Source organism: Juglans microcarpa x Juglans regia, chromosome 8S (assembly GCF_004785595.1).
Source record: "Juglans microcarpa x Juglans regia isolate MS1-56 chromosome 8S, Jm3101_v1.0, whole genome shotgun sequence".
NCBI classification, from domain to species: Eukaryota; Viridiplantae; Streptophyta; class Magnoliopsida; order Fagales; family Juglandaceae; genus Juglans; species Juglans microcarpa x Juglans regia.
In genome coordinates, this window is record NC_054609.1 from 12,296,032 (window position 1) to 12,414,502 (window position 118,471).

The 118,471-nt window shown below is 37.2% G+C and overlaps 5 protein-coding genes across 7 annotated transcripts; 4 read left to right on the forward strand and 1 right to left on the reverse strand.

Moving 5' to 3' along the window:
* Window positions 1-11,949: 11,949 nt before the first annotated feature.
* On the forward strand, window positions 11,950-21,847 carry LOC121244412 (alpha-galactosidase-like). Its single transcript, XM_041142476.1, has 15 exons — window positions 11,950-12,316; window positions 14,579-14,637; window positions 14,742-14,798; window positions 14,895-14,929; window positions 15,634-15,737; window positions 15,845-15,920; window positions 16,044-16,102; window positions 16,201-16,266; window positions 19,245-19,328; window positions 20,072-20,136; window positions 20,258-20,340; window positions 20,772-20,862; window positions 20,947-20,996; window positions 21,379-21,519; window positions 21,623-21,847. The coding sequence occupies exons 1-15, from the start codon at window positions 12,003-12,005 to the stop codon at window positions 21,707-21,709; spliced, it is 1,371 nt and encodes a 456-aa protein (XP_040998410.1). The 5' UTR covers window positions 11,950-12,002; the 3' UTR covers window positions 21,710-21,847.
* An 18,255-nt stretch (window positions 21,848-40,102) lies between these two features.
* Window positions 40,103-57,445, forward strand: LOC121244230 (alpha-galactosidase-like). Its single transcript, XM_041142252.1, has 21 exons — window positions 40,103-40,390; window positions 41,348-41,416; window positions 41,799-41,875; window positions 42,871-43,022; window positions 43,281-43,375; window positions 43,470-43,511; window positions 45,080-45,237; window positions 47,205-47,263; window positions 47,370-47,426; window positions 47,520-47,554; window positions 47,674-47,777; window positions 48,409-48,484; window positions 48,584-48,642; window positions 49,005-49,070; window positions 49,667-49,750; window positions 54,538-54,602; window positions 54,700-54,782; window positions 55,835-55,925; window positions 56,005-56,054; window positions 56,628-56,768; window positions 57,325-57,445. The coding sequence occupies exons 1-21, from the start codon at window positions 40,103-40,105 to the stop codon at window positions 57,409-57,411; spliced, it is 1,938 nt and encodes a 645-aa protein (XP_040998186.1). The 3' UTR covers window positions 57,412-57,445.
* Window positions 57,446-64,489: 7,044 nt separating this feature from the next.
* LOC121244415 (putative disease resistance RPP13-like protein 1) lies at window positions 64,490-74,915 on the forward strand. Of its 2 annotated transcripts, none has more exons than XM_041142479.1 (2): window positions 64,490-64,941; window positions 74,695-74,915. In XM_041142479.1, the coding sequence occupies exons 1-2, from the start codon at window positions 64,627-64,629 to the stop codon at window positions 74,722-74,724; spliced, it is 345 nt and encodes a 114-aa protein (XP_040998413.1). In that variant the 5' UTR covers window positions 64,490-64,626; the 3' UTR covers window positions 74,725-74,915. The 2 variants fall into 2 exon arrangements, with proteins under 2 accessions (XP_040998413.1, XP_040998412.1); XM_041142478.1 differs by lacking the exon at window positions 74,695-74,915 and adding an exon at window positions 69,653-69,843 and having other exon boundaries at window positions 64,491-64,941.
* Window positions 66,649-69,020, forward strand: LOC121244414 (putative disease resistance protein At3g14460). The gene is made up of 2 exons (XM_041142477.1): window positions 66,649-67,409; window positions 67,461-69,020. The coding sequence occupies exon 2, from the start codon at window positions 67,475-67,477 to the stop codon at window positions 68,489-68,491; it is 1,017 nt and encodes a 338-aa protein (XP_040998411.1). The 5' UTR covers window positions 66,649-67,409; window positions 67,461-67,474; the 3' UTR covers window positions 68,492-69,020.
* Window positions 74,916-79,556: 4,641 nt separating the features above from the next.
* Window positions 79,557-86,587, reverse strand: LOC121244416. Of its 2 annotated transcripts, none has more exons than XM_041142482.1 (7): window positions 86,106-86,587; window positions 84,954-85,186; window positions 82,986-83,652; window positions 82,098-82,437; window positions 81,490-81,584; window positions 81,180-81,374; window positions 79,557-80,541 (listed from the first exon to the last, which is right to left on the reverse strand). In XM_041142482.1, the coding sequence occupies exons 1-7, from the start codon at window positions 86,313-86,315 to the stop codon at window positions 79,948-79,950; spliced, it is 2,334 nt and encodes a 777-aa protein (XP_040998416.1). In that variant the 5' UTR covers window positions 86,316-86,587; the 3' UTR covers window positions 79,557-79,947. The 2 variants fall into 2 exon arrangements, with proteins under 2 accessions (XP_040998416.1, XP_040998415.1); XM_041142481.1 differs by having other exon boundaries at window positions 82,071-82,437.
* Window positions 86,588-118,471: the final 31,884 nt, after the last annotated feature.

Here is a 118,471-nt window from a genome sequence, read left to right on the forward strand (position 1 = left end):
CTTGTGGACTCTCTTTGCCACTTCCTAGTTTCTCTATCCCCTACTCTCAGAATTGGAAATCTCATTGAACTCAATATATACAGCAATGTCAATATTGACCATATTAAATCTTGATGGCTCTCAACTATGAGAAAAGCTAATCCCATCGAGGATGGATTCTGATAATTTTTTTTAGTCATTAAGGAAGTGTTTATTTAATAATGTTGTAAATATTTTTTTCTAAAATGTTTAAAGACATGAAAAAAAAATGAATGAAAACAAATAAAAAAGACCAAATGGTCTTGTTGGGAGCCATTTTGGTGCCACACCTTCAGCACGACTCCTCAACTATTTATCTCAATCCCTCTCACGATCAAGTATGATTCATTCAATCTTTGTACCCTAGTTTAAACCCCAATCAAAGCAGATTTGGATTTTGTTAGCTTTTATGCTATCTCTCCAATCTAATTGGTGTTAAGAGAAATTTGAGAAACTACTCAACTAGGGTAAGTTGGATTATAAATTATAATTGAAAAGAATTGATATCCTCCTCGAAAGGGTTGGCGATAGTCTCTAACGCATATAATTTTAATTTCGTCATTAAATGATAAATCTCTTTAATATGTTTTTTAAAAAATATTTTAATGAATATATAACTTTTATCTTTATAATAATTTCTTTTAAACATTTTTTAAAATATTTTAATCAAGGTATAACTTTCGTAAATTAATTGAACCAACGCACATCACTAGAGGTGAAAAAAAATTAGTGAACCGGTAAATCGGGCCGGATCGAACCGAACCGGTGGGTTTGGTCAGGTCCAATACCGGTTCCATTTTTCTCAAAACCAGTCAAAATCAATCCAGTTTCGATTTCCTTCTTTCTAACATCGGACCGAACCGAACCGATGGGTTTGGTCTAGTCCAGTACCGGTTTCATTTTTCTCAAAATCGGTTAAAATTGGTCCAGTTTCAGTTTTCTTCTTTCTAACATCAGACCGAACCGGACTGTACCGGTTCATATATATATTTTTAATTTTTTATATTGTATAAAATATTATTTATATTATATATAATTTATATATATACAATATATAATTATATATAAAATAATTTTGTATTATATTATAAATCACTAATTAATATAATATTAAATTTTAAAATCCTATACAAATAACTATATATTATCACTATAATCTATTGTATTAGTAGTTATACTAATTGTTAATGTCGTGTTTCGTATGTCTTTGAACCAGGTTCCAGCAACTCAGATTTTCAAAATTGGGCCTGCTAAAACGAAGAAGAAGTTGGGAGAGGGCAGCCTTAGGACCGGAGAGTCTCTGATGCCAAAATCAGTAGAGTATTTTGGTTTGTAAATAATGAGAGAGTCTAAAGAGGTTTTTTGTACCTGTAAGTTGCTAGTTTTACCGAAAGTCTGGGGGACAAATCATGCCTGCCCCCGTGGAAATCATGTCCTTTTTATTGTTCATTTTGTCAGAATCATTTAAATGCGGTGTAGCTCTGTGATGACACCATTAATGTGGCGTGTTGCTCGGGTAGTGGTGTCATTAATGCGGCATGGTTTCCCAATTTGCTTTACTCTGCTGGTGTCTTTGGTGGTTCGTCGATGTTCCCTTGTCAAAAGATCAAGGTTTTCCGTCTTTCTGGTTCTGCCATGTGTGAGTCCCCATGAGCGAGATGCGGTCAAATGGCATCAAGCTTGTCTGTCCCATCAGTTATCATTGCTTAGTTTCCTTTGTAGGCAAGTTACTTCGTGAACAAGTTTGGACCCTAGGATCGGATATCGGGACGAAATCTATTACTCTCGGCCGCGCGCCTAGTGGGCTTATGAGTGAGGGGGAAATCCCCTTACAGTAATACTATATCACTATGAGAATAACTTCTCACAGGCACCACCGCTCTCCCCAAAAAAATGGCATCCAATGGGAATGTGACACGTGGACACTCCATTTATGAACCGTGTGGCCGCACTATAAAGGATTGAGGATTCCATTTTTCATCTCCCTTCCTTTCTCTCTCTCTCTCTCTCTCTCTCCTCTCTCTCTCAGGAACCACTGCCTCGAGCTCAAGCCCACCCCCTCCTTCCCTCCCATCGAGCCCGAGCCCCACCCACTCCCTCCCTCCCATCGAGCCCGAGCCCCACCCTCTCCTTCCCTCTCGTCGAGCCCTAACTCCACCCCTGCCTCCCTCCCTCTCTTTGTCCTCTTTCTCTTCGAGGAAAACCCATTTCAGAACTAATTTTTGTGGGACGAGTGGATTGCTAAAGAATCGATTTTCGTGAGTTGTTTATGTTTCCATGAAAATGTTTGCTCCAAATATATTGTTTAGGTTTTGATGTAATTGTTTTCATTTGTTGAAGCCAAGTGGATGCATTGATCCTTTATTTTATAAAAGATATGTCTCCCTGCCCCTTTGAACCATGTGCGACGGGCTGAAGGGCTGTGACAAGCTGAAGGTTTGTGACGGGTTAAAGAAATTCGCCAGGCTGCAATAGGCTAGAGAGATCCGTTGGGTTGCGACGGGCTGGGGAGGTGCAGCAGTGTGGGTGGTGGCGACTCGAGAGTGGTTTAAGCCTCTGAAAGAAATTTTGCAGTGGATTTGATTTTGCTATCATGTAATATGGCTCATGGGATTTAGATGAAGATTGCTTACGTGTAGGCTTTTGATTTGTTGTCGTTGAGGGTCTAAGAATGGCTTAACCGTCCAAAAGAGGGACTATTTCACTATATATTATAATATACTATAATATATCACTATTGTCTATATACAATTATAATATATATTATAATATACTACAATACATTATCACATACTATAATTTATATACTATATTATATATATTACATAATATACCGAAAAAATAGGTAAAACTAGAAGTACTGGTTTAGTGGTGTAACCGGTATGGTATCGGTTCTTCAAATCTCAAAACTGGTATATACATGCTCGGTTCTAAAATATGTCCAAAATCGGACCAAATCGGACCGGTTACACCCCTACACACCACTTAGGGAAGAGTTGCAATAACTGTTGGACAACTACATCGCAAAGTAATATATCATTTGATGAATTAAAAACCTTTTAAATGTGTTCTTTGCAAATTGAAAAGTTGTGCTTTTTCACAAATGTCACTTCATTATCTATAAATAGGGGATCACACCCACCAATTTATTTAAACACTCCATATTCTCTAGAATTGAGTGAAACGCTTCCTCTCTCAATTTTTTTATTCTGTTTTTGAGTTTTGATTATGTTATATCTTGTTCGAGAATGTTTTGTGTGTGCACTGAAAATGAGATTAGTGGGAATCTACATTGTTGTATCTTGGAAGTAGGCTATTAAAAAGCCTAGTGTATGTTTTAATGTGGAGGCAACAAAATTATACTCTAAGAAAAGAGTTCGTCACAACATGCCTTAACATTATGTTCTCTCCTTCTAAATTTTCCTCAATACTCTAGTTTATAAAGCATATACACATATTATTTATATTTGTATATCTTCTAACAGTCAATAGGGTATAAGTTTACTTTCCTAAACTAGAGTTGTATTGTTAGTTAATAGATTGTCACCATGACTTCTAATGAACATATTGCACTCAAGAAATTTGGAGGAATTAGTTTCAAGGGTTGGCAAGAACTAATAAAATATTTCTTATAATACCTGACCTTTTTTTTTTCCCCTATAACTGAAACAACTTCATTCAACAACAAGCTTTACAAGAGTATAATTACATAGTCATGTCAAGAATAAAAGATTGTTGGACAAATTTTGGAATAACAAATTGTTTGATAAAATCTTTCTTACAATGGTGATTTGAGCATTGTTTGAACCAGATGCCATGTAGCTCTCTCCCAAAGGGTTACAATCACTCGAAAGACTCAAAATTTTTTATTGCATTATAAAATCGTAAATATTCATACGAGTCTAATGCTGCAATTTGTTTTGTAAAATTAAACTCATAAGTACCTTAATTAAATAAAAAGGGAATTTTATCACCATAGTGGATTGAGATCCGAATATGCTAATGGACTAAAACCTAATTGATCACTCAATTTGTGAAATCCTTTCTAGATTTTACGAAGTTTCTAAGGTCTAACGAAATTCGTTTATCGAATTTCCATAGGGACATTACACTCTTCCCTTCCTTCGGGGTGGTCCTCACTACAATGGTTTGTGAGTCACTTTCAATTACAAGGCTTTGTATACCTATATGAAAAATAAATTGCAATCTCTTGAGAATGGCAAGAGCTTCCATTGTATCTAATGCACAAACTCCATTCACCACACTGCATACAACCAGTAAAACAAAACCACAATCATCCTTTAAAACAACACCCAAATCAAACTTATTTAAATCAAGAAAAAATGCCCCATCCACATTCAACTTAATTCTAGTAGGAGGAGGGTTTTGCCACAATAGACATATCTCTCTAAGCAAACTAAAAGCATTCTGAACAACAACATCAGATGTAATGTGTTTGCTTTGGAAAATAGCCATATTTCTTCTAAACTAATTCTTTTGTTTTATTAGTTGCCAATCTAGTTTAAAAGCATGACCCATGCAGTTAAGATATTGAGTTAGATATTCAAAAATGGAAAATGATATTCCCACCTATAAATCCTATTGAGGATTTGTACCGGTTCATTTTTTTTAAAGGTTAAGAAAGTATTTTTTTAATGAGTTTGTATTTTTCTTTTTATTTTTTTAAACTGTTTAAGAGGGTTTAAAAGTTGTTTAAAAAAAAATTTTTTTGCACTGTTGGTAGAAACCCTCGATGGGATTTCTCGGTAGACGTAGCAAGGTCCTTCAAAAATAGTTTCACTACTCATTCATTGCATATATATTATTGCCAATTGAGGAAGAGAAATACTTTAGTTATAAAAATATTCTACAAAAGTAAGCACACAAATTGATGTGGAGATTGTAAAGTTATTTTAATTGTAAAGTAGATGTTAGGCCATGGGCAGGGAGGAGGTTAGACGTGGGAACCAGTTGCATGCATACGGCATGGATTGGGTCATGGACAGTTAGAGGATGTTTTCCGCATGTCCACTTTGTTAAGTTCGTTTACTCTGTTTTTTGTTTCATGTGCTTTGTTTTCATGTTGTTACGTGCATGTGTTTCGGTTACTAGCTATTCAGTTGCATGTTGTCATTTATTTCGACAGTTTATTTGTCATTTATTTGTACGTGGCTTTGCTTATTTAAGCAGCCAAAAGTTATCAATGAAGAGGAAGAAATCATTTTATCTAAACCGTTCGGTACTTTCTCACCTGAAGAGAAAACAATTCACTTATCATTTGAATATCTGCATTTGGGACCTATCATTGGCCTCAGAGCCAGGTTAATATGGGAACCAACAAAGAACGGATTGAGCATCTGGAGGCTGGGCTTGGTGGAGTGCAAGATGGGTTACACAGGATGGAACTCGGCATGGTGGACAGACTTCATCACGTGGAAGAAACTCTCAACTGCCTCTCTAATGTCTTGATCGCAAATAAGGAGAACCCCAACCACGACAACCATCACCGAGAGGGCAAGGATGGGGGTTGGCAGATCATCTCCTCCAAAATGGCGAAGCTGGAATTCCCTCGATTTTCAGGGGATGACCTAACCGAATGGTTCAACCGTGTGCACCAGTTCTTCGAATACCAGGGCACGGTGGAAGCCCAGAAGGTTTCCATGGCTACATACCATTTGGAAAGAGAGGCTAACCAATGGTGGTGGTGGATTTGCAAAACATTTTAGGACGAAAGACACGTGATTTCATGGGAGAATTTCGAAGAAGAACTCTGGGCTCGCTTCGGACTGTCGAAGTGTGAGGACTTCGACAAAGCTCTTTCACGAGTCAGACAGTTAGGGACTTTGGAGGACTACCAGTGCGAGTTTGAAAAGCTCAGCAACAGGGTCCAAGGATGGACTCAGAAAGCATTGGTGGAGACATTCATGGGCGGCTTGAAAGCTGAAATAGCGGATGACATTCGGATGTTTAAGCCATAGTCGCTCAAAGAGGCCATTAACTTGGCACGGATGAGGGACGATCAACTCACACGGCAGAGAAGGTTCATGCGGTTACCACTTGCAAGAGCTCCGTTATCTCTTCCACAAGCCACTCGTGTAGCTCCTGCTACACCTGCGGGACCCATTAAACGTTTGTCTTGGGAGGAAATGAAGAGGAAGAGACCTTGTGGTCTCTGTTTCAACTGCAATGAATGATTTACAGTAGGCCATAGACGTAAAAAACCACAGCTATTACTCTTGGAGGGACATGCGGGTATCGTGATATGTGAGGACATTACTGACCAACAAACGCTGGGAGATGACCACGGGGGAGATGCAGCAGAGGTGCAAGAACCAGAACTTGAACTAGAGATCACCTTGCATGCATTAACGGGATGGGCAGCACTGAAAACTATGTGTGTAATAGCAAAAATGGGTCCCCATGAAGTAATGGTGTTGATTGACAGCAGATCGACACACAACTTCATCAGCAACCGTTTGGCCAGCATGCTTAGGTTGCTAGTCATACCTACGGAGACATTCACTGTTTGGGTGGCCAACAGAGAAAGACTAACGTGTCAGGGGCGTTACGATAAGGTACAGGTAGAATTACAAGGCACTGAAATTTACCTCACCCTTTTCTATCTGCCTTTATCAGGTCTTGATCTCATCCTTGGCGTTCAATGGCTTGAAATGCTGGGATCCGTGGTTTGTAACTGGAAATAGTTGACCATGGATTTTATTTGGGAGAGTCAAGACCGAAGGCTGCAAGGGGTGAACGTGCAAGTGATTCAGGTGGCTTCACCAAAAGAAATATCATAGGAGTTTTGCCGAGGACATGCGTTATTTGCAATATGTTTCCAACCAACTATGGAAACTGCACCACTTGATACACCAACTGAAGATAAGCAGCAAAGTATGCAGAGGCTGTTGAAAGAATATGAGGGCGTGGTCCAGAAGCCCTCAAGTTTACCACCTGCCTGCATGCGAAGTGGATAATTGTATTACGTTAAAGGAGGGTATCGAGCCAATTCAAGTGCTCCCATATAGGTATGCCCACTTCCAGAAAGCTGAAATCGAGAAACAGGTCTAAGAAATGTTAGATTCGGGGCTCATTCGTCTTAGCACCAGTCCCTTCTCATCGCCAGTATTACTAGTGAAGAAAAAAGATGGCAGTTGACGATTTTGCATAGACTACCGCACCCTTAACGTCGCCATTGTCAGGGATCGTTTTCCCATTCTGACATTGGACGATATGTTGGAAGAATTATATGGTGCCACTTACTTCACCAAATTTGATATGAGGGCCACTATCATCAAGTAAGAGTAAATCCTCCCGATGCTAATAAAACTGCTTTCCGTACTCATAACGACCATTACGAACATCTCGTAATGCCTTTTGGCCTTTGTAACACTCCCTCGACATTCCAGGCCATCATGATCTCAATATTTCGACCCTACCTTCGAAAGTTCATTTTGTTTTTGTTTTTTTTTTTTGTTTTTTGTTTTTTTTTGTTTTTTTTTTCATGATATTCTGGTTTATAGTCCCACTTGAAATGAGCATGTGGTGCATGTTAGACAAACATTGGAGACCTTGCGGCAACACAAATTCTTTGCCTAAGCAAGCAAATGCGTGTTTGGTCAACAGGAACTGGAATACTTGGGACACATTGTCACACATCAAGGAGTGAAGGTTGATAATAATAAACTTGTAGCCATGGTCGCATGGCCAACCCCCACTAATATTTCTAAGTTACGTGCTTTTTTAGGCTTAATAAGATATTATAGGAAGTTTGTTCAAAACTACTACATCATAGCTTGACCCCTGACGAACCTACTCAAGAAGGGAAAATTTGGCTGGCATGATGAAGCTGACGCAGCCTTCTTGGCTCTCAAATAAGCAATGACAACCACTCCAACGTTAGCTATGCCTAATTTCAATGACTCCTTTACCATAGAAACAAATGCATTGGGGGAGGGGATTGGCGCAGTTTTATCGCAACAAAGCAGGCCTATTGCGTTCATGAGTTGAGCATTGGGGGTTACAAAAAAATCTTGGTCAACCTATACCAAGGAAATGCTTGCAATTGTGGAGACCATATGCTTATGGCGTCCTTATCTACTAGGAATTTTTTTTTTCATTTTAACCGACCAGCGTAGCTTGAAATATTTCATGGAGCAACGTGTGGCTATGCTAGAACAGCAGAAATGGGTAGTCAAACTAATGGGCTATGACTACGAGATCATTTACCGCCTAAGTCATGAGAATTTAGTAGCAGACACACTTTCACGCAAATCTGGTAGCCCAGTTCTTCACCATCTGCATGTGCCAGAGGTGATCGTATGGGATGAGGTTAAAAAAGCTTACGAAGGAGACTCGTACGTCCAATCTCTAACTCACCTGGCAAATGCTCAACTAGAAGGGCCGTATGCATGGCATAATGGGTTGCTCTTATTTAAAGGGAGAGTAGCCATTCCTTCTCATGCAACATTACGGGAGAAACTACTACATGAAATGCACGACACAAGAAAAGGAGGACACTCTGGGGTCTTGCGTACGTTCAAGAAGTTAGCCAACAATTCTACTAGTCGAAAATGTACCAGGTGGTGCAGGAGTATGTCAAAAAATGTGAAACTTGCTAGAAGGTGAAGTCTAAAACAATGTCTCTATCTGGGCTCCTGCAGCAGTTACCCATTCCATATCAAGTGTGGGACGACATCACCTTAGACTTCATTGAAGGACTACCAACATCCCACGTCAAGAACATGATCCTAGTAGTTGTCGACCGTTTGAGTAAGTCTGCACATTTCCTATCCTTAACTCATCCTTTTACTGCTAAAATCATGGCTAAAAGGTTCGTAGAAGGTGTTATTAAATTGCATAGCCTACCCAAGTCCATCATCAGTGATCGAGACCCCATCTTTATCAACAAATTCTGGCAGGACCTTTTTCAAATGTTGGGAACCAAGTTACAACTCAGTTCCGCCTATCATCCACAGAAGGACGGACAAACCGAAGTTGTCAATCATTGTGTTGAACAATACCTCCGAAGTATGGTTCATCAGTGACCGCGCAAGTGGAGCAACTACCTTCCATGGGCTGAGCTTTGGTACAACAAAATGTATCATGCGTCCACAAGAATGACCCCTTTTCAGGCACTATACAGTCGTTTACCCCCTTCAATCCCCATTTACCATAATGGGCTTTCTTTGGTGCATGAAGTAGACCAAAGTCTGCAAGCTAGAGACGAGCTGTTGTGTCAACTCAAAAGCAATCTGGAGACTTGCATTAATCGCATGAAGCAAATTGCAGATCAAAAACGTCGGGATGTTTTATTAGAAGTTGGTGATCTGGTGTTTCTTAAGTTGCACCCCTACAGACAACAGACAGTCTTCAAACAAGCCCACCAGAAGCTAGCTAGTTGCTTCTACGGACCGTATCCAGTTATACAAAAGATTGGGGCCATCACCTACAAATTTCAACTGCCAGAAGGAGCTCACATTCATCCTGTCTTCCATGTATTGTTCTTGAAACCTTTCGTCGGAGAGCTTGCGAAACCCTCAATGGAGCTACCACCAGTAAATGATGAAGGGGTTGTTATACTCGAACCTCGGTACATACTAGACACTCACTGGGTCAAGCGGGGGAATAAATTTGAAGAAGAAAATTTGGTCCAGTGGAAACATCTACCCGTCGAGGACGCCACATGGGAGACCAACTAGTCCTTGCTTGAAAGATTTCCTTCTGTGGACCTTGGGGACAAGAGTCCACTTGATGGGGGAGGTATTGTTAGGCCACGGCGTTCGAAGAGAAGCCTCAAACCAAATCCCAAGTATCAGAGGGAGGAGGTTAGACGTGGGAACCAGTTGCATGCATACGACGTGGATTGGGGCATGGGCAGTTAGAGAATGTTTTCTGCATATCTACTTTGTTAAGTTCGTTTACTCTGTTTTTTGCATGTTTATTTCGTGTGCTCTGTTTTCATGTATTACGTGCATGTGTTTTGGTTACTAGCTATTCAGTTGTATATTGTCATTTATTTCGGCAGTTTGTTTGTCATTTATTTGTACATGGTTTTGCTTATTTAAGTAGCCAAAAGTTATCAATGAAGAGGAAGAAATCAATTTATCCAAACCGTGCGGTACTTTCTCACTCGAAGAGAAAACAATTCACTTATCATTTGAATATCTACGTTTGCGACCTATCAGTAGATATAACGTATCACATGAAATTACATCAGTTTGTAAGTTCACATAAAATTTTTTTATGACTGTAACACTTATGATCATCTAGGAAAATTGACCAATGAGTGCTGATCTGGTTGCTAATCTTTACATGGTTTGGACGCGTTAAGTTTGAATTTGGAATTTTGCGAAAGGTAATGTGGCCATTCGAAAGATGTAACACATTTTTATTGAGATTTTTCGAATTAAGTAGTATATGTCATTAAAAAAATGTTTACGAGATTAATATTTATTTTTGGGATTTCGTGAAATGCATGATAAATGAGAAACAATTAAGTAAACATGACGTTCCCTCTGTCACCATTAAAGATGGAAACTAGAAATAATTCATAGCTCTCAAAATCGATGTGTAGATCTAGTGGCGTAATAAACAAAAACCAATCTCGCTTTTAGATGCCTACTCTTAAATAAATTCTTAAGATCGATGTTTTTTGTATATTGACAATAGGAAAGATCCGTCCTAAACTCTTGTAATCCTGTCTTTATTTTATAATATGCTTGATTAGAAAAAAGAAAGAAGAAAAAGTAAACAATGATGTTCACAAACGGTCCAGATAAAGAAGTACAAACAATTGCTAAGATGATCATGATGATGACCCCGAAGCATGAACTTACAACCGTCCAAGAAAAGTATAAGGTCTTGCCGGTCGATCGAGTGCCCGCAATACCAAGAATAATTAGCTTGCTTGAATGAACAGCTGCCATAGATGATAAGGCTACGTCTCCCTTGTTCTTACATATAATATACGTACCAACAAAGACTTCCAAGAATAAGCAATCTATTGATTTAAGACAAATGTTTGGTTTAAATACTCTGTATTCTTACGTAAGGAAACTTACAAATTAATATAATTCAAAACTATGGTTGTAAAGTTTTTTAATTGTAAAGTTGATCAGTCGTATCGCATTGTGGCTCGTTAGTTTATAAACTAATTCATTTTGTAAGATTTCTGTATAGACTTATCCATCACTTCTCATATATTAGTGGGTTAATTGCAAAATCAATATCTAGATTTTTCATCTTTTTGTAATTCAGTCCCTCAGTTTTCAATTTTTACAAAATTGATACTTGATTTTTTTCACATTTTTATAATTAGAAATTTTCGTCCATCTCTACTTACGCGTCGGTATCTAACTGGTTAGCACATAGCATCAATAATAATGTCAGCTAATCAAAAGTTGACACGTGACATAATGATTCCATGTGACCACCCTCCCTTTACTTTTCAAATGAGAGGTTGACATGAGTGGCCTCGAATTACAAAAACGAAAAAATTAGATATTAATTTTACGAAAATGGAGAACTCATGAAGTCTCGCATTACAAATAAGCAAAAACCAGGTGTTGATTTTGCAATTAATCCAGCATGTCATGATCTTTTAGTTTCATTTGATCAATGATGCGTGTGATCCTCTAGTCATGCACATCATCCTCAATAGATCAGTAGTGCAAGGCTGCCGCCCAGCATTAACAGCTGGGCATGCCGCCTAATATAAATAAATCTTCTCATTTTTTTTTAATTTTTTATCATTTTAAAATATTTTTAAAAAAAATCAATATATTGATAATTACTTTCTTATTCATTAAGTATCAAAATGAAATGTTGGATTTTTCTTCTCAATATACAGGCAGGCACGCGCATTAATTAAGTAAAGAAAATAGGCCTCTATTCTATATTACGCGTCGTTAGCAAAAGAAATCCGATATTGACTTTGGAATTCGGGTAGACTTGTAGTCCGCTCCAGCTACTTTTATACATGTATGTATATATATATATATATATTCATCAGTGCTTCATCATCAACGATCAAACACCTCCCGTTTTGTACCTCTTCATGTATTTCAGCTTATAATTATTATAGGGCGTTGCATATAGAAGAAGCTAATAAAGAAGATATGGCCTATCTATCTCTGCATAGAGGTTGGTCAGCTATGGTGGCTTATGTATCCATCTTTTTGCTCTTGAATGATGGTTGTGGCGGCAGCGGCGGCGCGGCTGCTGCTCGGCTCCGAACCACCAGTACTCTGTCGCGTAATCTTCTTGCAAATGGACTTGGGAAAACTCCTCCTATGGGGTAAGCTCCTTTGATCTGTTCCTTTTATATATTAATCTTAAGAAATAATTAAGAATCCTGCTCTTGGTCTCTGTATGTATATACATAGACCTGACTGAAAGAAATGTTCCATCCAAGATTCCTTGTTTTCTGCTAGTTTTGATCAGTTGCTCAGTGATGAAATCTTCAGATTGACAGTAGAGTTAATGTTCTTTCAGATGGCCAGTTTATAACTGGTTTGAATGAGATGTAGCTTAAGCTTACGATGATGCACTGTGAATCTGGCACATCCAGGATCGGTAATATGAGTTTAGGGATGGGAGTATTAATTTTTGTAATGCATCTTAGTAATACACTACAAGAAAAATAGATTTTTATGACCAGTTAATTCCAACGAAATGATTATTTACAATTAAAATTAGTTGTGAATAATTTTTTGATTATAATAAATTGGTCACAAAAGTTCATTTTTCTTATAATGATATTAAAATAGCACACAAAAACTATCATATATATATATAAATCGTATTTATAATTTTAAGATGTGCAGGAAAAGTATTTGTAGTACTCCACAAAAGGTCCACATAGACCTGAAAGTATTTGAAAAAATTGAGTAAAGTTGGGATAAAAAAATTATTCTTTTTAATTTTTTAATAGTTGTCGGACCTCACTATTTTTTTAAATAAGTTGTATATCTTAAAATTGTATCGAGTACTACTTATATATATATATATATATTTAATACTGATCAGTATATCCTTTAAAAAAAAATAAATAAAAAAAATCATAATATTATTAAAAGAAAATCCTTAATCACTAAATAAAAATAAATAAATAAATAAAAAATAAGAGTGGGAGCTACCAACGGTAGCCTCCAGTGGAAAGTGTATCATTCCTTTTTAAAATTGTTTATCGATAAGTACAAAATATTGTTCAATATTCTATATATAATATTTTTCCAAGCTGTGCTACATGCACTGAGGATGCAACAAGAGACTGGTCTCGAGAAGAACAATTTTTTATTTTTTATTTATTTTTGTTCATTTTTTTATATTCTTAAATAATTATTTTTAAAAAATTCACATTATTAAAAAATACTTTTTTAATTATTAAATAAAAAAAATTATCGGGACTCAAATGTGGTGACTCTAACATATATATATATATATATATAAACCTATAAACTTAATTTCATTTCTAATTTCTTTAATGATGACCCCAACATTTCTGTCATTTATTAAATTAATTGTATTTTTTTTTCTCACCCTCAAATTAGGATAAGCCCCAGCCGACAAGGATCCCAACCCCAATCCTTCCCCAGTAAAGAAATCATGCGAAGATACCTTTAAATATTCCCTCGTAAAATAATCATTAAGAGTACTGTCTTTTGGTTCAAAGTCATATATAAAGACTGATTTTGACCAAATAGATTAGGTTACACTAATCCTCATGATTTATTTTTCCTTAATTTAATTATTGAAGTTGATTTTATGCTTGGCAGTTGGCAAAATAGCCAATTAAGTGAAACAAGCGAAGACACTATAATATTAGAGTAAGATCAATTAGGTCATGATCAATAAAAAAAAAAAAAAACCACTAAATTAAAGAAGTTGATTTATTTAATGTACGTACGATCGAATAACAGCTATCGAGCCACCATGTTCTTAACATACTAGTTGGCAAGATATTCTTAAATTTTTCTCCTAACTTGAGGGCTTAGGTGAGAGAGATCGACCAAGAAGTGGGTCTTATAATATTTATTGAATATTTAGTGCTGATTTGGATTCAGAAACTATCTCATCTCATTATTACAATTTTTTCAAATTTTCATATAAAATTTAATAAATAATTCAACTTTTTCAAATCTCAAACCAATAATAATATTAAAAAATAATATTCTAACAATATTTTATTTAACTTTATATAAAACCATCGCATTTAATCTTACTATTCAAACGAGATCTTAACGTTGTTCGAAAAAATTTTGCATAAACAACATTAACCCGCGTAATGCTGTAAGGCCTGTTTGACTACTTGTCTTTCTTTTACTCGAACTCGAAATTCTCCTAAAATTTGAACAAAAACTTGAAAGTATGTTTTGATCCTAACTTGTAAGCTACTAAATTATCATTCCTTCGTACAAAACCTATTTCATTACTATCGAAAGTACTTGAACCACTTGATTAATGACTCATTTTAACTTTAATTTCTTTGTCAATTGTCATCAACTTCATATTTACAAGTAAATTAGCCGATTCATTATGAAGTTTAAATGTTGATCAGATGGAATAGTTGGAACCACTTTAACTGTCAAATTGAGGAGAAATTGATTAGAGAAACAGGTAATTTAGTCATCACCTACATCAATATTTGTTTGGTAAAACTAGATCACTTTGATGAAGTTCCTCACGTAGCTAGCTTTGTGCTGCAAAATCTCTGGCTACAGCGGATGCAATGGTGTCGTCGGGACTCGCCGCAAAAGGATACGAGTACATAAATCTAGGTAAGTCGTCGACGAATTTCTGATGTATTTTTTGCAACTGATCTGCAGTACAAATTACGATTAAGCTAACCCTCTACCATTTTCAATATCTTTTAGATGATTGCTGGGCTGAACTTAATAGAGACTCTCAGGTATATATATCTCTTCTATATATACACGAGAATTACTCGTACGTTCTATATATACATGAATCTTGTAAAAGTCATTTTACCAACCTGTTTGGATTTGAAAAGCTAATCCTAAAACAATAATAGTATTAAAAAATAATATTTTTTCAACTTTCATCCTTCATATAAAACTATCTCATCTCATCTCATCTCTGAATCCAAATCAGCTCTCAGCTTTATTTTGAATTGAATTTTGAACTAAGGTTTAGCTAAGACAAAACTCATTCTCAAGTACATGTGCTGCAACAGGTAAAAGCTTGAGTAAACATAACAAGCAGTTCCCTCTATGCATATGCTATATATATAGCCAAGAATTTTATTTTCTACATATGTTATGATCTTAATGTAGAGTCCTCTCCTCAATAAGTGGATGTATTTGTGAACAAATAAATAAAAAGTAATTATAATGTGTATATATTTTGCATTTATTTTTTAATAGTTTGTTTAGGAATTTATCAGGCATCAACCACTATTCATTTTCACACCCCAAAATTATATATTTTTTAATGGGTGTGTGGATATTTTTCATAGGATATGGAAGTGTTTTTTATAGAGTGCGGGATGTGGGGTGGTGAATAATGGCTGATGAGAAGAACTTTTCATTTATTTATAGATTACATGATCTAAGTACTGGAAATCTATATTATCATAAAATTGAATTATGGCAGGGAAATTTGGTGCCAAAGGCTTCAACATTTCCATCTGGAATCAAGGCATTAGCAGATTATGTCCATAGCAAAGGGTTGAAGCTTGGGATTTACTCTGATGCTGGGTATCAAATTAATGTTTGCTCATTTGCATGCTAGAATGATCTTGATTCTAGTGATCTATACAAGCTTGATCAGTACTCAATTTATAATTTCTTGATATTCTTTGTAGAACTCAAACTTGTAGTAAGACTATGCCTGGATCCCTAGGCCATGAGGAACAAGATGCAAAAACTTTTGCTTCCTGGGTAACATTTATTTATTTTAATTTTATTTATTTTGTTTTTGAGGGTTTATTAGCTATAAAAAATATTAAGTACTTGTGCCATTTTGAGATACCAATAACTGGTAATTTATCCTACACATGATAGGGTATTGACTACTTGAAGTATGATAATTGTAACAATGATGGCACAAGTCCAAAGGAAAGGTACTATTAGCTAGCTTGTCATTCTATATAATGTGCACATGATTTTAGTTAGTTTATAAATTATAACAAGGCATGATTCTCAACCTGTGTTGCAACAGGTACCCAAAAATGAGCCAAGCTTTATTGAATTCTGGGAGATCCATCTTCTTTTCTCTTTGTGAATGGTGAGTAGATAATTGAAAGTTATTTTGTTTGTATCAAGCTCTATGTTTTTGGGAAGCAACTGGTACCAAAGATAATGGTAGTACAAAAATTCAAGATCATTGATTTTAGAGTAATGATTTGTACAAGTCTCGTGCAGTCCCTTTGTAGAAAAGTAGATCTCACTATGAAAAAAATGTAAAAAAATATATTTTTTTAAAGTGGGATCTACTACTTTTACGAAGGGTCTGCGCAAGACCTGAACACTTTAGACTTATACCTAACATTGCTCTTGATTTGAAGTGCCCAACAAGCAACAATTGCCATTTAGAAAAATAGTATTACAAGAGAATCTAAGACCCAGCCAATAAGTTATTGTTGTGCAAAACATCCACACACCATTGATGACAAACAAATAAAAGCAAGCATGATCAAGCACACTCACGACACACATGAATTTACGTGGTTTGACAACTTGCCTACGTTCACAAAGCTACATAAATCTTATTAAGTAGAGGAGATTACAATTACTCAATCAAAACTCACTCTCTCTAGGGCTTTTGCTCTCGCACACAATATATACTCACTTGACTATTGTTCACTCTAAAAATATGCTCAAAATTGTACACAATAAAGTCAAAATATGATAAATAAATAGAAACAATGCTGGAAACCTTAATCTGACAAAAATTGGGTCCTTCACTCGAGCGGTGCGTTGAGTGTGCCTCGAGTGAACAACTAATCAACATTGGCTCGGGCGGTGTGGCAAGCGCAGCTCAATCTATAAGCCAGAAGATGCACTGAAGTCTAGCCCAACTTCAGTCTCCCACGTACATCGCCCTTAGTCAGCACATCCACTGGGTGACTCATAACTCCCATTGCACTAGGAGTATCCGGTCTCTAACTGATCCTGACACCCTTTGCCAACTTTCCCAGACTTAGATGAGGAACGAAAAAGCTGACTCCCTTTGACTTCCTCATATGTTTCGCTTGATCAAGCCTGTCCTTTTGCACTCTTTTATTTTCCTACACATCACTGGACCCTGATGTTAAATACAAAGAGTTAGATCTCTTACCATACGCTAAAACCAGCGCAGCCGTAATGATCTTCCAAGCTCCTTCAGAGAACGATACTGAATAACCACTGTCATCAAGCTATCCCACAAAGATCAGGTTTTTCTTCAGATTTAGAACATGTCTGACTTGTTGTAAAGTCCACACGCCCTTGTTTGGAAGTGTGATGCGCACATCACCCACTCCCATTACATCCAGTGCCTCTCCATCAGTTGTATACATCTTTCCAAAATTACTTGTAACATAATTCTGCATGATCTCTCGATGTGAGGTGCTATGGAACAAAGCCCCTAAATTCAACACCCAATCATCAATCGAACCGTGCAATACAAGAGTTAGGGCATCATGTAATTCTTCAGCCACTACATTCACCGCATCATCCTCAGCACTTTCTTGATTCCTACAGTTTCTCTTGATGTGGCTCGGCTTGCCACAATTCTAGCATGTAATCTGCTGCCTAGATCTTGCCTTGCTCTTCCCCTTAGTCTTGCCTTGATTGTCAACATTTGGGGTAGATCCTGAACCCGAGAACTCACCAAAGTCTCTTCTACGTATCTCTTCAATAAGGATCATGTCACGTACATCACCGCAGCTTAGTTTCATCTTGATGGCTGAACTACTCACAACCATCCTCATGGCCTCCCAACTATTTGGCAACAATGCCAATAGATTAACGCTCTGATCTCATCATCAAACTCAATCTCTACATAAGACAATTGATTTGTGATCGTATTGAATTCATTCAAGTGTTAGGCCACAGACATACCTTCAAACATCCTCAAATTGAACAACTTCTTCATCTGGTGCACTATGTTATTCGCCGACAGCTTTTCATACACACCTGAAAAAGCCGCCATGAGATCTGCCGTGGTTTTCTCCTTACTGACATTGTGTGCCACTGCTTTGGACAAGGTCAGCCGAACAATCCCCAGAACCCGTCGATCTAAAAGGGTGCACTCAACATCATCCATGCTCTTCGACTTCTTTCCCAATAGTGGAAGATGAAGCCTCTTCCCATAGAGATAGTCTTCGATCTGCTTCTTCCAGTAACCAAAATCAATGTCACCGAACTTCCTGACCTCGAGTGCTTTCACTTTGTCTCCAACCATCGTTCTCCTTCAGATCCGACCTTGGCTTTTGATACTAGTTGTTGTGCAAAACACCCACACACCTACGATGGTAAACAAATAAAAGCAAGCACGATTAAGCACACTCATGACACACAATTTACGTGGTTTGTCAACTTGCCTACATCCACAGAGCTGCAAAAATCTTATTAACTAGAGGATATTACAATTACTTAATCACAACTCACTCTCTATAGGAATTTTGCTCTCACACAATATGCATTCACTTGACTATTGTTCATTATGAAAATATGCTAAAAATTGTACACAATAAAGTCAAAATATGAAAAATAAATAGAAACAGTGCTGGAAACCCTAATTTGGCAAAAACTGGGTCCTTCGCTCGAGCTGCGTGTTGAGCGTGCCTCGAGTGAACATCCAATCAACATTGGCTTGAGCGGTGTGCCGAGCACAGGTTGAGCGAACACTAGTGTTTGTGTCTCGCTCGAGCCTAATGTCACGCGAGACTCGAGCGAACTCACAGGTTGAGCTTTGCTCTAGAGCTAGGTCGAGCTACAGTCGAGCGAAATCTCTATTTCTTTATTTTCTACTTACTAACTAGTCTCCACATGCAACCCAATAGTTATGAGTAATGCTAAACGTAGTCGTAAAGTGCGTCAGAGCTGTGCAATCAGTTTGCAAAAGAGTTGAATTCACTATTAAAAAATTAGTTTTTTCAAAGAGATTGTACATCTCATGTACACTTCACGACTGCAAATATAATTTGTTATTAGTTATGGAACCCCTGTTTAACATTGAAGTGAATATATGGAAGTAAATGGTTGGTTTCAATATTTTAGGGGAGAAGAAGACCCAGCCACATGGGCTGCAAAAATAGGAAATAGCTGGAGAACCACAGGTGACATCGAAGATAAGTGGGAAAGGTAAGATGTTGATTATAATGTTCTTTTTCTCACCCTTTTTGCCAAACACAACCTTGAGAATACTATAGTCTTGGTATTTTTGTTCTTTTTTTGGTTTCAATTAGAGGTTTTGTAAAGTGTAAATTTCTCCTTACTAATTATTTTGTCAGTATTCGTATTAACAACGTGACTTGAAATAGATAATGCATTAATCATTTCAAAAGTTCTTTCATTGTGTGCTTAGTTGTTCTATCTGTGCAGGCTCTTTAAAAAAAAAGTTATATCAAACATCTTAAAATAATTTGTATTGACAAACCTGGTTAATAAATCTCTCATCAGTATCATCATCATCATCATCATCAATTAATCATTTTTCATAAATTCCATATGAAAATCTAAGCTCGTGATTCGACTTTGATTGTTATGGCCGCTAGGCGGGAAAGAAATGTAAAGAATAAGAATTATTGAAATTAGATCAATTGGCCAAAATAACCATGAGGGCGTGCATGGTTTGATCTTAACAAATGATGCATATTTTTTTGGTAATTTATAATGTAATTAATTGCAACTTATTGCAAAACGGTTAATAATTCTTAGTATTAGTTATAATTGTCATAAATGATAGATTGATTCATAGGCAATTTTCATATTTGTGTAGAATCCCTTCAACAATGGAATGAGTCTATGCTGTTTGTTCTTATTATATATTCCAATGACTCTTTAAGGAAAAATTAATATTATTTTTACTTATTTCTAATCATTAGCATGACATCACGTGCGGATGAAAATGACAAATGGGCATCTTATGCTGGACCTGGAGGGTGGAATGGTAATTAACAAACCCTATTTTCATCTTCTTTATTGTATGTGTGAATTAAAATAGATTAATTGCTAATCTTCCTGATCATATTGTAATTAAGAACCATATTGATCTAATTAATTGGTGTTAGATCCGGACATGCTTGAAGTTGGAAATGGAGGCATGACAACAGAGGAGTATCGTGCTCATTTTAGCATTTGGGCACTAGCCAAGGTACATGACATGAATTGTTAGAACTGACTCATTACATTTTTCAACTTCCACAAGTTCATAAATGGCATCATTGTCAAAATTAAATACGTAACGTGACACAATCTTGACGGTCAAATGTTGATAGAAAGTACACATTGTAACTTTTTTTTCCAGTTTGATAGCAAAGGTTCTAGGATTTGGATTCCATAGAATTTTTTATCGAACTCCAGGACCTATAGTATGAGAGAGATAGATATATCAAGTAGAACTCTCGATATTTTAGGTGTTCGAATGATTTGTTCGGACAACATTAAATACATAATAAATATTGCGAGATTCACTTTATGTAACTACTATTTTTTATCTCAAGTTTTTAGCTAAAACTTTTTGATGGTGTAAAATGTATGACTTTGAAAAATACTATGAATTAATTAGTATTTTCATGTGCATAGGCTCCTTTGTTGATTGGGTGCGACATTCGAGCAATGGACAATGTGACATTACAATTACTCAGCAATGAAGAAGTTATCGCAGTCAATCAAGGTAATTAATATTGATATAATATTGCATGCCATTTGAAAGTAGGAAAATTTCAAATTGCTTACCATTAGTACTACTTTTGGACAGACAAATTGGGAGTTCAAGGGAAAAAAGTCAAGAAGGATGGGGATCTGGAGGTAACTTTTTATCCTCTTCTCTCTTTTTATCTCATAAAAAGTCCATGTTTTCCCATCAATTCCAAAATTACTTAAGAATAATAATATTAAAAACCCAATTTCTTAGTGATTATATATGTTTTGAATTTTAGATTTGATCAATCAATACTCTATCCATAGTTGAAGTTCCAAATTAAAACAAGCATTGAACATAGAGAAGTATTAAGTCTACACAAATTTTATATAAGGAATTAGTTTATTCGCTGACGGGTCTTAATGTAATACGTCAAATTTGCATTAAGCCACATTAGCGTGCAAACTTTATTGTATAAAATTTGTGTGTAGACCAAATATTTTTCTTAAAAATTACTCTTACATATTTATTTCTAAATAAAAAATATAGGTTTGGGCTGGTCCTCTCAGTGATGGCAAGGTAGCTGTAGTTCTGTGGAATAGAGGGCCATCAAATGCTAAGGTTTCTGCTAATTGGTCTGACATTGGCCTTAAATCAACAGCAGTGGTTAGTGCACGTGATTTATGGGAGGTAAGATACATATAATTCACTCACATATTGTAACATATAACGTATAAAAAAGGATTGTATTCTTGAATAGTGTAATCAAGAGATTGTTTGATGAATTGTGCAGCAATCAACAGAGTCATTAGTGGACGGACAACTCTCTGCCGATCTTGAGTCTCATGCTTGTCGAATGTACGTTTTAAATCCCCAATAAAGCTATGATTGCCCAAGAGAACTGAAGGCTTCGCATTCAATAATATTTGAACAATATTTGTAATTTCTATTTTTGTATTATTATTTGTATGGCTCGATAAATTCAATTACACGTAGTGGAGCTTTCCATTTCGGAGCACCTATAAACTTAGTTTTACACCCTCCAACCACTTATTAACATCTAATGATTCTTCAATTTAAAATGCATTGGTAGTCTTCTCTCTAGCACTTTTTAGAAAGCGACAGATGATAAGTTAGTTAGTCTATCCTACTTTGGGAAAGCAGGGAGGAGGAGTTTCTGCTCACTACGGTGGATGGAGAAAGGGAGAATGGAGGATTTAGAAGAGATTTGGGATAGATTGAAGCTAAGTGAAGAAGAAATTAAGCCGATAGAGATACAGTCAAGTGAACAGGAAGTTTGGAAGGAAAAGGGAGAGAGAAGCTTGGTAGGGAAAATCTTCTCGGAGAGATCAATAGGAAAGGAAGTTATAAGATCGAAGATGGAGAAAACTTGGAGAGTGAGTAAACCAATGGTTTTTCATGAGATGGGAGCTAACTGTTTCATGATTACTTTTGTGAATCGGGAAGATAAGAATAGGGTGCTCGATGGGTGCCCTTGGTTGTTTGTTAACTACCTATTTGTTCTAAAATCCTTTGATCGATCAACTCAGATTCACCGAATGGATTTCACTCGAGAGAAATTTTGGGTCCAGATGCATAATCTCCCACTGGGTGCTATGAATAGACAGGTGGCTTGATTGAGAAGGTATTTGAGATGGATGTCCAAGACGATAATGTGGCTTGGGGTCGATGTTTAATGGTCAAATTGGAGTGTGAGTTGATGAAGGCTCTAGCTAGAGGAAGAACCATGACATTCTATGGAAAGGGGAAGTGGATTCCATTTAAATATGAGAAGTTACCTAAACTCTACTTTCGGTGTGGATGTATGTTGCATGATAGGTAGGGTTGTTTGGGAGGAGATCTTGGAAATGAAACAACTGCACAATTTGGAACATGGCTCAGAGCTCCTTGAGTGAATCGAAGAAAAATAGATAGGGGAGAGAAACAAAGTGAAAATAATAGAAAGAATGATGGGAAGACAGGTGAGGAAGGGAGGGTGGAAGAGAGTGGGAGGGAGGTGGTAGGAGAAGTGGTGAAGGGGGAGGTTTTTGTTAGAAGACAAGATCCCATTAGCAATGCTGATAATCCCACTGAAATTACAAGGATGATAGAGGAGGAAGATGCAGAACTAACCATCACATATTAGTGTATGCAAGTTAATCTAAGGAGCATCAAAAAGGCCGAGGGGAATACTAGCAGCTGGAAGAGAAGAGCCCCTGGGAGACCCCTACAGGTGAGTCTACTACTCTTGTGAAATTGCAAAAAAAGAGTAGTTGTTGGTGAAGTGAAGGATGATATGTGGTTAGGGGGTAAGAAAAAGGCAAAGAAAGGGGGTGAAGAAGTGGTTGATAAAACAGAAGATTCCATGGCGGAGGCTGTCATGCAGCCCCGTCAGTCATTACAAATCTCCTAAGTGGAACTACCGAGGGCTTGGGAACCCTCGAACAGTTTAGGACCTTTACTATTGGTGAAGGAGAAGAAGCCTAGAGTAGTGTTTCTCATTGAAATTATAATAAAAGCAGCAAGAGTTGAGAAATTGAAGAGAGTGTTGGGTATAAAGGGGTGTTTGGTGGCCAATCCAATTGGCAAAAGAGGTAGCCTAGCTTTGTTTTGAGAGAATGAGAACGAGGTAGAAGCTCAGAGTTTCTCACAATGGCAAATAAGTGCAAAAGTTAATGAAGGGAGAGAGAGATGGAGCCTGATGGTTCACAGGCTTCTATGGACATCCTGAAGCAAGTAAGAGATGGCAATCATGGGAATTACTGACAAAACTAAACCAGCAGATGGGATAGCATGGTGTGTAGCTGGTGATTTTAATGAAGTGTTGTCCTAGGATTAGAAAGTGGGGGGGAGGGGGGGAAGAGCAAAAAAGTTAATCACTCAGTTTCATGAGGCCTTAGAAGAAAATAGTTTGTATGATGTTGGTTTTATGGAAAATCCATTTTCACATGGAGTAATAAAAACTCAGACCATACTTTTACAAAAGAGATAATAAACTGCTTGAAGTTCAGATAATAAACTAGTGGAGTTATCTGTGATTAAAGGACACAACACTCCTTTAAATTCGAGGCCAGTTGGGTAAGGGAAGAAGATTATGAAAAAAATGATAAAAGAAGTGTGGTCCGAATAGAGTTATTTTGTGAAGCCTATGAGACAGATGCAAAACTTGCTAAATGTATGCAGTGGCTAGCTGATAAGAAGCTTTAAAAGGAAGGACATAGAGAGAAGCCATAGTATTGAGCAGTTGGCTGATAGAATAAAAGAGCTACAAGATGTTGAAGGGCCCTATAGTACTGAAGAGTAGAAGAAGCTACATCAGGAAGTGGGGGTTTTATTAGAGCAGGAGGATACAAGGTTCAAACAAAGGGCAAAGAGGAACTGGTTATGTCAAGGTATACAGAATAGAAGCTCCCACAAGTAGACAAATAACAGAAGGTGTGCAACCTATTGAAGCTCGAGTTACAATCAACATAAATGATGAGTTGGAAAAAAGTTTCACCAGGGAAGAGGTGGAGGTAGCACTAAAGCAAATGGGACCCTTGAAATCTCCTGGTCCTAATGGGTATGGGGCCTGATTTTATCAAATCCTTTTGGAGCATAGTGGGTGAGAATGTGTGTGAGGCAATTTTAAGCTTTATGATTGGGGGTGAATGAGAGAAATCTGTAAATTTTACCCAGGTGGCTTCAATCCCAAAGGTCCCAGAACCAAAAAAAATAGGGGACAACAGACCAATAAGCTTATGTTGTTACAAAAAATGCTTTTCTATATTTCCATTATTTATTAAAGGCTTTACAAATAATGCTTTTATAGACATGAGCTAAGCAATTTACAAAGAATAGAATGTTCCGAGCCTAAGGTGCAGTTTGTTCCAGAGGGTGCATAGCACATGCAGCTGTTAGTTACGTGGTTGTGCTAGGATCCTTTGGCTGTGATGATTGTGAGCTAGAATTTGTTGTAAAGACAATATTAGCCTTAACATCCCCCCTTAAGTCAAGCAGCAAATACTGAAGGCGAAGACTTGAACACAAAGTTGTAAAACATGCTGTCTAGATTGGTTTGGTAAGGATGTCTGCAAGTTGATCTTTTCCAGAGATGAAGGCCACATTCAAAGATATATTGAGAACCCAATCAAGAACAAAATGGAAGTCAATCTTGATGTGTTTTGTTTGTGCATGAAAAACTGGATTAGAGGAGAGGTAGGTTGCTCACAGATTATCACAATATTTCAGACGAGCACAGGTAAGGTTTACTCCAAGGTCTCGACAGAGGTGTTGTAACCAAATTACCTCAACAGTGGCATTGGCAACTGCTCTGAATTCGGCCTTAGTGGAGGAACAGGCAATGGTGATATGTTTCTTTGAAGACCAAGATATTAAGTTGCCTCCAAAGAAAATACAAAAGCCACTAGTTGATCACCGATTATCAGGACACCTAGCCCGATCTGTGTCAGAAAATGCAATGATGTTGAAAGTAGAGGATGGTGTAAGTTACAACCCAACGTTGGAGGTCTGTTTAAGGTATCTCAAGATACACTTAACGGCTTTCTAGTGAGGGACACGAGGAGCATGCATGAATTGGCAACCTTTGCTAATGGCAAAAGAGAGATCCGATCGTGTGAATGATAAGTACTTTAGTGAGCCAACCGTGTTGCGATACAATGTGGGATCTTCGAATAAATGCCCAGTGAAGACACTTAATTTTTCCGAGGTGTCCTTCAGAGACTTAACTGGCTTAGCAAGGTGCATGTTGGTGTGGTGGAGTAAATCAACAATGTACTTTTGATGTGTGAGAAGCAAGCCATTGGAGTTAGGAGTTGCTTCAACACCCAGGAAAAAGTGCAGGTTGCCGAGATCAGTGACAGGGAAATTTGTTCGCATTACTGAGATAAGATTAGAGATGCATTAGAGTGAGGATTCCGATACTAAAAAGTCATCAACATAAACCAAGACAAAGATGGTGATGGATCCAGATGTGTGTAAAAATATATAAGGTCCCGTTGAAGAGATGGTGAAACCAAGATCTATCAAGCAGCAACTTAGACGTGAATACCATGCACAGGGAGATTGTCGGAGACCATAAAGAGCTTTATGTAACCTGCAAATATGAGATGGAAATTGAGGGTGATAAAATCCAGGGGTTGGGTCATAAACACGGTTTCGTGTAGAGGACCATGTAGAAATGCATTATGCACATCGTACTACCGAATGGGTCACTGTTGAGAAATTGCTAGAGCAAGCATGAAACAAACTATTGTAGCCTTCACAATTGACTAAAATTTTCTTCGAATTCTATACCAGATTGTTGAAGAAACCCCTTAGCGACGAGACAGGCCTTTTGTCGCTCGATTGATCCATGAAAAATCTTTTTGTTCAAAACACCCACTTATAGGTAACTATGTTAGGAGCTTGTGAGGATGGAATTAGTGACCAAGTATCATCGGCAAGGAGGGCAGTAACTTCCTTTGCCATGGCCTCACGCCATTCTCGATATTGTTGTGCAACGGTATAACTTGAGGGTGTTTTGGGCACTGCATTTTTGCCACTGTTGAGGGCAAGGGGAGGTGGTCATTTGACAATTCCATCATTAAACTGGCAAGGATGAAGGGAGTTGGTCCGTGAACTGGTCATCATTGAATGTGCATGTTGTTGAGAAATAGACAGAGAAGTGTTGTGTGTAGGCGGTGATGGAAGTGGAGGGGAAGAAGGAGGTGGGCCCGGAATGGAAGTAGAGGAAGATGAAGTTACCATTGGGGGATTTAAATAGAAGAGAGGTAAGGCCATGTGAGTGGGTGAAGAAATGGGCTTGGGCTTAGGCAAATTGGCAAAGGGGAAGTTATGTTCATTAAATTGAACATCCTTTGAGATATAGGATCGGCCTTTTAGAATGTGATGATAGATAAAGCCCTTATGGCCAAGACTAAGACCTAGAAATACATACAGAATAGAATGGTAAGAAAACTTGTGGGCGTTATGGGGAGTGGTTAGAGGCCAACATTCGGAGCCAAACACCTGTAAAGAATGATATTCTGGTTGTTGTTGATGAAGAAGCATATAAAGAGAGGAAATATTAAAAGATGGAGATGGTAAAATGTTTATTAAGTAGACAGCATGGAGGAAAGCATAAGGCCAAAATTAAGGGAATCGATGCATGCGCAAGAAGGGCTAAACCCGTGTCTACAATATGGCAGTGTTTTCTTTCGACAGTGTCATTTTGTGTATGAGTATGTGGGCATGTAACACGATGGGTAATGCCACAAGATGCTAAATAATTTGAGAAGGGCCGAAATTTGCCCCCACCCCCAATCCAATTGGAATTGTTTTATTTTTGTGTTGAATTGAAGTTCAACTTGTGCTTTGAATTTAACAAATATATCAAATGATTGGAATTTGGTTTTTATAGGAAACAACCATGTGTAATGAGAGAAATCATCCACAAAACTAATATAAAATCTATATCCATCATGAGATACATGTGGAGAAGATCCCCATAAGTTTGAGAAAATAAGTTGAAAAGGTGCAATTGATTTTTTTGGTCATGTACTAGTTGGGATTCTGTGCGATTTTGCCTTATCACATGCATCCCAGAATGATGGTATCATGGAAGGGTCATAAGCTAGATCATGTTGCTGTAGAATAGAGCAGACGAGCTTGATGGAAGGATGGCCAAGCCGAGAGTGCCACAACGGAACCGAGAGAGAACTAGTTATAGCAAATGTATGTGAAGATGGTGGTGAAAAGGAATAGAGGCCATTATTTGTGGACCCTCGAAGTAGAGTTTTCCCCAAGTTGCATTCCTTAACATAATAAGTGTCAGAGAAAAATTCAAAGAACACGGTATTATCGATGCAAAATTGATGTATAGAGATGAGTTTTTTTTCTAGAAAGAAGGAACATAGAGCATTTTATTGAGGAGGAAAGTAGAGGTAGGAGAGGAGAAAGAAGCTGAACCAGAGTGGGAGATGGGCAAGGTAGAGCCATCACCAACGTGCAGCTGATCTTTGTCGTGATACTCAACAACTTGCAGGTTCAATTTAGCCAGATCACTAGTGATGTGGTTTGTAGCTATAGTATCCGGATACCAACTTTCATCCGTGAGATAATTGAAGGAAGAGAAATTGGCAGTGGCTGAGGGGCAGCTATGTAAGCTTGGTTAAACCGGTAAATGCATGTGAGTGCCAAATGGCCTTGACGATTATACACTTGCTAGATTAAGCAATTGTCAGTAGATGTTGAGGGACTTATACCTGTGTTACCTAAAAGAGCACCACGACCACGATGGGGATTATAACGGCCACCACCACGTCCTTGAAAATTATTTCAACCTCCACAAGGCCCCCAACCTCATTGAACAAATGGGAATTTTGTTGTGAAGTTGGCAGAGGCATTTATGGTAAAGATGTTGGTGTCGGAATGATGAAGCGAGTGAGTTTCATGAACCAGCAAGTGGCCAAGTAACTCATCAAGAGAAATGGGTTCTAGACAAGTGGTCACCGATGATACAAGTGTGGCATACTCAGATCCAAGGCCAGCAAGGAGATATGGGAAAAATTCGACAGGTGGTAGAGGACGACCTGCAGCTGCCATTGTGTCTGCTAGGATTTTGGCTCGACGAAAATAGATTGATATAGAGTTAGCCCCTTTCTTTAAAGAGGCAAATTGGAGCTGGGTTTGAATGAGGCGTGCCTGTGAAACTGAAGCATAAGTGGACTCAAGGGAGAGCCACACAACTCGAGTAGAATCATAGCCAACTACCTGAGCAATAAGAGGTTCCGAAAGAGAGGAGATGAGAGCATACATTACCAATTAATCTTGCTCAAGCCAGGTATCATACGATGGATTTGGTGTGCAATCGTCGAGCTTTGGTTTTGGTGCGGGACATGTAGCCATCGACATATTTGTAAAGTCGTTGGCCACGAAGATATGGAACCAGCTGAACCTTCCATAGCAAATAGTTATTTGGTGTGAGCTTGACAGAGATAGTATGTGAGAAATTTGGGTGAGGTAGGGTGGGAGAAAAAGGACCTGATGAAGAAGCCATGGACGTTAGTCAATTGAGGTCTTTGATACCATGTTATAGAAAATGCTTTTCTATATTTCCATTATTTATTAAAGGCTTTACAGAGAGTGCTTTTACAAACATGAGCTAAGGAATTTACAAAGAATAGAAAGTTCTAGGCCTAAGGTGCGATTTTTTTATAAAGGTGCACAACACATGCAGCTGTTGGTTACGTGACTGTGCTAGGATCCTTTGGTTGTGATGCTCGTGAGCTAGAATTTGTTGTAGAGATAATATTAGCCTTAACATATGTAATGTCTTATATAAGCTTGTAGCCAAGACTCTTGCAAACATATTCAAGTTAATGCTAAATGACATCATTTCAAATAACCAGAATGCTTTTATACCAGAGAGGCTAATATCAGATAATATAATAGCAGCTTATGAGGTTTTGCATTCAATGAAAACTAGGTCCAAGAGTAGAGTGGGGAGTACGACATTGAAATTGGGCATCTTGAAAGCCTATGATAGAGTTGAATGGGCTTACCTGGAAGCAACAATGAAGAAGATGGGGTTTGGAGAAAGGTTGTTAAAGTTGATCATGGATTGTATAACCTTAGTAACATATGCAGTGTTGATGAATGGGAGACCTAGTGAGGCTATTTATCCTTCAAGAGGTTTAAGACAGGGGGATCCCCTATCCTCTTATCTCTTTCTTTTATGTGCTGAAGGCCTTAGTAGTCTAATAAATGAGGCAAAAACAAAAAGAGAGATAAGAGGTGTGGCAATTGCAAGGGGAGGGATCAAAGTTACACACCTTCTGTTTGCTGATGATTGTATAATTTTTGGGAGAGTCAGGTGGAGTGAGTGACAGAAGGTAAGGCACGTATTGAAGGTGTATGAAAAGGCCTCTGGCCAATGTATGAACTTGTAAAAAACAATTGTTATGTGCAGCTCAAGAACTAGAAGTGCTAGCAAGAATCAGATAGTGCAAGATTTAGGAGTATGGGTGTAAAGCAATTGTGAGAAGCATTTGGGCTTACCTACAATGGTTGGAAATTCTCGTTACAACAGCTTTAGAGGGATTAAAGATAGAATTCGGCATAAGATTAACAACTAGAAAAACCAATTTCTATCCCCAACTGGTAAAGAGATTTCACTCAAAGCATGTTATCCAATCTATACCCACTTACCGTATGAGTGTGTTCAAATTTTCAAAACGATTATGCAAGGAGATATTAGGTGTAATGGCTAGAGTCTGGTGGGGGTACAAGAATAATGACAAAAATATACAGTGGACTAGTTGGGGGAGAATGGGGTATGCAAAAGCTGCTAGGGTCTGAGTTTTAAAAACATAAAGAGTTTCAACATAGCTCTTCTAGCAAAACAATGTCGGTGAGCGTTAACTAAGTCTGATTCTATTTTTGCCATGATTCTCAAAGATAAGTACTTAAAGAATACTGATGTACTTGATGCAAAGCTGGAGAGCGGCCCTTCAATGATTTGGAGAAGTTTGTGGGGATCTTTAGATTTGTTAAAGGAAGGGCGTGTCTGGAGAGTTAGGAATGGTTTCACTATTAAAATTTGGGAGGATAAAAGGTGTGAGGGAAGGCCCATCCTGGAAGGGCCCAAACCTAGAAAGGCCAAACCAGGGAGCTTAGGGCAAAAGGAGGAAGCTAAAAATCCTGAGCCATAGAATAAAAGATTCAGCGCACGGCCCATCCCAGAAGGGCTCGAGTCTTAGGAAGCAAAGTTATGAAATTGCAGGCCCAAGAGAGGAAGTTGGAGACCCAGGGTGAGAGGATAGGGTAACAAGCGCGAACCAACCCAGGGTGGCCTACCAACACAAAGCCCAGGAGCTTCAGAAAGAACGTCTCGGGGGTCGGCAAGTTACCAAGCCCTATCACTAGGCAGGATGCCCACTTGCGTATAGACTACGACACGTGCCCGGTCGTAGAGTAGTAAACCCAAGGCACTCCTCACCCAATGCCTGTGTTAGAGAATCTGGCACACAACAGCCCATCCCACATACCAAGGATGGCTCACCCACTATTTGGCACACACTGGCATGGCAGTGAGGTGGCGGCAATACAAACCTAACACGGCTGACATGGCACGATCTCCCGCTAGGCCACGGGCTGACAAGTACTGGAGTGACAAGGGAATGAGTGGTGGCAGGTCTGACACCTGACGCACCACGATCTCCCTCAATAGAAGAACTCGGATCAGGTATAAATAGGGGAAAACCGTTCTACAAGGGGGCCCTCTCGATCCGTCTGATAATCCTTACTATCATTTTGCATTTTTGTGCTTTCCTCCAGAGAATTACCCACTGACTTAGGCATCAGATGACCCTGGAAGTCACCAAAGCCTCTCTTTCTTCTTAGTTACAGGCGACGTGGATCTTGGGCTACGAAACACTACGTCAATAGTGGCCCCGTCTATGGGATATATTTTTCCATAAAAGCATGTACTTTGCATGCCAGCAGCAACGCGGTCCCAAACTACAAGAAGGGGAGATCACGAGGAAGAGACAATGGAAGCATGGCTCGCAAGGAGACCATAAGGAAGCTAACGGAGGAAACGGCCCGACGCTTCCCCAGGAAAACGCAACCCTCAAGTTTGCAAACGAGGAGCTCGCGAGGGGAGTAGAACCAAGTGGCAACGAGCACAAGGATTTACGAAGGCCTCCGACAAACACTGCGGCGGAAGCAGAAAGATGTGAGATGAACTTGAAAATATGAGAGCTGGGGGACAAATGTGCAGAGATGGAAAAGAAGATAGACGCCCCGTCGACCGTGGACCAGCTACTCTTCAACTCCGACCTCTCATACAATGCAAAAATCATGGCTATGCCTCTTCCCCCCCAAGTTCAAAGTCCCTTAGATGGAAGCGTATGATGAGTCCAAAGACCCGCTGGAGCATCTAGAAACATTCAAGGCCCACATGACCTTGCATGGTTTCCCGGGAAAGGTCACCTACCGAGCCTTCCAAATAACTCTGAAGGGAGTCGCCTAGACCTGGTTGGGGTTATTATCATCAGGAACAATAGGGAGCTTCGAGGAGCTCGCACGCCTCTTCTTGTCATAGTTCCTAGGCAGTTGTAAAAGGAGACGTCCGGTGGCTTACCTCCTAATAGTCAAGCAGTGGGACGACGAGAATCTGAAGTCGTACCTCTCGTGGTTCAATCGAGAACGCATGACCACGAACGACCAAGATGAGAAGATCACATTGGCGGTGCTCCTAGGAGGTATCTGGCCACTGAATCCCTTCATGTTCAAAATAGCACTAAAGACACCCACCACCCTAAGGGAGTTCATGGACCGAGCAGATGGGTTTATTAATGTAGAAGACACCCTTGAGGCCTTGATTGCCCTACGAAGGTCCTAGGTAGAACGAGCTGGTATGAAGGCATCGGGGCAAAGACCCAATCGTGACAACCGAGGAGGGGAAATGAGGGGAGCGTCGGATGTAAAGAGAAAGAGAGAAGCACCAACTCGACCCCAGTGAGGGGGCCATGCCCACACAAACTTGGCAGTGGAAGGGAACTAACGCATGAGCCCCAAAGGAGAACGACCCCTGGAGGAAGAGAGTCGTCCATACTGTGAGTATCACATGAATAACCGACACAGCACACGTGACTGTTATTCCCTAAAGAAGATTAAAGAAGAAGAACAGAAGAAGCAGGTGTGCCAATCGGATAATCAAATGGACCGGCGAGGAGGTAGGCGCCCAGACTTCCGGCGGGGAGAAGGTGCAAGGAGGCAAGGAGCAAGGGAGCCAGGGACGAAAGGCGATGAAGCCCCACCATGGGGGACAGACCCCTCGGGAGGATCAGCACGATCACTGAAGGGTATGCGGGAGGTGGAGCCACTTCGTCTGCTTGAAAGGCACACGCCTGAAGGGCACAATACAAGGAAGTGTTCAGTATGGAAAAGGGTGTAAGCAGGACACAACGACGTGCTAGAGACACTGAGATAACCTTTGAAGAAGGGGATGAAGAAGGCGACCTCCACCTGCATGATGATGTGCTAGTAGTAACAATGCAAGTGGCAAACTTCAAAACTCGGAGGATCCTGATCGACAACAGTAGTTCAGCCGACATTCTAATTTGGGATGCCTTTGTCAAGATGGGCATCAACCCGGACCTGCTGCACCTGGCTCCAATGCCCCTCAAGGGATTCACTGGGGACATTGTTCAGCCAATGGTGGCCATTACTCTTTCAATCTTGGAGGGGAAGGCACCTAGAACGGCGACTACCATGACCAATTTCTTGGTCGTCAAGGCCCCATCCTCATACAATGCTATACTAGGACGCCCCATCCTAAATAGCTTGAAGGCAGTGACGTCCACCTATCATCTCAAAATGAAGTTTCCCACCGATTTGGGAGTGGGTGAAATCCGTGGCTAGCAGGTCTTGGCTCGGGAATGCTATGACAAGGAGTTGAGGCACGAGGCCAAAGTCGTAGTGACCATCGGAATACAGGAAGAGACACCTAAGCTAGGATCACCTCCAGCCTTGACTGAATGGGACGAGGAAGTTTCTGATGAACAGGCCCTCCGGTAGGTCGTGCCTAACCAGCCCCTGGAGCTCGTGACCCTTAACCGATAGGAACCAGGGCTATTCTTCTCAATGTTCGGCATGTCCTCATGCTGGTATCTCTCCTTATCTAACATCGAGATGTGTTCACCTGGAGCCATGAAGACATGCCGAGGATTGACAACTCTACCATTGAGCACCGACTCTAGGTTGACGCAACGACGTGGAAAGTCAAGCAGAAACGGCATAGTTTTAGCACTAAGAAGTACGAAGCAATAGCCGAAGAAATAGATCTCCTCCTAGTGGCGGGGTTCATCCGAGAGGTCTAGTACCCAGAACGACTATCCAATGTAGTCTTGGTGAAGAAGGCTAATGGAAAGTGGCGAATGTGTGTAGACTTCACCGACCTAAATAAGGCATGCCAGAAAGATAGCTTCCCTCTGTCGCGTATAGACCTTATAATGGATTCGATAGCAGAACATCCCCTCCTTAGCTTTATGGATGTTTATTCTGGGTACAACCAGATAAGGATGAGTCCGGACGAAGAAGAAAAGACAGCATTCACTATCGATCGAGGGCTTTACTGCTAGAAAGCAATGCCCTTCGGCTTGAAGAATGCTGGGGCCACCTACCAACGGTTAGTCAAGAGAATGTTCAAACAGCAGATTGGCCGAAATATGGAAGTATATGTAGACGACCTATTAGTGAAAAGCAAAGAGACCGGAAAACATTTAATAGACCTACGAGAACTGTTCTTCGTCCTTCGGCAGTACTGGATGAAGCTCAACCCTTTCAAATGTGCGTTCAGCTTGGAGAAAGGTAAGTTCCTTGGGTACATGGTCTCGGAGAGAAGCAGTAATGGCGATGCCTTCCCTCCGTAACGTTCATGAGGTCCAAAGACTAGTTGGGCGGGTGGCAGCCCTCAACCAGTTTATCACTCGGTCTACCGACCAGTGCTTGCCCTTCTTCAAAGTCCTGAGGAAGGCTTAAAATTGGGATGAGGCATGTGAGAAGGCTTTCATTGATCTGAAGGTATACCTCAGTCACCCCCCACTGCTGAGCCAGATGAGACCATGAGAGATCTTGATTGTGTACTTGGCAGTTTCCCCACATGCCGTATTGGCTATTCTGGTCCGGGAAGTGGAAGAAGGATAGCATCATGTGTGCTATATGAGCCGAGCCTTCCGTGGTGCAGAAGCGAGGTACCCCCGAACAAAAATGCTGGTGTTTGCCCTAATTGTCGCAGCTAGGCGATTAAGGCCATATTTCCAAGCGCATCGGATGAAAGTGCTCATTGACCACCCCCTCAAGCGAGTACTACCAGCCCCGAGCCGCGATCAAAGGGCAAGTATTGGCAGATTTCGTCGCTGAGTTCACCATTTTCTCGGAAGAGGTACCGGTTGTACCCCAAGGAAAACCCTGGTAGTTCTACGTTGACAGCTCGTCCTGCCAAGCTAGCGAGGGAGCAGGGGAGCAGGGGTGCACATTGTCACCGAGGAAGGAGAGGAACACAGTTATGCAGCCAAGCTAGACTTCAAAGTGACAAACAATGAGGCCGAGTATGAGGCTCTCCTAACAGGGATGTCGATCGCTTGGTTACTAGAAGCAGAGGAAATAGAAATAAAGGCCGATTCCCAAGTTGTGGTCAGCTAGGTACTAGGGCAGTTCACTACGAAAGGAGAAAGATTGAAGAAATACCTCTAGTTGGTCTGCGATGAGCGCGACCATTTTCGCTACTTTAACCTTCAACAGTTGCCGAGGGCAGAGAATTAGAAGGCAGACTGCCTGGCGACGGCTGTATCAAGGGAGGAGGAGCTTCAACTTCCAGAACACACCATGACCAAGATCACCCTGTTGGAAGGAGTGCTAAATAAAAGAGGCTTCTCCGAGCAGCTCCTTAAATGCCTCTCACCGGACGAAGCCCAGTACGTACTAACAGAAATCCACGAGGGAATCTGTGGTAGCCATTCTGGAGGGAGGGCTTTGGCAGCTAGAGTAACCCAGGCAGAATACTACTGGCCCCATTCCTGTAGAGATGTAGAGGAATTCGTAAAAAAATGCCTGAAGTGCCCTGTAGAAGAGTTGACCTCAATTATGGCTTTGTGGCCTTCTGTCCAATGGGGTCTGGACCTAATTGGCCCCTTCCTAGTAGCAAGAGGAGGGGCCAAGTTTGTCATAGTTGTGGTTGACTACTTCATCAAGTGGGTTGAGGCGGAAGCGCTCACAAGCATCATCTCCAGGACCATAATGAAGTTATTGTGGAAGTCAGTAGTCTGTCGATTCGGCATACCACAGAGCTTCATATTGGACAATGGGAAACAGTTTGACTGCATACACTACCGAGAATGGTGTACAGAGCTCGGGATTAAGGTAAAGTATTCCTCACCAGGGCACCCCCAAGCTAATGGGCAAGCCGAGACAACCAACAAAACTCTCTTTTCCACCCTCAAGAAAAGGATTAGGGCACACAAAGGAACATAGGCTGAGGAACTCCTCAACGTGCTCTAGGCATACTGAACTACTGTCCGAACCCCCACAGGCAAAATGCCCTTCGCCCTCACTTACGGGAGCAAAGCCATAATTCCTGTAGAAGTTGGAATGCCGAATTTCGTATCCAACACTTCAACCCGAACACGAACAACGATAGCCGAGAACCTGGATGCCCTAGAAGAAAGAAGGTAGGAAGCAGCAATCTAAACGGCAAGTAACAAGTGAAAGGCAGAGCAATATTTCAACAAGTGAGTCAGGCCATGGTCCTTCAAGGTAGGCGACATGGTGTTGCGACAGACGGGAGTAACCACCCCAGAATGAGGAGAGTTGGGGGCACAATGGGAGGGGCCTTATGTGGTCATCGCAAGCAACCGACTTGGCTACTATCGCCTCAAGGACAACCAAGGGTGCAAACTACCTCACCCCTGGAATGCCAAACACTTAAAAAAATTTCTATGTATAGAAATGCAAGGCAGCAACGTGTACGAACAATTATGAATGAATGAGAACGTCGGGATGTTTTATGCAGATCTCCTATTGTCCAAACGAAACAAAGTCGAATCCTTGTGCACACACTAAATTGGGTCCCTTGACTCATCGCGGGGTAGATTTCCAGTCCCAGGACTCAGAACCGACCCTCGCTCCAACTAAGTCGAGTCCTTACATTTACAAGAAGATGGGTCCCTTAACTCGATAAAAGTCGAGTCCCTACACTCGCAAGAAGACGGGTCCCTTGACTCTACACTCACAAGAAGACAGGTCTCTTGACTCGATAAAAGTCGAGTCCTTAGACTCGCAAGAAGATAGATCCCTTGACTTAATAAAAGTCTAATCCCTACACATGCAAGAAGATTGGTCCCTTGACTCGATAAAAGTCGAGTCCCTACACTAGTAAGAAGATGAGTCCCTTGACTCGCTGAGGGTATAGGTCAAGTCCTAGGAGTCGGAACCGACCCCTGCTCCAACTAAGCCGAGTCCTTACACTCGCAACTAAGCCTTGACTAGCTGCGGGGTAAGGTTCAAGTCCCAGGTCGCTGAACCGACCCCCAGTCCAATGGACCCAAGTCTTTTGACCCCCAATCTAACAAAGTGGGATCTCGTGTCTCGAGACCAGGCCCCAAGCCCAGCTAGAAACGCATAAAAAGATGGAAAAAAAAGAGAGAGAGGGAGAGAGAGAAAGCAAAGGAACACAACAAGAAATGAAACAAGCTTTCATTCAAATTGTTAAAGTGTACAAATTACAAGGGGTTGTGCCCACACACACAAAAAAAAAAAGGGAGGATTGGAGTCCCAGGCCGATCACTGGGACAAAGGAGCTGGAGGGGCGCCCGAAAGGAACAGAGGATACCTTGGCTTCTCAAAATTTCTAACGATAGCTTGCTCCTCAGGATCGGGAGGTAGGGATGCTAAGGACAAGGTACACAAGTCTAGCTCGGGATGCTACAACAGGTGTTGTTGCATCCTCTTGAGGCTGTCGCTGTAGCCGTACGACCAAGATGCATCTCGGATGGCGTTAGCATTTGCGATCTAGGATCAAATCTTCTAGCAAACTTGTCAATGTTGCCCAATTAAGACTTCAAGTTTGCAATCTCCCGGTCGTAGGACAAGAGATCGAGGTTCTTTTGGATCCCCGACTGCGAGAGCTCACCAATGCGTACGTTCGCCCACTGTAGCTATTCCCTTAAGCGTTGAGCCTCGTGAGAATGCCTGAAGTTCTCGAATAATAGCTTCGAGCACTGCCCAGCTACTAAGGCTCAACCCTAGTGGGAATCTTCAATCTCCCTTTAGATGGATTCCGTCTCCTCCCGGGACTTTGACAATTCCTCCCTGGCCGACTCCAACCGCTTGAGGGTGGCACTCAACTTAGCCTCCCAAGCAACCTAGCTCTGCTCGGAAGCAATGCGAGCCTCCTCGAGCCCCTTCTTCTCCGACAACAAGTGGAAGAGGTCCTGCTCAGCATCGCGCAAAAGGCCTTTGAGCATCTTCTTCTTCTCTTTTTCCCTACAGCGGCTGTCTCCAAATCTTGGTTTTGCTCCTTCATGAGCACACCTCCCTCACCAGTTCCTTCCGTTCAACCTTCAGATCCTTTATTCTCTGAGCTACCTACTTTAATTTAAAGTACCCGAAGCACCCCAAGGAACCGAGCTCTTGGTTGGTCTCCTCCAGCTCTCCCAATTCATCCCCTATCGTCACAGCCAATCGGTCTGCAACCTACAAAATTGGAAGGCGTGAAAAGGGAGGGGGGTTCGATCAATAGTAATATAAGCCACGAACAAGAAACAGACAAGTCTGGAAAAGATGAGCATACCTAGGCGAACAGGGGTCTCAACATGTGGGCTACGCGCTCGGAAGCGTCAGCCTGAGCTCTGTCCAGAGTTGAGGTCGGAGGCTGTGCACGCTCCACCCCTAGGGAATGTGAGGGATTGGCAACCACCAGCTGCCAAGAAAAGTTAGGGAGAGACCCCCAAGTTTGGTCGAAGCCTCGGAATCATCATCGTCGCTCAGGTCGATAACATGGGGAGGGTCATTTGCCGAGCTTCGGGCCATAGTAGGAAAGGCATCGGGAGTCAAACCCTCTCCATCGTCACTTCTTGTACTCCATTCTTCCTTGGGCCGAAAGGTGAACCCACTTGGCCCCCCTTTCAAGCTTGTGACCTTAGAAGGGCCGGGCTCTACCTCACTCAGCCCGGGTACAGGAATCAAGTCACCCTTGTCGCCCATATTCCTGGGAGTGTTGGTCTGAGTAGAGGCTCGGGAGGGACTTGGCACAGGGGTCGCCTCGCTGTCCCTAGAAGCGGAGGCTTGGGAAGGGCTCTGCTCTTCCTCATGAGATCCAAACCCAGGGGACATCACGCCTCCTTCACCTTTAGTCTCTCTTTGAGTTGAGTCTCGAATGAAGGGTAGCCCAGTCGGTGATCCTGCCTGGGCGAACTTGGTGGCGACCTCCTCCTGAAGAGTGTCCTCAAAGGAGGTAAAGGTCGCGAACGAGCTAGGCTCATGAGAGTAAGGGTGCGCCAGGGAGGCGAAAAACGCCACCTTAAGATCAAAAGTTTCCAATTCTTCTACAGAAGGAAGCAACGGGCCTTGGAAGGATTCAGCTGGTTGAGAACTGGTTGAAGCAGAAAGGCTGGTAGTAGGATCGGAACCACTAGGAAATGACATTGTCCCCCATGTAGAAGGTACTGGAATCTCTGCGCGAATGGACTTCCGGCCGTGAGATGACTGGGAACAGCTTCCAAACTCGCCAACTCGACCTCCAGAAGGGGTAGAGCCCCTGTTGACATCACTTGGCGGGGGAGAGTGCACCCTAGATCATTTGGCCTGACTCCTAGATGGATGTGTGGCGCGTTTTTTACTAGAGGGGTGTCGAGAGAGGGACCGCTATCTAGGAAATTTCTTCCAATGGTGTACAAGCAGGTGCAATCAAGTGGTTGCGAATGTTTTCATCAAAAAGGATCACGTTAGTGTTCGACTCTCTCGGGTGAGCTCGCACCTAGGCCGTGACCAACTTGTTTCGAGTCTCTTCTCTTCGATTGAGGGTGAGCTCCAAATTCTCAGCTGACGAAGGATACCCCTAACAAAGCTGAATGGGGAACTCTTTGTGGGCCGCTTTCCTTTCGGGGTATTCCTAGTCCAGACCGGACAAGAAAAAGAACTTGCGGGACCATTCTTTAATGCTCAAGTGACGCTGCTCGAGCGAAGCTATCTTTCCGCCAAAGGACTGGACCTAGAAGCTAACAACATAGCTCGAATGGTAGACGAGCCAATAGGCATAAAAGAACTCCTGTGGCACTAAATCTGGGTACTCTTCAGTGGTCTTGCTTAGAACCATCCGATAGATGATACAACTGGAAATTAGGAGGCGACATGTATTAGGATGGAGCTGCGATGGGGCCAGCCCAAGGTAACCCAAAACTTCCCAGACCAGGTGGCAGAATGTGAGGTGAAGGTCGTTGGCGAACATCAGCTGAAAGAGAGCTACCCTCGTTGCGGTGCTGTCAGGGTTCACCACATATTCGCTCCGTGGAACTTCCGAAATCACGGAGGGGGTAATCCCATACTTGGAGTGAAACGCTCTAAGGTCGGCACTGGTCACAGAGGAAACCCAGCGTTTCCCCCCGAAAAATAAAGCAGCAACGTCAGTGGGAGCCATCATAATGGTTGAAAGCAGCAGGAAAGTGGTGAACAAAAAAAAAGGAAGAAAAGAGAGCACGGCGATTGAGGGGAGAACTGTTGAACTGGAGAAATGGGGAAAGAAAGAGTGGCTGGGAGACAGAAAGAGGAGAGTAGTCCAAGAGAAAGTGGAAGACGAAGGAAGACTGAGGAAATGAAGAGCTATAGAGAAAGGGGAAACGGAGGAGGAAGAAGAAAAGAAGGGGGGAACGCCTTAAATAGGGGAGGAAAGCAGCAAGGGGGAGGCTCGGGAAGCAAAATGACGCTAAGGAAAGTGGCGTCAGCAAACGCAGCAGTAGTCAAAATGACAGCAAGCGTAGCAGCCGAAGAGATAGAGGAGGGGTTGGCATGCACCAGTAAGGTACCAAAGTGTCCAGAAGAATGGTTGACATGTCCCGTCGGTCCTCGGGAAACGGGACAACTGCAAAAAATGAGGAGATGAATTTATTAGGCAGACAAGTGGGCTTGGGAAGTCGAATCGGAAGAAATAAAGAGGGGGCCTCGAGAAACTAGATGCAACAGAGACCGAACAGGCGGGGCCGTAATGGGGAAGCTTTGGATTCCCACCTCGTGACCGTGATAGGAATTCATGGGGTACTGTGAGGGAAGGCCTATCCCGGAAGGGCTCAAACCCAGGAAGGCCCATCCCAGAAGGGCTCGAGTCCTAGGAAGCAAATGTATGAAATTACAAGCCCATGAGAGGAAGTTGGAGACTTGAGGCGAGAGGATCAGGTAATGAGCACGAACCAACCCAGAGTGGCCTACCCACACAAAGCTCGGGAGCATTAGAAAGAACGTCCTGGGGGTCGGCAAGTTGCTAAGCCTTATCACTAGGCAGGATGCCCACTTGCATATAGACTGCAGCACGCGCTTGGTTGCAGAGTTACAAACCCAAGGCACGCCGCACCCAATGCCTGTGTCAGAGAATCCGGTGCACAACAGCCTGTCCCACATACCATGGACAGCTCACCCACGATCTAGCACACACTAGCATGGCAGGGAGGTGGTGGCAGTACAAAACCTAGCATGGCTAACACGGCATGATCTCTTGCTAGACCACGTGCTAACATGTACTAGAGCAACAAAGGAATGAGTGGTGGCAGGTCTGACGCCTGACGCACCATGATCTCCCTCAATAGAAGAACTTAGATTAGGTATAAATAGGGGAGAACCCTTCTACAGGGGGCTCTCTTGATCTGTTTGATAATCCTTACTATCATTCTACATTTTTGTGCTTTCCTCCAGAGAATTACCCATTGATTTAGGCATCAGAGTGACCCCGAAAGTCACCAAAGCCTCTCTTTCTTCTCAATTGCAGGCGACGTGGAGCTTGGGCTTTGCAGAATTGCTTGGGCTGCGAAACACGACATCAACAAATGGCTTTCAAGTAAGTCCTCTCATCGAATTCAATCCCTTATAAAAAAAAATTTCAATGCTGAGGCAAGAGTGGTGGAACTAATTGAGGTGGATTTGAATATACTATGATTGAAAATGGTTTAAAAACTCCCAAAGGAAAGTGTAGAAGTGTAGCTTCTGTTATGAGACATATCTGGCTAAGAATAAATGGATATATCTTTGAGGAGAAATTCATTAGTCCTGGAGTGCTTTTCCATTAGGCTAGAACTAGGGTTATAGAATTTCAACAAGCTTAGGACAACCAAAGAAAGAGCTCAGAATCCACCACAATAGAGAGGCACATGATTCAGTGGAAAGCTCAAAGAGAAGGATTTGTGAAGGTGAATTGGGATGTTGCATTTAATTCAAATCAGAGAAGGATGGGGCAGGTTTGGTCATCAGAAATGAAGAAGGAGAGGTGCAAGTCTCACTGTGTATGCCAAAGAAGCAGGTAAGTTTAGCTGTAGTAACTGAGATTATAGCTTTGTGGAGGGCCCTGAAGTTGTGTGTAGAGCTAAATGTGGAAAGGGAAATCTTTGAATGGGATGCACTGAGAATTGTTAAGGTTTTCAATCGTCCAGAGGATAATTGGGAGTGGCATGGGTAGTTAGTCGAAGATATAAAATGAATTCTTTTTAAAAAGCCTAGCTAGACAGTTCAACATACATATGGGAAGGGAATAGGATAGCTCATTTTTTAGCAAAATTTGCTTTTGATGAAAGTGAAGAACAAGTGTGGATAGAAGATGGCCCTGGCGGTTATTTTAGTTTTGTTATACAAGGTAAGTTGTGTATTGGTTAACTTTGGATAAATACAAAGATATGATTTGATTAAAAAAAATGATTCTTCAATTTTAAAAATATACCAATTAAACGTAAACTCTAAAATAAGATTTTTGAATCAAAAAATTATGACTAATACTAATTAATTTTTAGATTGTCTCTTATCATCACTTCAACCGTCTCTCGGGGTGACAGTAACCACGGGTTTCTGCTAGTGGTGGCTACCACCCCAAAAATCAATTGGAATAACCATAAAACAATTAATTCAGTCATTGCTCGGGGTGGCAACTAACACCAACCACATAATAGTGGCCTAAGCACAACCTAGGCACCCAATCTGGTAAATTGATGGTGCTTGATCATCCAAATCTGAAGCTGGGGATGCATCGAATCTTGTCGAATTTAGCCAATCCAGTGCCACCTAGGCACACACAATGCTGAAGGTGCCAGCAGATCCAGCATCGTTTAACTTTATTTTTTAATTATTTTAAATTAATAGGACCTTAATCCTACATGGATGAATCTATTTTACCATCATTTATAGGACCTTAATATGTCTAATGGTGCTTACATGTAATTAATCCTAGCCCCACCTTGAGAGGGTTTGGGAATCAAGGACACAAAGGTGACTTCTATGATCCTCAATATTTTTGGAATACACTAGGAAATCATCTATGAACACCACCACAAATATATCTAAGAATGGTCTGAACACCCTATTCATGATATCCATGAATGCTTCTGGGGTATTAGCTAACCCAAATGGCATCACCGTAAACTCAAAATGGTCATACCTCATTCGAAACAAAGTTTTTGGTATGTCGTCTTCCTTGATTCTCAGTTGGTGATGTTGAAAAATATTGCAGCTCCTTACAGTTGATCAAGCAAATTGTCTATCTTGGAAAAATGGTATATATTCTTTATGGTCACCTTGTTCAATTCCCAGTAGTCAATACGCATCATAAGGGTCCCATCCTTCTTAAAAAATAGTACTAGTGGTCCCCAAGTCAATATATTCGGCCTAATGAACCCTTTTGCCATAAGCTCTTATAGTTGGCCTTTGAATTCTTTTAGCTTTGAAATGGTCATCCTATAAGGTGCCTTATGTACTCGAGTCCCAGATTCCAGTTCGATGGAAAATTGAACTTCTCAATGAGGTGGTGATCTTGGTAATTCCAGGATACTTATGGGAACTCATCCACTACGGGTACTCCTTTTATTTCTTTGGTCTCCTTCGCCTTAAGCACTAGATGTACTATGTAGGTTTTGGCTCCACTTGCCAAATCCTTCTTGGCTTATAATGAGGTAATTATTCCAAGCACTGACCTTAACCTACTACCTTGGAACACTCTTTCTTGCATCCCAGACACTTGGAATATTAACGTTCTTTGTTGGCAGTTAATACTTGCAAAATGCTGAAATAGTAATCCATACTGGGGATAATATCAAATCCAATAAGTTAAATACTATCAAGTATGCCTCCAAGATGACTCTGCCTATTTCTCACAATTATCTTGGCACGCGACACTACTTCTCTCTTTGGTAGCACTACGGAGACCTTATCTTGCATTGACTTTGCCCAAAGACCGCTTATTCAAGCAGACAAGAATGATGGGGACACACCCGAGTCAAACAAAGTAATCACATGGTAATTAAACATCCTAACTCGCCTTAAAATGACTGAACAAACTCGATTCTTACAACTATACTCCCAAGGTCAGGGTTCCAATCCTGTGATGATGTATGCTTCTTGAGTTTCTAGTGCGTCCTCATCAACTTTTATAGGTGTTAGAGCATACAATCTTGCTTCTACCGCCTACTTTTGGTCTTTCCATCCTCCAATAAGGTCGGTCCTCTGAACCGGAATTGCTTAAGGGCAATTCTTGGCATAATGCTCTATCCACCCACATATAAAGCATGAGAGTGAAGCCTGATGACACTCTCCTTTGTGAGACCTACGACAATGACCTTATACTGGTGCTATGCCTCCTATATTGTGACACCCACAGACCTCGCTTGGGATTTGGGGAGACAAAAGTGTCAAGACATGCAACACTGAGTTATATATGCGACGTTCATGACAATTAAAATGCAATGTGCCTAGAATGTTTCTAGTAGTATAAATAATTCGCAGTGGACATAAATAAATAAGGGCTTGAGCAATGAACTTGGTACCAAAACAAAATCTATTAATCCCAAAACATGTCATAGTTTAAACACAAAAACTAGGGTCCCAAAACTTGACCATTCATAATCATCAAAATAGTTTTCTAAGCTTTAAATTATCGAGCTCCCAAATTTTTTGACTTCTCATGTCTACAACCTCTCACTTTTCCGTCGACCTCTCTATTTCCGAGCTCTCAACTTTTCCACCTCCCACTTTTCCGACCTTTCAATTTCTTGAGCCTCAATTTATTATGCATTCAATTTAATATACCTTTATTTAGTTTCATCTCCAACTGTAAATTATTCTTGGTGAATGATTTGGATAAAAACTGAATTTTCAAAACATAATCTTTTACGGAAGTTATGTCAACTTATAATACTCCCAACTAAGATCAGACCTTAAATAATTGGAAAATGTTCTGTCTACTTGGCTAAGCAAGTTACACACTAATGTGGTATTGTCATTTGTCAATGTCATGTCGGGAGTTCGAACTTGGGAGTTCTGCTTGGACTTTGCGATATGGGCATGCATTCATGAGTCAAAACCACAGGAATTTTGGGATATGGGGTAGCCGTACGTAGTCCAACAGAGCACTAAGACCATTAACCATATTCTCTTATTTATTTTAAACATTCTTTCAGTGCTTCTGCTTTTATCCGCAAACGATATTAATATTCGACCACTGCCAACCTTCTTCCTTTCTCAGCTTGAAGGTTGCTGTTCAGCTATGGCGGTGGTGCTTGCTTTTTTATGCATCTTTGTGCTCTCTAATGCCCGTGGTGGTGGTGTTGCTGCTACTCGGCTCCAGACGCATCTGTCGGCAAATCTTCTGGCAAATGGACTCGGTAAAACCCCTCCTATGGGGTAAGTCCCTTTCATCTTTTTCCTTTTAAAATGTCTTGAGAAATAACTCGGAATCCTCTGTATGTAAATACATAGATCTAAAAACAATGTTCAATCCAAGTTTCACTCTTTTCTGCTAGTTTTGATCCGTTGCTTAGTGATGAAATCTTGAGATTGACTGTAAACTTGTTCTTTCAGATGCTCAGGTTATAACAAACATGAGACTTCGTTAATGTTAAGATATAAAACAAATAATAAAATCTATCTCTTTCTATCAATTTAATCTTTTGGGATAAGTGGTGATTTCACATAATATCAGAGCGGATGTCTTGAGTTCGAATCTGACTCTACACTCTATCTAAATTAATTAAATATTCTACGTATTGAACTTCTCATTGAGGGGAGCCTGGCCTACACGTGAGGGAAAGTGTTAAGATATAAAATAAATATAAAATTTACATATTTCTATTAGTTTAAATTTTTGAGACAAGTAGAGATTTCATACATGTGTGTGTATATTATATATATATATATATATATATATATATATATATATATTCTTTTATTGCCCACAGATCACTGTGCTTTATACACTTCACCAAACTGCTGAGTAGTATTTAATTATTTATTTAATTTAATACCAACGTTACTTTCATAGTTTAATTACATACTCTCCATTCACCCTTGAAGAATAGACACCAGCCGACAGGGATTTCCAACTTCATTCTTCCCACTCAGAAAGAAATGCAAAGAAACCTATTTATCATATAATAATCAGTACTTCTAACAGCTTTCAGGTTAGAGTTTGGATTCGGAATGAAATTAGAGTCGGAGTATAAAGTTAGAGTCGCTCAAGCGAAAGTTCCGACTTGGACTCCGAATGAAAAATTAAAAATAAAATTCCAATTCCGATTCCATTTTTTTGGAGTCGGATTTTGAAATATTTTCTAGCTCCAGCTAATCGAGGGAAATTTAGTCATTCACTCCTTGTCATTTTCTGAAGATCAATAACCCCATTCCTATTACAAACTTCAGATTTTCGCCTACTATTACTAATTGATCCATTCATCTTACTTTATAGAAAAAGCTTAACAGTACTAGAAGTCCTTTTTCAAAAACTTAAAAGCATCTTAAAATTAAAAAATAATTTTATTTTAAAAATATTAAAATGGAAAAGAGAGAAAAAAAGGCCAAACTCCCGTCCGCATGCACCAGGCCATCAAGTAGTGCCAACCACCTTGTGGCATCGGTGGCTGAATCTGGCCATCTTTTTTTAATTTTTAATTTTTTTTAAATAAAATGGTTTTTCTTTAATTTAGTATATTTAGCATGAGAATTAGATAATAAATCAAACCACGTGTTTTCTCTTGGACTTCTTTTATTAAGCAATCCAAGATTGAAAGCAAATAAATAAATAAAGACTAATTATATATGAATTCATGTCATATCCTTTCCACAAATTTGGTAATCCAACGTCCCACAAATATGTCTATATAGCTAGCTAGCTTATGAGCTATTAAATTGGCATTCCTTCATATACAAACTATATCATAACCATTGAATCCCTTTATAATTAATTGATTACAAGAAAAACACTTAGCCTCGTTTATTTACATAGATAAGATGAGATAAAAGTTGAAAATTGAATATATAAAATATTGTTAGAATATAATTTTTATTTTACGATTTGAAAAAGTTGAATTATTTATTATATTTTGTATGAGAGTTTAAGAAAATTGTAATGATTAGATGATATGAGATGAGATGATTTGTGAAAACAAACGAGGCTATTTGTTGAATTATTTGCTACAAAAAATAACTATTTCGTATCAAAATGAGTTAATTCTCATTGCAAATAATCATTTTCGTCGCAAATAACTCATTCCAATTATTATATCCTTTAATAATTTTTCACTTTTGGTTATCATTTTCTTTAATTTTCACGAGTAAACTACTCTACACATAATGAAGTCTAATATGTTGATTAGATGGAACAGTTGGAACCACTTCAACTGTCACATTGAGGAGGAGTTGATTATGGAAACAGGTAATTTAATTATATATCACCTATAACATTCAATTGTGAAAACTAAACTTTGAAGACAATTCTCCTTAACTAATGAGCTTTGTACTACAAAAATCTCTTGCTACAGCGGATGCAATGGTGTCTACTGGACTCGCCGCAATAGGATACGAGTACATAAATCTAGGTTAGGCGTTGGGGCCGGAGTTCTGTACCTAGATCATTCAATAGCAAAGATTTACTACCAAGCTAATCCTCTATCAGTTTTAATATCTTTTAGATGATTGTTGGGCTCAACTTCATAGAGACTCTCAGGTATCTATTATGCTTTGTTACTGTTTTCTAACTGAATATTTTCTTTTAGTACTCTTAATTGGGTATGTAGAAAGATTATATTTTCAAGGTATAATCTTAATAAAGTTCAAGTTTGATAGGGAAATTTGCTTCCGAATGCCTCAACATTTCCATCCGGAATTAAGGCGTTAGCCGATTATGTCCACGACAAAGGGTTGAAGCTTGGGATATACTCTGATGCCGGGTATTAATTTTGATGAGAAAATATATTTGTAACCGTGAATTGTGTAACCACCGCATAATCGCTTTGAAAAAAGAGAATAAAACATGAGACGCACATGAAAAAAATTAATTTTTTAATAGTAGATCTACTCCTTTTCAAAGCGATTACTCGGCATTTACATACTTCACAGTTGTATGTAGAATTACTCAATTTTGATTAGGAATCGAGATCCTCTCCTATGGTATTTAATAATGTCTGTATAGTATTTTCGAGCAACGTGAAGCCCAAATAAGCATTTAATATTGTGTCTATTCACTACAAGAAAACTGCTTATTTGTGACCAGCTATTTCTTACGAAAATGATTATTTTCTATTAAAATGGGTCTATTTTTGTATCAAATAGCTATTCTCGTCTCAAATAATCTGCCACAAATACTCGTTTTTTTTAGTAATTTTTAATTGCATTTGACCATCCAACTCGGTCAAGAAATTGGAGAAGATCTCAATTGACGATTTATATATATGGCAAATTTTAACTAAATATATACCAAATGTTTGGTCATAATCTATCGGAATCTAATTATATAGGTGAATTTCTACTATGCATTCGTTCAGTTTTCACTCTTTGCTAATTTCTTGATGTTCTTTGAAGAACTCGAACTTGTAAAGGAACCATGCCTGGATCCCTTGGTCATGAAGAACAAGATGCAAAGACTTTTGCTTCTTGGGTAAGATTTATTCCTTTTGAGGACGCATTTATATAGTTATAATTAGCATATCATGTACTTGTGCCATTTTGGTATGCTGATTGGTAATTAATTCTACAGGGTATTGACTATTTGAAGTATGATAATTGTAACAATCATGGCATAAGTCCAAAGAAAAGGTATTGGTTTTCGTTTTATACATGCACATTTTAATGTCTATATATAGAATTTCCCACCTTCTCATTAGCTATGGCATGCAGTACTATTTATTTTTTATAGAAGAGAAATTATTTATACATTATTAGGGTGCTTAAATCTCGCACACTTTGAAAAGGGTGAGAAAATTTGTGACTCACGTGAAAAAATAAAAATAAAAATCTATTTTGTAAAAGTGGATCATATATATTTTTTTTAAAAGAAATTAATACGTGGGATTTGCACATTTTATAACGGTATCTAGTATTATTTTTCTTAGATTATTGCTTTGTATGCACAAACTATATAACTCTAATAAGGTATCCTCAACCTGTACGTGTGATAGGTACCCAAAAATGAGCCAAGCTTTATTGAATTCAGGAAGAGCTATCTTCTTTTCCATTTGCGAATGGTGAGTAGATAAGTGATGTTTTTATTTTTATTTGTTTAGCATCAAGACAATCTGAAGTGCCCATCAAGCACTATTCACAACTTAGAAAAAAATTATTACAAAATTTGCGTTAGACTTGTTCCCAAGTCCAAGCAGGTGTGCCTTCTGTAAAGGATTAAATATATGAGCGGTGCTACTCTGCTGCCTGAGTAGGAGTGTTCGGTGTTATCGTTAGTTGCAAACGTAACTTTTTTTTTTTCATATTTCTATCCATATTTTTGTAATGTATTTAAATATTTTTAAAAAATAAAAAAATACATCAATACATTTAAAATCAATTCCTTCATCATTAAGTATAAAAAAAATTTAAAAAAAAATTACCGAGTGGTCAAACCAAGCGATACGTTTGGGGCAGCAGAGTAGTGTTTTTCCAAATATATATAATTATTTCTATATCTTTCAATCAGCTTAATCTTTTAAAACAAGCGATAATTTCACACTATATATACTTGGTAGGCTACTCAATTTCTATGTTTTTCTTCCCTGGCTACTTAATTTGTTTGCTTTTCCTGCTTAAAATTGAACTGAATAAAAACAAATGCTTGGCATCAATGTAGGGGACAAGAAGACCCAGCCACTTGGACTGCAGGTATTGGAAATAGTTGGAGAACAACAAGTGACATCAAAGATAATTGGAAAAGGTAAGATGATCATGTTTTGTTTTCATACAATTTCTGCCAACCACGACCTTTACTTTTTGTTGTCATTTGGAGGTAATTTTGAATTTCATGTGAAATATACAACATATAATAGGGCATATACATTATAAAACTATAAATCTCCCCTTATAACTCTATGTTATATAAGCACTGGTAGCAGAAACATGACTTGAACTGGAAAATAGATTAATCATTTTAAGAGTTTTATTGTGTGTTTAGTTGTTCTATGGGGATTCATTAAAAAAGAACTTGATTAAACATATTACAAACATTTTTATCAACAGAACTCTGTGGATAAAATCTCCCATTATCACAAACTCAAGAAATTACAGTCGTTTTAGGATGGTTAGATCTTGACATATCATGATGTGCTTTGTTAGTTTTATGAAGACTTGTAATGTACGTTAAAGGAAAGGCCGCCTTGATGGCTGTCGAATACAACGGAAGGAAAGCCCAATATCAGTGCAATGTACACTGAACTATTCGTATTAAGGAGGTTGATGAGGATCTCTTCTCTTGCCCAGCAAAAATAGCATCCAATCTCACTCAAAAAAGTGGAATAAATTCGATCTAGAGCTAAAGGTGCATTGCAAGGATGGTTGTGAGGACCGCATTGGTAAAAGAGTAGACCATCATCCAAGAGCAAAACGAAGGTGAAGAAGAGAGCTTATCCTTGCTGAGTGGAAGGCAAAAATGATCATTCCTCGATGCGAATGGAAAACGAGGCAATGGTGGTTTGTAGAGTGCAGCCAGTTCAATGGATGGGCGGGCAAGCACTAGGGTGAGAACAAGGAGCTGAAGAGGCTCCTAGTTAAAAAAAATCGCCTAACATTTAAAGGCGAAGAATGAGCTGAAGGCGAGCAATGGTCAAGGAAAAAACCCTTGCTAACACATGAGTTTTCTGGGACTACACGAAAAACATTCATGAGGTGGCAATGTCATATGTAGTAGCCCATACTTCATCTGAAGAGTGACATTAGGAGTGGGTATACTGAAAGGATTGCGACTTGGCAGATCATATCATCTGAACTCAAAGATATGATCTAAATCCACGTGAGAAACTCTCAAATGGAGAGAAACTGAGGATTGGAAATATGGCAGGCCCTAAGGACGTACGAACCATGCCCTACAAATCTGTCTCTGCCATCTAGCAGTGGAACGATTGAGACTAAAGGGACCCTATTCAGTCACATCTTGAGTTAGAAGGGCATCAAAAGGAAACCTAATGAACATGTGCTATAAAGGGCTTAAATCAAAAGCCAAAATCTCACTTTTGAGATTGTGAACACTTGAGAGCCCTTGGAGTCAAAATCTTTGGAAGGAACCAGGGACTTCCAGGGAGACAAATAAAGGAGCAACGCAGCGCCTTTGTGAGTTAGTATTGTAGGTTACCCTTTAAGATAATACAGAGGAATCGGGGATAAATGTTGTGTGAGGATGTTATGAAATTCTGGTTCATGCATACTCTGTTATCTCCCTATTTCTAAGCATGAAATAATAAATGTTTTACCATTATGTTTACGAATATTTTCACTTCGTGTTTCCTAAGATTTGAATGCACTTATTTTTTATGGAATGTCTGTCTGAGTATCTATATGTCTATGTGAATAATCGCACCATGTGTCAATCATCATGGAACGGGATGAAGAATTCCCTGAACCATTCCTACGAAAGGTCCCCGCGAGCTTCATAGATGTAGAGAGAATCCTTGTGAATGATTGGGTTGGGGCGGTATCGTGTTGGCCTAACCTGATAGAAGTAGAATTCCCAAGGCGTATCAGGTGTCGGTGTCTTCTAGTTGGTTGGTTGGGTAGACGTTTCCTCGGTGCAACATGTATATTATATGTGAGAGGCAACATGTGTTGGAGTAATGGCGTGTTGACTTGCACCATGGTAGTCAGGTGGGAAAGACTCCTCGATTTTGAACGGTGGAGGGGCTAATCCTCGATGGCTCATCAGGCAACGAATGTAAAACTGGTGTTACCAATTTTACATGCTTTAGAAGACGGTAATTCCTTTCCTTGATGACATACATAACTACAAAAAATGTATTGAGTTCTATGACAGAGGGTAATTCCTCAGAGTGTGATTTCTCTTCATGCTTATATAAATGTATTTTATAGAGTGTGATTCGTTGTCTTGTTTTCCAATACATGTGCTATTGCTTGAAAGGGTGATCCCTCACTATGCACTAATGCATGCATTCACTCTTGTTTTCACTACACAAAAGTGTTGATTGCATGTTCACGAGATCATTGTTTCCATTAGTGTTCTTGAACCAGCTGAAACCATAGACCTTCATTGGTTAGTTGTGGAAGCTGTATTTGTAACTATTAGGTAGGCGACCATATGTGCTAGGTCAACCTTGTTTTGGAGATATGGTTAAATAGCTAATTATGTGTGTAACTATTTAAAGAATGATGTGACATTGCAGATATCATGAGAATGAAATCAGATTTCTTTTAGATTTTTGGTACTATATCATTTAGTCTTCAAACTAAACCTTTATCTTTCCACTGCGAACCATTAAACTTTTCCTTACACATGCACACCCTAGCGAACATTGCATGGTTATCCCAACTTAAACCTAGGGGTTGCTTGGCACCACGGATCCTCACCAGGTCTTTTAGCGAGAGACGGGGTGGCACAATGGTTACCTCAAATATGCGGTATGATGGATCTAAGGGTTGTGAATCTGATGGAGTAGTGCACGTGAGGTGGGTGGGGACAAAAGCCGACAAATCTAACCTCCTACAACAAAGAACAAAAAAGACATTAGAAAAATAAAATAAAACATTGAAAAAGATTAAGGTAAAGGTGAGAAAACCATTCTCAAGGGAGACTAGTTCTTCAAATTCAATCAAAAGAGCCCAAAAAAAGTTAACAAAGCGGCGACATGATCTCACACTGCTAAATCTCACGCTGCTAAAGGTGCTTGAGGACACGTGCTAGTGAAAGGAGGTTGTTGATGGTTGTTTCAGGTGGTTTGCCGGACAACAAATCCATCAGTAAGGCACATGTGAGTTGAGAGTGGATAGATCGACGTAGATCTAGATTTTCCTTTTACAGCAAAGGAGATAAAATGGAGGAAATGAGAGGGAGCAATTTGCAAAGAAAATGGAGAGAGAAGAAACATAGGGCAATGAAAGGCTTAGAAAAGGGAGTGGGAGAAGGAAAAGGGACAATGAATGGCTTAGAACAGAAAGAATAAGGAGTCATTTTATTCAGTGCGAAGGAATCTTGGAATACAGATGACGTGTGTTCCTATCAAATCACAACATATCATGCGAACAAGATTATTTATACTGACCTGCTAGGTACAATTGCCCATGCGGCATTAATGTGCAACCGGCTGGCACAATCTCATTTTTTATTCGTATATCTGCAATCTCCTTCCCATCAAATTTTATATTTAAAAAAAAAAAAAAAAAGCAATCAGTTGGCATTGTCCATTCATCTGCAATATGCAATATCCACTATCTCAAGTAGAGAAAGCAACTTCATTATCAACCCAGGAAGTAGCGGCCCAATGTCTGCTAGCACGACTCGCCCGGCATTGAGAAGAGCCACCGTACGATTCTAGTAAACTTCTAGAGAACAAATTTTTGAAACGTTGTTAGAGTGAAATTCGGGAAGAAGCATTTCATTCTTTCCATCTTTAATTTTTCGTTGTTAGAGTGAAACTCGGAGCATTTCATCTTAGAAGAAAAACGCCATTACTAGTTATCATTTTTTTTTTATAAAAAAAGAATGGAAAATACTTACAGTCGTTTTTGGCAATGAGTTCAAATTTTGGGAAAAAATCTTTGATATAATCTACAGCTACACTACCCACCAAGATAAGAACAAGAAGATATTTCATGTGGGGGAGAGAGAGACAGATATTTGTGTAGTACCTACTTCAGCTAGCAAGAAGCTACTCTGAGTGATATGGAGAGATGGAGGAGGAGAGGCACCTTAGAGCTGTGATCAAACGAGAAGAAAGGTCGGTGCATTCTTTGCACAGCTAATTAGTTATTAAATGTATTTTTTTATATTATATGTAGGATCCCGTAGATGAACTTGTAGATTTGGATTCAAAGATAAACCTTCTGGAACTTCCATCATTGTAATGGAAGAACTCAATCGGTTTCTGAATGAGAAATCAACTGGTGCGAATTTGTCCGAGGTATTGAACTTACGGGATATTAAACTCGTGCTGCACTGAAGAGAGAGTGAAACTGTGAATCGAGTGGAAGGAAGAGAGAGGAAGAAGAGGATAGGAAAAAATTGACAAAGAGAAATTGAGAGAACGAAATGAAGAGGCAAAAAAAAATATTTTATCATCTGGTTTTGCGGGGTTTCTCAAGCCGGTTGCAAATACAATTTTACTTATTTATATATGCATAAATTTTAATTGATATAAAATTTTATGATAGAATAGGATTATCACATTTCTGAAAGTACTTAATATTTATTCTAGCATGAAAGGTATGGAGACTTTTTTATATTTTTCTCTATTTTGGGGTTTGGGGAGCGGGGGTTTCTGATACGAATTTATACCATCTATAGATATGAAAAAATCTATTTATCATTATTTTTTTATCATTCTCTTATCATCTCATGATATGATATTAAATGATAGGTTCAAATAAAACATAATAAATAGTTTCAAATCATCTAATACTACATGATAAGATGATTAATAATACTATAAATATATAAATATATATATATATATATTCCCATGACTCTTAAACCCAAGTAACATTATTAATATTTCTAATTAGCATGACAACACGAGCGGACGAAAATGACAAATGGGCATCTTATGCTGGACCGGGAGGATGGAACGGTAATAAACTTTATTTTTGTCCTCCTTACATGTGCGTGCCAAAATGGGTTGGTGATCATTCCTAATGCTCTATATTGATCTAATTAATTGGTGTCAGATCCGGACATGCTTGAAGTTGGAAATGGAGCCATGAAAACAGAGGAGTATCGTGCACATTTCAGCATTTGGGCACTAGCCAAGGTACCCTTTCCATGAAAAATAGTATATACAATAAATTGTTGACATCCCTCATATATAATATTTTTAACTATTTTTTAAAGGAAAAGATGTGCTTTGTACTCGCAAATATTTCAATTCAGAAATACTTTAGTTATAAAAGAGTTTTATTAAAATAAATTTATAAACTGATATTTTTGATATAGTACATTAGATTATAAAATTATTTTTACTGTAAAATTGATATAATGATCCATTTTTAAAATGAAAAGCTGTGCTTTGTACTCACAAATATTCGAATTCAGAAGTACTTTAGTCATAAAAGAGTTTCATTAAAATAAATTTATAAATTGATATGTTTTGATATGGTACATTAGATTATAAAATTATTTTTACTGTAAAATAGATATAATGGATTATATGAAACCACGTCAGTTTGTGAGTTTAAGTATCAAAAATTTCCAAATGACATATTTATCTTACTCTAACCCTTAAGATGGATAAAAAATAAGTAAAATATGATACAAACTTGACAATCAAATTCAACAAAAAGTGCACATTGCAAAGTGTTAGAAAAACTAAATCAGAATGCACAACGGAAGCGATATTACTTCGTCGAAAATATTTCGGATCTAGTGCGGTTGTTCCACAGATTCTTTAGCGTCATTGTTCGTCCACGATCTTCACATCGATGGTGGAGTGTGCTACGTGGTAATACCAGAGCAACACTCACACATTTCACAACCTAGATGTCGTGACTAGAGAGAACCATTTTGAGAAAGAGATCGTTCTTGATGCAAGTGTCTTATACAAATGGGAGAGAGACTATGTAAATAGCCACTCTAGTGTAACCTCATGGTTGGCCATTAAGGCCCAAACATTAAGTCTCATGAAATGGCTTAAGAGCCACTTCATAACCCCCAAAATAAGGTGAAGGAGTGCCTAGTATAGGTGCTCATTACTTACACAAAGTTTTTAATAGTTTGATCCAAGTTGTTTTTAATAATTTGAGGGTATTAAATGTATTCATATCTTTGAAAAGTAGTATTAATTAATTAATATTTGCATATGCACAGGCTCCTTTGTTGATTGGGTGTGACATACGAGCAATGAACAACGTGACATTTGAATTACTCAGCAACAAGGAAGTTATTGCAGTTAATCAAGGTAAGTAATAGATAACACGTCTTTTGAAAATAATAAACAGTATATTAAAAATTGCTTATTTTTATTACTTTTTGGATAGACAAATTGGGAGTTCAAGGGAAAAAAGTTAAGAAGGATGGGGATCTTGAGGTAAGCTTTTGTTATCTTCTTTTCTTTATCTCATAAATCCATGTTTTGCCAATAGTTCCCACCATAGCTCAGGAATAATAAAAGAGTAATATTATATATAGTTATTTTTTTTTAAATATATTTTTTTAAATAACATACATACAGTTACTTTTACATATTTTTTACGTACTATATTGATATGATTGACTAAAACAATTATTTTATATTTAAAATAAATGACTGCATATAGAATTTTTTATAATAATATCACAAAAAATGAATAAAACCAAGATCATACAAAAATCATCGGAGAAATAATATTTACATTTTTAGAGTATACGAGTTCCCTTTATTGATGGATTCCACTCTTTTTCAAAATGAGCGTACTAAAATTATATATCTTAATACTGTATCTAACATTATTCAAATCATAAACATCCTTCCAAAAGAAGCTCCAAATAAAGTAGTTCAATTTTGTTTAACAACTATTAAATATGTTATTATTTGACCAATCAATACTCCCTTCTACTTGGAGTTCCAAAAACATGTTTTGAAGATAGTTCTTACATATTTATTTCTAAATATAAAATGTAGGTTTGGGCTGGTCCTCTCAGTGATGGCAAGATAGCCGTGGTGTTGTGGAATAGAGGCCCAACAGAAGCTACAGTTACTGCTTATTGGTCTGACATTGGCCTTGAATCAGCAACTGTGGTTAGTGCACATGATTTATGGGAGGTAAGAGAACATATAATTCACCCACATTTTTTCAGAAGATCAATGATAGACACACCCTTTCCATAAACTTTTTGCAATTATTTTTTAGGTTAAATTGCAAAATCAGTATATGAGTTTCCACATGTCAGTATTGAATTGGCTAACACGTGGCATCTATATCCCTCTTAGCCAATTAAAGGCTAACACATGACATATCGATGCCACGTGTAAATCCTGCCGTTAATTTTCTAACAATAAATTAACGGAAGTATCTAATTGTCAATTTCTTAAAAGTTTTTGTATAAATTTCAAAACTTGAGAACTTAGGCCTTGAGTTGCAAAAAGGTGAAAATCAGGTATTGCTTTTGCAATTAATCCTATGTTTTAAATGAGTGTATGTTTGTAAGATGACATACTTTCATAAATTATTTTATAAAAACATCCTTTATTTCAAATACAACGATAATAAAAATTAAGAAAAAGGTTGTGTGTTTATCATTTTACTTTTCAGATATAGTGTCGAATTGCAATCTTCTATAGGGTAATCAAGAGATGATTTGAAATTTGAATTGTGCAGCATTCAACACAAGCTTCAGTGAAGGGGCAACTATCTACTAATCTTAAGTCTCATGCTTGTCGAATGTACGTTCTAACCCCCCAATAATGCTATGATTGTCTAAGAGAACATAAGTCTTCAAATTCTATAAATATCCAAACAAGACTTATAATTTCTTTTTTTAATAATAAGATGGAACCATGAACAACATATATAGACCGGTTTATTTATGGGACTGTCTTGTTGCTTTTCCAAACAAAAGAATTTACACTATCTCTTGTGGAACCTCCTTGTGTAGTGCATGTTATTCTCAATAAAAGATTTGTCTTATTTGGATAATGAGATGAGACGAGATGATTTTAGATATGAAAGTTGAATAAAATATTATTAGAATAATATTTTTTAATATTATTATTGTTTTAAGATTTTAAAAAAAGTTAAATTATTTATTATATTTTATGTGAAAATTTAAAAAATTTGTAATGATGAGATGATATGAGATGAGATGAAATACTTTCACTATCCAAACGGGATCTAATACCAATCTTTCGGATATCACAAATATATTTACAACAATAAGTTATTCTCAACATATTCATTTATTCCATGTACAAGTCACGCAATAAATAAAAATATTTAGTTCCAATAATTCAAATAATAACGGTATATTAATCAATAGATCGATATTACAAACAATTCTTTGTTGAGAATAACTTGTGTTGTAAATATAATTTCAACAATAATATATTTTTATAATTTTATCATTGTAAATATATCTTTCTACAACGACAATCTGATCGTTACAAATATTTTTAATTCCAACCAAGATTACATGTCGCAAATATCTAATATATTCGTTGCAATTTGGTTTATTACAAATAATATTCATTAATAGCTCTGGCTCGCTCGTTGCAAAAGTAGATTTCCAAGGAAAGGCCTTCCGTTGCAATAATGATAGAGACTACGTTGCAAGATGATTTTAATTATCTTTTAGCATGAATATGAACCGTACGTTGAGAATGAAGGGTCCTACCCATAGTATAGCATTTGATTTCATCTAGTTTTTTAGGATGATTTCATATGCATATACATAATATACTGCAATGTTACAAGAGCAGATCTCTTAAAATGTTTACATTATAGTACTTGACGCTGAGACAAAATAAATATGATTATTCTGATGGCTAATTAAACAACGAAAGCTCGACGACGAGATGGAGAAAATACATGAAATAGAAGGAAAGTCTGAAATAAATTATGAGATTAGGGTTTCTTTATAAAAATCTAATAATAATCAACTTTTGAAGCCCACAAACTAGGCTTAAATAGCTAACTAAAAATGGCAAATTTATAATTAAGACCAAACAGTGAAATATGGGATAATATAACTATGGTTAAAATCTATCCTAAGAATCGGAATAAAATTGTTAGTAAAAATAAATACTACCATAAAAGAAAATTAACAAAAAATGAAAGAATTGACTAAATGTGACGATTCAGAAGGAAAAATGGCTCATTTTGGAGTTGACAAAGAGCCCTACCAGGCAAAGCGTGGTGATCACAACGTGCATGCCGAAGAGAGCTTTCTTAATTGTGTATCTCAATTCATCTCAACTCATCATTATAACTTTTTTAAATCTCAACACAAAATATAATAAACAATTCAACTTTTTAAATTTCAAAACAATAATAATAATAATAAATAATATTTTATCAACTCAACTCAACTCACTTCAACATCTAAACGCACTCCTAAGAACTCTAAACTAACTTGTGATTGTGTATATTAAGATACGAGCATCATCTTTCTTAGAATTTGTCCTCAAAATAATAAGTGATGAGGGAATTTAATTAATATTTCCAATATGATTCTAGTAGTTATTAAGGAAACTGAGTTATCACGTATGTTTTAGTGCGATCTGAATAACACCTTTTATGCTCAAATATATTTGATTATGATGGTGCTAGTAAAAATTGCAAAAAGCATTCATGGGAGTTGGGTTCCTTTTTCCTTCCTTATGTTGCCATTCAGTTTTCCGTTAGCATTGCGACAAACCTGTTTGGATCTGTTGGTTCAACTTCAATTCTATGCCTAATTGAATCTAGCCAGATTTTTGAAAATGGAAATGAGTTTAGGATTCTCCATGAGAACAAAGTGATGGACACTTCTGAGCTGTTGAATACATTTAGAAAGAAAAGCTTAGATCATGAAATTAAAAGAAACTCAAGGTGATGAAGCCGTTCCATTTTCAACAGCCAATGAGAACTCTGATCAGTTTGGGAGAGAGAGAGAGAGTTTATGTGTCTTCTCTATTTGAGACAAGTGAATGGACCCAAAGAAGACGGAGATTTCTACAACAAGTTTATAACAGTTTTCAAATTTCGGACAGCGTAAATGCAGTAGGCAAAGGAGGAGAAAAAGATAAATAAAGCCACGTGTGCGCATAGGTAGTAAAGTGGTAGTAGTCGGTAGTAAGGGTACCATCACCCAATTGTCTTAAGGAAGGGAATGGTTTCTTTGTAATTACAGTTATTAAGTTGGGTATTTTAGTCTATTTCGAGTTTGTTGCTTTCCGTTGGGTTAATGGGCTTTAGCTTTGACTAAGTCCAATTAGTTAATAGGGCGTGGGTCATGTCGTGGGCTGCACCAACGTGTAGACGTGGGTTGTTGTTTACATCTTATTTGAATTCCTTGTAATTCTGCAGTTGATAATTAATGAAAAATATTTTCAGTCTCAATCATCAGAGTAAGGAGGCCGTTGGCACCTCGAACCGCCGAGGATAAATTTACAGCTTACAATTTTCACTAGATATCAAAATACATAACAGGGTGCCTTGAACCCTTCTTTGGGCTAGCAGGCTCGTGACAAGGGCATGACATGCCACGAGTCCTTACACCCTCAACACAAAGTTTCTTCCTTTTAGCCTTATTTAATTATTCAATTCATCTCAATTCATCATTATAATTTTTTTAAATTTTAACATAAAATATAATAAATAATTCAACTTTTTCAAATCTCAAAATAATAATAATATTAAAAAATAATATTCTAATAATATTTTATCATCTCAACTCAATTCAACTCAACTCAATTCAACATTCAAGTACAATCCGAAGTAAGACTGACCTCTTCCACCCACGAGAAGGAATTGTACCCTCCAAACTAGGGGCCTAATGGCGCATGGCTCATGATCGGTCCAACAAAACCAAGAAATAGTCTATGTTTTCTAAGGTAATAATCGCATCAGACTCAACAGCAACCAGGCTCTCCTCGACCGACGAGTAAACATTGTTCAAAGGTTTTGTCTCCCTCCTGGAAAGAGTAACTTTGAAATCACAACAATCTGGAACATGACGCCTTGAAGCCCTAACGTGAATCTCACAAAGACCAGCCTCGATGATAGGGAACTCCCATCCGACACCAGAAATGAAGAAACTGCTTGTCACAAATTTTGACGAGGGAATTTCCCAATTCCAAATGAACAACCTTACAACCCATCCTTAAGGGCCAACTACACTGGTTCCTGTCATGCTACCTGAAGCCATACACAAAGAAAACCTCTCGAGTAGTAAGATCAGGGTTCTCATCCAAGGCTGGCCTCCAAATGATGCAACAAGATAGCATGATCCTCTAGGCGTTAAGTAGGAGTTTGGCAGGAGCCATGCCCAACAAATCCAAGATGTCGCAGATCGGGCATTAGAAGGGAAGCCACAAACCCATAAAAATATGCGGATATACAGGCCAACATACTCAGCACTCCTTCGGGGTTGACAATGCACAAGACCTTTGGGGATGGAAAAGTGAGAAGGGAGAAAAAGAAGAGGAGACTGCAATTAGCTTGAGAAGTGTTGAGGCAAAGGTGAGAAGCAGAGTTAGACTAATACACAAGACCTTTGGGGAAAATTGGAATACCAGAAGAAGGAGATGAGTGAAGATGATGGTTACGAAAAGGTGAAATGGCAAGGGATGCATCAACTGGAGCCAAGGGCGAGACGCATGTGTCAAAAGGACATAGATAGCACCCCAAACATGTCCTGTGTCTAAGTCAGCTGGCTAGGCGAGGAAAGAGCCACAGGAGATTAAAGGCTCGATCATGGGATTCACCCGCATATGAACAACTAAGAAGCAGGTAAGTCAAAATGCACCGCATCTCCATGGGACTCGAGCCTCTAAATCATCACTGAATAGCTTTTTCGCAATCAACTGGCACTGAGGAAATTCTTAGCAGAATATGCACACCAACTCAACCCTATTAATAATAGTCGAGTCAGACCCAAAAGGGTTATCACATATCCCAGAAGGGTACCGCATTAAATGCATGGAACTAAGCACTCAGAGGTATTATTGTGTTAAGAGCCCAAAAATCAAGCACTCAGAGGGGCATTGCCATACCACACCTCTCATCATCTATAAAGCGATTGACAGATGTGTCCTACAATCTCTCTACATTTTGAGTTCTTTACATTCATATTACGCACTCTGACTTAAGCATCAAATGCTCCCAAGTCCGAGACCCTGAGCTTTGCTCTTCTTGCAGGTTAATCACACGACTAAGAGAAGTAGGAAATTGCCTCGACAATTAGGCTGGGTTCAAAGATAAAGATAATCACTTATAGATTTAATGATCTCGTGACACAAAAAGATCGTCTTAATTTGAATGAAGATGTTTGTGAGAGGCCTAACAAAAGAAGAGAGACACCACCCTCGACTTCCGTGGTAACCAAAGATCACATTAATGGTAGGGAGGAAGTTGCAAAGGCTATACCTCAATTATTGGTAAGTGAAAAACATAGTGATGCTTTGAATAAAGTCAAGATGATTCCCATACTTGGTATCGGGTTATCGAAACGACAACACTCGCCCATCCTGTATAAAATGATAAAAAAAAAAAAAAAAAAAAAAAAAAAAAAAAGTGCAAAGCTATTCATGTCAATTATTTATTTCATATAAAAACTGATGAATGGACTAACATAATTTACTATCTTACTATCTAAATAATTGATTATAGGTTATAGAAATTGTGACGATCGTAGCTCATACATATGACTGTTTATTGAATTTTTTTAAGTAGCATTTACCATATATATTAGTTTGTGATATTTAAAAATCAATGATCAAACTCGTGAATAAGTTTTAGATAGGATAATTCTCATCTTAGATTTTGTCACATTTATTGATGTCACTCCATTTAAGAGGCCGCTATAGAAGTGGCTGACATGCAAAACTATTGAGATTTTGTTTGGAAACACAACTGCTATAAGATATTCTCAAAAATTTTTAAATTTTTTTTTTTAAATTTATTATTATTCATAAATTATTTTATTACTATTTAAAAATAAATATCCAAAACCAGCATTTAAAGTGTATTATATCGTATATATGATTACAGATGGAAAAATAAAAAATAATATTTTTAGTTTAGATAATAAATTATATTTTATTTTTTTAGATATATTTTTCCTCCTTGTCACGAAATTAACATATATATATATATAGGAATAAATCTATAGCTTTATGCTTTATCTTTTTTTCTTCTTCCTAAAAGGGAAGGTGGGGTGATCAGCGTAGTAATTTTTCTTATAAGAGTTTCTCTCTGTTGTAAAATATCAGATTTGAACTATAGTTACTGTCTCAAGGGCGAGCTCATCACCACAATACCTTCAAAATACTCTTCTAGTCTAAAGTCCATTTTATGACGCAAAGGTTAAATTTTATTACTTCAAATGGTTTCAATTTATATCCTAATTCGAACTGATCTTAACTTTAAAGTCATAAAATAACAGTTCGTATTAACTGAACTATTACCTTGGTGGTACTTTATGCTTTATCCTGTCTTTTCAATTACCTATCTTTTTGTCTGTTCTCTTATTTTCTGATTTTTCACCATTCCGGAATATGTGTTTGGATACAACAAATGGCACGACTTGACTATCTCTAATCACTATGCAAGAATTGGTTGGTGCTCATTGTTCATAATAATACTATAGATTTAGATTTGAATTTTAGAGGAATAAGATTTTGAAAAGTTTAAATTCTTGTCTACCTTTGTAGCAGGTAGAGGCTAAAGGTCTCTAGCTACTCCTAGCATCTAGAATAACATGATACTTTCCTTTCATGCCGTGCAGAGAAGCACATGACATTTTTCTTCCATGGCGTCTAGAAGAACATGATGTTATCATTCTATGGCATGTAGAGAGATAAGACACAACATAAAGATTTTAATATATTTTATCATAAATACAGTGTTAGTAAAATACACAATAATATAATAAAAATTACAATAAAATTAAACATTCAAATTAAATTAGTTTGGACTGAGATATAGAAATATCGTTTTTTTAAAGAGATTCAAATCTTCTGCAGTGTACAAAGTTTCAAATGAATTGGTATAGTATAATTCTTCTTAATTTGTCTCTTTCAAGATACAACAGCTTAAATGATCGTCGTATGACTCAAATATATTCTGTACAAATGGTTGAGTTCAAGGATCCACTTAAAGAACACATTTCTTTTACTTGAAAATACTATCAAAATTATCTAGCACACACTTTTATTTTCTATTGATTTCTCTATATTTTGTACAAAAACACCAGAATAAAAAGGAGAACTTGGACGGAAAACAGCAACAGCGCATGATGAGAATAAAAGCAGCCAACTTTTTAACACCCAATGCCCATATTTTTTTTTAGAGTTCAGAGAACCAAAAAGAATTCAAACGGCTATATTTTTTTCCATATCAGTTAAGGGTAAGGCAAACGTATAAAGATTTTTTTATTTTCCGGTTATTCACTTTGAATGCCGAAAAGATTTATAGTCGTTTGGATACATATCTAAATCATCTTATCTTATTTTATCTAATTTTAATTAATAATTTTATTATTATATATAAATTATCTCAATTCATTTTATCTCATTTTATCTCACTATCTAAACGAGCCGATGAGACTAGTCTAAGGAAAAAAAAAAAAAATCTAAAAGGAAAGCAACGGTCATACTAAAAAAAATATATATATATATATATATTAAAAAATACCAACATATATACACACGCAATATGTGGTCCACTCAACACAATGTGACATAACCAAACAAAAGATCATGATCAAAAAGAAAAGCAAGAGTCATCGCAGAAAGTAAAAAAGCATAAACATGAGATCAAAGAAGCCAGCAAGTTTTCAAGTTAGGTCCCACGTACGTTCCTCAAAATAATTTTGTGAGACTGCTCTAAGCTTTTTGCCAGAAGAACCAGAGACTTCCTCTTCTGAAAGTTTTGCTGATCTTTGCATACTTCATCAATTCATTCCTTTCTCCGACGAAAATAATGGCAGTGGGAGAGCTCTTTCTTTCTGCATTCCTTCAAGTGATGTTTGACCGATTGGCATCTCCTGAGTTGCTGCAATTCGCTCGCAAAGAGGGACTTCGAAAACAGCTGGACAAGTGGGCCAAAACGTTGACAAGAATTCAAAAGGCTCTTCATGATGCAAAGGAGAAGCAATACACCAAAAGGATAGTGAAACAGTGGCTTGATGATCTCAGAGACTTGGCCTATGACTTGGAAGATATACTAGACGAGTTCACCACGGAAGCAGCTTTGCGACGCAAGTTGATGGGTGAAAGTCAAGTTAGCACTAGTAAGGTACGGAATCTCGTCCCTTCTTGGTTTGCTGGTTTTACTCCAATTGCTGTTAGGATCAAGATTAGGTTGGGGTCAAAAATAAAGAAAATCACTGCTAGATTTAATGATCTTGTGACACAAAAAGATCAACTGAATTTGAAGGAAAACTCTAGTCCTAGGCTAAACAAAAGAAGAGAGATATCTCCCTCAACTTCTGTGGTGGCCGAAGATCGCATCTACAGTAGGGGGGACATTGCAGAGGCTCTACTTCAATTATTGATGAGTGATAAACATAGTGATGCTTTGACTAAAGTGAACGTGATTCCTATACTTGGTATGGGGGGTATCAGAAAGACAACCCTTGCCCAGCTCATTTACAATGATAAAAAAGTGCAAAGCTTTTTTTATATGAAAGCATGGGCTTGTGTTTCCCAAGATTTTGATGTTGCTATGGTTACAAAAACAATTTTACAATCTATGAGCTTTGGATATTGTGATGGCAATGATTTAACTTCGTTACAAGTCAAACTTAAGGAGCAACTGTATGGGAAGAGGTTTCTAGTCATTCTTGATGATGTTTGGAATGAGAACTACAATGATTGGATTCTCCTATGGGCTCCTCTTGAAGCTGGGGCTCCGAGAAGTAGTATTATCGTCACAACTCGTAATCAGGATGTCTCATCAATGATGGGAACCATTAAAATTCCGCCTTTTCAATTGTAAGTGTTGTCAAATGATGCTTGTTTGTCTATATTGTCTCAACATGCATTGGATGCAAAAGACTTCAATGCGCATCCAGACCTTAAAGATTTTGGTGAGGAAATCGTTGGTCGGTGTAAAGGCTTGCCATTGGCAGTTAAAACTGTTGGAAAAAAGTTTTAAAGAGTGAGATATGGAATATACCTGAGGAGAGAAGTGGAATTGCTCCTGCTCTTATGTTAAGTTATCACAATCTCACTTCACATTTAAAGAGATGTTTTGCATATTGTTCAATATTACCAAAGGACTATAAATTTGAGGAGAAGGAAGTGGTTCTATTATGGATGGCAGAAGGTTTGATTCAAACCCTTCAAGAAGAAAAGGAAATGGAAAATTTGGGTATTGAGTATTTTCGCAATCTGTTATCAAGGTTAATTTTCCAACGATCACGCACTAATAAATCAAGATTTTTTATGCATGACCTCATTAATAATTTGGCTCAATCGGTTGCGGGCGATACATGCTTTAGAATGGAAGATAGAATTGAGGGTAGTCAGCAAGGGAATATTTCTATGAAGGCTCGCCATTCATCTTACTTTGGTAGCAAATACGATGTCACTAAAAAGTTTGAGGTTTTTTCTAAACTCACGAGTTTACGTACATTCTTACCTCTCATGCTACCAAATCCAGGTAATTGCTATTTGACTCATCATGTTCCTCTTGAATTGGTTCCAAAGTTACGATGTTTAAGGGTGCTATCTTTCAATGGGTACCGCATAACTGAACTATCAGATTCCATCAGTGATTTAAAGCATCTACAGTACCTTAACTTTCCAAAACTCGAATTGGAGGCCTGCCAGAATCAATAACTACTCTCTACAACCTACAAACATTGTTGTTAGCGAATTGTTATTGCCTAAAGAAATTGTCTTCAATGTTTCGAAACTTGGTCAACTTGCGCCACCTCGATATTGAAGCTGCAACTTGATTGAAAGGAATGCCTATTCAAATAGGTAGATTAACTTGTCTTCAAACACTGTCTAATCTAGTTCTGGGTAAAGACAATTGCTCCAGGATAAAGGAGCTTGGACCTTTGAAACATCTTCAAGGGACACTCTGTATTTCAAGATTAGAAAACATAATAGAAGCCAAAGATGCAAAGGATGCTGAACTAATTAGAAAACCCAAAGTTAGTGTCCTATGGTTGGAATGGAGTACAGGCATTGACGAGTCAAAAGACAATACAAGTGAACTAGAGGTACTAAACGGGCTATGGCCTCACAATGCTTTGGTGGAGCTTGTCATAAGGTACTATGGTGGTACAAAATTTCCTCAATGGTTAACACCTCCTTCATTTCCTCATATGGTGTCCTTGACAGTAGAGAACTGTTACAAGTGTACATTATTACCTCTATTTGGGCAATTGCTAGCACTCAAGACTCTTTTGATCATGGGCATGGATAGCTTGAAGAATGTTTGTTCTGAATTTTGTGGCAATGGTTTCACACAATGTTTTAGATCCTTAGAGACCTTGCGTTTCATTGACATGAAGGAGTGGGAGAATTGGAGTCCTTGAGAAGAATTCCCAAATCTGCGTGAGCTTTCCCTTATTAGATGTCCAAAGCTATTAGGGAACTTACCAAACAACCTTCCTTTACTAAATGAAGCTAAGATATATAATTGTGAGTTGTTGGTTGTCTCAATTTCATGCTTTCCAGATCTATGCAAACTTAAAATTGAGAGATCCAAAGGAGTGGTGTGTGGAAGCAAGCTTACATTCAAATCAATAACATTATCTGGTTCACTTTCAGCAACTTCAGATCAACTCACTCGTCGAATAGATCAAGGGCTTGATATGGAAGGGCTGGCAGAGTTGGAGAAGTTAACCATTAATAGTTGTGAGGAGCTCATGAATTTGTGGTCAGACAACATGGGATCATTGCCACAGCTCCCATTTCTGTATGATCTCTGCATTTATAATTGTTCAAAACTAGTCTCTTTGGTGGCAGAAGAAGTTGATCAAGAGCATCACCAACTCGGTATGCCATCCACAATCACATCTATTTGCATCGGCAATTGCATAGCCTTGGAATCATTACCCAAGGCAATGATGTACAACAACACATGTCTTGAGCTTATTGAAATCACAAAATGTGATTTGTTAACACATTTTGCAAGAAGTCAGCTGCCTCGAACTCTAAAGCGGCTAGATATAAGTGACTGCAAGAGTATGCAGAATTTGGTGAAGGATGATGATGATGACACAAACAATAGTACTACTTGCTGCAATGGCATGATCACATCTCTTCTTGAGGTCTTGAACATTTACAATTGTCCATCCCTTGAATCCTTAACATCAAGCGGGGAATTACCTACCACACTTCAGCGCATCAATATTAACAATTGTCCGAAGCTGAAGTCAGTAGCCAAGAGTTTTGATCATAACTTGTTTCTTACAAGGATCATCATCTTCAATTGTGAAAATCTTCAGTTATTGAATGGTGGAGGGTTACTCCTGCCTTCCAACCTGAGAGAGCTTTATATATCTGACTGTGAGAAAATGCAGGCACTGCTAAACGGCATATACAACCTCACCTCTCTTCAAGATATGAAAATACAGAATTGTCTAAGCATTTTATCATTTCCCAAAGAAGGTTTTCCCACAAATCTAACAACACTTGGGATCTCTCATCTTAAAATCACTGAAGCCTTGTTCGATTGGGGGCAGGACAACCTCACTTTTCTTAATCAACTTGAGATTGGCAGATGTCAGCATTTGGCATCCTTTCCAGACATGGCATTGCCTGCCTCTCTAACAAGCCTCCACATCTCAGACCTCTCGAATTTGGAATTCCTGTCTTACGAGGGCTAAAGAAAACTCACATGTCTCAAAACACTGCGGATCAATGACTACGAAAAGCTCACGTGTTTTCCAGAAGATGGCTTGCCCCCTTCGTTCCTGAAACTATCTATCTCTAGGTGCCAAAAGCTCATGTATTTTCCAAAGAACGGCCTGCCTCCGTTACTTGGAGAACTTAATATCTATCAATGTCCTTTGCTGAAAAAATGTTGCAAGAAAGATCGAGGACAAGAGTGGTTGAAGATAGTTGAAATCCCTTGTGTCAAAATTGATCAAAAATTCATTCATGACTCAGAAGCAGAGGAATTTGGGTTCTTTTGGTCCTGATCCAAAGGTCCATTGAGTGATGGCATTGGAGATCAAACCCTATCACACTTATCTCTTGTTGGTGCTCTGGCTGGTATGCTAAGTGTCTACCTTATATTTATCTTGTGCATGCATGTGTGCATGTGTGTTTCTTTTCACTCATTATAATTTTGTATTGGCAAGCAGACTTGTAGAAACACAAACCATGGAGTGAAATGAAGTAGATTCCCAACCTATACATGCAAGAAAAGAAAACTTATTTTTAATTTAAAAAAAATAACTATATATCTATTTGGCATGGGAAAAACAGAAATTCTAAATCAATTTATTCTCAAGCTTAGGTGAACTCTAGTAAATGATTCCCAATAGTGTAAACATTCAACTCTTACATGATCAACAAGATCATATGTTAACTCGAATAATATGAATAAATCATGGGTTTATCGATGTTGTCCAAAATCCACTATCTTTCCCTTTTTCTTTTCTATTTTTCATTTAAAAAGACTCCAAGGGAAATGTGATTTAGTTTTTTGTCTTTCTTTTGTCCTTGTAAATAATATTTATAAATTGTTCATAGTTTTTGTAGAACATATATTCACCCCCCTACATATATTTTCGGGTCAAGTCTATGATTTTTCGAAAGATATGCTTAATTGTTAACAAAACTATCATGCGGCTAGTAGTGTCATACTGTCCTTAAATTCTCTGGAAATAAAATGCTTATTTGTTTATTCTCCTCCCAGTTTCTTTCAAACACTTTTTATATTTGGTTGAATTAGCATCCCATAGGTGTTTACATTCTTTCATAAATATTATGATCCAAAAAGTCTAAGGTTGTTCTAATCTTTTTGTTGGTGAATGAATCAGGGGAACCAAAGGAAATGCATAGTGGGAAAACTTGAATTAAGACCTCGTGTGACCTAATGTCGACCATCTCGTGTGACTCACGTGCTGCCGGTCATGTTTTTGAGTATTTTTAAATATCTACTAAAATTCTTAATCACAGTAACAGCAAGACCAACTGAGACTCTCAACAATTATAGCCTCATCAATTGATTGTGTCCCAAATTTTCTCAGTATCTTTTGTAATATTTCTTTGCAAACCTTTGTTCAGTTTATGTACATAATACTGATCATTTTCTCTATTTGCTACTAACTGCATGTAGCTCTCAATCCACTTGGTGATCAATGAACACCATCTTTTTCTCTATTGAGGCTTATGTTCTGACAATCCCCTTCTCTTATATATTTCATTTTTATTTATGGATTTTTACTTTTTTTAACTGAATGGAAACTGGCATGCAGTTAATATCCTTTTAATTTTTGTTTTACAAGGTTGTCTTGAAGACTCATATGATTACCTCAACTAATTTCAAATCACCTAGAGTTTTGGACTCAAATTCTAGGAGATTGAAATTCACTAAACTAATATGCATTTTTTCTTACAACACACTTATTCTGATAAAGATATTTTATTCTTGACAATTTTTTTTTCCTCTCAAAACTGAAATTCTTTTCTTCATCTTTAGTTTCAATGTCATTATTCTCCTTAATTAAAGTGGAGAATAGTTCTAAATTGATAAGAAAATAGCATTGAGTCTAGTTGAAATTGGATAAGCACTTGCAAAAACATGGAGTTTGCCATACGCTAACGAGACAAGTTTGAGTGAGTTCTCCTAAAAGTTCATGAGACTTCATTCTAAGACAGACTCAAGCTCGAGCAAAACGTACGCGAGATTTGCCATTTTATACTCGAAATGATTGTGAGACATGACTCCAGCAACTTCTATGAATTCCAATATATGATCCAAGTTCGATGAGATGAGATATTCTCATCTTATCTCAAAACTTCTCATAATTTTCTTTCACTACTATTTACAAAATTAGTATCACATCTCATTACCCAAACATGCCATCTTGCTTCGAACTTAATTTGAGGATTTATAGATTAGATTATAATTGAAGATATTATTTTAAGGGAGAGAGAAAACCTTGATGATTGTTGTGCCTCTAAGCTTAGTGTATGTTTGTGTTCTCCGTATGATCAATGCATTCTTATGGTGGATTAAGGACCTTTTGATGGAGACTCAAATACTAGTGAGATCATTAGTTTTGTTTTGTTAGAGCTCTTAGATAGACGGATGAGTTCGTTAGGGGAGTTATATTATAAAAACTGATCATTTATTACATTGATTTGATACGTTAGTTGAATTAATGTGGCGACTATGGTAGATGAGTTCATACCATATGAACTGGGCTGTAAGAAAAAACCAAAAAATGGGTTGAATTGACCGAACTGTACCAAGCTTGTTCAGTCGGTTTTGATTTCTAGGAATTGAAACTGATTGAAAAGTTCGATTTTCATGATTTGAAAATTAAATTGGACCGAATTAAGCTGAAATATATATTTTAAATTTTTTAAATTTTAGATATTATATGCTATATATATTATAGATATTATAAAATTAATATAATATAAAGTTTTAATCTTATTATTTATGCTTCCTTGAGATAAACTTAATTTTAAAAATGAATATTAATATTAAGTTAGTTATTATTTATCCTCATATATTAACTTACATGCTTGCATATATATCAAATATGGTATATGTAACAACCCGTCAGAAATTTAGTGCATGAGTTTTTTTAGACCTTAATAACATCAAATCTTGAAAAGATTTCACTAACTGAGCGACCAATTAGGTTTTAAATTGTTAACACAGTCAGTCTCCACCCACTATGATGACAAAATTACCTTTTTCTTTATTTAAGACACTTAAGAGTATAAGTTGGCAAAACGAATTACACCATTAGTCTCAGATGAATATTTAGGATTTTACGGTATAACAATGCGCTTCTTGTTTTCTGAATTAATAGTACCCGGGAGTGCCTTTTGATTTAATCGAGATACTTAGGAGTCGAATTTTGCGAAATGAATTACAACATTAGTCTTGTATGATTATTTATGATTTTATGGTACAATAATAATTTTTACATTTTTCAAGTGAATACCCGGGATAGCACGTTGTGGCTAGGGCTGGGTTCCGACTCCAACTCCGACAAAATCGAATTGCCTAATTCTGACCTCTGACTCCAATGAAACTCGGAAGCCTAGTTCAGCTCTGACTCTAACTCCAATCAAAGTTGTTGGAGTTAGAGTCAACTATCAGAGCCCAAATCAGAGTTAGGAATTTTTTTTCAATTTTCTTACCACTTTCCCAGCATTCAAATGGCATCGAAATATTTCAAACAACATCCAAACAACACAAAGCATACAGAAAAAATAAACAAATTAGAAGACTTTCCCAGCATCCAAACAACACCAAGGGATAGATCAAAAAGGATTTTCCAGAATCCAAACAACATCAAGAGATGGATCAAAAAGCTTCATGCCACGATAGCAGAGACGAGATCTAGACTGGGCGAAGAGAGAGTAATGGTATGCATTGTGATTAACATTTTAGTGAAATGATTTCACGATTGATGGAGATAGAGCAAGAGAGAAAACAAAGTTAGAACAAAGAGAGAAAATAAAGGAAGATTCAAGAGAGAACGAAGTTGTTGTCGAGACTCGAGTGTCAGGACATCGACTGAGGAAATGTTCAAATGCATAGGGTTTGGCTGAAAAAAAGGATGAATATATACGAGGTATAAACGGCGCCATTTTAAGAGTTAAAAAAAAAAGTTTGCCAAAAATCACAGTCTCGTATGATGGGGGCCTCGAATGCATGTTGCATGTTGCATGTTGCAAAATGCATACCTACATCGTTAGGCCACTCAACCATCTATTATTAATTTTACAATATTATATATTAAGTATAAATGTTGGAATTAGAGTTTGGATATCGGAGCATACATCAGGATATCGGAGCATACATCAGCTCTAACTCCGACTTCAAATCCCACCAGAATTTTTGGAGCAAATCTGACTCTCAACATCAAATTTTCTAACTCCATCAGAGTCGGAGTCAAAGCGAACAACTATCGGAGTAGAAGCCATCGGAAATTTTGCACAACCCTACATGTGGCACTTGGTTCAAACGATTGTCAAATTGCTATATAAAATGTCCAAAATAGCCTCATGGAGTATTTATTAGAGACTTCGCAAGCTCCTAGCCACACTTGATAAATAGTATAGGACACTTGGCACTAGGTGGAACCATGAGATGGATATGTGAAGGAATGGAAGGCAAATCAAGCTATGTGATCATGCCACCTAAACCCAACACTATTTCATCCAACCAAATACTATGTGGCCAACTAAAAGAGGGATCTCAGTGAAACCCTAAACCATTAGAATTCGATTGAAACCCGAAAATCCATGGAGGAAACTGAAACCCTTAATGGTTTTTCCAAACCCTAAAGTAGCCGATTTTGTTTAAGTGATTAATTAGTTAATTAAATTACTTTAACATGCTATTAAACCCTTAATTATACCTTGGTAATTTCATTGGACCAAAACAAATTTGAATTTGGACTTGATCCAACCGAAACCCTACCACCAAATATACCCTAAGTTGAGGCCCATTCGATTAGGCCCATTTTGGCCCATCAAATGGGGTCCTATGGCTAACATGACAGCCCAAATGGATTTTGGATGGGAAGCCAAAAAGCAACCCTAAGCCACCCCACCATTCTCGGCAGCAGCAGCCCAATACCATGGGCTGAGTAGCCCATGGTTTTGCCCACTATTTTGGCTGCAAAACCCCCCTCAAGAGGTGACTATGACACTTCATGTCAGCCCTCTCCCCCTATAAATCATGTCCAATGCATTTTTCTCATCCTTTGATTATTTTTCATTCACTTGTTTGGAGAGAACTCGAAAGAAAACTTCAGACTATTTTCCTGGTAGTTCTTGGATTGCAACTTCTAGACCTTTCTAAGTCGATTCTCATGACACACCTTGTTTCTATTTGAGTCATGTTTACATTGATATATTTTGAGAAACTTTTCATGAGTTTTGATTGGTGAAAATTTGTTTTAAACTTGCGAAGGTCACCCTAGGTAGCAATCAGGATGTTTGTGTGAAGCTTTAATATTTTGATGAGGTATTTGGTAAAATATTGGGTATATATTACTATTATGAAGTGTTAACATGTTAATATACAAGTTAGGTTTGGATTTATTACATGTTAAAAATTTTTATAAAGAGGTTTCCATGATTTGGAAAGTTGAAAATTGGAAGTGTCGAAATAGTTTATGTTTTTGTAAAGTTGTAATCTTTTGTTATGGAAACTTGATATAATGGTCTTGATATTGACATATTATGTTCTTAAGGCTTTATATATGTGTTATGAGTCTATTTTTGGAGAATATTAATTTTGATCTTTGATGTAATGATTTTATACATGCCAAAGTTTGTTTAGAATTAAACTAGAGACTCTCAGTTTGGTTTTGTATTTTGATGAGACTTTTGCCATGTGATGCTAGATTTAATGCTAAAATCGAGTTATAACTTGAATATGAGGTATATGGTTTTATTTCTTGAGATTTTATTTCATAAAAAACAAGGATCTAATTTTTTATTTTTACCACGACCCCAAGTGCTAGAATGGGGTGTTATCCTAGTGGAACTCCATTTTCCACACTAGAGTGTTTAGAACTTTAAACTAGTGTGAAATTCCTGTGTTGAAAGATTAACAAGTTTTGAATGGGACCTAAGTAATTAGTTTTCAAGGTGAAGTCATCAAGCACCCAACACCGATGGTTTCAACCTCATTTATCATTTCAGTTATCATGACGTACTCATAGGTAGTGCAAATGTCTGTGATGTGACGCGGACCAACAAGAGCAAATAGCTCAAGCAAACAGCCCAAACAGCTTGGTAGTTCACTTGCTGATATTTGTAAACAAATCTCATTTGGTAGTCCCAACTAGCATTTTCCCTGAAATGATAGACGGTGTGTTAGGATATGAAGAACCCACGCCCAAAGGACTAGACGAGGCTGACTAGTCCACGGAGAGATGACAAAGAACTGAAAACTACGTTTATCCACTTTCTGAACGCGATTTTGGAGATCATAGCCGAGCTGTTCACAATTTAGTAGAATAGATTTTAATTCCAAACTGTATTTGGGCGCTATTTCCAGTACTTATGTTGAGACCTTTTGGATAAGTGTGGTAACTTTTGAATATCTATTATTATGTGAAGTCATGAAGTATGATCATGTTTTTGGGATGTATTACATCTGGTACATAGCATTGCTCAAAGAAAAAAATTATTCGTTACGAATATTGCATATTGTAGATGCATGTTAGGTGCACTGCATCTTTAACTGTCATGAACAGGGGTATATAACCTTGTATTGTATATCCCAACGCTTCAAACTCCATTAAATCCCAAGTAGAGGCAGAGGGCATCACAATATAAGTATAAAAGTACACTTTATATATATATATATATATATATATATATATATCATGGATAAAGATATTTTTATAAGTATATATTTACACATTTTTGTGGTACATGGTGTTCTTTAAAACAAAGTTTTGGACTCTATCATATTTGGAGTAAATAAATTCTTCATTTGGGTCAGAAAAACCAACTAGCCCAACAAAAATATCCAAAACCGAATCTAAAAGTGCACTTTATATATCTATATATATCATGGAAAAATATATTTTTGTAAGTATATATTGACACATTTTTGTGGTACATGGTGTTCTTTAAAACAAAGTTTTGGACTCTATCATATTTGGAGTAAACAAATTCTTCATTTGGGTAAGAAAAACCAATTAGCCCAACAAAATATCCAAAACCGAGTCACACCTATAAAACTATACCGAAGCGGACCAAAACAATAAAAACCGAATGTTCTAATTTTTTGGATGACTCAGTCTTTATCGGTTCTCAGAATTCCAAATCCAACTTAGATCGGTTTGTTCAAAAATATATTCAAAACAGGACCAAACCAAACCCAACTGAATCGAACCAAACTGATTACATACTTATTTAGTTTCACAAAATAATTTACTTTTTTAAATCAAATAAAATATCTTTAAATCTCTTAGAAATCTTCTATTTAAAATTTTCATCCAATCATTACCTAAATATTATTCACTCAAAAAAATCAATACAACTTTTACCAACTCCAAAACATATATACCCTTTAAAAATAGACAAAGTTTTAAAATTAGAGGAAGTTTCCTTGAACTCATTTTAAAACTCAACATGTCTCCCTTGAGCATATGACAAATACATATTTTTTTCACTGAAAGAACACATCAATTTTTTAAGTTAGACTTTTAAAAACGTATGTGCTACCCAATGATTGTTAGACAATAAAGGCAAAACTTTAAAAATCATTTTTGAAGTGCACAAAGATTAAAGACAAAAACTTTGAAAACCATTTTTACCCCTATGAATGTCATTTTGCCAATATTTTAAAAATGTGACTCTTTATGTTGAGCATTAACTTTTGTTTGAGAAATTTTGCAAGAGAGAAATACTTGATCCACGAGAACATTTAAAAAAAAAATAGAAACTTAAGTGAGATTAAAACTCTTTATTATAAAATATGTTTGAATATTACATAAACTATATCAGTTTATAAAATTATTTTCTTATAATTTTGTTAGAGACCTAACACTTCTATTTACAATATAAGATACACAAATGATGAGAATATCATCAATCATCATGCAATCTAGTTGCTAAAGGGGTAAGATTACAAAATTGTAAGGAGAGGTAGTACTAAATAGCCAATCAGCCAATTCTTTTACATGTCACTTTTATAAGGAAAATTATTAGGTACTCTTGAAATATAGATAAAATTTTTATTCCTTTATAACAAGGCATGTAATTAAAATTTTTTATATAAATATTAATTTTAATTGACATGAGATCATATAAAATAATGTGAGTACCATTTGTCGGTAACTACTTAATAATTAATGAGGTGGGCTGAGAAAAATGATGCAAGATGTGGCACCCCGTTTCTCGGTAAAGAGCCTGGTGAGGATCTGTGGTGCCAGAGATGTCAGTCGGTCGACAACACCCTAGATATTTTTTTCGGGTTTAGGTGCGTATTCATGGATTGAGTACACAGTAAATGAAATAAATCACAACGGAATAAGTAAATGGTTAGTTAGAGACTATATTTACTAGAGGTTTATACCATTAAGAAACTCATCCATTACTAATAATATCCATATGTCATTATCACTTTTTACTAAAGAATATATACACCGTCATTAGTTCATCACTTACGTCAAAATAAAGCAAACCGATCATGGTTCGCCGCTTAACCAAAGTATACATCTTAACAAAAAACATAACCATTAATAGAGAGAAGACATCCATATCTATAACTTGGGTGGGATCGATTATTCTTCCTTGAGGAATTTTGCCTAGGTTACATATGCATCAAGATTTACGGCTCTTGCAAACGAAACCACAGTTGGGACCACCACAGTAAGACTTCTAAGAAATCTCAGTAGATAGCCATGATAATACTATTAATGAGAGCTAATGACGAAGAATATGCATGCACAATTTCATTTATGTAAGTCAATGAACACATATTTATGCATGGTGAGATATTACTCTTTAGGCATAAACACATATATTCATAGATCATAGCGAGGAATCACCCTCTAAATAAAACTCAAGTAAATAAGCATGGCGGAGAATCACCATCTCAGCAAAATTCATTTATACATATCATTACCAAGGCAAGGAATCACTCTCTTAGAGCATCAACAATAGCCCTAGCCAAAGCTTTACCAAAATAGTGTATTATAACTCACAGCGTGAAGTCGCTCTGCCATTCGACTCAAGGACTTACTTTACCCGGCCAATGTGAGAGCTCATTCACCAAATTTAAATCAACTGACTCAAGGAATCAGTCAACCCAAATACAACACACGTTATCAACCCAGAAAATCTCTTTACCCGATCAATCGACTCGAAGACAACATGGGACAGGAATGGCTTGGGGACTCCTCAACTCATCTATGATAATCAACACAAGATAAGATTCAACATTCGGAAACCACAACATCATCAATTTTTGTATCATTTAAACTCATCATCTCAAAATCACAGCATAAAGGTAACCAATAAATATAATGAAGAATATATATTGATTTCATATAGAAATATATGAGTTACAGAATATGCAAAGTCTAATCTTACAACATACTCACAAATATTTATCCCACATTTCTAGTATGGTCATAAAAGTTAACTTACTTGAACAATATTTCTATCACTATGGTAGTGCTAGCGTCGTCCGTCGCACCCTTCGAAGTCACTAGCTTTCTTGAAGACTCTGACCAAATGCAAGGCTAGACACTTAACAATCATAAAAGTGAGATTTTAGCTTTTATCCAATGTCTTTTGAACTGGGGGACTATCATCATATCTCTGAAGTCCGTCTGACTCTAGATATGATTGAATAGGAGACCTTCAATCTCGTCCATCCATTTTTCCTCTAGGATTGTAGACTGGTACAAACTAATGAGAACAAGGCATGCACACCCTCTGCAGTTTGCCTTCAGTCAATCCCGTAGCACGTCCTCTAATAAAGGTTTCCCACGTGACACTGAATCATACCTCTGGGATCATACGATATGGCCTGTATATTCGTAATCTTTTTTCCACGGGCTCACTCTAGATATGACATATCTTATGGAGTATGGGCCTCTTTGTACGACACTTGCCGTCTCTGAGCACCTCCGTGTTATCTAGGAGAGCTCTCATGTCTATATTGTTCTTGTCTTACACCTTTGCTTGCCCTTATACTTAGAGCAGACCTTTTCCAAACCTACTAGCCTCTTTAGCTTCTCGTTCTTCTCATAGTACAATTGGCACAACGTTTGCCCACTTGTCACTAGGTGAAAAGTCATTTATCACCCGGTGTTGGACCATGTCAACCAAGCGCACTACAACGTGCTACTCGCCTTACTCTCATTTTGGCCACATTTTGTCTGCTCAATTGCCTCTTCTTCGCCAACCCTTTGACCTCAAAAGGGAATTTCTTCTCTTGCTTCAGTGCAATCCTCACATAGAAGATTTGGGTCTGATAATGCAGGACTGTCAAATTTGGGAACGCTAGGCTATCTTGATAAGGCAAATCAATATAAATATGGCAACAAAATGTAAAGTTTCTTCAACTTTGGGAAATATTGCGCATGTGCTATTATTTTGGCCATAATATTAGTTAGGGATATCAAAATCACTCATAAGACTCTAATTTGGAAAAACTTTTTTAGGTGTGCACATTGTGGTCGCCACGTAACACCTTGTGGCCTACGTTTCAACCCCCGAATCAGTCTTCTCCCTTAAAATCATCAAAGAAATATTTCATTTTGACTTTTGGAGGTGATTTTGATTTTGATTTTGGCAGATTTTTTGTAGTATTCTTATTTATATTTTATGAAATAATTAGGATTTAGCATTTTCGAGCAAAATTCTCATAATTTTGAATTTCCACGGCAACTTGAGTCTAGCTTGTGGGTTTCAAAACGGATTTCGAATTTTATGATTAGTACCTCTTCCAAAAGCTTTCTCTCTATTGCACATTTCTTTTCAATCTCAATCCCATAATTTTTGTTGATTAACTAGCCGCCAAAATAATTCTAATTATTCAGTGTTAGAAAGCCTATTCGCTTCTGGTCTTGTTTAAATCTCGACTATCTTGGGCGCTTACTCACATTCTCACTCCAGCATGTCAAATGGAAGCTCAATGAAGTTCCCATTCTTTATTCTCAAAAAACTATGAGAGAAATCATATGACTACCAAAAAGAACTATATGGCCATGAATCAATAAAAGCTCTGCTTCAGTTTTATAATGCCGTTCTCCATAATCTGTATGATTGAAGATCTTTTTTTTTATGGAATAACCATAAATGTATATGCAATTATTTCTTACAGTACATTCAAATACTCTCCTATGTGATAGTTTTCTATTATAATCCGGTTTTATTGTATAGTGTAAACTTGTATAGACCTAATCAGTGTGAGTAGAATCATCTGCATGATTCATGTGAAACATTCACCTGCAAGCAGGAATAACAGTTGGATTTCCATGTAATTCCAAACCTATTTACCACCAACACAACAAATACCTGATGCCTCAACATTCCTCCATTTGACAACAGTAATTTTTTGTCAGTTTGTATCTTATGAGAAGTGTATCTTCTTGTTCAGGCTATTTCATGGTCCACGCATCTTTTCAACAATATGCCGACCCTTTTCTTCGATGTGACGCCTCTTTTCTTCTAATTTCTCACCCACCTTCTTCCCTAAATCAAGCATCCTTGCTCTTCTCCCCATTCTCTTCTGCCTCAAATCATCCCCTTCTGTGGTATTGTCCTGTTTGTCAATCGAAGTCACAGACCTAGAATATGATTGATGCTTTGGTACTTCCTCAATTTGCTTGCAAGTTTCTTGTGGTTCATCATTCCCTAACAAAGGAGTTCTCAACTCTTGCAAACTTCTGCTGCTACATGCTCTTGTTGAAATTTCCAATCCATCGGAAGATTCGTTGATTGACTCAGCATTCTTCAGTTTTGTATTCTTGCACTCTGGGTCACTGGAGGTTCCCTTACTAGCTTCTGTCTTCAGTTTTCCTTCAGTTGGTTGGGAGGTGGTTACTTCAAGCCCAGTGGTAGGATCATTAATCACTTCTTGGTGAAGCCGTATGAATGGAGCAATGTTCTTTGATACCCAGTCATCCTTGTCTGCTATCATCCAAGGAATGCATACACTCTCACAGTTTGGAAGCACCAGATTTTCCTGGATAGCTGCCTGCATGAGTGAAATAAGGTTCAGGTGAAGCACCATAGCATTAATCATTTATTCTACATGATTTTTTTTTTTATAAGTATTTATTCTACATGATTTTGTTGTTTCAGCAAAGAGAAACTTTAACCAAAGCAGAGTTCCTTTTTTTGCTCTTTTTCTTTCAATTGCAAGAGTGCAGAAGTCCTATACAACAAATATGCTTACAATTAGCATTCCAACTACAGGATTACATCATCTTGTTTAAAGGAACACTCAATATTTCAATTCTGAACAAGGCTATCAACATATGACTTGGCAAGCTGTTAAACCCGAATTATTTAGAGTTGTGACACAGTTCCTGCGTGCAAGAATACAAGTTGGACATGAAAGATGTTCTGTCTGTACTTAACAGATTTATAATTTATTGAGGCATTTGCATTTTCATTTGCACACACACATATATACATACACACACACACACACACACACACACATATATATGTATGCAAACATGTGCTTACGGATTCGTATATATCTATTACCAAATCCACCATATGTCAAGAGAAATGTTCAATCAATGGACGGAACATCAGTCAAGATGCATATTATTACAACAAATAAAAGGATGGATATTGGTATGTAATAAAAATAAATCTCCATACCTTAAGCCGGTTGACCAGGAACAAAGCAATGTGTCCACTAGTTATCCTGTGTTCCCCAACAGAAGACTCAAGATTAAAATCTATAACTGGCATGGATGTGAAAGCAAACCATAGCTGATCAGAAGGAGGTGGCTTTATATGGAACCGCAGCATTCCTCGAAGGGATGTTACCCTTATGGCCAAAGAGAGAGGCACCTTTAGCAAGAAACAATGTATATCAGGCATGTGGCTGTGCAATGTATTTAGAAGACGAGGTGGGGGTATAGGGGGGAGGATGTAAATATGTACATCCAGAGAGATGTCTACACACCTGTGAAACCTGTTTAGCAATGGAATTAAGAATAGACTTCCACCTGGAACCATAAGTTGATGCTGATGTACTGCTCTTGCAGTTTTTTAACCGATCTGCAACAAAACAGATTAAATTCAAATTAGCACAATCTATCATAAAGACTCCAAACATAAAGTACTGTTACAACAAAATTTAAGCTTTTCTCAAGTCCTTTCAACTGAAGGCAACTTGTAAGAATCGAAAGCTATGCTACAAGCCTATAGAACATTCTTCTAAAAGGAAACAAGATAAACTCGCAGTATAAGCTTCACTGGTTCAATAAAACCTAGTAATGTAATGATGGAACTAAGACAGAAAATATAAATATATGATGTCATATTCTACTAAGAGGTGCAACTTGAAGATTGGAATAATCACTCCATAGAGAATGATTTATAAAGCTTATATTACTACAACTCCAACAGCTTCAAAAAACTCCAAACCTAGGGCAGCATCATGCACATTGCAGTGCAAATTGGAAACTCTAAATTTAGATGTTTGTAATATGAGAAAACAGTTGCTTCTCTGGAGAAAAAAAACGTAAATAGTGCAATACTAACCAGTATTAGGATCGACTTTCTCCTTACTATCTAGTGGATCAGCTGCAACTCCAGTAGGATTGAACTGCCTTCCAAAGTACTCAAAACCTTCAAGAAGATCTGATGGGATTTCCCCAACAGAGCTTGATTCCATATCCAAATCCACTACGCCCTTCTGGGAATCTAATTCACGAACTTCGAGTCTTGTTTCAATGTCTATAACAATGCCACCAGAATATTCAATGTCGACTTCGAACGCCCATACCTCATTCATGTCCACTGGAAGAATCCTCATACCATGAATGTAAGGTGGGAGATTCCCAGGCTCAATGTCAGTACAGATGAGTTCGCCGATGTAACTGGGGGTTCTCATACTGGACAGCGTTCTCTATCATATCAAAGAGCAGAACCACAAGAAACATATTAATAAGATGCTTTCTTTCCGTTTTCTTGAAAAAGAATTATATTCTATAATGAAAACAAGTGTTCCTGTTCCAATCTATACAATCATATCATAAACTCTTGAGCCTTGTAGTCCCTTCTGCTCATTCATTACACTTACAAACTTGAGGGGCATAGATGTGGCTCATTCTGGTGAGTCTAATTAAATTCATCCTAGACGCCTTGGCCCCTTAAACTAAGAGCAATTTGTACTTCAAATTTACAAGAAAGACAAAATAATATATATAATGTTCCAGCAAAGCCCAGCATCTTTTTTCTTGTCCCTGAAATGTTAAGTATGTCCTGAAATGTTAAGTATGTTTATCCTTAAGTTAAAAAAATGAAAAAAAAAAAGTATCTTCAAGAGAACAATAAAAAATAGAAAAAAAAAAATGAAAAAAAATTCTTCTAGCTTCCCCCACAACAGCACGTGCTACAATTCTGCCCCAAAAAAATATGATACGAAATCTTATACAGCAAATGATTTGAATAAACCTGAATACGTGATTGTATGGATCTTTTCATCTCTGTATTGCTTTTGACATCAAAAAACAGCCTTGAGATTAACAAGTTCCAACAGAGTGTGCCCTCATCAGTACCAAACTTATAATCAGAATCTGCATCAGACATAATAGAGGCATGACTTGGGCTTCCAGAACGAGAACATGTTGATGCCAATGGTTGAACCATATTTTCTTCACTCTTAGATCTCTTCCCCAAGCCAGCGGCTGATATTGTCTCCTGAGATGGAACAATTTTCTCATTTGCCTTTCTCTCTGCACGGCCTGATGATGAAGTCCCACTTGACCTATTTTCTAAACCTACCCTAGAACTCTTCTTAACTATTTTCTTCAAAAGCAGGCTAACCTTTGAGGAAGTTCCATCAGGCCTATTTGTTCGTTCTGCTGGCTCAGCAGAGAACCCAATCGAGGGTTTCATGAATGAAGGATAGCCTGCATTTAAGGTCATCAGGTACCTGTGGAACTCTTCGTGCAGCGAAGCGAACAACACAACTCTCTCCTTATTGTGGCCTGAAGCGAGACGGAGGGACTTACACCATGCTTCCTTCTCCCAAGATGTCTCGAGATAGATGTAACAAGTTTTATTTCCATTGTAAATTACTGAGGTATTGCTTTCTATTTTTATGGGAAACCTTTTGGCCCTATAATAACAATCAGAAAATGAAAAAGAACAAGGATTTATATTTTTCCATGACATAAACCAGATTTGTGACAGTTTACATTTGTAAAAATAAAAGAAAAAATCCTTGCAGTGAACAAAATGAGTGCAATGAGAGTTTAAAATTTCTAAGTGAAAATGTACAAGGGGCGCATGATTTCCAAAATGAAGAGATCCCATTAAAACCATATAGTTACTAAAGATCATAGAAGGGCAATGTAGATCACAAGGATGCATGTAGATCATACAGGTTTCAAAATTAAATAAAGTTAAGATTTAATCCCCTAGTATTTACCATAATTACAAAAGTCTTAAGGGTCCATTAATTGATAATCTCAAGCTTGATCTAAAAGCTAAAATCTGCTTCCCGCAATTACAACGATACATAGGAGTTCAATGTGATCAGTATAAGCACCTGAAAACAACCAGAATAGAACTGATATTTTAACATATAGGACTAATGATATTAGACAGCAATACGATGCTGAATATCTTTTTTTTATGAGTAAAATTACATAACCCTAAGATATTTAGTCAAAGATCATGAAAGACAAAAAAAGATTTTATAGACCTCATTATCTACGTCGTTGGTCTGAGTAATTTAGTGAATCAGGGTCAACTTTTTACACAATCATATCTCTACTCCAATGTGTCTTCTTTTACAAGAAAGTAAATCCCCATACTTAGACAATAACCACTATATGTGGACATATAATTCTTAGAAAGTTAGTGGCAGGTCACAACTCTGACAAAGAAGTAACATTTTATTGTGGCCTACTATAGAATATCACAACACATAGGAGTTGAAATCAAGGAAGCAATGATCCAATCATAAGCTGGACAAAGCAACTCTGGGTTTGAGATGTTCAATAAGGAGCCGTGTTACAAAATAATCAAAAGGAAATCTTCAACTAACAATCATTGAAATCTATGTCATTCATGATACTGGGATTCAGCAGCTGGATTGAGTTTTCATTTTAAACTTTAAAGGAGCACGAAGCTTTACACTGCCATGGAAATGAGATGCTGAAAGTGGAGCCTATTAAGGGGAAGAACAAAAATGTGTCAAGAAAATTAAAAATCTCTGCTCCAGCATAAACCATGAAAAGAAGATATGAAAATTGGGAATCAGAAAAACAGAGTCTCATAACTGACTCAAACAAACCAAAAATAGTTTATAATTGTGAGTTTAGCATGAAATAGATATACCAACGGAAGTCAACAGCTATCAAGCCAAAATTACAATAGCACCAAAGAGAGGAGGTATGGCAAAGCTCACATTACCATTTTCGTGAAGCAAGACTTGTTGCTGAAACAGCTTCAATCATGCAGCCCTTAAGCTCAATAGCTGAGTGGGAACCATCTGATTCGGTCAGAACAAGCTTTTGGTCCTTTATTTTTGCATGCTTTTTAACAGGGTAAACCTCCAATAAATCCTTCTTTCTCTTTTGCTCCCTTAGTCCTTTGTCCGGCCAATTTCTTGGAATATTTTTTGATTCTAGAATCCATACTACCCCCTAGCATACAAAGCCAATCCAGAAAAAAACCTTAAAAATGAAATGGACAAACATAACTAAAATATTATTTCCTGATAAACAACTACACTCTCAAAGACGCACTAAACTAATTCTCACAAAGTATAAATGAATAATACAAATAATGCCACCTATAAGTATGAGCCCAAAGTGAGTTATTTTAGCATATCAATTGCAATGGTACCACCTATAAGTATCAAAGGATATCCCTGCAATTATGTTAAAGACTCAACCATTAATCCAAAAGCCCTAAGACTGTTGGATACTGATTTGATTAAGTCTGTAACTCTCAGGATCAACATTTCACCACGCTTCCGAATCGGACATCCACGGCAGCCCACTCTATCGACACTAACCCGGTAGTAGCTCTTTCCCTTTTGGCGGCTTCACTCATCTTTCAGTATTCAATGACTTAACACCATATCCATACATAGTACCAAGGCATTTTAATCCAGCCTAGGTCGCCCCCTCCATTACTTAAACTCATGACATAGTTCTTGCTTTGTTACCAATGGTCAAAGACCCAACCATTGATCCAAAAGCTCTAAGACTATTGGATACTAATTTGATTAAGCCTTTAACCCTCAGATCATAACAAGTTACTTCCAAGTAATGTGCAAAGAGCGTCTTAATGTTCCAAAGCCACCAATCTCCTTGGTGTTTGTTAAACGAGGAAGCATCGACCATCGGTTTGATTTAGACGTCAAAACTTCTATTTCTTTTGCTTTTCTGTTCTTTTCTTGGCATTCTAGTATAGCATAACAAAAGAAATGAAAGAATGCTGGCCACTTCTGACAATCTTAACCAAGAAAGAAAACATTACAACAAAAGAAAAAACGAAAGAAATGCCAGCGGCAGGAGATACTTGTAAATATAGAGATAATTATAAACAACAATGCACCTTCTTGTTGTTAGTGAAATTGAGGGATTGATTGGGATCAAGGTCCCGAAAATACTCTTGTGATCGTGATGCTATCAGGGCTTCCGTTTGTTTGGTCTTCCAATTCAACCAATTAAGGATAAAATAGAGGCCCGCCGCTTCCGCGACCACAATCGCCAGCGCTCCAACTCCAAACCCAATAACAAAAACAAGCAACAAAAACGGCAACATCACTTGGATTTAGTGGCACTGAACAAAACTCCCAAGCAAAACTCCTGCTTTTGATCAATCGGATCGATCATATAAAGAAGAATCCACATAGAATTATGGGTGCCGGGAATTTTCAGCATTTATTCTCAACGATAATGCTGATGGAGGTAGGAGAGATAATGTATTATTAATGGTACGTTCGTATTCTCAAAGAATCGGATTCTTCTGCTGCTGGGTACTTGGACTCTTGAGTCTTGGAGAGTTTTTTTCCAAAGGTGGAGAGAGAGAGAGAGAGAGAGAGAGAGAGAGAGAGAGAGAGAACGTGGTTATGCAACCGACTCGATTCATGTTTTTTATTACATTATTAAATCCTATTTATTTATAAATTCAGATCTTAAATTCGTTGAAACTTAATATAATTTGTTATTTGCAATTATTATAGTATTAATTTTAGATTAACAATATTTTTAATATCTAAAGAATAGATAAATACTTGATCGAGATCTCAAAAAATTAACTCACAAACTAGTATAGCTTGTTGTACATTAAATCGTAAAATTATTATAAAATAAATTTAATGTATTACATTAAAACACTTTAATTCGTAAGATTTATATGTAGATTTAGCACTTCCGAAAAATAAATATCTTGACATGAATATCTTGAAATAAATAAATATATTTAATATAAAATCTAATTTTGTTTTTCGAAATTGGTATATTAAATCAGCATATATATCCAATATTTTGATTTCTAGTAAAAGGAGATATATGTTTGACCATAAATAAAAGATATATCATTATCAAAATAAAATAATATCATTATGGCCCATTTCGAATGAAATTAAATTAATAAAATTTGAATAGTTACTGAAATTGTTTCATTTTTGGTAACAGCGTTACACATTTAGAAAATAATAACTACAAAATTATAAACTTATTCCCTCTACCCTCAAATAGGTTATGATGTTTATGAAAAAATTCTATCTATTAAAATGAGTCTTATTCTATGAATAAAAGTTCTTAAAATAGATAAAATGAAAGTTGGAGAGGAGCTGTCATATATCTGTCACCTACATAATTTTTTAAAGAAATAGCATTGTTTCTATTAATTGGCATTGGCTTAATCAAATGTCAGTAAAAGTTATATTTTGAATAATGTCTACTAAATTTCTGTTATATTAGATTAGCTAAACATAATTCATTTGGAAGATGAGCTACAGTAACTTCATCAATAAAGTCATATATGAAGGGAACTGTAGCATCTCTATTATAATATTTTATTATTTCTTATGTTTCCTTTTTCCTTCCTTTTAGTGTAACTTCATCCCTAAAATTACGATGCATTTTCCTATTATTAATTATATTTTTATAAAATAATATTAATCATCTTTCTTTTAATATTTTTTAAAATTATAAAAATAATTAAGAAATTATTTTTTGCATCTATCTATAATCATGCAAAAATTATAATAATATGAGAAAATATGAATAAACTTTTTATTAATTATTTATAAAGTACAAAATAATGCAATAATCTTGTCTTATAACAAATTAATTAAAGAAATATTAATAATAGAAATAATAATATGTTATTATTATAGAGTATGATGGTTAATCCAAGCAAAACTTCAAGTTTCGAGTTATTGGTTAAAAGTATAAAAAGTTTTATATTAGTCAAATTTTGAAGATTGAGATTACTAATCCAATGCCAATGCTTTAAGACACGTCATCTAATCATGTATGAGATAATTATAAATAGTTAAAAATAATTTGAAAGATCGTAATAATAAATATTTGACAATTTAAGGGGTTGTTTGAATTCAGAGTTGATCTCATCTTATCTAATCTCATCTCATCTAATTATTCTAATTTTTTCAAACTTTTAAACAAAATATAATAGAAAATTCAATTTTTTCAAATTCTAAAACAGAAACAATATTAAAAAATTATATTCTAATAATATTTTATTTAACTTTCAAATCTAATATCATCTCAACTCAACTCACTTCAAACCTTCTCGAGTATCTCATGCTATATATATATATATATATATATATATATATTTACTAGCACCCTAAGAATATCACAATTAAGAATTGAATAATTCGTGGACTGCAATGCAGGCTTACAGATTAAACGGGGTGTTTCATCAAGAGAAATTAAACATGACTGCAAAGGATAGGGCTGTAAATGAACCAATTTGTTCAATAGCTCGTTTGGTACTCGTTTGGTTAAACTCAAATCAAACTCGACTCGTGAAAAAGAAAGGTCGTTCGTGAAAGCAGATACTCGCTCGATTTGTAAATGACACATACTCGACAAAACTCGACTCGACTCAACTAAGGTCGTTCGTGAAAGCAAATACCCACTCGTTTATGCTCGAGTCGATTCGTTAGCTCGACTCGAATTATTAGCTAATATTATAAAAGCTAATAATATATACATATATATGTATTAGTTAATAATATAAGCATACCACTTTTATAATTAAATATATAATATGTAATTTAATTATTTATGTCTTTATAGTAAATATATTTCATATGTATATTTTATAACTTGTATAATAATTAGTAGATAAAATTTAATAATTTCATATATTAGTATGTAGGAATCATATATGAGATAGATATATGCTATCATATTAAGTATATATATTAATAATATATGTAGGCATATAAATAGATTGTTATTTATATGCCTACATATAAAATTTATAAATTTTTATAAAAATTTTAAAATTTTATAATTTAATAGAGATTTTACTTGTTAGTTGTACAAATTCAATATTAAATCTTTTATTTTTTTAATTTAATTTATTAATTATTAATTTTTATTCAAAAAATAAACAATTCGAATTTGAGGTCAAGCTTGGCTCGACTTAAACTCGTTTGTAAAACAAGTTCGAGCTCGGGTTGAGAGTTTAATTTATCAAATCGAACTCGAATAAAGAATAAAAAAAAATTCTCAAACTTAAACTTGAGATCAAATATTTTGAATCGAGCCGAGCTGGTCAAGCCTAGGGGTGGGCAGCGGGGGCGGGCCCGCTTCCGCCCCGCCTCCGTTAGGCGGGGCGGATCACCCCGCCCGTCAGATGCGGGCGGCGGGGCCACCCGCCCGCATCTGGGGCAACATCCGGGGGCGGGGGCGGGCTGGGGTGACCCCCGCCCCGGATATAACCCGCCCCGCCCCGCTGATATTATTATATATATAATTATAATTATATATAATTATATTATATATTATACGTTATTTACATATATTTAAAAAAAAAAAAAAAAAAAACCCAGGCATGAAACGACGTCGTTTCATGCCTGGGTTTAAAATTAAAACCGAAACCCTTGGTCCCTTACGCAGACGACGTCTACTTCGCATCTCAGTTCTCACCTCTCGGCTCTCACTCTCGCTCGCAGCGGCGCAGCTCGCTCTCGCCTCTCTCTCTCTCTGAGTTACTTCTCGCAGCCGTGAGCCGCCGCCCGGTCCATCACCTCTCTCTCTCTCCGGTTCCTCTCTCTTCATCTCCGAAGGTAAGCCGTAAGAAACCCAAATTTTTAAATCAATTTTTTTTTTATTTACATATTTAATGGAGATTGGAGGAAGGATGGGGTTTATTGGAGATGGAGGATGGGATTTTGTGAATTGTGTGCTGTGGAGTTTAGATTGTGCATGTGGTTTGATCTTTGAAATTTTGAATGTGACCCGTGAATTGTGTGCTGTGATTTTTTTTTTTTTTTTGCATTATATAATGTGTGTAAAACTGTAAATCACTGAATTTCAATATTATTGTGTCTAGGGCTCCAATCCGAAACCCTAAATTAATTTAGGGCTTTTAATCTTTGAAACCCCTAAATTAATTTAGGGTTTCGAAATACCCTAAATTAATTTAGGGGTTTTAATCTTTGAAACCCCTAAATTAATTTAGGGTTTCGAAATTCCCTAAATAGCCCAATCCGAAACCCTAAATTAATTTAGGGGTTTTAATCTTTCAAACCCCTAAATTAATTTAGGGGTTTAATCTTTAAAATTGCTATGCATTAGGGGTTTAAAAAATTAATTTAGGGGTTTAAAAACAGAATTTGATGTTCCCTACCAAATTGAACAAAAAAAAAAAAAAAGAATGCACTAGGGTATTTCGAAATTCAATATAATGAATTAAGATGAAATATATATATATATATATATATATATATATGAAATTATGAATGTCAAGTGGTACTTTTTTTTATTCTACTTTTTTTTTTTTTTATGTTCATTATAATTTATATAGTTGCTATGCTTATGCCTTATAGTCTTTCAAGTTATAAATATATATATATATATATATATATATATATATATATAAATAACTAAAACCACTATAAGTCTTTTTATAACTTGAATAATTAATGTGTCTTTTTAATGCCTAAAATTTATGACTTTAAATTTTTTACAATTGTTTGATGAATTATATATATAATTATAATTTTTTATTCTAATTTTTTTTATGTTCATTATATATTTGCTATGTTTTCTATAATTTCAGATTTGTTGTTTGCTTGAGTTATGGATATGCCAGCAGATTCTAGTGCGAGCTCTCCTTTCCAGGCCGAGGGCACCCCTACCCCTACCCCTACACCTACACCTACCCCTCCTAGTCAAACCCCTACCCCTAGCCCTACGGCACCTTGCCCCGCCCCCAAGCCCAACAAGAAACCTGCTTCAATAGTTTGGAGTCATTTCACCAAACTAGAGGGTGGTGACTCAAGTAACCCCTAAGCCAAGTGTAACTATTGTGGAAAAATTTATGGATGTCACTATAGGAAACATGGCACCTCACAATTAAAGGTGCACTTAGAAGAGCAATGCAAAAAAAGTCCAATATTAAGATCATTACAAGACAAAAGCCAATCTAGGCTAGAAATTGGACTTAAAAAAATGGCGGATGAGACTAGTGGGGGTGCAACTTTGAAGGGGTATACTAAGTATGATCCCGATGAGTGTAGAAGACACCTAGCTCGTATGGTCATAATGGACGAGCTACCTTTTCAAATTGTTGATGGGAAAGGGTTCCAAGCGTATTCTCGCTACTTGGAACCAAGGTTTAACATTCCTTCTCGCCACACGGTGGCAAAGGATGTAAAAAAACATTATTACATTGAAAAGGAGAAGTTGAGGGGTCAATTGGCGGATCAATTTGTTTGTCTCACCACTGACACTTGGACATCGATCCAAAATTTTAATTATATGTCTTTGACTGTGCATTTTATTGATTGTCATTGGACATTGCAAAAGAAAATTATAAAATTTTGTAAAATCACCGATCATAAGGGTGAGACAATTGGAAAGGCCTTGGAGGCCGCAATAAAGGAGTGGGGGTTGACCCGAGTGGTTACAGTCACAGTCGATAATGCCTCGTCTAACGATGTTGCATTGGGACATCTAAAGACCTATCTTAGAGAGGCAAATAAGACACTCATGGGTGGTGAGTGTCTGCATGTGAGATGTGCGGCACATATTCTGAATCTGATTGTCACTGATGGTTTGAGAGATCTTCATGACTCGATTGCTCGGGTTAGGACTGCTGTGAGATGGGTGAGATCTTCTCCTTCGAGGTTGGACAAATTCAAGGTTGCTGCGAGATCTGCGGGCCTAACATCTAAGAGGGGCCTTTGTACTGATATGCCTACACGATGGAACTCAACATTTCTGATGTTGGAGGCGGCCCAAGAATATAAGCTGGCATTTACATTATTGGGTGACGAAGACATCCAATATGTTAAATATTTTGATGATCACGGGGGATTGGAGAAACCCGTAGAGGATGATTGGGAAATTGTAACTAATTTTGTAGAGTTTTTGAGGCTTTTTTACGATGTCACCATGAGGCTATCTGGAACTTTGTACCCTACATCCAATATTGTATGTCAGCAAATATGTAGGGTAAAAGAAGAATTAGATGACATGGTCGCGGGTGGTCACATTAGAATGCGGGAGATGTCATTGATTATGAGGACAAAGTACGACAAGTATTGGGGAGATTTAACGAAGGCTAATATTTTGTTATATGTAGCTGTCGTCTTTGACCCGAGGTATAAGTTGGATGGCATGATATTTGGATTGGGCCTTGCGTACGGGCAAGTATGGGCAGAGCTTATTGCAGCAAGGGTTCGGGAAACCCTTACTAGATTATTTGATGAGTTTTCCACCCTGCGGGGTGGTAATATTGCGGCACCTACACCTACCCCCTCAGCCTCAAGCTCACAGTTTCCTGAAGTCGAGGTTGGGAAAAGACGTAGATTGGAGTGGGGTGAGAGGTATGAGCAGACCCCCTTCCTTCGGAGTTCTATAGAGGCTCAGTCAGAGATAGACAGATACTTAGCAGCAGAGATTCTACCATTTTCCCGAGATTTTGATATATTAAGTTGGTGGAAGGTGAATGCCGTGAAGTATCCCATCCTTGGAGAGATAGCCCGCACACTTTTGGCCATCCCTGTTAGCACAGTAGCCTCAGAGTCAGCCTTTAGCACGGGAGGACGTGTATTAGATTCATTTCGGAGTTCATTAGCTCCTGCCACTGTGGAGGCTTTGATTTGCACGCAGATTGGATCAAGGGAACTCCAATTCATGTTCCGGATGTTCTTGAGTATGAGAAGGCCGACGTCGAGGAGGATAGTGATGATCAGTTTGGATCTGGTATTTATTTTAATTTCATTTTATAATTTCTTATTTTAATTTATTTATTTTCATTTAATTGGTATTCATTAATTTGATTTCAAATTTAATATTTATAGTGATACATGAGACGACGTCTACGGCTACCTCCGATGCAGTATGACTTTGTATTGGACCCACCATTGTCATGGTTTGCACAATTTCTTCCATAATTGTTTTTTGCATTTAAAATTTTGTTTCATCTTTATAACTTTTTAATTCTAATTTGTTTTATTTTTAACTTATTAATATTTCAGGTTTTATAACTTATTGACTTTTATGATCTTGATTTTCAGTCTCACAGCAATCGACATAACTCACCACTCAGTGAACTCACCGCTACGGCTCCACCCCAAAATCAAATTGATCAAATTGAAAAATTATGATTTTATTCATTTAACATTGATTGTAATGTTGCTACAATAGTTAATTGTATAATTTGTAATATTTATTTCTTTTAGAGGAGTTTGTAATAGTGTAATAGTTTATTACTTCTCTTAATTTGTATAATTGTGAACAAAATATTTTAGCATAGTGCCTTACTGCCTTAGTGATGATTACTACTTAATTAGTTAATAACGTAATAGTTCAATGTATGATTCTATATATTCCTTATATATATATATTTTTTTCCTGTTTTTAAATATATATACTTTTTAATCTAAATAATGGGCTCAAATGGCCCAAAAACGAATTCTGGGCCCAAAGTGGCCTAAAAACAGATTCTGGGCCAATTAGGGCCCAGAAAAATGTACTGGGCCGAAGGCCCAGTATGGGGGCGGGGGGTGCGGACGGGTGGGGGTCCACCCCCGCACCCCGGCCCAACGGACGGGGGACCCCGCCCCCGCCATGCGGGGCGGGGTCCGGGGAGAAATTCCCCACCCCCGCATATGCGGGGGCGGGGGGCGGGGGAGGGGTGGCCCCGCCCCGTAGGGGGCGGGTATCACCCCTAGTCAAGCCAAAGACCGATGAACTCGGCTCGATTATAACCATAGCAAAGGAGAAATACACATAGCAGCCAAGGGGTATTAAATCCCTTCCTTGATGAAACGTTGCCCTCGCCCTCTCGCCATCATCGTCACCATAGCTGTCACCTGCGCAACAGCCCATTGGCATTGACGTCACCGTCTCCTACCTCAAGAGAGGACCCCCTTCTTCGAGTACCCAGTCGGCCTAGGTTGCAATTCCAGATGGGTTATGATGTTTCATGCATATTAATATGAGTTGTGAGTGGGCTAATTAGAATGACATTTCTGAGACATTGGGTCGAGGCCATTGATATAGATAGAGGGGTACTCTCACTGTGCACTGAGAATTTGCCCAAAACCTCAGCCGCATACATGCGTGTCTCTGTGTGTGTGTGTGTCTCTTTCTCTCTCCGTAGGCTGTAAGGTGTAGATGTAAGCTTCTATTTTCTTTTCTCTTCTATTTTCAACAGTTTTGTCCTCTCAATAACTTTTTCATTCGTTGTTTTAAATTTGGTGTGCACTCTACTTGTTTGTAAAAATCTGTGGAAGAGTTCCATCTGCTACTGTTGGTGTAATCTTGACAGATAAATTCGGAAGAAGACCACTTCTTATGGTGAGGATGGTGAAATTCAGCTATAACTCCTTGGTGTAAATCATCAGAAAGTTAATAACGATAGAAAAGGCTGCTATATCACGTGGTGATAGTTTGACAATTGGTTCATTTTTGCTCTTAGTTGTATGACTTTGGATCAATGAATTATTTTCTACCATTTCTGCCACTTTAAAATCATTTTTAACATTACTCTCACACATCTTATTATTACTACTGTCCTTTTTTTTTATGTTGTGCCATTTCTGACTTTTTCATTTCTTATTCTACCACCTAGTTTTATTTATGTGCTTTAGAGCCTAATTTGAAGCTAGAACACAGTTTTCGTTGCTGAATATGTCATTGTTTTTTCTTGAACTTAATTGCCCATGCATTTAGGTATTCTTATAGAAGAGGTTTTGCAGGATTATAAACACACCCAAAAGACTGAAAATTCTCACGACAAAAGATTTTTGTTGGCTATGTAGCTCAACCATTGTAACTTTTGTGCTATTAAACTAAAACAATATTGTACAGGAGTGTGTAGTTGTGCCATTAAATGGCATCAGTCTTTTGTTCTATTGGGGTTCAAATACTATTTGGTATGTTTCATATGTCAATTAGATGGGATCCAGTTGAAGCACAAAGTCCCATTATTGATGAAGCACATGCAATCTGCAATAAGATGAATATTAATTACCCTGCATTCTGCAATAAGATGAGGTCCAAGAAACTGAAGTACATAATGAAGAAAAAGTTGAATGGGAAAGAGAACATCGCCTCCAAAAGAGAGAGGAAGAACTCCAAAAGAGGGAAGAAGAACTCCAACGTGTAAGGGAGGACATCCAAAATGATCGGAATAAGCTTTTTGGTGCACCAAACTGTGTAATGTTATTGGATAGGTTGTAATAGGTTTAGACGCTTTATCAATACTGTAATATTCAAGAACAACGCAGTTGGATTATTATGTTAATATATTGTAAAGTTGTCATATTTTCAATACTCAGAATATCAGTTCCCTATTTATGGACTTTTTGAAAGACAAAGCTAGGAAGCAGGTGACATGATGGAGACTGCCTAAAAGACAAAGCTGATTTGTACCCACTATTCATTTACAAGGAAATTAAATTTTTCAAACAAGAAATTTAATTCCAAGCATTCCTCTCAAGTTGTTTTCCCATGCATTGAAATTTTAAAAAAGTGAGTTCTCCATGATAACGTCATCAACAATACATCGAGTTAAATAATACAATGATATTAGAAGTCAAAATGTAGTCTTCAACGTCTTCTCATCTCTTAACATCATCAAAATGCAGCAGTTCACAACGTCTCCTCATCAATCCTCAAGAGAGTGATGATGTTGAAAGTCCACCTACAAGTAGTATGAAACATTGTGTAAAACTCGTGCAAAACTTCTCATTAATTGTTCAACATAGAAATAAAAGGAAAAATTAACAATATTTACCTTAGAAATAACACTTTGTTGTATACCAGACACTTGCAAAACAACACTTTGTTGTGTGCTAGACGGTATATCGATGCCTGCCTTGTCGTTGATATCTAACTGCCTCTTTACAGAGTCATCAATAGTTCGATTACATCTAAAAAATCTTGCCTTTTGTGGACTTAATCCATGGTTGTATGCATTATGTACAGTAGTTATGCATAAGACATCACCAACAAAGTGTGCATTAATCTTTGCTTTACAATCAATCTTTGTTGTCGGGTGTGGTTTAGCAAGGTTGGTAATTTGGTTCCTTGCCTTACCACCATGCGCACAACCAAGTGTTGCATATTTAACACTCCTATTAGCTTCACTTCTACTTCTTTGGATCATTATACCAAATCCAGTTTATCTTCCATATTGCTTATAGTAGTCAATGAGTTCTTGCTCAGTTTTAAAAAAAACATTCCAACCGTTGGCTCTGAAATCCCATTGTCATCATTTTGCGGAGTTGGCTCTGAAACCTTATCATCATCATCATCATCATCATTCTCAAGAGTTGACTCTAAAACCTCATCATCATCATTCCTCAGTGATGGCTCTAAAACCCCATGATTATCAGTTACTTTCTAATCATCTCTCACATTTGAGATATCCGTATAATTATTGCTTTCAAGAAAAAATAGTGATCACCTACTAGATGTGCTTTCTTCTCCTTTTTCCATCAAGAATAATCTTCATATATTTTCGTACAACATGAAATCAAAAAAAATTAAATAAGTTAGTACTGGCTATATAAACAAACAAACACAAAATTTCCAAAACAGTTTCAACAATAATTTTCAAGTTATTGTACAAAAACAAGAACCCAAAAAAATATCAGAACATTTTGTAAACAATTTTCATTTGTTCTTTTAGATGTGAAAGTCCTATGTTTTAAATAGGAATGATGATATTAATCCACTATTAACTCCACTATAACATGCAAAATCATTCATTCCTTAATTTGACATTGTTAATTCTATGGACAAATCAGCTCCACTAATCATGTGCTTTTTAATATTTTTTCAGCTACTTAACATAATGAGACATTGACCAAATATGCATTGAGCGGTGCACATTCATTAAAAATTACAGGACCCATAAACCTACAACCCCAACATATAATACTGCAAGCTCTCCCTCCTTTGGAAATTGCTGCATTTTCATTGTTACCCAAAGCAAAAGTAGTGACAAATCGGAAAGAGTTAAAAAGAAAAAAAAGGTCTAGTTTTTGGCATTGGGGGTCGGGGAGGGAGCCATGGCCATGCAGAGAAGCCCTTTTGGGAAGAAAAAAAAAAAAAGTGCTTTAGGTACTTAAGAACTTGAGGTGAGAAGCGGTGTAAGTGGCTTTAGGTTCTCAATTATTGGGGATGATGTTTGTGGTAGAGAGAGTTGTTCGTGTTGTTTGTGTTGTTACCCTTACAAAACGGTAAAATACAAGATCAAGATGATAGAAATGGCAAGAACTGCAACAATGGAGCTGTTCAACTTATTCCTAAACTTAAAATGATGCTTCCATAGATTATTTCTTGTACCTTTGTACGCCCGAGGTCCCGAGGAGTCGTTGATGGTGTAGGAGGCAAGGAGCGGCTGCATGGCACAGAGAGAGAGCGGGAGACTGAAATGCCCTTTCAAATTTTGGACTACTTCTTAATTTAGGGGTGTTTTGGTCAAGTCAATGATAAAGTGAGGGTCTTTTTGTCTATTCCTATATTTGGACTGCAAAGGAGTCCAAGAAATTGGACTGTACGTAGCGCCACCCTTAACAATTATACAAATGAATAACAAATAAAACTAGGAATTATTCATTTTCTATGTACTAATGAATAGCAGTGCGGGGTAAGCCTTTATCCAACCCACCAAGTACACCCCTGATTTCGCTAGGGTACGAGAATGGCCAACTTGCTTTGTAACACCCCTTCCCCCCTAGGGTTAATAACAACATCATTTTTAGAAAATGAAGGGTCAGTGTGCTACTAACTAGGGCTGTGCATAAAAGGCCCAGACCCGATCAATCCGAAAGACTCGACATGAGCCCACCCGACTAAAATCGGGTTCATCGGTTCACGGGTTTAATACACCCAACATCGGTCGAAACCGATCACCCGAATGTGACATTGGGTCTGTGAATGGACCAAGTCAAGCTCTCGCCTCGTTCGCTCTCCTTCTCCACCATTTCTATCTGTCATTGTTAGGAGAGTCAGCAGAGGTAGAAGAAGACCAAGAAAGGTAGAGTAGAGTTGGATTGGTAGTGACGACAATGGCCGTCTGCATAGTTTCAAGCTGACTGAGTCCACTTTCCTGGCCTCCCTCATGCCCAAGAAAGAGATTTCCACCGACTGCTTCATCGAGGCTCACCCAGAATACGATGATCGTGGAGTCCTCATCGCTATCTTTGGTATTGATTTTTCCTTCATATCTCTGTTCGTACAGGTGCGGGATTTGAGCAGAATAGATAACAAGGATTGTTCTAATGGGTTTTCATCCGCTCCACGGGTGATTGTTTTCTTTTCTTTTTTTTTTCTTTTTTGAGTTAATCAAAACTAACAGATCGGTACTAATTGGATTTCTTTCTTTTTCTCATGTTTTTATTATTATTTTCTCATCAATTTCCCCCTTTATTTTCCTTCTCTCTTTAAAAAAAAAAAATATTCTTATCACCGAAGTGCTAGGTATAAAAGATTTCATAAAATAAAATGAAGTCATTTTTATCATAATACTTATTGATGCAATTTTCAGTATGTATGTGGCGCACTCTAACAACCAGCAACCAGAAAGAAGAAATCGGAAAATAAGTTACTCCATTTTGGTAGCCAAAAAGAATCCATCTATGATGCATACCTTGTTGGTTATTTAAAGAAGAGGATTGGCTTCAGCTCCTGCGCCCTTTGCTATCCACCTTCCTGTAATCGTCATCGCCCTCTTTCTTTAACTTCTTCCTTCTTTCTTCTTGCCCCAAGGGTTTTCTACATCTGTTCGATTCTTTTGCTTTCTCTACCCTTGCACTCTTTGTGTCAGTTTACATTATTTTCCCTTTCCTTTGAAACTTCTCACTATTTCTTCCCAAATGGCTCCCAAGAATGTTTCCTACTTTGTCCCTTGGTCCTCTTGATCATGCTAATCTTCCGATCGATCCTGCGATGATGAGTCATCTCTACCAGAGGCCTTTAAAGGTTGACGTTGGACCACTAATACTACCCAAAAGGAGTTAGATTGTGACACCCTGAATTTAAGGCCTCATTTGTTTTCAGGAAACATCTCATCTCATCTCATCTCATCTCACTTCATCATTACAACTTTCTCAAATCCTCACACAAAATAAAATAAACAATTCAACTTTTTTAAATCTCAAAACAAAAATAATATTAAAAAATATATTCTAACAATATTTTTTTTAACTTTTTAACTTTCATCTCATCTCATCTCATCTCTGAAAACAAACGAGCTCTAAGCTTCGTTTAAGAGGTCATGTTAGGTCTCTTTTAGGCCTAAGTAAATAAAGGATTAATAGACTTATGGCCAATATAGTTGGAGCTTGCTTCCTTAGAGGCTTATTAGGGCTTTAGGCCCTTGTAAATTTTGGCCTTCAAGTGTAACGACTCAGTCTAATAATTCTAAAGTCAAAATATTGATAATTTTTATTAGGCCTAAATTATGTTTAATGGGCCAATACTTTGATAAACCCAATTGAGATTTACGGAATAATTTTAAACATGTGACTGGTCCAAAAGTTATTTAAATGGATTATGAAATTTTATTGGGCTTAATAATTAGATTTAAGCCTATTTAATATTTGATAGATCGAATAAACCCAAACCCATGAGACCCAAGGCCGAATTTGTCTATGAACTCCAAGCCATGCATGTCTTCATCATCAAAATTCACTAAGATTACAACTCTACATGAGCCCTCTTCATGTTAAAACTTCTTAAACCAACAATATATATACTTGCTTCTCTTTCATGAGAATATTTTCAAGCCAGGAGCAAGCCGTAGTACCTATCCTTCCTTAAGTTGTCGGTATGTTCTTCCTTTTCCGCTTTAATTTTTCTTCTTCCCCACATAAAGCGTCACTGGGGTGGCAAATAATGTTAACGGGTCGGGTTTGTGTCATGTCAAGGCATGAATATTATATTGTATGGGTCAACACGGACACGACCTGTTAAGCTTAACGTGTCAAAATCTCAAGTCCTAACACGACCCATTAACATAACGGGTTGACACGACACAATCCGTTATGACCAATTATTAATTAATTAATCAAAAAATGCGTTAACACGACAAGACCCATTTCAACCCGTTTTATGTTAATGGGTTGAACTTACCAGTTTCAGCCCCTTTTATTTTAACCTAATTTACATAATTTCACATAAAAATTAAAATCGCAATATCTTTCAAAAACATAAAACTAACTACTAATGAAAATATAAACATTTTATATCTGTTAACATCTAATAAAACTAATATGACAATCCAAATAATAAAGACACAAATCCAAAATAAAATCTAAACAATAAAACAAAAATCAAAATCACAACAATACCAAATATTGAATATAAGTCCAAACTTACAATAAACGATACAAACATAAAAGCCAAAAGTAATAATATTAAAGTTACAATTCCAACACTAAACATTTGATTGATTTATAGAAGGAATTGAAGCGTCCTCCTTGGTCTTGTTGATATCGAACTCCATAACATCTTCAATTAGCTCCTCCATAATATCGTTCTTGCCTGCTACCTCAAACATTTGACATAAAAAAATAAAATAGAACATGAAAAATCAGCATGCTGAGAAACAATATAATTAACAGAATAAGTCTACTGATGTATTTAGCAGAAAGCAGTTCTTCAAAAAGAAGGGGGAAAATAACCTATGCCATCAATAAATCATCTTCACTTTTTTCTTTTCAGATTGGATAGTTAAACTGAAAATATTGCAAATAAATTCATATAAAGACATGATGCTAATATATAATAGTAATGCATACGTATTACAATGCAACAACATGCACATCCTTTATTTATATTCTCGTTAAATTAACTGATTAAAAATCAGCAAGTAATTGTTTGCACCATCACAAGTACTACTGATGTATTAAATAAATGCATGAGCAACAATAAAAAACTAATAAAAAGAATGCGTTGTGAACCATCACAAGTGCTACCAGCAACGTGCTTCCGAAACTAATAATTTCATTAAAATGGACCCTCGAACTTTCTAAACTTTACAATCCCCCCTTTTGTCTACCAGTAACGTAAAATCATAAATTAATAAAAAAATTAATAAATTAACAATTATTTGATATTCATTAACCATATATAAATTAATAAAAAAAAGTTATTTAAAAATTTATGATTTATTATTAATTGATAGCATATATTATTTTATATTTTATATGGTTAATAATAATAAATTAGATAAATATTACATATTGCAGTAAATTTCCGTTAGATTTAACGTTGCTGTTAGACAGAAGGAGAGGATTGAGAAGTTTTGAAAGTTTGAGGGTCCATTTTGTTAAAATTATTAGTTTCAGAGGTATATTGTGAATTGAGTGAAAGTTCAAGGGGACAAAGTGTAATTAACTCTTTTTATATTTAGGTTCTTTCATGACTTTGACAGGAGGGTTTTTACAAAAATGAAATCTATGTTTTCTGAAAGGAGAAGGGCTCGGCTCTCATATTTATGTTTTCCATTTCCTGACTTCGACAGTAGGGATTCTTAACAAAAAAAAAAAAAAAAAAAATCATGAAATCTCTATATGGTTTTGGAAAGGAAAAAGAAACACAGAGGAAACAAAGATCCAAGCATATCCAAACCCATCCCATTAACTATTTGAAGATTTTTAGCACAAATCAAAGAGTGTAGCCAACCAATTGCACCCTAACACTAGCAGATGTTTAGCACAAACTAAAAAGTGTGTACATTGAACATATGTTTAGCATGTCCAAGCAGATGTTTAGCAATTGTTCTTACCTTAGAGGTGGGTGTGGGGGCAACACGAGGCTCTGAGAGGTGGGAGACAGAGTGGAGGCGACATGAGAGAGGCACGACATGAAGCGAGGTGAGGGGAGGTGTAAGGAGCATAGAGGTGAAGAATCTGAGTAAGGAGTAAGGTGGTAGTGAGAGAGGGGGTGTCTAAGAGTGAAGAGATAACAACTAGGGTTAGGGATTTTGGTTTTTATGTTTGTAAGGGTATAAATGTGATTTTGAGTAAATTTGTTAACGGGTCAAAATAGGTTGACTCGTTGGTGGCCCGTTGGTGACCCATTAAGCAATTGAATCTTAATTGGTCAACTTGTTTTGACCCAAACCCTTTAAGGCTAAACCCAAACCCACTTTTAACTTACTGTGTTCATATTAGATTAACGGGTTGTATCATATATTACAACCCCTATGGCATCACATGGCCAACAAAAGCCACCAGCAACCTACAGAGTAGCCCTCACGCTACCCAACCCCATTACGTTGCTCCTTGTACAACAATGCCACGAGATAATCACAAGCATCGCTCAGCCCATGGAAAAACCGTGAACCTTCACTCAATCGTTGCCTCCACAAAGTCGACCATCACCATGGGCACCAAGAGGACCAACGTGAATACAGCCCGAGACGCAGACTGTGTCACGTTCCGTAATGCCACTGCACCACATCGAGCCACCACCTATTTCTTATGCAATGTCCAGCAAGCACCTCGACCAATTGCTCTCTCTGACAACGATCACCGCACGGGTTGCCCGTCCACGTCCAGCAATGCATTAACATCACTTAGTTATGCCCCTGTTTCAAGCAACAAAAGTAGAGCAATCACTTCCTCCCACGGTCACTGTGAACAAGCCAGCCTCTACGTCTCTTCAGCAACTGCCACCTTGAACCAGCCTCACGCCTCCACCCCATGCAACTCCAAATTGCCACAACCCACGTAAACGGCCACCACCCACTCAACCGTCTCTATTTCCTCCACCATAGTGCCACTGCTACACAGCCCATGTAGATGCCTCCAGCCTCAATCCTTGAGCCACCAGCTGCACTGACCCATTTCTTCCCCCAACTAGCCTTAAGTCTCTCTCTCTCTCTCTCTCTCTCTCTCTCTCTCTCTCTCCCTCCCTCCCTCCCTCTCACAGCATCTATCACGTTTTCTATCTCCCTCTCCTACATTTCTTTTTGTCTAGCTCACTGTGACTCTCTCTCAAGGTCTAAGTTAATCTCTTTCTCTCTCACTTAGTACTAGGGGTGTAAGAAAAAACTGGAAAATTGATTGAACCGGATCGAACTGGTGGGTTTGGTCTGGTTTGTAATCGGTTCAATGCGGTACCATTCTTAAAAAAGAAAATCGATCCTAAATCGATGAGGTACCGATTTTCATATTTTTAAAACCGATTTAAACCAAATCAGACCGATACATAGATATTTTTAATTTTTTATATTATTATTATATATATATTATATGCTACATTTCTAATTATTATAATATGAAATTCTAATCTTATTATTCAAGTCTATTAATCTTATAACATAAAATTAATATACTAGTATAATTAAACATTAATTATACTATTTTAATCTTATTATTCAAGTTTATTAATCTCACTAACAAGTTAGACACTACTTATATTATACTACTATAATTGAACATTAAAAAATTAGTAATTGCTAATAATAAATACTAAATTCTCACAGTTAAGTTTAGTATTAAAAAAATTATAATATTAAACATATATAGTGTCACACGTGTAGATGGTAAACCAGAAAACCGGACTATACCGGACCGAAATCGAAAAAACTTAAAGTTTTGATTTTGGTAATGAATCGGTCTGTATCGATTCTTAAATTTTCAAAACCGGTATATACCGATTCGGTTCCAAAATTTCTCTAAAACCGGATTGAACCGGACCCCATATACCCCTACTTAGTACTCTTCTCTCTACCTACCTCTCGATTTCTCTGACTTATTCTGCTCACTCTCTCATGTTAACTAGTTCCTTCTCTCAGTTACAGGCTGGTATGTACATTAGGTTATGGGCTACATAATTTGAAATGGACCATGGGCTTTCAATTATTATTTACGGGTTTAATGGAGAATATGGATTTATGAGAATTCAGGCCCACGAAAGATTAAACTATTTTAGGGTTAAGATGAGAATTCCAGATTTTTAAGAAAAATAGGTTATTTTAGTATTTTAGGTTTTAATTACAAAGTACACGTTTAATTAAAAATTTATGCAAATTACATATCTATTTTATAGATTATCGATTACGTGCCAGAAATATTGGATAAGCGTTACGAGGTAAGTAGCTTGATCATAAATTAGAATTAGCATATATTAGCTAGTTACATATATTATTATTCAAGCCAATTCTTTGGAAGCTAATATTTATGTACCATGTATGTCATGATATCTGCAAGTATGTCATTCATCATAATTCATAACCATTATGTATATTATAGATATGTATGTATTATGCACCTCATGCATCTCACGTTGCATAACACACGTAAGTTTTCATAAGATCAAGTATAAGGTAAAAATCAGATTAATCAGATGATCATTCAGATGCATGTCACCAATGCAGACAAGGTGGATGTGCAACCCACAAACTCAAGCGTAGTTCACCATAGTATTTTATCCGATCAGATCAGTGGTTCCCCTTGTGGCCACATAATGAGAGATTGGTGCACAACCTTACACACAGGGTTAAGTATGTTGGTCAATCAGCCAACCAGATAAGTCAAAATAATAAGATAATTTAGATCATTCAAAAATTAGTTAATTCAAACAAATCATGCATGTCGTTAGGGGTGTAACTGGTTCGGTCCGGTCCGATTTTGGATAAAATTTAGGACCGAACCGGTATGTACCGGTTTTACATTTTTCAAAACCGATTACGCCTCGGTTACCCTCCTAAACCGGTATCTCCGGTTTTACCGGTTTCCAGTCCTGTCCAGTCCGATTTTTTAATTTTTTTTAAATGTAAAAATATATAATAAAGTGTTACCTCTTATGATAAAATGTTATTAATAATTTAATATATATTTTTTATGTTTAAAGCATGTGATCAATTAAATTTTCATCTTTAAGATTAAACTTTTATTTTATAAATTATAATAACATTATCGTATATATAATTATATTAATAACATATAATCAAACAAATTATAAATGTTCATATTTAAGATTAACATTTCATGTTATAATTTATAAATTATAATATGAAATTATTTCATATATGATATATAATTATATATTATATATAAAACGTGTATATATATATATATAATATTTTGTATAATATATAAAATTAATTTTTATATATTTTTTTTAACCGGTCCAGTTCGGTTCGGTCCGGTCCCAGAAACTACGGAACCGAAACCAGACCGATTCCGGCCGGTTTTCAAAATATAGGAACCGGTTCCGGACCGGTTCAAAAACCAGACCAACCGATCCGGTTCGGTCCAGTTTTTCGGTTTACCAGTTTAAATTTACAACACTACATGTCGTAGCATATGTATGAACAGTCATGATTTTAAATTATTAGCATAAAATATTTTATGAAAAAACAAATCTTGTTAAGTATGTTTATATTATTATGGGTTTTTTTACTGAGTCATTGTAAAAGCCTGCTAGAACTTCAACGGATGAATTTCCTTAGGCTTTAGGATCCTCATGAAAACCTCGAAAGTTTTCACAAATCAATCAATCGTGTAGGTTTTAGTTTGTCAACATAGTCAATTTTACCACTCACTCTGGTTTCAGAAATGTGATTTTATTTATTTGAAATACTTAGGAGTGTGAGGATGGGAAACGGTCTACGCCATTAGACTCAAATGAATATTTAAGATTTTATGGCACAATAAAATGATTTTCAATTTTTGGAAGAATAGTTGTTCAAAATCAAGTTTTGATTTATTCCAGACACTTTAGACTCAAATTTTGATAAACGATTTGCACTTTGAGGTTAGTATGATTATTTAAGATTGTAAAGTGCAAAGTTTATTTTTTACTTTTTCAGAGTGAATAGTAGCCTTGGTGTTAGCACTCAAATCCGTGTTTTCAAGATTACAGTGTGGAATGTCCAAATTAGGTTAGGAAAGTTTTATTTGGACACTTGGCAAGATCTTAGCCACACTTAATGAATAGTATTGGATACTTGGCACCAAGAGGAACCATAAAATGGAAATGTGAAGGAAATCAAACTTTGTGATCATGCCATCTAAACCAAACATTATTCCATCCGACCGTCGAATTTGTGTCAAACGAAAGAGGGTTTCAACCTTACTGAAATCCTAAATACTTGGAATCTAATTGAAACCCCAAATGATGGCCCATTCAGTTTAGGCTCATTAAGGCCCACGAAATTGCACCATCAATGCAAGGCTTGTAGCGGAAGTTTCCATCTGCCATGGGTGTCCTTTCACTGCCAAGTTAGCCCCAAATAGTGGTTTATGGGAAGGCCAAAAGCCATCTGACCACCACCCTTCACATGGAAGCTTCCTTGGCTAGAAACCATGTGTTGTAGCACATGGTATTAGCCACATTTTGGCTGACAAAACTACCACCAAGTGGTCGCTCTCACACCCCCTCTCAGCCCCCTACTCTATTAAAGTCGTCCATAGCTTCCACTTCACGCTTTGATCACTTTCCATTCACTTTCTTAGAGAAAACGGAATAGGTGATTTCTGATAGCTTTTCTAGCCATTTTTCTTGAATTTTTTGAAACTATTGTAAGTGTTTTCTCACAAAGTTACCTTCACATAAGTTGTTCCACTTTGAGTCAAATTTCTGTTGGTATATTTTATGTAACTTTTTTATGGCTGTTGGATGGTGAAAAGTTTGTTTAAGTATGAAGAGGTCATTCTGGGCAATAGTCTAGCTAGTGTGTAATATTTTGAGGTTTTTGACTAATTTATTGGCAAGTTCTTAGTCTCATCTTTTTATGGTTTATAGTTAATATGCTAGTATACAAGTTTGAAGATTTGTTGCATGTTATAAGTTTTTTATGACAGTTTTGTAAAGATCTAAAAAATTGAAAACTGGGAGTATGAAAACAAATTCTGTTTTGAATAAGTTTAGGCATTTTGTTGTGAAACCATACTCGAATGGCATTGATAATCACATATGATGTTTTTTGGACTTTGATCTACATGTTAGAATGTTATTTTGAGGATTTATGGTGTTGATTTAAAGATATGAAGTTTTCTGTATGGAAAGTTCCAGGTAGGTCTTGTATTTGAGGTTCTCGAGTAGATCTATGTTTTGATGCAAGTTTTGTCATGAGATCTTATGTTTGAGGCTTAGATCTATTCTAGGAATTCATTATTAAGAATATAATGTTGTTCACTTATGATTTATTTCATGAAAGGTTTCGGATATAATGGTTTGATCAAAACCAAACCACATAGCTTTCGGTTTTAGTGAAAGGGCGAAAACCGAATGTGTTATGTTAGATTTTGTGACTTTTTGTGCTACAAATTCAATTCATGTTCAGCTTCATGTTCAGTTCATATTCAGTTTCACGTTCATTTCATGCTTAGTTTCATGTTCAATTCATGTTCAATTTCACGTTTAGTTTAGTTCATGTTTACATTCAATTTCAGTTCATGTTATTTCGCGTTCAACTTTATATCATCCTTTATTTCACGTCAGTTCAGTTCATTTCATGTCAGTTCAAGTCATGTCAGCACATGTCATGTTATTTTCCAAGTCAGGTCAAGCTTACACATATTCACATTTTGCATTCATGTTTTTAATGTCATGCATGCATCTTTAAACCGTTAGTTTTAACTTATTTTTTAACTTGCTGAGATTTATAAAAAAATCTCACATGGTAGTCCCAACTACCATTTCTTTGTAATGTTAGATCATTTGCCAGGATCAAGAAATGCTACAAAGGATCAATTGGAGGAAGTCAATTAGGCAACAACAACACTACGCGGAGCTAATCGCTACGATGCTCCATTTATTGATAAGATTTTGGCTTCCTTGATCGAGTTGCACGAGCTACTCAAAGTTTCAGCTTAATAGTTATCCTAGTCTTTGCATGTGCTTAGGTTGTCTCTAGTACTCTTATGGTTACAAATCTTTTGGACATCCGATGTAACTTGAACGTCTATTATCTTCAGTTTATGAAATATGTTTTAATATTTTGGGATATATCTTATCTGGTGCATAGTATTGATCAAAGAAAAAAAATTATCCGCTATGAATATTTGGTAGATGCATGCTACGTACATTGTATCCTTAATTGTCATGAAAGAGGGCAGGTAACTTTGTGTTGCATGTCACGACGCTTCAGAATTTGTCCTATCCCAAGCGGAATCTGGGGGCGTCACAGTCATCGATTCATTTTAGTTTTATGTTTTTAAACCACACCAGGTGAGAATATTTATGAAGGTAGAGCTGCAGGACGGGATTTGGTCCAGGGAGGCGTGACAGAGGCCTAGATCATGCACAAAGATTAAGTTATGATTTTTATAGTACAAAGTTCGAGAAATTATTAATAAATGCTTCTGCGCACTTTTTTATATTTTCAGTATATTTTTTATAAAGAATGATTTTATTTATTTTATGGAATCTTTTGTACTTGACGCTTCCTTTAGAATAAAAGAAAATATTTTTAAGTCAAGTTGAATAGTAACACTTCCTTTAAACTGTCAGTTTAAGTTATTTGTTAACTTGCAAATCTCACATGGTAGTCCCACTTACCGTTTCCCCGTAATGGTAGATCATGTGCCAGGATCAGAAAATGCTACAAAGGATCAATTGGAGGAAGTCGATTAGGCAGCAACGACACTACAGGGAGCTTATCACTGCGATGCTCGGTTTATTGATAGGATTTTGCCTTCCTTGGCCGAGTTGCACGAGCTACTCAAAGTTTCAGCCTAATAGTTATCTTAGTCTTTGAATGTGCTCAGGGAGATCTGTCTCCAATACTCTTATAGTTACAGATCTTTTAGACATACGATGTAACATGAACGTCTATTATCTTCAGTTTATGGAATATGTTTTAATGTTTTAGGATATATCTTATTTGGTGCATAGTATTAATCAAAGAAAAAATTTATCCGCTACGAATATTTGGTAGATGTATGCTAGGTATATTGCATCTTTAATTGTTATAAACGAGGGCAAGTAACCTTATGTTGCATGTCCCGACACTTCAGAGTTCGTCCGATCCCAAGCGGAATCTGGGAGTGTCACAGTCATCGACTCATTTTTGTTGTTTTATGTTTTTAAACCACACCAGGTGATAATATTTATGAAGATAGAGTTGCATGACGAGATTTGGTCCAGGGAGGCGTGACAGAGGCCTAGATCATGCACATAGATTAACTTCTGCATACTTTTCCATGTTTTTAGTATATTTTTTATAAAAAATGATTTTATTTATTTTGTGGAAACTTTTGTACTTGACGCTTCCTTTAAAATAAAAGAAAATTTTTTTAAGTCAAGTTCAGTAGTAATTCTCCAGCTCCCAAGAAATTCTCAAATTGACTTTATTCTTAACTGTGAGGAGTGGGTTGTTACATCAAGTGTAAGGAGACACTTGGCATGCATGCAACATGTCCCTTAGAGTTCTAATAAATCAATGGTGAGGTTGATGGAAGGAGACCCATGCATACTACAAGAGAACCCATCATATTAAGGTTTCGACTAGCCCAATCATTAACGTCAGAGGAAGTGAGGTTGATTGAGGGGAAGGAAAAGGGGCACATTGATGGCACACACCCTTTACACAACATGACACCATCCATGCCCTAAAATGCCACTTGGCACTCATGCACAAGATGGCTCAAGTGTCACTTAATTTTTCAAGGTTTTGTAATCATGTGGTACCTTGGAAATAAGCATATAAGAATAATAAAGAAAGAGGATCTCAAGATTGGCCTCAAGGGGGGAGATACTCGACCACAACAAGAAGCTGCCTCTTGGCACCCATGTGTCCCTTGAGTTTTCAAGAATTGTCTAATGATGGGAAGCATGGAAGGTGTGGCTAACAAAGAGGAGGCACCACATAGCAACCATGCATGGATGTTTCTTATAATTTCAAGGAAGCAATAATAAGGGAGTAAGATAGAAGTTTCAGTAATGGAAGAGCATGGCACTTGGCACAATACTCATGTGAGACTCTTAGGTTTCTAAAGAGAATAATCATGAAGAAGACATTGAAGGGTTTCGGCTAGTGCCACTTGTTACACATGCAAGGTGTTTTTACATTTTCAAGGAGAGCAATTATGAGGAAGATGAAGAGGATTTCAGATTTTAAGGACAACACCACTTGACAAAATGATTATTTTCAAGAATACTCTTTCAGATTTTTGGTCCCCATGCCCTAGTCTAGTGTGCCGCCCCTCTTCACCAATGAAACTCATTGACTTTGGCCAGCTTTTTAATCATTTTAGTCAACATAATGATGAGGTTTTAGATCTTGTTGTTGCTTGTAAGAAATCTAGAAAATTTTAGAAGGAAGAGGTTTGGAGCTTGGTCGAAAATCACAAGCAATTTGCCCCTCACCTTTTCAATTGTGCTGCCAACCCTTTCCACCACTCATATTGGTTCTTTTTGTTTGACTTTTAATTATTTCTGGTCAGTTATATTTATGGGAAGAAACTCTCATTTATTGGTTGCATTGGTTGGAAATCAAACAAAGGAAGTGAAGTCATAAAAGCCTATGTTGAGCCATGCTAGCAGCCACACTCTTGCCCATAAATTTTCTACACAATGCCACCCATATCACCAATAAGATTATAGGCATTTGTTCAGTGGATGATCATGATTAGTCAGTGTAATTATTGAGGTTAGATCTTACTTACTCTCACAAGAAAGTTAAACAAGATTTGAGAAGTGGAAGGCAAGAAGTTGGCTAAAATCCTTCCTCTAAGGATTCCATCAATTTTGACGCCCACCTTCACCTAATGGCATTCAAGCATTTAAAGGTTAGTGATAGGGCATTTATGAAGAGTCATTAATGGAGCCTATGTGAAGTTGTATAGCACTTAAGAGGAGTCATTAATGAAGCTCGTGCGGAATTGCATTACATTTAAAGAGGAGCAACTAATGGAGTCATGAGAAACTACATTTGCATTATGTGCCACTTAGAGAAGCACCAAGCATGCTCTTGCCGCCCACTTCCACCAATGGAATACATGCAATAACTTAGTTCTGTTATGCGCTACTTGTCCAATATGCAGTAGCTTAGTTTTGCACCCCTATGGAGCCTCAAGATTAGCACAATCATTAGGGAATCTAAGACCATCCACTTGACGATAAAGCTAAAGCAAGGAAAAAGAGAGTTTGGGCAGATTTTAGTATAAAATCAACCATTTATCTTCTATTTTAGAAGGGCACACGAAAATCCCACTTAGTTCCTTGCTTTTCTCTTTTTCTTCTTTCTTCTCACGTGCATACATAAGGTTTCAGCTGCCCCACTCTCAAATCAGAAGCAAATCACACGAGAATAGTGAGAACCAAGACTGTTGGTTACAACAGTGCAAACCGAGCCTTATCTTCAAGGTTTTCAACTTGGTAAGTAATCTTTCTCTACATATTTTTTTTAATAGATGTTAGAAGGTTGAGTTAGTATTCTAATGGAAGAATTTTTTTTGGAAAAGAGTAATTGATTTATGGTGTTTGTGAGTTAGTATTTCAATTGAGGACTTCTCTAACATTAGTATACTCTTATTTTAACCCATGGAGATTATACTCTTTGTAAGTAAGGAAAAGTTTATAGCTTAGTCTCTAACTTACTCTTAGATAATATACTTATATTTTTGTGTAAACTTTACATTTATATTGTTTGTTTTGTTTAATGAATTTTCTACTTTCAAATGTCACATGATATGATCGATTTTCCTCTATCGTATGCTTGAATCTTCATGATATGCTCAAATGAAGCTTGCTAGAATTTTGGTTTAAATGACATGATTGGAGCTTTGAAGTATTGATACAGGCCACGTTAAAATCATCATGTGTTATGTCCATGTATATGTATCCGAATATTCTAATTATTTCAACCCATTCTCATGATGCATTCTCTGCAAAGTACAAGACGTGGTTACATGAAAAGTTGTATGGTTTCATTACAAGTTACATGTCACATGTTTTTGAGTTGTGTATTTAAAGAAATATACTTTTGTCACAACTCCAATGCTAGGATGGGGAAATATTCTAGTAGAATTTTCATGTCCACTCTAGAGTGCTTAAATTGGTAACCCATGGTTGACGAAGTACAATCAATGGACTTCAAATGGGTTCTTTCTAAAGGATTCTGGAGCGTAGTAGCACGATAGCAACACCTAACGCTAGTGGGTACAACATATTGTAAATACAGTCAAGGTGAATTGTGAACTGCCTGAGCATCGCTTTATATGAACGTAGTCACACCCAGTCAAAGGGTCAGTAAGGTGATGGGGTAACTAGCTGGGAGACCATAGTTCATTGGGGTAGCCATGAGGTGTCCATACATTATTATATAGAATAAGTGTACAAGTGGTTAAAAAGAAATGGTATTTGTTACATAGTTATATTGTTACTTTGTTACATGGTTATAAGATCATTATTTTTTAAAAAGGAATCTAGATAGGAGAAAAATGTGTTTTTTTCAAAGTGCACGTTCATGCTCATGGATTCATGTTCATTGTTTACCTTATACATGCTTATGTTATCTTTGTATATGTTTTTTGTTTAACTTCCTAAGATTTCTTGAAATTTCAATGCAGTAGTCCCAACTATCATTTCTCCCGGAATAGTAAAACTTTTAGTAAGGCCAGGAGTAGCGATGATAATTAAGGTTGAGGATGAGCTCGGCCCAAAGAAAAAAATGAATTTAGTCATGATTTAATTGGAGAAAGTAACAATTAGAAGACACTTTAATGATTTCTTTTTAGTTAAAGGCTTTGAAGACATCTGTTACATTGAGGTGTACCAAAGAGTTTGATACTCCATTACTATCATGTATGATTCGGTTTATGCCTTACTTGATAAAATTCGAACAAGTAAGGTATGATTTAAAGTTATGAATGAAGCTGAGATAATAGTTTATTTTGGTACAACATTTTATGAAATGACTCATTTCGGTGCAATTACTTCATACCAATAGAATGCATGTCAGGTGCATTTCATGTTAACCATCATGTATGGGATATGTAACCTAGTGTTACATGTCCTAATGCTTCAATGACCACCTGATCCCAAGTGAGGGTTAGGGGTGTCACATAGATTCCATGAGAAATTTGTATGGCATTCCCAATTCAGTGGACATGACTTTCCTTGACTTCCATCATGGCATTGTCAATTCTGAATGGGTCGTCGAGTACATTGGGCTCAGTGACAGAACCAAAAGTTTTTCTGAGGGGAGCCAATTTTTTTTATTGTGTGACATGTTCATGTAAAATAAAAGGAGACATCTCTTAATCTTAATTTTACAAAAAACCATCAAAACATAACCATATATAAAAATAGATTTTGATCATTTGCTATATGGATGTAGAAATAAAATTCTAAAAGCACAACTTAACACTTGTTTCAAATTTCTGACTATAGTACTTCATGAAATAAAATTCATTCACACTTCAATAAATAAGGCTTTTTGCGGCGATTTTATGTCGGTTGGAAATAAAATAATAAAATCGCCGCAAAAAGGCTTTAATTACGGCAATTTTTACATTGTCGCTATTTTTTTACATAAAATTTTGAAACTGATTTTTTGCGGCGATTTGTGAACTTTTTGAGACGATAAAATTCACTGCAAATACTAAATTGGTCTTTTGCAGCGATTATTCACTATTTACGACGAAAAAATTTGCCGACATATTAAAAAAATTGTTACGATGGTTTGTTAATTGCTGCAATTGCAATTAAAAAAATTGTTACGATGGTTTGTTAATTTCTGCAATTGCAAAGTGGTCTTTTGCAACAGTTTTTTCACTTTCAAAATGCTCAAAAAAACTATTTCCAATGAATCTTTGATCGATGCAAAAAAAAAATAATGAAACTAATACTTATTTTCGCCGATTTAAATTTCACCGGTGACTTAAAAGCGCGAGTTTGGATAATACTGAGGAAGAAATTAATATTTAAGTTTTTGTAGCTACTTTTATAGCTATTGTGGCAAATTTTTTCCGCCGCAATAAGCACTTTTTGCTTCAGCAAAATTTCGTTTCCGTCGCCGTAAAATATTTGGGGCCACTTAAAATATTATTAGCGGCGCTATATACTCGCCGCAAAAAGGTATTAAAATTAAAAGCCTCGCTCTTTTTCCATTCATTTCCCTCCATCCCTCTCCCCCCCACCCCTTCTCGCCCCTATCTGTCTCCAATCCCTCCGTCTTACTCAACCCATGCCGCCACGCACAGCCCATCACCAACGTTCCCACCACGCCACCACCACCTCACCTCGAAGGGCACCCGCTCCTTCTCCCACAGCCCTCGCCGGATCTCTGCCCTCCTCAAATCTTGTGTCACCCTTCTCTCTCTCAGATTTCTCTATATCGCAGCCGCTAGGGGTGCCGTTCGCCACCACCCACATGTCGACACTGTCGCTAGTTCTCCATCGAAGCCCCCTTCTCCTCCACGCCTAGCCCTGCAGTCCGAGGCCCTCCCTCTCCTCCTTGCTTTGTTCGCAGCCCACGGCCACTAGGTCTCCCCAGCGCCACCGTGCTCCTCTTGAGCCACCACTCCAAGCCAAGCAACCACCACGACCACCCCTGATATTGCCTTCTATTTTCACATTTATGGGTTCTTTTTATTCTTGTTATATTTGCTTGATTTCTTATTTTACTTCTGTTTGGAGATTGGGTTTTGTGTTTATATCTGTGTGGTCGCTAGTTTGTTTATGGGTTTGTTTATATCTATGTTTATATTTGAAACATTTGAGATTCTTTCCCCTGGATGAGAACTTAATTCCATCAATGTGTGATTTATAGATATCGTCTACATACAATACTGGTACCAAAATTGTCAAGGTGAGTCTTTTAATGTTTCAAATGTATGAGTAGATTAAGTCAAGGTATAATGGTAATTGACCTTGAATGGTCTTCAGGCATATATCAGTGCATACATATACATATGGCCTTATAGATAAAAGTCTCTTGCTAAATGAAAATATGTTAAGTTACTCAAGCAGCAGGTTTTGTGGCCAAGTTGGAATAATATACTTTGTAGCAAGTTCTCTATATCTAGAGTGCTACCTCTAGTAATAATACAACTTCTCAATTTCAGGATTTTTTGGGTTCTTTTTTTATTCTTTACTATTTTTGTTTAGGTCTTTCTCTTGTTTCAAGCTCTTAGTTTTTTTGTTGCTTATTCATGTTGCCTGGTTATGCTTTTTCTAGACTATTTTAGTTTTAATTTGGGTCTGAATTCTTATAAAAAGAAGATATTGCCTAGAATTACTATGCATTTTGATTGGTGTTCACCCCTTATATATTTGTTGAGACTATATTAGTTTATCAAGTTTGTTAGTTTGTCAATTTGTTTCTTTTTTACCTATCGTCGAATGCAAAAAAAAAGGTAGATGGCGCCACTATAACCACTTATACGTACAGTACCATTTTTTGCCTCGAGGATCGATAACAAGTATTTTACTTCTGACCTTAAAAGAAAAATTAATATATAGATGCTAATTGAAGATTTTACCAAAACCATAGTTTTACTTTTCACTTATATATTTACCATATTATGAAGAAAGGCTCTCGAATATTACTTCTTAGTTCTTATTCATTATTTTTTATAAGTTTTTCATTCCAATTCAACTTAATTCATTTTCCAATATTGAATAATAACATTTAATTAGTTGCGTGATATATCATGCAGAGCATGAGAAAACCAAAGTTGTTCTGGGTTTCAGCTAAGACCCTTTTTGTGTATGTGATCCTCTCAACCCTTCTGATCTTTGCATTCAAGGTTGATCATCATGGCATTAGCGCGGTAAGTTATTTGCAAGGCCCTACTTCCTATTTGGAGACTCAAAGGTTCACTTATGGCTGGCCAACGTAACCAAAATCCTCATTACTAATTAATTTTTAAGCTGTTTTGATTTGTAGATTGGAAAACTACAAGAAGGATTGAACCCACCTTCATGGCACATGTTGCATTTTCATGGTATCCACCTAGGGCTGGTAATGAAGACAAGGCTGGTTACTAGCATCCTATCCTTCACAGTATATTTTGTTTCTCATCAATATTCAATATTTGTAATGTTTTTCTAGTTTTTATAACCATAAAATGCTAATCGATTTTTGTTTTAATTTTGTTTCAAACAGGAAGGCATTGTTGTGGGAAGGACTTTTGCTGCTCTAAAGGACTACCGAGTAGATGGAAACAAGGAAATGATAGCTATTGGGTTAATGAATATGTTTTCTACAACTTTTTGTTTCCTTCTATGTAAAATGCTCCATTTAGCTTATTTTTTCCTTGGCTCATCATGCACTTTGAATGCTTGCAAGGGAGCTTTATCAGCCTATAAAGCCTCATGATTGCTTTTGGAGCATAGGTATGTTATCATCAAATACCTGCTTGAACTAGTTGAAGCTTAAAATTTGATTAGTCTACTCAAGACAAATTGCAAGTTGATTAAGTTCGTGAATGGAAGACATTAGTGGGAAGTTCTTACTATTACCACCCAAAAATGCCAAATATATGGTTAAATCAATCATATAAATTATGTACATATTTGTGTGTTTGGGCAGAGTTTGGTAGTCCATTATTTTTGTTGTTGTTTTTATCAACAGCCATGAATGAAAATGAAGTCTCTGGTTCCTTTATGAGATTGATGTGCTAAAACCTATGATTCAAGGTTATGAACCATGGTTTGCAAAAGTGTTGTAATGGGGTGTCTAAAATTTGTAATAACCAGTTGTAGGAGAACTTGTCACTTAGTGTGATGATTGTGAGAACCCTTTCACTCTCTAATTTCTTGTTTGGGTGTTTTTTTGATTTAGTAGTTTGCACATGCATTGAGTGGAGCTAGGTAATGTGAAAAAAGAAAAGATGTGGGAACCGAATTTAGAAATTTATAGTGAATATAATTTGGATGTGCATTATATTTTTTATTTATTTTGTTTTGTAGATTTTTTTTTTTATTATTTTCTGAAACATCATTTCCAGCGAGTTCAGTTCACGCAAATAAATTTATCATTTCCAATGATGCATTTAAATGTTGCAAAAGTGTCCAATAATTGCAGCGCTTTTTTATTTTTTTGCAGCGATTTATTAACGACACTATAATGTATTTGCAATGCGGTCGGTCACTTGGTGGAGGCCTTTTTGCAGTGCCAAAATGCATATTTGCGGCAGATAGGGAAATGCTGCAAATAATTTTTGTTTCAAAGTTTAATTGTGATTCGACGCTTATTCTTATCAGCATCCGATCTTTGGCAACCAACATGCAACGATTAAAGATTTGCTACAAAAAGGTATTAGCGGCTTTTTTGGGGCTTTTAGCAGTGAAGTTGAAGCGCAGGAAAAGACCAAAATCCTTATAGTGTCATTATTATTTTTCTAATGAAATATTTAGAATTTCTTTCTTCATAGAAACTATTAGATGATCTTTTAAAATATCATCTTTCACTCTAATATGTAAGCTAGAAGATTTTGGAGAGCGTATGGGGATTATAAATTTTTTGGGGACCCATTTTCTATTTACATAAAATTATGAAAAAAAACTTAGGGAATATTTTGGATTTAAAAAAAAAAAATGGTGGTGTCAGGCCTTGAATGTAGTTCCACTGTTGATTGGACTGTATATCGGTATTTTTTTATGGGACTTCTTGGGCATGGCTTTTGCCTAGCTTTTACCCAATGTCTAGAGAATTATGTTGTCTGACCTGTTACGTTGTTTGAAGACAAGCCTTGGAGGCCGCGGGGGAGGAGAACCCCGATCTCACTACTTGCAAGTTTTTCTATGTTCACACATCAGGCAGCATGACGGGTGAAAGAAATATAATTGGCCCTACCTCCAAGTCAACTCCACGCAAGGTCTCCTCTGCACAAGACTCCAACTCAGTATCATCCTTGTCAACCGAATCCTCTAGAATTCCTTCTTATTAATTTTGTTTTGGTTCTTGTTGAATTGTACAAAAGGAATACTTTTTGTTGTAACAAATCCTGCTCTAGGTTGGGTAGCACTAACGCACACCACCTGTTTGTCAATGTGCCCCACTTGTTCCATGCACCTTTTCCTCTTTAAATAGGTCACTATATTACTGTAATTCTTAAGACATTTGAATATTCGAAGTCTTCAAATTCTTTATGGCATTAGAGCTACTCCAAGACTAATGTCTAAAATCAATGGCGGAAGAGTCTTCTCTGCAAAAATCTTTGAAAACACCCACCTCCACCCCTCTCCTTCCTCATCTTTCTCATCCTGTTACTATTAAACTTACAAATGAGAACTTTCTGCTATGGCGTACACAAATGGTTCCATATCTCAAAGGTTAAC

Excerpts from the sequence above, each read along its gene's own strand:
- LOC121244416 (XM_041142481.1), bottom strand. The coding sequence starts at position 86,315 with ATGTTGCCGTTTTTGTTGCTTGTTTTTGTTATTGGGTTTGGAGTTGGA. Across the intron at positions 81,585-82,070 it reads GAAAGTCGATCCTAATACTG|ATCGGTTAAAAAACTGCAAG; the intron begins GTTAGTATTGCA and ends GTTTTGTTGCAG. Across the intron at positions 80,542-81,179 it reads TCCTGGTCAACCGGCTTAAG|GCAGCTATCCAGGAAAATCT; the intron begins GTATGGAGATTT and ends TCACTCATGCAG.
- LOC121244230 (XM_041142252.1), top strand. The coding sequence starts at position 40,103 with ATGGGGAAAGAAAGAGTGGCTGGGAGACAGAAAGAGGAGAGTAGTCCA. Across the intron at positions 41,417-41,798 it reads CATCAACAAATGGCTTTCAA|AGAAGGATGGGGCAGGTTTG; the intron begins GTAAGTCCTCTC and ends AATTCAAATCAG. Across the intron at positions 54,603-54,699 it reads TGGACCGGGAGGATGGAACG|ATCCGGACATGCTTGAAGTT; the intron begins GTAATAAACTTT and ends AATTGGTGTCAG.
- LOC121244414 (XM_041142477.1), top strand. The coding sequence starts at position 67,475 with ATGGAAGGGCTGGCAGAGTTGGAGAAGTTAACCATTAATAGTTGTGAG.
- LOC121244412 (XM_041142476.1), top strand. The coding sequence starts at position 12,003 with ATGTATATATATATATATATATTCATCAGTGCTTCATCATCAACGATC. Across the intron at positions 14,638-14,741 it reads GAAATTGATTAGAGAAACAG|CGGATGCAATGGTGTCGTCG; the intron begins GTAATTTAGTCA and ends CTCTGGCTACAG. Across the intron at positions 14,799-14,894 it reads ATACGAGTACATAAATCTAG|ATGATTGCTGGGCTGAACTT; the intron begins GTAAGTCGTCGA and ends AATATCTTTTAG.
- LOC121244415 (XM_041142478.1), top strand. The coding sequence starts at position 64,627 with ATGGCAGTGGGAGAGCTCTTTCTTTCTGCATTCCTTCAAGTGATGTTT. Across the intron at positions 64,942-69,652 it reads GTCAAGTTAGCACTAGTAAG|GGGAACCAAAGGAAATGCAT; the intron begins GTACGGAATCTC and ends TGAATGAATCAG.